General features: G+C 30.9%; 12 protein-coding genes and 1 pseudogene across 33 annotated transcripts in view; 7 read left to right on the top strand and 6 right to left on the bottom strand.

Moving 5' to 3' along the window:
• The first annotated feature begins 5,229 nt into the window (after positions 1 to 5,229).
• On the top strand, positions 5,230 to 8,780 carry LOC114400362 (polynucleotide 5'-hydroxyl-kinase NOL9-like). The gene is made up of 5 exons (XM_028362799.1): positions 5,230 to 5,316; positions 7,313 to 7,495; positions 7,809 to 7,908; positions 8,451 to 8,578; positions 8,733 to 8,780. The coding sequence occupies exons 1-5, from the start codon at positions 5,230 to 5,232 to the stop codon at positions 8,778 to 8,780; spliced, it is 546 nt and encodes a 181-aa protein (XP_028218600.1).
• Positions 8,781 to 15,556: 6,776 nt separating this feature from the next.
• On the top strand, positions 15,557 to 16,661 carry LOC114399674 (cyclin-dependent protein kinase inhibitor SMR6-like). The gene has a single exon (XM_028361884.1). It carries the CDS (start codon positions 15,770 to 15,772, stop codon positions 16,094 to 16,096), a length of 327 nt encoding a protein of 108 aa, XP_028217685.1. The 5' UTR covers positions 15,557 to 15,769; the 3' UTR covers positions 16,097 to 16,661.
• Positions 16,662 to 28,633: 11,972 nt separating this feature from the next.
• Positions 28,634 to 35,423, top strand: LOC114400837. Of its 17 annotated transcripts, XR_003664014.1 has the most exons (12): positions 28,643 to 28,721; positions 29,549 to 29,571; positions 29,840 to 29,912; positions 30,212 to 30,386; positions 30,484 to 30,718; positions 31,302 to 31,412; positions 33,134 to 33,245; positions 33,536 to 33,630; positions 33,728 to 33,957; positions 34,226 to 34,273; positions 34,764 to 34,959; positions 35,056 to 35,423. XR_003664014.1 is itself a non-coding variant. In XM_028363482.1 (8 exons), exons 4-7 carry the CDS (start codon positions 33,511 to 33,513, stop codon positions 34,953 to 34,955), a joined length of 567 nt encoding a protein of 188 aa, XP_028219283.1. In that variant the 5' UTR covers positions 29,585 to 30,386; positions 30,484 to 30,718; positions 31,302 to 31,412; positions 33,134 to 33,510; the 3' UTR covers positions 34,956 to 34,959; positions 35,056 to 35,423. The 17 variants fall into 17 exon arrangements, 2 of the variants coding, with proteins under 2 accessions (XP_028219282.1, XP_028219283.1); XR_003664011.1 differs by lacking the exon at positions 29,840 to 29,912 and having other exon boundaries at positions 28,634 to 28,721; XR_003664007.1 differs by having other exon boundaries at positions 29,797 to 30,386.
• A 1,998-nt stretch (positions 35,424 to 37,421) lies between these two features.
• On the bottom strand, positions 37,422 to 41,992 carry LOC114399355 (cysteine-rich receptor-like protein kinase 42). Its single transcript, XM_028361538.1, has 6 exons — positions 40,870 to 41,992; positions 40,165 to 40,272; positions 39,712 to 40,059; positions 39,006 to 39,240; positions 38,444 to 38,588; positions 37,422 to 37,981 (listed from the first exon to the last, which is right to left on the bottom strand). The coding sequence occupies exons 1-6, from the start codon at positions 41,654 to 41,656 to the stop codon at positions 37,604 to 37,606; spliced, it is 2,001 nt and encodes a 666-aa protein (XP_028217339.1). The 5' UTR covers positions 41,657 to 41,992; the 3' UTR covers positions 37,422 to 37,603.
• Positions 41,993 to 46,047: 4,055 nt separating this feature from the next.
• LOC114400836 (polyribonucleotide nucleotidyltransferase 2, mitochondrial) lies at positions 46,048 to 54,615 on the bottom strand. Its single transcript, XM_028363480.1, has 16 exons — positions 54,270 to 54,615; positions 54,027 to 54,182; positions 53,385 to 53,555; positions 53,096 to 53,221; positions 52,859 to 53,020; positions 52,637 to 52,756; positions 51,814 to 51,951; positions 51,514 to 51,676; positions 50,145 to 50,270; positions 49,652 to 49,782; positions 48,967 to 49,186; positions 48,801 to 48,884; positions 48,485 to 48,564; positions 47,938 to 48,081; positions 47,132 to 47,818; positions 46,048 to 46,762 (listed from the first exon to the last, which is right to left on the bottom strand). The coding sequence occupies exons 1-16, from the start codon at positions 54,534 to 54,536 to the stop codon at positions 46,658 to 46,660; spliced, it is 2,880 nt and encodes a 959-aa protein (XP_028219281.1). The 5' UTR covers positions 54,537 to 54,615; the 3' UTR covers positions 46,048 to 46,657.
• Positions 54,616 to 61,944: 7,329 nt separating this feature from the next.
• LOC114400242 (phosphoenolpyruvate/phosphate translocator 2, chloroplastic-like) lies at positions 61,945 to 71,352 on the top strand. Its single transcript, XM_028362588.1, has 9 exons — positions 61,945 to 62,437; positions 62,930 to 63,052; positions 63,161 to 63,313; positions 64,915 to 65,000; positions 65,121 to 65,205; positions 65,563 to 65,682; positions 65,802 to 65,879; positions 70,749 to 70,878; positions 71,038 to 71,352. Exons 1-9 carry the CDS (start codon positions 62,063 to 62,065, stop codon positions 71,112 to 71,114), a joined length of 1,227 nt encoding a protein of 408 aa, XP_028218389.1. The 5' UTR covers positions 61,945 to 62,062; the 3' UTR covers positions 71,115 to 71,352.
• Positions 66,214 to 67,273, bottom strand: LOC114400243. The gene is made up of 2 exons (XM_028362589.1): positions 66,945 to 67,273; positions 66,214 to 66,832 (listed from the first exon to the last, which is right to left on the bottom strand). The coding sequence occupies exons 1-2, from the start codon at positions 67,047 to 67,049 to the stop codon at positions 66,287 to 66,289; spliced, it is 651 nt and encodes a 216-aa protein (XP_028218390.1). The 5' UTR covers positions 67,050 to 67,273; the 3' UTR covers positions 66,214 to 66,286.
• Positions 71,353 to 82,473: 11,121 nt separating the features above from the next.
• On the bottom strand, positions 82,474 to 87,654 carry LOC114397915 (DEAD-box ATP-dependent RNA helicase 46-like). Of its 4 annotated transcripts, none has more exons than XM_028359973.1 (10): positions 87,445 to 87,654; positions 87,323 to 87,361; positions 86,416 to 86,723; positions 85,826 to 85,981; positions 85,644 to 85,712; positions 84,860 to 85,129; positions 84,321 to 84,671; positions 83,952 to 84,229; positions 83,408 to 83,824; positions 82,474 to 83,286 (listed from the first exon to the last, which is right to left on the bottom strand). In XM_028359973.1, the coding sequence occupies exons 3-10, from the start codon at positions 86,707 to 86,709 to the stop codon at positions 82,815 to 82,817; spliced, it is 2,307 nt and encodes a 768-aa protein (XP_028215774.1). In that variant the 5' UTR covers positions 86,710 to 86,723; positions 87,323 to 87,361; positions 87,445 to 87,654; the 3' UTR covers positions 82,474 to 82,814. The 4 variants fall into 4 exon arrangements, with proteins under 4 accessions (XP_028215774.1, XP_028215772.1, XP_028215771.1 ...); XM_028359971.1 differs by having other exon boundaries at positions 86,416 to 86,761; XM_028359970.1 differs by lacking the exon at positions 87,323 to 87,361 and having other exon boundaries at positions 86,416 to 86,761.
• Positions 87,655 to 91,810: 4,156 nt separating this feature from the next.
• LOC114400443 (DNA (cytosine-5)-methyltransferase DRM2-like) lies at positions 91,811 to 101,351 on the bottom strand. 3 transcript variants are annotated; one of them, XM_028362885.1, is made up of 11 exons: positions 101,250 to 101,351; positions 101,021 to 101,071; positions 100,828 to 100,879; positions 100,632 to 100,733; positions 100,166 to 100,265; positions 100,038 to 100,084; positions 95,607 to 95,723; positions 95,135 to 95,234; positions 93,756 to 93,847; positions 92,838 to 93,584; positions 91,811 to 92,414 (listed from the first exon to the last, which is right to left on the bottom strand). In XM_028362885.1, the coding sequence occupies exons 3-11, from the start codon at positions 100,828 to 100,830 to the stop codon at positions 91,980 to 91,982; spliced, it is 1,743 nt and encodes a 580-aa protein (XP_028218686.1). In that variant the 5' UTR covers positions 100,831 to 100,879; positions 101,021 to 101,071; positions 101,250 to 101,351; the 3' UTR covers positions 91,811 to 91,979. The 3 variants fall into 3 exon arrangements, with proteins under 3 accessions (XP_028218686.1, XP_028218685.1, XP_028218687.1); XM_028362884.1 differs by having other exon boundaries at positions 101,181 to 101,338; XM_028362886.1 differs by lacking the exons at positions 100,828 to 100,879; positions 101,021 to 101,071; positions 101,250 to 101,351 and adding an exon at positions 95,324 to 95,408 and having other exon boundaries at positions 100,632 to 100,663.
• Positions 101,352 to 120,414: 19,063 nt separating this feature from the next.
• LOC114399278 (polygalacturonase At1g48100-like) lies at positions 120,415 to 125,065 on the top strand. Its single transcript, XM_028361432.1, has 6 exons — positions 120,415 to 120,676; positions 121,277 to 121,408; positions 121,866 to 122,081; positions 122,355 to 122,562; positions 123,559 to 123,749; positions 124,409 to 125,065. The coding sequence occupies exons 1-6, from the start codon at positions 120,488 to 120,490 to the stop codon at positions 124,802 to 124,804; spliced, it is 1,332 nt and encodes a 443-aa protein (XP_028217233.1). The 5' UTR covers positions 120,415 to 120,487; the 3' UTR covers positions 124,805 to 125,065.
• Positions 125,066 to 125,454: 389 nt separating this feature from the next.
• LOC114398275 (mitogen-activated protein kinase kinase 3-like) lies at positions 125,455 to 130,291 on the bottom strand. Its single transcript, XM_028360459.1, has 9 exons — positions 129,902 to 130,291; positions 129,505 to 129,759; positions 128,647 to 128,865; positions 128,421 to 128,558; positions 128,115 to 128,282; positions 127,540 to 127,653; positions 127,105 to 127,212; positions 126,583 to 126,674; positions 125,455 to 126,220 (listed from the first exon to the last, which is right to left on the bottom strand). Exons 1-9 carry the CDS (start codon positions 130,001 to 130,003, stop codon positions 125,812 to 125,814), a joined length of 1,605 nt encoding a protein of 534 aa, XP_028216260.1. The 5' UTR covers positions 130,004 to 130,291; the 3' UTR covers positions 125,455 to 125,811.
• Positions 130,292 to 138,541: 8,250 nt separating this feature from the next.
• LOC114400363 lies at positions 138,542 to 142,025 on the top strand (annotated as a pseudogene).
• Positions 142,026 to 143,224: 1,199 nt separating this feature from the next.
• LOC114400441 (ADP-ribosylation factor) overlaps positions 143,225 to 144,179 on the top strand; it is a 4,163-nt gene continuing 3,208 nt past the window's right edge. The window contains exons 1-2 of the mRNA XM_028362882.1: positions 143,225 to 143,356; positions 143,514 to 143,681. Coding sequence (XP_028218683.1) covers positions 143,534 to 143,681 — 148 coding nt within the window. The 5' untranslated portion in view covers positions 143,225 to 143,356; positions 143,514 to 143,533. The remainder of the gene's footprint in view (positions 143,357 to 143,513; positions 143,682 to 144,179) is intronic.

Genomic DNA, 144,179 nt, shown 5'->3' on the forward strand with positions numbered 1-144,179 from the left:
AAATAAAAGTGAAATAAGAAATGTGAAAAGGTGAGGATAGTTATTGCAGAGAATAACTACTATTCCCGTAACAATCAAAGATACTCACCTCTTACAATTTCATTTTAGTCTAACCATTAAGGTTAATCATTCTAGTTATCAATCAAAGTTTTGAGGAGTGTTTAAAAACCAAACAAAATTGTTTATAAACCATCAAACCAACCCAAAAAATTTGAAAACCACAAAAATATAAAAAAAAAACCACCTACTTTTTTGTTGTTTGGTTTAATTCTTAGATTTTGTCATAAAAAAATCCAGCAAATCGTATATTATGATTATATTTATTTTTATTATGATAATTAATAATAATTATTCAATAATTATTACCTATCTTTTTCTTTATAATCAATGTGCATACTTACTTTCATATATTAAAAAAATTACTAATATTATTAAAAAATAGTATAAAATATAAAGTGATGTACAAAGTATTATTATATTAAAAAAAATTGATAGTATTATTTTATATTAATGTTAAATAGGAGTAAAAATAATAATTTTCAACTAAAATATGTTAAACAAAATTTAATAAAAAGTAAAATTTATTTTTAAAATAATATAGCATCATAAGTGTGTATAATAGCAAAAACACAGGTGCGACGACTCATTGTGTTCGCTTTTTGGTTAAAATTGACATATTTTTACAATTTATTCTATTGTAAATTGACACGTATATTTTTGCATTATGCTTTATAAATACATATTTATATATAGGATGATGAATCAAACCTAGTTTCATATGCTGGACTTCTACTATTTTAATTTCTATGTCAAGACACGCTTTAAATCAATAAAACTTAAAATTTATTAATTATTTTTTGGTGAAGATTAAATTAAATAATCATGAATTGACTTTAAACTCCGAATTCCTTATATGTTCACATTGTTTTTCTTTTTTGTATTAAATGTGAAATATCATATCAGTACTTTTTACTATATATTGTGCATGTTAACTTCAAATTATTAATTGTTTTTCTACTCCGTATATACGTGCTTGTCTTTTTGGCTTCTTTTTTTTTTTGCCTTTTGTAGTGTATTATTTTTTGTCAATATGTACAACTTCATGTTTTTTCATAGTCATTATATACAGGAATTTCATTTTTTTTTACACGTGAAGATTTAAAAAATATCTGTGTGCTTATTTTTTTTGGTAAAGAACACGGCAAAGATGAAAAATCCCATTTTTCTTAAAGATCTAAAATTATAACTGAATATGCTAATATAGAAAAAATTTGCGCTTAGACAAAACTTGGATACAAAATTATATTTTTAAGAGATTAATTTTTAAAAATATAAAGAATTAATATGAATATACCTTTATTCTTAAGCAAATAATTATTAAACTGTTATTTTGATGTTTTTTTCCTTGTTCTGAATTTAATAAAACCATTCATGAATGATGTTCAGTATAATTTGCATCAAGAGATTCCAAAACAAACAAAAATGACAAAGAATCACTAATTACATGATTTACATTCCATTTTGTACTATCGCACCAAGGTAACACAAAGGGAATATATATCATGTGATTTTTGAGAGTTGAGTGTTCACAGTTGCCTTCCTTTAATTCCACTTTATCCTTTGGCAATTGGTAGACGTAATACAAACCTCAATAGTCTCATCTGATTAATAACAGGTGTAGACATACTAACAAAAGCTTTAGATTAAATTCTTATTTAGATATATGAAAGGTGATAAAGCCGAATTTCAGATCAAATAGCTAGGACTAAATCTTTCTTTAATTTGCCCCTTTTCTTGTCACCAAACCAACTACTCAATGTGTAAACCCAAATAAAGATATCAGTACAATAGCCCTTAACATGTACATTCTTAAAAAAATAGAAAAAAAATTAACTGAAGAAGAGGGTGTAATGATAAGAACATTATAAAGGGAGGAGAGTTTGTTTGTCATTTCCTTATTCTTCAAATTTGTTGGGATGCCATGTTTTTTTTGCATAGACACTATATAGTTTCTCACTACTCTAAAACTACAAAAACTTTGGCATTTTCCAAATAGGATATCCTTTCCTCTAAACCTACAAAAATCCCAATCAGGGAGATAGAAAATGTTACTTAAATCAATCATATGATTCTAACTATTCAAACACAACTTAAAATTAAATTAAAATTCATGGTTGTTTATTTTTATGTTATTAGAAAACCAAAATGCGTCAAATCCACAATCACATTAAAAACTTTGTTTACTTAGGTTTAAATAAGAATTTTGCTAGTTGTGGTGACCATCGCATTTGAAGCACCAAAAATTGATTCCAATACAAAAGAATCAAAACATAAAATCATACACATGCAGAGAAACACAAATTAAAACTGGCTACACGTGTCCTACTCATTTTAATATGATTGATCCGAATCACACAAAGTCAAAACCAAGTTCTTCACATTAATAGATGCATCAGTCCAAAAACAAATTGGTTCCAATCTACTGTAATAAATAAAACATCGAAACACTAACAAAAAGTGTGTTCTGCAAATAAAAAATATTTCGTTTTAAAAGAAATCAATGAAAAATTGAAATGTATGGCATACTCTAACTGACAAATATTATTGTTGAATTGATACACATACATACATGGTATGAAACAGTTGTGAGGCATCCAATGGAGGTTGCTCCGTTGGGGAATCTGAGGAAGTTTGATCTTCTTTGCATTTTTTTATATTCTTCGTGTTTTTCTTGGCATAATCGGAGCCAGACTCAGCATCGTGTTTTTCTCGACATAATCAAAGCCAGAGTTTGCAGTTACACAAAGAAAAATATGTGTAAGACCATGTTTGAGACTGAACATGCTTGGGTTTATTTTAAAATTTTAAGAATTGAGTTGTCTAAATTTTATTAGTCAGTAAATCAGTGAATTTTCAGTTAATGAAAATACTTAGTGCAAACAAAATAAGAATGCATTTCGAACAATAGAGAATTGGATACCACCTGATACTTCAAGTGCTATTTTAGATGTTTTCCAATCTGAACATGGTTTGAGAGTTAAAAAAAAAAAACTAAAATAAAAGTAGAATGTAATGAATGTCAGAACACCAAAATGATAATAAAATGAAAGAAAGAGCATATACCAATGTGGGGGAAGAGGAGGATCTGAGAGTGAGAAAGATGAAGAGGGAAAGCAACAAAATATTGAATTAGAGTACAACACAAATAGTGAGAGAGTGTAAAGTTACACCCATTTGTTTCCGTTACTGTGGGGGAAAGGTGTGCAGTTACTTTTTATCTGCTTAACATTTTGTTTTCACTTTTTACCATTTTATATTTAAATGAGGCACGGTTGTAATGGCAGTATAATTTAAAGGTAAAGATGTTTAAAAAATGTTTACACCAAAAAAGGGAATTTCCTTTATATATTACAAGTTTTTTATAATAGATTTAATTAGTTATACTTCTAACACATGTAATAGTTGTTTGTGTGAATTAAGTTATTGAATAAAGTTATTAATGTATTGTACTTAATGTTAAATTATTTGGGTTCGATTCTTTTGCGAAAATAATTTTTGTTTATTTTACTAATTTTTCAATCGAATTTTAGATTAAGTAAGACTCATTTTCTTATGAATCAAAGGATTAAAATATAAAAAAAAATATTTGTGTGATAAAAAAATCATAACACAAATGATTTTTTTTCCCTTTTCTGATCCTAATTTGAAATTAATAATAATATGTGTTTTTCTTTTCATTTATCTACTAAAAATCATATAAAACAAATTTGAGACAACCAATTCAACAACTTTCTCTTGCTCTCATGTTTCTAAGGTAAAGGGGAGAGTTGTAGTCTTAATTTTATGATCACTTGCATGAGTTCAAGAATTGGATTGGTCTTTCAAATTTATTAGTTTCAAATTTTATGGATTATTTATTGTTTTTTTTCGTTATATTGTTTGAATTATCTTATGGTGTTGTTTCTGTCACGATTGTTACATTTTGTGTTTGTTATTTTAATAGGTTAAAAATTCTTCTAATAATGTTTTAATGGTTTTAAATAGTTTGTTTATTTTCTTCAAAAGAAAATAGTTTGTATATTAATTTAACCGGTTAAAATTAATTTGAATGGTTTAATTATTGATTTAATTGATTATTTTGATTTAATCTTTTAAGAGATTAGAGAAAGATAAAGAGAGAAATTAAATTAACATGAATTAGTGATTAAAAATTAGTTACTTGCAAATCTGATTTAGTAAGCAAAAATCAAATCATCTATTATATATTAAATTATATTTAAACAAATTTGCATGTGAGAAATTTTAGAATAGACAATTATGTTGCTATGATGATAACACGTGATCCAATATTTAAATGGATAGTTTTTAAACTAACAAAAATCTAAAATGAAGATGAGTTTTAAAATGCACGATCTTGAGACAAAAATTACACATGTTGGCACTACAACATGTGCAGTTTTAAAATTTAAAAACATGGATGAGACAATAAGCAGTTTTAAGATAAATAACCAAATTAGTTTGATAAATAAAAAAAACACTTTTAAAATTAACAAATATCTAAAAAAATTAAAATTAAAAGAATGAGCAGTTTTAATTAACAACTTTCAATCAAAATGGTTATTTTCAAATTAAAAACGAGTTTTAAAATTAAAAACAAGTTTAAAAACTTTTTTTATATAAAAAAGGTCAACTTAAAAACTTAGTCTGCTATCAATTGGTAGATTTTAAAAAATGTAAACGAAGGACAGTTTTGAAAATAAATTACTCAGAGATGAAAGAGATTAATATATTAAAAAGGAATTACTTGTAATTTAGATATGTATTTTTTTTTTGTTTTTAGGAGAACTATTATATGTATTAAAATTGATTTGCATGAAGAATTTTAAGATGGAGAATTATACCATGATGATAAGTGGGCACAAATTCAAATTGAGTAGTTTCAAAAACAACAAATATCAAAATGATGATAGTTAAAAAATAATAAATATTTTTAAAGTTTGGTTTTTTAGAGATGACAATACATTGTCAGAAGGAAAATAATGGAAAAAAACATGAGAAAAAATTATTGAGATAAATAATCTATCAAATTTTCATTAAAGTTAATTATTATTATAGAGGTAGAAGAAAACAAAATAATACAAAAAAGGGTCAAAAAGTATATTAACACAAATTAGAGATAAATAAAAAGATCAATTACTTGCCTCATGGTCCACAAACAACTTTTACGCAATGTACATAGAGTTGCAACTCTTTCACTTGCCCGATCCTCATGCAAATCTTACGCAAAATGTTGATACAGAGTTCCAACTTCACTTTGTTTGACACTTGGCTACTTAAGATCTTCTACTTTTTCGAGAAAAGTAATATGAACATATGAGTAACCAAAATAAAATTAAAAGTGGTTGCACATGATAAGCTTTTTCCAAATATAAAATACAATCTTTTATGTAAATAAGAATTTAAAGTAATTGAAAATAAATAGGAAATGAAGATGGATAGAGAGAGAAGGAGATAGCACAAACCATGCAATCTCTGTTTGCTTTACACCTTTCAAGTGGTTTGCGTGAAGGTGTTGTGGAATGGGAGAGAGAAAAATAAAGGCATAGGTGTATTTGCTTTGAACGAAGCAACTTATATACCAATTAAAATGTGTTGTAGGAGTGAGAGAGAGAAAAAAAAGGCCAGAAGCAATAGGTAGTTTATGGAGCTGGATGAAAAAAAAAAACCTAAAAGGAAAATGGGAACTTGAGAGAGTAAAAGCATTTGTGGATGCAGTTAAGGATTACCAAAAAGAGTAATTTATGAAGAATTTAAAGGATAATTTTGTCTAAGTAAATGTGTAATTATATTTCCTTTATATATTGTTATAGATATAAATTATAATTTTAGTTATAAATTTTAAATTATTATAATAGATTAAAAAAATAAAAAATCATAAAATCGAATCAAACCAAATAAAAAAATTGATTTGAGTTAATTCTAATTTGATGTTATATTTAAACTAAATCCCATCTTAATTTATGTTTGTTATTCGGATGACTTTTTATCTAAAAATTAAACCAAATCATATCACAATACTCATACAATTTATAGTTTATGTGTAAAACTTCAAAGAGAATAATTACGAGAAAAGCTGAGACAAAGAGAAATTGCATATCAAAGAATACCGACTCTAGATTACACTTTCACTGAATTAGATTATATTTATGTTTAATCATGTCAACAGCATTGTACTTGTTTTTTGGACTAGACTTTAGAGTGCATTTTCAAATTAAACTACTTTATACTATAATTATATTAATAGTATATATATATAACGACTGAGAAGAGTAAGTAGTTATATTTACTTTTTTTTTATTAAGTTTCTGTATTTTCATATAGTCTACTTCCTTACCACTTTGATAGATTAATGATGAATTTCATAAGGATTAAGTTCTATTGCATGATGTGTTACTTTTTGTACCACTTTAGTGGGTTAAGTAATTAGTGTGTTACTTCCTTGGTTATTTTTGTCTTGAGAGGAAGTTTGATTAAGATATATATATATATATATATATGTGTGTGTGTGTGTGTTTTTTTATCTTGATTAATTTGAGTGATTACAATATATTTTTTGCCTTTTGCTTTGTTGGAATCAAAAGCCTTAAACCTCTCGTATTGATTATGGGAATCATAATCGAACATTGAGAGTTGCATTCGAAATTCCTTGTATGTATTGCAGCTCCATTCTTAAGTTATCGCACAGCTTCTCTCTTTCGCATTTTCTGCACACGTGTGTGATTGCATGTGAGATTCATTGCCTTTTATTTTTTTTTCTGAATTTCATAGGTAAGGTAATGTAAGGTTGATATGTGTCCTATATGCACGTGTATTTTTTTCTGATTCTTTTTATTCCTGCATTTGTACTTTTATTACTGCACACAAACTTTTTCTTTTTCTAGAATTGTAGAAATATATCATCTATTATGGTAGTTGTTCAATGGTTTCTTTTCTCTTGCATTTCAGGTATCGGTTACGATGTATTAGTGGACATGTTGAAATATATTTTTCTCCAACACATGTTGTTAAGATAAGCATATCCAGTGAAAAGAAGAATCTACCTGCTGGAGAATTCTGGTTAGATTGAGAACACGATGAAACAATTAACCTAATTGAGATAAATTCAGCTCATCAGGACTCATTGAATAGATGGTAAGTTAGAATCTGATCAGAAAGTTATCAATTGCATTTGCAGCTGCTAATTTGGTCCTTTTTCTTTCCATTTGTTATGCTTCAAGTAACGTAGAGGATCACTATTTATTTGTTTCCCCAGGGTGTGCTTGTTCAGAAGGATGCACGTCTCCTACGTGATTTACGAATAATGGCTTATTTCAAACAGTGCTTTTCTAGTGATTCAAATATTTCTACAATCAAGGAACTTGCACATGCCTTGGCCTCTCACTGTCCTTATGAAGTTCCAATTGCAAGCATAAAGATTCGACATCTTCATTGTGAGGTTGGCTTAAATTTACTTTTTACCTTTCTGATTATGAGTTACACTACACCTCAGTGCAAAAGTATGGCTTCTACCTTGTGATTTGTGATGGTTTAGAAGTTTAAGTTGCATACATCTCTAACCCTTCACATGCACCACAATAGTGGAGTCTTGTGACTGAGTTGCCCTTTATAAGTTTGATTTTGAACTTTTGATGCATTTGGTCCATTTTTTATTCTAATCCCACTTGATTTTCAAATCTTTTTGATATAAATATGAATATTCTAATGGTAAGCAGAACAATTTTTTTTATGGTCTACCCATATCTTTGTAGGTCCCAAGCTCTGAAATATTCTTCAGTTTGAATGCTACCATTGTTGGCTTAGCCGTTGATTCTGAAGGACCTGAAAATTTACCTTCGTGTCTTGGTCTTGGTAGGTTATTTGATTACTGAATTCTGAAATGTTTCAGTTTCATTATGTCTTGCTCTGAAACAGAGGATCATTTTACTGAAATACTTCTGCAAAATTAAAATTTCAGATTTCAAAAGCTATTTAGGTGGTATTGTATTGCAAAACTAGCTGAAAATGCCTGATTCTGTGTTTTTCAAGTCTTGAAAACTTCAAAATGCCTGGTAAACAAAATGGGAATTATAATTTTTGTAAAAAGAAAAATTAAATTATTGAACTTGATAATCAGTTATAAACGTTGGTACACAAAAAGAATGGGAACTCATGTGCATTTGTGAGTTAGCTTCATTAGATCTTGTATGCCTGTGTATTGGTTGTAACAAGTTTACCAGTGTCTCTTAGCTTTGTAATATATCATACTTCCATAAATGCAAAAGATAAAAAAAAAAAAAGTGTATCCATGATGGGAACAAATCATACAGATATTGTTCTAGTTGAGTAGTTATGCATTTCAATAATTCTAAGCATATTCATTGTTAAACACATCTTGATTTCTTATGTTTCAGGGATTGTGAGGGGAATTGACATAGTCAAAGCTATGCTTTATGTCATTACTCCCGTGCCACATAATTCTCTCGAAAAAGTCAACGTGTTGCTACAGGGTTATATCCAAATTCCATCTTGTTTATTGCAGGCAAGATATTGTTTTACATTCTTTTGCTTTCTTAGCGTAATCTTGTAGAAATGAAAGATAATACGTTTAATGTTTATCCAAACTACTTTCTTTTGTTGTCTCACGACCTTCTTGCTAGTTGTTAGAATGTGTTCTGTTAAACATTCCTGTCTAGGAGCAAAATGCTGCCTGTGAGAGGCAAACAAAGACTAAGTTAGATTAGTTTTTTTAGTTTTAGCCAATATGATGTGAATATGTTTTGCAAGAGTTGTCCCAGGTTTCTTGTGGTCTCTACCAGCCAAAAAGGGGATCTTGTAGGTTTCTCTTTTGGTCAGTACAACATTGCTTCTCTTTTCTTGTCCATGGTATGTTTGGTTTGGTTGTTTAGGATTTTCTATGGTGATATTTTTCTCTTCTCTTCTCTTCTTGGTGATACCTTCCTGTTAAAATGCATTGCAGCTTCTCTTTTATCTGCCTGTTTGGATGCAGTCTTAAATAGCGGCCATTCATAACACTAGATGTCTTAAAAATTTCGGATGAAGAATGTTGTTCACTTGTTTGTTTGGTTCTGAATATTGATCAAGGGTTTTTGTGATTTGTGTGGAGTTCTAGTTGCCGGTTCATTTGCAAGTTAGACCTGTTAGAAATTTTATAATTGTTAATTAATTAGTGTGAGTTACATATTATATTTATCATTTATATTGAACTATTATCAAAAATTAAGATAGGCTTGATAAGTGGAAACTAATTTGACTGGAATAATGAGAACTCTAATAGGTTAAAACACTTAAAGTAAAGTTATGGTCCTTAAGATATCAAATCAGAAATTGTATTCTATTCTTTTCATCTGATGAGAAATCTAAGGTCCCAATTTGGTTGAGAAAAAACACAAAACCAATAATTTTTTAGACTCATCAATTATTAATTTCCCTGCTTAGTATGGATCTAATTATTTTTCACAATCTCTTTTGATAATCTAACTTAATGTGTTTCGGTTAATTATTGATATTTTATTAAGATTCCTACCATTTTAAATAAGACCAGTGTTTTTTGTCTTGTGTTTGTGGGGTTTCTTACTTTTAAGAAGGAGGCAGAGAATTAGAAAATATTTTAAGATATAATTAGATTATCTTAGAACATCTTTCTTGATCTGTTTATTTGTATTAGTAGATCTATTCTTTATTGCTGATGGGGCTACTTGACCAATTAGTATAAATGAATAAGTTGAGATATTGCAACACATAATACATCTAACAATGATATTTTCTGATTATTATTTCTGTTTCCCAGTGTCATGATTAATTAATGCATGTTTCTTGTCATATTATAATAATGACTTTTTTTTATCAGGTTCAAGGATGCATCTCACTTTACATGTCAGCAAATACTTTGACTTTGACTACAAACTAGTTATTCATGTGTTGCCAAAGAGTAACGTATATTGTAATTTACATATGCCCCAAAGCATTTTTTTTTTCTCTGTTCATGAAAATCCAATTTTGTTTTCGGTTTATTTATATACAGTTACTATTACTTGCGGTATGTTTAATTCCTTTAAAGCTTTGGAATGTGATGGTCAAGTTTGACAAATGTCATTTGAAGAATATGGTCCTTGATTTAAGGTTCTTTGCATAGAACAATGGATGGACTTTTCAAATTTCCAGTGTTGAATGAACTGATACAAATAAGCAAGAAAACAGTTTTTTTTTTGTTAAATAGAAATTACAGTAATGTTATGTTATTTTTATTTATTTTCTATTTTTAACGACATGTACGGAGAATGGAAATAAAAAATTATCTTATATTCAAATATTTAAAAATAGGAAATAAATATTATTTTATTGTTATTTATAAAGTTAAGGAGTTAAAATAAGGTTGTTTTCTAAATTAAAAATGTAAGTTCTTAAAATAGAAAATAACTTAAAATAAGATGGTATTTATACAATCAGCAATTAAAATATATCCATTAAAAATTAGAACAATGATAAGTTAAGCACCTAATTTAAAATAATAAAATAGGTAATAGAGACATTTGTACGAAAATAGGTAAAAATAAAAAAACTATTTATGTAAAAGGTGTGCTATGAAAATTATTTACATGAAACGAATGTTTTCGGTTATAATTATATTTGATGTAAAAAAAATGATTTTTTTACAATATGCCAAGTAACTATATAAGGGAATGTCTTCATTTACCTTGAGACAATCACAACCCTACTCGACACTCAGTCAAGTAATGAACTTGATGATCTAATCTACAAAAATGAAAAAAGTAAATAAATCGGGTATGCCACTAAAAATTGAAATTATGCATGAGAGGGAAAGTAAAGGAGAATGACCATGATGTCCATGACAATAATGAATATTGAAGGTGGGGCTTTTGTAAATACACCAAACTCCCCTCATGTGTATATATATATGTATTGGTCTCTACGCCATGGTAGTGTCATATATATTGGTCTCTAATTAATTCAGAGTACCAAAGCAATTATGTGTTGTGGGGGGCTAACATGGCTATAGCTACTTTATCAAAATATCTGGTTCATTTCCACAATACAGTGCCATGGTTACTTTTTGTTGCTTTTTTCTTCTCACGTTTGACTCTTTTTTGGAGGTGAAGAGGCTTTGTTCACCTTGGATGTTAAGGATATGTTTAGCTTAGAGGAAAAAAGTGAAAAAGAAAAGAGAAAAGAAATTAAAGAAGTAAAAAGTAAGATTGTTTTCTAAGATAGTATGAAGGAAAATAAAATGAAAGAAAGTTAAGAAAAAGTCTTTCTCCTATTTTGGTTATGCAAAAAGCAGAAGAAAATAAAAGAAAAAAGTATATACGATAAGATAAGGAATTTATAAAATTGATTTTGATTAGAACTAATTATTTAAATGGTGCCACTTATGTTTTGTATTTTTATTCTAAGAAAAATATAGTAGTAAAATCCAATATATAATTTTTAGTTAACCCAAAAGTTATACAGACTTACTTCAATTAAAAATTAATTACTAAACGTGAGACTAAACTCTTGTCTTCACCATGTATTTAAAACTCTAAATGAATCCACGTTCAACAAAAGTTACAATGAGTATATATATATATATATATATATCACATGTGTCCTAAAAAAGTAGTGCATGAGTCTTGTATGTATTGGAGATGTGCATCTAAACACACACTAAATCATGTTATATAGTATTTGAATGTATTTTTATCGTACACACTTACACGGCATTTGGTTATACATTTGGTATGCCGTTTCTCACATTTAAAGAAAAGCTAATTAACAGTTACAATACCACGTTTTATTTAATAAATCAATGTAGTTTCACGCGTTTGTAAGTCTAATCATGATGGTTAATCAGCAAGCAAGCAATGCAATTAGGGGTTTCATTTTTCCGAATTCATCTCCTTCATCGTCTTTATTTATTTGGCACACTGTTTAGTTTGTTTGAGAAGTTTTTTTTTTTTTTTTTTATCTACACTAATGGAAGATAAGAGTTTATAACATTTGTGCATCTTATTCAACGAACCCATGCTGAACTCAATCTCTTAAGCAAAATCTCAAATTGAACTTTGTGGATTAAAAAAATTTAATTAAAAGAAAAAAATCTCAAAAAAAATGATCAATTAAGTTTTTTAACCGACACTAATTATATTGATAAAGTCAATTAATACTTATAAATAACATGATATCTAACACCAACAAAAAAAACTTGTTTAACCAATTAAATTAGAGCTCATATTAATATTTAAGAGGTTTTATTAGCCTCTTGTATGTCTTGAGTTTACCCTTTTGACCCTATTGCTTCATCTAAGCATGGGATATATGGGTTCGTTGTAGTATTCTATATGTATTGCACCACTTGCTTTGTCAGCAACTGTTGTGGCTGCCGGAGGTGTTTCAGCTCTTGCCTATCATCCATGGAATATATTTATGGGCCACCAAATTAATTTTATAGAAAAGTGACCATAAAATATAAGGGGCCCTCCATTTGTTTTAAATGGAGTTTGATATTTAAAAAACATGTTAATAGTCAATTTGAGATAGGGTTTTTGTTTCTAAATACATGACAATATATAGGCAGTTAATCCTTGTCAAGCTAGCCTGTACATATGCCAATTGTCAAAGTCTTGGCAATATTATGTGTGAGGATTACTAACTAGAATATATTTGGGTCCCTCATTTTATGTTCCTTTTGAAACTCTACACAATGCATTTGTATTTAATGGTTGTGTAGGGTTATATATCTCATCTATTAAAAACAATCATATTTGAATTAATAAAATTATTATGAACGATCCTCCAATCAAGATAAAATAATTTCACAGTAATTGATTTAGATGTTGAATGATCTTGTGGCTTACGTTTAATAAATTCTTATTTATATAATTCTTTTTTATAATTGAAATTATATACTGTTGTTTATTGTAAAAGATCCTCATACCACATTTGATATTAATAGGAAAAAAGACAAATTTAACACAAATTGATTTGGATTATTTTGGGAAAATGTTAAAAATATGTTATTTTAATTTATTTTAAAATTGATTGAAAATGTTTTAGAATATAATATAAGATGAATATTAAAAGAATTCAAAGGGTTGGTATAAGCTAGACTCAAATGCTTTCACATCAGTGAGAACCATTTGTTTAATGATAAAATAACATATAACATATACTTGATTCCTACAATGGGTAAATTTTTAGAATTAATTCCTGATCTAATAGATGGTTAGGATGACTTGAGATAACAAAAGATGAATACTAAAAAAATATAAAAAGTATAATAATTGAAAATAAAATATATAATCTAAATAATTGATCTATAAATAAAAAAATTATAAGTATTCAAAATTAATTGAAAACTAAAATTATAAAAAAAACCCAAAATATATTTTTATTCTATAAAATGAAATTAAAATTTGTATAAAAAGATCACCTAAATATGTTTCCTTATGTTATTTTATATTTTTTTAATTATTTCGATAAATAATTTTACTAAATACATGTGATTTAATATGCTAATTTAACAACTTTCATTTATCAACTAATTTTTCAACTTCTAGTTATTTCAACAGCCATAACTTATGAGTAAGTCTTATGGGGAGAACTGGGTCAATATCTTCCCAAATTCTTTTTTTTTTTTGCAGCAATCTGAAAAATGAAATTATATCATTCTTAGGAAAACATTGTACATTTTTTTAAGTGGCAAAAATTATTTACATAAGTTAGGTGCTAGATTAAATGATATATACATATATATATATATATATATATATATATATATATATATATATATATATTATAATCTAAATGATATATTTCTTTATAGTTTTTTAATTAATTAGGAAAATAATTGAGAGCATAACTGCATAAGCTAAGCATTCTAAACATGTTTGATGACTAATAAATTATTTAACTAAAATGATTTGATCCATTTTCATTTGGTATTTTTCAGAACCTTGTCATTTATCATATAGCCAACATTATCCGTATAACTGTTTGTTTGATTTGTTTCTTCTATCCTAATCACGATTTCTTTAGATAATATTTTTTTTTAATTTTAAATTCTTATTAATATATACTGCGTTTATCATATTTGTTGCTCTTCATGCCCAAAAAGAAAAGAAAAAAAATACTCGGTGGAAGAACCTATTAGCCTGATTTCTTTCTTCGTTACGAACATTTTGCAATAACAAATATAAACCCAAACAATCCCAATTTAATGTATGATTTCTCCTCCAAACTCTGAAAAAAGTAAAAATTATAAAAAAAAAATCCAAGTTTATCATTATTTTTTTCGACACAAAGCTTTTGCTTTGAATCCAGTGATTGGATTTACTAGTAGGTGAGCACGAGCATGTGTAATTCAGTGATACGGTCTATCTTTTGGTTGATCATATCCTTTGCAAAATTAATTTTTAATTAAAGAGATATCTGATATAATATAAGTGATTTCTTTATGTTTGGGAATCATAGTTTTTAGAATCATAAACGAGAAAAATTATGATTTTTAAGAATAACTAAAATTAATGAAGGAATTGAACATAAATGATTTATATGATAGATTTAAGTTTCAATCATTTGATTATTATTTGAGGTTAACTTTTTATGAAAGTAATTTTTAATAAGATTTTATTTATTTTTTGATTAAATTTCATATTAGTCCAAGATTCTTTTCGCTTGAAATTTATTTAATTGATCATGATTTTTTTTCTAAAAATACTTATATTTTTTTTTTGTAAATACAAGAATAACATTGTATTTTTTTTCATAAAGTTTAACCATTCATCATATCAAATAATCAAATAAGAGTAATCTGATAATTTTAGCAAAATATTCTTTAACTTGGAAAAAATTAGATTCTTATCTCTCATTGAAACAATTTTATGAAGAAAATAGTTGAAAAAAATGTTATTTTTAAAACAAAGTAAATCAAACATGTCTAATTTTAGATTTTCAGAAAACTGAATTTTTTTTTCTGGTACCCAACTGTCTCTTAAATTGATTTCTGTTAAAATTTATTTTACATTAAAACAATTTATGTAAGTACAATTTTTTTAATTTAATGTAAGTATTATTTGAAATTACTTTAACTCAAAAATCATTTTGAAATTCAGAATTAAATCAAGCATGTAACTTTTTTTTTATTATCTAAAATAATATTATAATACCAGGACAGCTGCGGAAACGACGTCGTATGGCTCCCCTTCTTTCTTCTCTGTCACGCCGGTCTTCGTGCCCAGCACTGTCTCTGCACAAACAACACCACTCCCTAGAAAAACTTATTTAATCAATTAACAAATAAATAAAAACCCAAGGTCAAAACGGGAAATTCCACCCCGAAAACTAAACGCGGGAAAAAGAGCCGTTGCTGCCCAAACCAATGAAATTTTGGCGCCAAAACCACAGCTTCACTCCCTTCTCTCTGCCCGTAAAAACTTCGGGCACCCCTCTTAGTCTCTCTCACTCTTTCTTTTTTTTTTTTTTTCTCGGAAAATTCATACTTTCCCACGAAAAAACCTCAAGCTCAAAACAAATACATACACCTCCTTTTATTATTCCTCTCTTCTCTTCATTCCTTCGTTCATTCCCTCATAAAAACCTTTCAAGTTTCACTCTTTCTCTAACCTAAGGAAAAAAAAGCCTTTTTCTCTTATTCCTTCATTCTCAACCAAAAAAAGCTGAAACCTTTCACACGAGGTTCCTTTTTTCCGACATGGGGTTCTCGCATTCGGACTTGGAATCGGAATCCAAGAAGTGGGTAATTGCCGGAATCGGTGTTTGCTCGCTCAAACCCATCAAAACAAAGCGCGTTGCTGGCGGCGGTGACAACGAAGAAGAAGAAGAAGAAGAAACGCGTTCCACGACGCCGACGGCGAAAGAGGCGAGAATACCGGAAAAGTTGCCGTGCCCGCCGGCGCCGAGGAAACGCCGACCACCGTCAAGGTGTGGTAGCAACGGTGGCGGTGGTGGTGTGAGAGAGTTCTTCACACCACCTGATTTGGAAAGTGTCTTCAAGTGCCATGTTGAGAAAGCCAAATGAATGGTTCCACCTCATTCAACTAACAACAACAACAACAAAGCAAGGTTTTAGAAGAGAAGAATTGAGGTGTACTTAGTATTTGGTCTTGGAAATTTGGTTCCTCTAAAGTGAGTAATTTGAGTTTCATAAGGTCCCATATATAGTATAAAAGTAAGTAATCTCAGTCGTTAATGATAAAATTATTAGTTAATATTGCGTGCACGTACATAACAAATTATGTATGTATGTGCTCGTTATATTAGGTGCACATACATACACGATAAATTGTGTATGTGCCCGTGAATTAATGAATGGTTAGAATTACTTACTTTATTCCAGAGGGGTCAAATTTTTTGTTCTGGATGCTTGTTATTGCTCTTTCTTCTTTTCCTAGCAAAAAAGGAACAAGAACTTGTGTATAAAGTATGAAGAAAAAAAAGATGATATTTAGAAGTTAGAAAGGAGTATTGAGTAGTTTTTTGTTTTGTTTTTTTTTTTTTAATTTTGATTAGAGGCTATTATGTAGTTTAATTAGTTCTGTTTTTTTTAATTATCAATGAGAAGCTTTAAATATTATTTTGTGATCGATTTTGCTAATGTTTGTGTGAACTGAAATCATGGGATTCCTATGTGATAGTGTTGACACATAGCTAGTGTGGTGTTTTGGGTTTGCGTGCTTTTTTTTCCTTCTATGTGCAGTGTTGGTTCACACATGTGTTTTGAGTGACGATTGATTCTATATTCTAGTGCAATTTTTAGCCTTTTGAAGAGGGTGTGGTGAAGTTTGGTGCAGCTATTGTTTCCGTTTTTGGGATAGGTTGGTTTGTTTCTCTACTTCTGTTGCTCAATTTATTTTGCTGTTGCTGCTGGATACCTAATTGTTAGGTGAACATGGTATGTATTAAACCAAAAACTGGTACCTAATATCTTGTCCCAGTTTGGTTTACTTAATGTGAAACTGTTAGACACATGGGTGCAGAAGTTGTAGTTTTTGTTTGACAGCAAAAAAGTTTCTAATAAAATTGTGCATCCCCTGAATCTGTACTAATGTAACATGCCGGTCCCTGTTACTCTAAAATCTAAATCTTCAGAAGAAGCTTTTTCTGACTCTATTCTTTCTTTGCCTCATAAATTAAATTATCTTTCTCTCTTTAGTTTCCCTCCTATTCTCACCTCAAATATACTCCTGAGAAAATCCCTCCAGAAACTGGTTATTTGTTCAGTTTTAAGGAATAACTGATTTTAAAAACACAAATAAACTAATCCAAATACTTCAAAACAAACAATACTGAAGGGAAAAAATCTTATTTTTATTTATTTATAGGAATTATCTTAATCTTATTTTTATTTATTTATAGGAATTAAAGATAATATAGAGATATTTACCGTATTCACATGTTCTATTCAATTAAATGAGTTAAATTTTTTATGTTAAAGTTAGTTATATGAATTATATGATGATTTTCAGTTAAATTAAATAGCATATTTTCAGAAATATATTTATTGCAAAATTTCTCTAAACAGTTTCTTTTAATGCCATTTTTGAAGTCTCTATTTACATGGGTTCAAAGATGATGTAATTGCAGCCAATAGTCTAGTTACGGAACTAAAGACCATACAAATAATAGTGGTGCATATCTTTTTATTTTTTATTTTAATTTCTCTACAAGCACAACTTTCAAAACTCAGGAAACACTAATTCTAAGTACAAGTTTCATAAAAAAATGTACAAGGGTTTTACTTTCTCAATCTTAAATTGCTACTTCTTTACTCTTTAGTCTTTACCCTTGAAAAATGATTCTGTTTTTTTTTTTTGTTTTCTTTTTCACAATTCTTAGGATATATATGTTTTAGGAGGAAAGATAGATAGGAAGAAAAATATATGAAAATTGGGTATAAAATTAGTATAGAAAGTAGAACCTTAAGATAAATACAATGAAAAGGAAAGAAGAGAAAAATATAAAATAGATATAGAAATTACAACATTAAACAAGTTTAAGAGTTGTACTCCTTCCACTTATTGGGACTCCTAGGTTTCAACTCACCACTAAGCCCCATACACAAAAGTCATAAACACAAGCGTGTATTGTGTACATGGGGTCTAAAGCTGCCTTACCCATGTAAAAGTAGAAAAATCTTTTCAATGGCTAAGATGTTGCACAAATTTATAGACCGTGACAAATTAAAATCAATCTCTTCCAACCTTATATTTAGTCCCAAGTACCTTTTAAACCCTCTGCCACTCTTGCTTTAATCTTCTTCTATGCCCCACCACACTACTACGGCCAACAAGGTCAAGTTCCTCATAACACTCCTTAGATTATTAAAAGCGGAAATAATCAAGGGAAGTACATTAGATGATTAGAATCCTATGCAATTCTTGTTACTGTTCCAAAAGAATGGTTTAAGCATATAATATACTCTCTTCGGGGTCTTGAATATAAACAACAAGAATATCTTATTTTTTAGTCTTAAATATAAATATATTTTAATTTTTTTTATGTCTCATTTAATGAGTTTTATTTCTAAAATATTTTTTTATTTATTAAGACTAAAGATTTTTTTATGTTTGATATTAATTCTAATGAATGATGATTTAGGGGGAAATATATATTTTAATTAAAAATAACATAATTTAATAGAGTTAATTGATTTTGTTAATAAATGTGATATATATATATATATATATATATATATATATATATATATATATATATATATATATATATATATATTCTTATAGTTGAGACGGGATGGAGTATAAATTATCATTGACGCTCTTGTTGATATTAGGTATTAGATTTGTGATTTTTGTGGATGAGATTTTTTTGGGCATGGTCCTATCATGTACCCGAATCTTTAATTAGTTTAAGGAGTAGAGAGGATACGGTTTGCATGAACAAGGGATTTGTTTAAAAGGTGATGATGATAGAGCTTACCTAATCTGAGGTTCTCTTTGGTGTTGAATAATAAGAAAGGCTTTTCTAGGGATTAGGATCCTTTTAAGAAAGCACACAGTAAAGTTGTATGTAGTAAATGTGGTCATTTTGGATAGCTCTTTGCCACATTGTGGTCATTTTAGAATTGGATTTGCAATGGGGGTTTTTCTACCATGATGACCTAAATGGGTACCACATGACTCTTTCCTATTAGAAAATAAAAAATAAAAATTCTCTTCCATATTACTTTTGACTTTGCCCCTTGCTTCCTTCCAGGAAGCAACTCCTTGTCTAATAAGATTTTTGTTTTTGTTATATTTATTTATGAAATCACATTCTTAGTAACAAGCCAAAATAGTTAGGATTACTAAAATATTAACCCTTATATAGCTTTTACAACATAAATCTGCTGCTGCTTGTCAAAATCAATTTACCTTAATTTAAATTCCAGCCAAGTCTACAAAATAGCTAGTGCCTGCAGCCATGATGTCAGAAGTTACTATATCACTTGTAAAAGAATAGGCAAACCGACATTCTAAGATTCTATTTAAGAAACAAAACTAATAATTCATTCTTAAAATAAAAAGAAACAATAATAAATATTGAGTTTGGCTTCTTCCATTGGGTTGATCAAGTATTTAAGATGGACTCAAAAGCAACATATAACTTATATTCAAATGTAGGGTAAAATGTGTTTAATTAGATCCGTTAAGATTTAGCAAAAAATAATTTTAGTTTATGTCATAATTGGGGTTGTGACAGTTGTCTCTATATATTTAAAATGATAATTTATGTGAAGTTGACATTTTAACTCCAACAACTTATGATTAAAGTCAAGTTAAATACGAATGAAGTCTAATTTAATTAGTTTAGTAAAATGCATGAATTATATATTTATCTTTAATTTCTAGGAAAAAAAGTCAAAAAGTTAGATTCTTAAAAACAAGGTTAAAAAAAAATTAGGTTTATTGACTTATATTGATTGACTTGATGGACTAGGCCGAGCTCTTAATAATAAGATCGGGAGCAAATTAGGTTTGTTTGACGGAACCTAATTAACCTTTATTTTTTTTATAAATTTAAATATATTTGTTTAATTTTTATATTAAATATTTTTTTTTATTTTCAATTAAGAATGAATATGCCCAACATAAGATTAAAGATTGGACTAAGTCATTAAATCCTGAGTTTAAAGGAAATTTGATCAAATTAACTTGGTTCGGTGCCACTCTTATTCCACGAGATTAATATTAAATTATCTAATTTTTAATTTTATCAACTTTTAAGTATTTCTAAAATGTGAGTTTTGTTCTTGATTCATGATTGGGACAAAATCTACTCATTTTTTTTATAAAAAAGTTGAGAATTAAAATTATTATTTTTAAAATGATGGTATTAAAATGAATTCTGACTAAATTGAGAGACATAGGCTAAATGCTCTTATTTTTTCAGCATTAATTAATATATAAATAAAGATAATTCTCAACCTGGCCTTCACAAAACAATTTCAACTTTAGTTTCATGTGTGAGAGTGATTTTGATACATGCAATGACATACATGCATCAGCAGAAAATCAAGCATAAGACACGTGAGTGAATGTTTTCATATACTAGGTGATCGATCTTCGTTGGATAAATTAGAAAGGAACATTTTTGTAGCTTTCGATTTCTCTTTTCCTAATTGGAACTAACCAAGCAGTCATTTTCGTTAAAGATACAATTCCTGAGTTATAGTGTCCATCAATATCATTGATTGGATTTTGTTTTCCTGAGAAACGAGTTAGTGGTTCTCAATATTGTGAAAGCTCTTAACTAGCTAGTTCTTGGACCTACGTGTCCTCAAGCTATATATTCTTTTGTGGGGACTCAAAATATATCCAAAGACAAAAAAATAAAAAATAAATAACACATGTGGACCATTTTGTTGAATAAATTTTTACTCCCATGTGGTGTAACCCCACCATTCGAAACAAATGAGATTAAGCATTGTACATTGGTGTTTATAAGGGCATTTTCAAAGGAAAATTTTTAAGTGGTTTCTTAATTTTTTTTTTTGGTTCTTATAGTATTATATATATATATATATATATATATATATATATATATATATATATATATATATATATATATATATATATATATGTTATTATAAGAAATTCATACACAATTTTATTCCAATGACAAGAAATTCTAGAATTTTTTTTATAAAAAAATATATTTTTATTTTTTCTTAATTATGATATTGTTATTTGTTAGATAAATATTAATTTTTATTATTAAGAAATAATTTCTTATAATTTCACAGAATATCTAAATCTTATTTTTTTTTAAAAATTTCTACCACATAAATTTACTTCAATAGAAAAGAAATTGTATCTTCACTTAAGAAACCTTTCAAAAGAAACTCTCATCAGAATGCTATAAGATTGTTTTCAAACCTCTATTATTATTTTTTATTATAGACATACTTAAATGGACTTGTGCTGATGTTTAATTATGAGAAGGATTGAATATTAAATCTATTATTATTTTATCCTAATCTCAATTGTGTTTTTGCTCTAGGAATTCAGGTTGAGGAAAATGCATATCTCTGCTTCAATATTAACTAATTAAGTACTATCCCAAAAGAGTTGGCTGACAAAAGAAAAAACTATCCCAAAAGAATAATAATTTATAAGAATCGGTTGATTTAAGTTTTAATAGAATTAATTTTAAGAGAATTGAATTTGAAGAATTGAAGTTTAAAAAACTTGTATTTAACAATAATTTTAAAAAATAATTTACATTAAAAAAATACATGTAGTGGATCTTCTTCCTCGAGGCTGTGGTTATTTGCTGTTGCAAGAATATGTCGAACTTGTCTATGTTTATAATGTTTACTTATTTCTCCGATCGAAGTCAGAATTCCTTTATTTTGATGAACCAAATAATTATTTAGACAAAACAATGTTTGTAAACTATGGGACTTAGAATTTCTTATTTGTCAAAAATAAAAAGATAAACTAAAATTACCTTTAAAATATAATTTAATTTATATACATTATTAACATAATTTATTTTTACACAAATATACAATAAAATGTTATTATATCACCATAACTTAGAACTTCTTAGTATTCTATGAATTAGTATTTTAGTGTGTGCACGGTGTCTAAAATAAATGTTTACTTTTATGTAAGGTTTAATTTGTGTTTTAGTCTTTGAATTTGAGGGTGTTTTTTTTTAATCCTTTAAATTTAAAAATATTTTTAATTCTTAATATAATAAATTAACACTTTAGGACGAGTTTTAACATTTTATATGAATTTTTTTTTAATACTTTGTGAAAGTTTTATAATGCAAATTTAGTGATTAAAAAATAAAAAATAATTTATAGCAACTAAAAATTGTCACAATATCAATTTATTAGGCTAGAGACTAAAATAAATAATTTGTCAAAATTTAAGAAAAAAAAAATTTTAAATCTCAGGGACTAAAACAAGTACACATATCAAAATTTAGAAACTAAATCAATAATTAAGTCTTATTTAAGACTAGTTTTGATACCAAAGATTAATTTTTATATTTATTTTAAAAGTTTTTGAAATCATTTCGAAAAAAAATGGATTGATTTTCCAAATTAAATCATAATATTGATTCATTTTAAATTTATATTTTAAAACTATCAAGAAAGAACTAAAAATTATATAAAATATCAATTTATTATGTCAATAATTAAAAAATAATTTGTCAAAATTCAAAAACTAAAAAAAAAAATTTAAATTTCAAGAAAAAAAAGAAGTAGACCTCCTAAGTTTAGGAATTAAAATAATGATTAAGTCTTTATATAATTAAAATTTATTATAAACAAATATTTTAATCATTAAATTATATTACAGTTAAAATTCATAGTAAATAAATATTTTAAATATATGCATTATTTTTAAATTTATAATGAATAATTTAAATTATAATATAAAATTCATATTTTAAAAAATATTAAAATTTATTTAAAAAATTAAGATAAAAGGAAAGAAAAAAAAGAAGATAGACACGCAATTAATAACTCGATCATTTTGAAGAGGTATATCCTTAAAATCAGGTCACTCAAAAGGTCCACTCTGGAAAAGTAAGACTTATTGACTAGAGCCCATTCAATGCGTGAACTGATATTTGGAGTATGTATTGATTAAGAGTTATTTTAAAAAGAAATAAAATTAACGGTTAATATTTTATGTTTGGTAAAGAATCCTTATATCGTTTAATAAATGTTTTTGAAAATTAAAAAATACCTCCTTTTTTGCAAAACTTTCACCCTTCTCTTTTAGTTTTCTTGGTTATTTATTTACCATGTAAATGATAGCAAAAATTACAACGGGCCTTGCATGCTTTAGATTAGGACTAACAACTATTAGGAGGTGAGTAATTCTATTTCCACTTTTTCCCCCTCTTTACCCTGTCTTGTTATGAAAAATAGTTTTCTAAATAGTTTTTTATATTTTAAAAACAAAAAAAAAAGAAACATAATCATGCCAAGAAAAAGACAAAGTAAAAATAGAATCATTCCTAAGAAATTGAAGGCGACATATTAAATAAAAACCCTTATAATATTTTTTTAAAGAAAATATCATTTTTTATAATTATAATGACATCTCTTTTAGTTTTTAGCAGCCCAATTTTTATAATTAATATGGAGCCTAAAAAATATTTGAAACGACATGCTTGAGACCCACAACCCATGGTCACTGAGAGCTTTCAAAATGCCAATTTCGATCGATAAAAAACAACAAATGAACAAAAACATCACATTTCGAAGACCAAGGCCATGTCATGTCGTCGCAGTTTGCAAAATAAACAGTGGGGGAAAAAATTAAATAACTTTGTCCAAAAATATATATTTTATTTTCAACTTTAACTTAAAAAAATTAAGCTAGCCATCAACACTCCAAATTTAAAGTATGAAAGTGTAACCTAACCATTAACACTCCAAACAAAATAGTAATAAAAATATTGTAAGACGTACAATTCAAAATTATTCTTATATAACGTGCTATTTGCACAGAAGTTTAGTAGTTATCCACTATAAGACTAAAAAATTTATTTTGACAATATAAAGCTTCTAATTTTTTGATCCACTTTTTTTCTCGTTAAAATACTATAAGAACATTAAATTAAATTAAAATATCCTTATATATCATTTGCAAATAACCTTTTTCCGTTTGCATGCCCCGACTCCACAGACCCCAGTCCCACACCTCAGTACCAGTTTCACTTATCAGGAAGATAAACTACATTGACTAAATAAATATACGTGACAATTTATTTATATAAATATTAGAGGGGAAATTTTGAAATGAAATAAAAGTAATAGAAAATAAAAATACTACATAAGTAGTTGTATATATAATTTTGGAGTTTAAACAAATACTAGTAATAAAGTAGAAGTGTGTATATGATGTGAACAAGAGAGTTGAAAAGGGTATGAGTGAAATTAATGTACAAGTACAGAGGGTGCAGTAGTTACTGATTATTAGGGTTTAGCAGTATGCCAAGATTCTCAGCCTCAATCTAGTAAGCACATAGCAGCAATGAAGTGACTTGTCACCACGGATTCTAGCCTCTGTAGCCTGCTCTTAACTCTATTACTCTACCCTATAACACTATACAACATACAACAAGTTACAAAACCCCTTAAAATTGTTACATTATGAAAATTTTACATACTATATACTATATGCTTTCATTACTCTTCCAATACTTATAATCAAAGTTACTCTTGCAATTTGGGATGTAAAATCTCACATTACATAAAAAGTTAAATTTCATATAAATAAGATAGACATGAATGTTAAAATTTTAAATTAAAATATAATATTAAATTCACTTATATAATTTACTCGATGTTCAATTGATAATTTTATTTTAATATTTAGCCCCTCCATTGTATAATATTTACGAAGCTAACAAACATTCCACACCCCTATGAATCCTTCATTGAACCTTAGGATACATAACCATATATGAGCCAAAGCATTAAAAAGTAGAAGTCAGTCAGTGTAGGGTACTAATTGTTGTTATCCAAAAACCAAAAAAAAAAAAATCCATTTATTCTGTTGTTTTGGTGTGAATTTTGAACCAAAACAAGTCGGTGGAATCCTAAAAGCACAATGTGAAATATGGTACTATGGTGCATTTAATTGAATTGGTATGGCATACACATAAGAAAAGAAAAGGGAAGGGTGGAGGAAAATGGACATAATTGGGAGGGTGGGAGTTATTAACTGTTTAGTATTAATTGGAGGTGGAAAAATGGAAAGAGATTAACGGGCAAAGTAGGAGGAATCCAATGTATGAAAAAAAAAAAAGTGGGAGAAGTAAGAGACTAGAGACACGTACACATGGGTCTCTGAGGAATCCTAAGCATATAAAAAGATTCTAAATTTGGAACCCCAACAGAGAACATGATGTGGTGTTACGTGTTACTCTCTCTCTCTCTCTCTTTGAATTTTGACTATTTTTTCTTTTTTGTTTTTGTTTTGGAGCTAGTAGTAGTTTGGTTGTGACGCGGTTTCAGTCACATCCTGCCCGAACTGCCCGTTAAATTTTGAAGCGGAGTCGGTTGGCGCCAAAACTGTAAAGAAGGCAGACACAAACATTGTTTGTGGCCCGCGAAATGCGGGCTGTGGCGGCTGTTGTGTCCCACAACAACAAAAATTTTCCATCTCATGCCCATATGAAATTACCCAATTGCCCTCTCTCTCTCCTCTGTCCTTTGTGGGACCCACCTCCTTCCTATCCTCACCGTCATAATGCTATAATCCAATAGCTTCTATAATCTAATAATCTATGCTCATTACATATTTTATTTATTTATTTCTTTGATTTTCTCCCCACTTCCGGATCATCATGATTTTCTTCTTTAAATTTTATTAGACATTAAAAGTATGGATTTATATATAAATAAAGTACTAGTACTAGTATGTAACATCACCAAAAAAAAAATAATATATAAAAGTATGTAACGGATCGTGAGTAAATATTGTACAAGTACATTCTACTATTATTCTATGTTACGTGCTCGAGTAAGTATGTTTTTTTTATGAGATGTTATATAAAAAATTGATTAACTAAATATGATTTTCCCACAATTTTTTTAACATGATCCATACATTTGTAACACTTGCATAAGCTTTTTTTTTTTTTTGGAAAAACAAGATTAAATTTTAGTAAAAATGTTAGTAAGAGTGACCCTGGCATTCATGTGTTTTTTATACAAATTTTCTGTTTCTATGATTGGTATTTGGCAGAAATGCTGCTATTGGTGGAAAAAGGAAGATTCATATTTAATGAGTAAGAAGGAATTAAAGTTAGGATTGCATTAATTAAAATTTATGAGGGTGTGGCAGAGGCACAGAGGGCAATCATAGTATATAATGACTCATAGCAACAGGTCCTTTCTACACTGAAATCATCATTGTGACATGGCTTGTCCCTCACTCACTTCCACGTAATAGAATAGGGTCACATAATTTCTTTATAGATGTGACAAACCGACACCTATGACCATGATTATAAAAATGCCCCTGGCCCAAACTATGCAATTAATTGAGTATTGTTACGTGCATCCAGCTAAATCATTAATACAATTAGATACAATTAGTGATTTTGTGATTTTTTCAAAGTGGTCATTATAAGTTTCATCAAGTTTTTTTTTTATTTTTTTTTCAAAAATATATTTTATAAATTAATTAAAAATTAATAATTCAAGTAGGAATTAAATCTATGATTTTTAAATTATTAGCACGACGCTTTAATCAACTGAGCTAATAGCGTAATTATGTTATAAAATAAATAATGTTGTTATATATAATACTAAAATTTTTAATATATATTTAATGCGCATGTAAATTCAAATAATAAATTTTGTGACAATTAATTTTGATATAATTCATAAGAATTATTTAATCTGTATATTTTTATAAATAAAAAATATTTACTATTAAAATAAATTAATTTATTAAAAAATTTAAGAAAACATTTACGGATTATATAATCCGTATGCATAATTCATATGAGTTATACGGATTCTATAATGCATAAAAACAAAAAATACTTAAGGGTATTTTTGGAATTCTGTTTTAATGCTGGGTGCACAAGCAATATGCCTGGTGTACATAGCAAAGCCCCAATTAATTGGGTCTGATTCATCGTGGTTACACTCCCTTGATGGGCTTTGTTGGTCTCCCAAACGTAACTCTCAAAAATTCATGACGGGCTTATGTAACTGACAAACCTGTCTTTCTTTTCAAATGGAAGGAAGACATAAAATAAAATGAAACAATGCTTATTCAAAACAAAAAAACTTAATTACTATCCTCCTTCCTTTTTTTATCTATCATTTAAGTTTATTTTGTAGAAATCAAAAAATAAATTTTCTTGATTTTGATAAATTAGTTGTAAAAATTTCCATTTCACCATTTTCTCTTTCTATTCTACAATAAATACATGTATAAATTAATTAAAGATAAAAAATAAAACTACTTAAATACATTATAAGATACAAAATGTAAGAAAATTTGAAAGATAAAATTTACAAAATTTGAAAATTGAGTGATAAAATATATAATTTAATTTTGTTAGGATGTCAATTGTAATATCACCGTTTATATGTCATCACATCAACGCATGTCACAATTAAGCAGTAAAATATTAAAATATGCATTTGCTAACGTGAAAGATAAATAGCAAAAGCTAAAATCAAGAAGAAAAAAAAGTATTCTTCCTTCTATGAATAATTTTTTTTTTTAAAAAAACTATTTTTGATATGCTTGTTTTTTCTTTCTTTCACTGTCTTACATTCTATTTCAACCTTTGTTATTCTTTTTATTTTTTCTATAGCATCACAAAATATTATTTGCCTTTTCAAATAATTTCTTAAGTTAAAGTTAGTATTATTTATCAGTTTTTTTGACAAAATTTATCAAAGCTTTAATCCAAAGAAAAAATTAAGATGGAAATCTTACAATGAAGAATATTATTGCCAATAAATTTTTTATTTTAATTTCACAATCATAATTTTAAAAAATAAGATTAACTTCATAATGGAAACTTGAATTATCATGTCATAGTTAATGCTATTACTTTATAGCCCTTTTTGGGTACACACTCCATAATCCTTTACTATTAAAGGTTTTCAATTACATAAATTTACAAATAACAACACCCTCACAAAATTGAAGAGGTATAGTTTTACACTATGATGATTTTTATTTTTTTTTTACTATGAATGAACGAGTTAAATATGATTAGTTTGTTTGAATTTTTTTAAAAGAGAAAAATTAGACCAAGTTCATTTTATAAATAGTTTAATTTTCATAGATTTTCAGTGTAACTTTTTAGTCAATAATTATAAATACTCTTAAATATGATTATTAGATTATTATTATATAAACCAATAATTTGATCATATATTATAATTAGATGACAATATAAATTTTTTTACACTATTAATATACTTTAATTAAATTTTGAAAAATTCTTAAAATTTAAGAAGCTTAGTTTTTATAATAGTTTATTATTTTTTTAAAAATAATATAAGCAATTTTTTTTATAAAAAAACTAGATAATAAAGCTTAGCTTTCAGAATGAAGAAAAACTGGCTATCTATGAACTTTTTGCTTCCTTTAATTCGTGGCCTCTCTCCGTAGAATCACCGCCGCCACTGTCAGGTTCATTCTGTTTTTTTCTCTTCGTTGTATGTTTTGGTATTGAATTAGGATGATGAAATTCTCCGTTGTATGGTCTGTTACTTCGATTTAACAATGAAAAGGAAAGATATAAAACGTTATATCCTGATATTGCACACCAACTGTTTGATTCATGTCTTGTAAGCACTTGTCATCACTCAATCCACCCTCAAAGAGGATATTTCAACCCACTCCTTCCTTATATTGTTCCATTGCCAGGAATATATCTTGAATTTGACTGCCTCCATCAACTGTTCCTTCATTGTAAAGGCTTGAGAATTACACCCTTCATCTCTCCGGAGTTATAATGTTGACTTGGTGGTTAAAGTGAGAAGGGAGAATGATAGGTGGTGGGTTCCTCCTACTAACGAAAACTAACAAACAAACAATTAACATTTGCCCATAAAAAAAAAACACTCTTTATCTCTCCACAGACAAATTAACCATCAACAGCTTCATCTTTCTGCTTCTTGGAAACACGAAGCAGTTCAATTAGAATCTTGTTAAGGCATGATAATGAGGCAGGTCGGGAGAGGGTTTAGCTCTCTCTATCCCCATCCCTGCAAAAGACGGGTCGGGTTTCGGAGACATGAGGATAAAAAAATTTAAACTCAGCCCCATCTCCATTAGGTTTTGTTTGGGGAAAAGCGTGGGATCCTGCCTCACATTTGGCTTCTTATTATGTTAAGTGTTATTGGTTTTCTATTCTTTTTTTTTTTTTTTTGCAGCTAGTTTCATAAATCATGCTGCATTAACAATTTAGCTTAAGCTTTGTGAATACTGAATTGAGGCTTGTTTTGGTTTTGTAGGTTTCTGACTTGTTTTTAGTAAGGTATGGATCAAATATCAATACTGATAAGGTTTCTAGTCAGATGTGCAGTGACTTGTTAATTTGGTTTTTGGTTGAACAAAAAATGACAGATTCTGAATTCCAACTTTGAGTTTATTGTTTTGTTATAGTTCAATGTTTAAGTTATAGAAATAACTTTGATGAACTGCAGTGTTCACGCTTGAATTTGTGCATTTGATTTGTACTATTTGGTTTTCTGGACTCTAGGGTTTGATTGTGCATATGGGTTTTGGTGATTACATGTTTACAGCAGTGGCAGTTTCAGTGGCTGTCATCAACGTGAGCATTGTTTTCGAGTGTTTTGCAGATGCGAGCCATAGTTGGTATCCTACAATTTATTAATAAGTTGGTTTTTTATTTTGATGTAAAGGATGGTGAGTTCTGAGATTGAATGTCAATATATTTTGCAGGTTGTTGTTGTTCTCTTAGTTTATTTATGTGGATGGACAATCAGAACGAAATTTGTCCCTTGTGTATATTATTATTTATTTTGATTTTAATTACTTTTCCACAAATTGAAAACCTAAAAATGGATTATTGTTTTTGAGCTAGATGCGGCTGTGTCCCATTGTCCTTTTTTTTAATAGACCATTGCGGCCATTGGTTTGCTAATCATTTGCAGGATCACGTTTTCTGATATCAGTTGGTGGAAACCAGAAATTGTGGGTAGAGTTGGATAGGAACGGGGCAAAACAGAACTATAGTATCCCGTCTCTCTTGAAAGAAGTGGTGTTGACTTTCTCGTAATCAGTGATGCTGGTGAAGTCTCTATCACCTTATTCTCATGCCTTCTCAAGGTACTTTTTGCTTTAATTCTCAATTAAGTTTTTGGGTACCCTTTTTCTTTCTCTTGTATACTTTATCTCAAATTTTCTCCTTTTTTTCTCCTATTAGCGTTGTTCTTGTTGCAGTTTTTCTGCAAGTTTTGGAACAAACCCAAGTTGGGTTCCCTTAAAGTCCTCAAATAGCCTCTGCTGTTCCTCCAAGCCTAGAAATTTAAGCAGATTTTTATGTCTGAGCACTCAAAATGGTGGTGGCTTCAGAGAAAACTCTGGTGAAGTTGGACGTGGAGATGCAGCGATAATTGTGGATCATGGGTCACGTCGCAAAGAGTCAAATCTCATGCTTAGTAAGCTAAACCCATCCGTTTTGTGTTTTATCACTGTTTTTGTATTAACTCCTTTTATTTTTTTATTTTTTGGAGGGGGGGTGGGGGTGTGTGTGGAGCCTGCTCATATGGTAATTTCTGTAATCTGTTGAGATTTTCATCATGTCAAGTGCCTAAGACCATATGAAGATAAAAAATGAAATCTGAATGATGGTAGATAGATACTTCATACTTGACCTGCTACAGCCTATAGGCTATTTGCCATCTCTTGCCTCCATTTAAGGATAAAGCTTCCTAGGTCTTAAAAAAGAACTTGCGAGCATGTGAGCAAGTCTGGCATTATTTTAGGATTCTTAGCATTTTCCTTGGGTTGTTTGGCATGCACAATAATACATGATTTTCCTTCATGAGGAAATATAGTTGAGCTGCTTACCCTTTATTTCCCGGTCTGACCTGGAATCTAGATTTGGCTGGCAGAAATAACAATTGCAGTAACACAATTTTCTTTGTGCATCTAGCCATGTCTTTGCCTTTTCATTTCATGACAAAATTGTAGCTATGGAGCAAATTCATGATGCTTCATAATTGTATTTTACATTTACAGGAATTAGCAGAACCATCAATAAGAGATGCTTTTCAATCTTGCGTTGAACAAGGTGCTCATCGCATTATTGTCAGTCCCTTTTTTCTCTTTCCTGGGAGGCATTGGAGTCAGGTAGGTCTGCATAAAATTCTCTCCTAGTTTTCTATAAATTGTCAAAATGATTCTTTGACTTATGAAGATAGAAAATTGACAAAAAAATTTAACATTGGAGTAAGGTAGGTCTGCATAGAACTTTCTTTCATGTTTGGTTTGACGTTGACTTCTTTGAGGAACTTCTTTTATGTTTCTTACTCCAAGTTGGTTCAGTATTTAACATTAATGTTTAGGTTTCGTTTACCCATCTTTCTCTATTTTATTTGTGATTTGTGTCAACATAAATAAATTAAATTAGATTAATAATTTACCTTATCTGCTCGACACCGCAAATAAATTAAGGACCTTATTAAGTGTATATATGTTGTTTATAATATATATTCTTTCAATACAATATTTTAATAATAAATATTGCAAATATTGTTTTTATTATAATAATACATGTTTTTTTTTATATAAAAAAATAGATTAACTTTCCCTAAAATAAGCAAATAGAATCTATATTAACCTTAATGTAGAGAACTTGAGGATACATGAGATGCCAATGATTAAGGTTAAACTTTAAGCGAGTCTAGCTAGGATAGGATTCCACAATGTTAAATGAATGCATCTAATTGTAATTAGACTAACCTTATTTTCTACTTGTGGGCTTACCTATATGCTAATTCTGACCGTAGCAAATATGACATACCTGACCTGAATGTGTGAAGGTCGTGAAAAATTTGACTGATTAATTTTAATGTTTTTCTATCATGAAACTTAAATCAGACAGATTATTTGGAAAATCGAGTTCTAATTTCACTCGAATTAGTCAATATATTTGTAATTAAGAAATAAGAATGATGGGTGGGAGATATTAGAAATTGAGTAAATAGTCTCTTTATTGAATGTATAAAGGATTTTACATTCTAACGTATGACTTTTATAACTCTTTTAAAAGTTGTGTCTATTATAATTTATGATTAAGATTGTATGTTTTTTTATTGACATAAAAATTACGAGTGTTGCTATTTCTTATGAAGAGAAATTGCATGAAACTCACATGAATATATGTAGACATGTTTTATTGGCTATTTGACAACTAAAAAGTTAAAGATATTTTTGGGCGTTTGCCCCAAATCATGGTGATGCATTCGTATTCAGTTTTGTCTAACATTTTTGGTACTAAACAGTATTTTCCAACAATTAAACTCTTACAAACTTATTAGTAATTTTTTAATGTATTTTGCTGTTTTTAGCTTTTTTTTGAACGGTGACTGTTTTTAACTATGAATAAGTAGTACCTTGTTAACAATTTAATTTGCATTTAACCATGAAAAGCGTGAATCAACTTACTAATGTGGGTTATTTCAGTGTAATGAGATGTCTCGAGTACTTTGAGGGAGAACCTGTGGGTTAGGCAACAAAAAAGTTAATTTGCATTTAAAAATAAAATTTAATGTTTATGTATTAATAATATAAAATAATTTTATACAATCATTCAATATTATATAAAAGTTTTATTAAGTGCGTAACCCCTTTTTTTTGTTAAAAATATTAATCGTTATGGGGTTGAACGTATAAAAACTCTTTATGTTGTCTGTGTATGCATAATTTACTTTAATTTTTTATTTTATTTTTCTTTTCAATGAAGCAGTGCACTACCTAGTAGCTCCAACTGCAAACTCTAAGATTGCTTATACATAAGTTTTGATAGAGATAATATTGATTGCTGAATATGATTCATGATTTTCTACTAGGAATTTGGAAGTTTCGGAGAGACAACATTGAATACGAATTGTACAATGCAAAACTCGTACTTGGTTCCATTAGCTTGAGCCTGGAGATGAAGTTTTCTTGGCTTATTATTAGGTTTTTAATTTTTATACAAGCTTGGTTTTGTACCATTTCAATTTGGCTATGATAGGGCTGTTTCTTTAGGCTGATTTGTAGGCATGTGATGGTTTTAATCTGACAAGTTTCTTGTATCTGGCAATGTAGCATGGTGCTAGAAATGCTGGGAAATTAAAAGTTTGCTTTATTTGATTTTAAGTGATACCCAAAGGAAATGGGCTAGATTTGAAAGTTGGTGTATCACTTTGTTTATCTGTGAGTATTATCAATTTTTATTTTGTGTATGGGGTTGTTTGTGCATATTCCAGGAAGTTACATATGCAGCGGAAGCATTTTAGGTGTGTCAATTGCATCTGCACCAATTATAGCTCATGCGATGGATGGTGAGCTGCATATCTGATTGGTATTATGTACTTCAGCTTTTCTGTTTATTTTCTTAGTAACTGTCCTCAGTGCTGTCTTTTTCTTTTCATTGACAAGAGTGTTTTGTTTGCAACTAGTAGCTGGGGATGCATTGGTGGATGATCATGAATCACAGGACCTTTCAGAGGAGGAAATAAATGTGCATCACTTGTTGAGATTGGCTAGGAAACTTTGGCTGCCTGCTTTTTTCTTTCTTACCGTTTGTCAAACTTGGACGACTCAATTACAAATATTATTCATTAAACTTACTCTATTCCTCCTCAGTACAAAGCCCAACCCTTTCTCTGTCTATGTATTTGTTGATAAGGTCAGATACTGCATTAATAATTTGACACTGTAAACTAAAGAATGTACCTGAATTATCTCTGTTGCCTCCCCCCACCCCCAAAAAAAAAAAAATTCCAACCACCTTAACATTTTTTCTACTAGGTTTTTTCAAGTTTTCAACATATTTTGTTGGTTAACTCTTGAGTTTTCGTTATGTGACAATGATTTTTTTTGGAATTTTTGTGACCTTGTTCTTAACCATATATGTTTTTGAACATTGATAGTGTTTTTGTGATCTTATATTGCAGTTGTGCCAACGATATATGCACCAAGAAACTCGATTCTTTAAAGTAAAGGTGCATGACTATCTCATATATTTGGTTATGTATGGAAATCTAATAAACTATTTCAGTTTCCCCCCTTATATTCTAATATTATTTCATGATAAACTGGTTGAATAATTGAATTTCCTTTGCAGTTCCTGTAGCATTTAATCACATATTGTCTAGAAACCAGCATTTTTTCTTATCTGCAGCCTTCTGAAAGCAAAATGGCGAAGCCTAAAGTTAGCATGTTCAATCAAACTAACTTGCATGTTCAATGATACTATAATCAGATATTCGGATGTAATAATGTTGCATTGATATAGTTGATCTTCTATGTTGGGAAAACAAGTATCATACTCAGAATTTATACTTTATAGTGATCATTATCATCATCATCAAAATCAAAATACAGGACATTTCAGATCATACTCATGCTCTGAATTTCAGTGATCCCGACAACTAGGAACATTTTTGCTGGGTGACTATTGCCTCTGACATCTGGTGATCCTTTTATCTGCAGTCACTTTATGCCAGCAAAATCGAAGTGCAGGACTATAAGCTTCTTTGCTTGGCTGATGTTGAAGTGAGAGATCAAAAGTTCACTTTGGTTGGAATTCTTGGTAGTTGGTGGCCTATACTGCATTTGCCATTTTGGGAAGCATTCTCTTTTTTCAGAAATAGAATTGGAAGCATCTTGGTGAAAACAACATAACAAGGTAGCCTGCTAATTTAAAATTAGCACTCCTTCTAAGTTCTATGATGCCCCTTTCCCAAGTCTTCTATTGTGATCAAGTTAATCGTTCTCATTTTAGGGAGTTGGGCCTCTGTTGGTTTTGTCCCTTTTGGAGCTTCAACTAAATCATGTTATTCATTGAAGATACCATCCCAAAAGTGTTATGCATAGAAGAAGAAAATAAGGGGCAGGAAATGAGACAGGACTGATTATTACTTGCAAATAAAGTAGCATTTCAAATACTAACTGCCTAGGCTATAAGGTTATCCCTCTCTTGTTTGATGAGTCAAATATGCAAACATTTATATCTTTGTAAAAATGTGACATCTCAACATTCTGTCACAGCCCCTATTCTTCCTCTGCCACTTTTTGATATTTTAAATTAATCGTTAGTATTGAAGTTTAGTTTGTTTGAAAATAGACTTAAATATGTTTTTGTTCATGTAAGTTTGTATTTTTTTAATTTTGGTCCTGGTAAACTTTTTTTGTTTATTTTTAATCCTTGTAGGTTTGTGTCTTTTCAATTTTGGTCCTTGTAAGATATTTTTTTTTTCATTTTTAGTCCCTATAAGTTTACGTTTTTTTTTTCAATTTTGGTCCTTGTAAGCACGAATTTGTGGGTATTATAAATGAAAAAAATTAAAATTTTAAATTGATTAAAAATTGAAAAAACATAATCCTACGAAAAATGAATAAAGAAAACTTATAGGAATCAAAATTATTGGGACAAAATTAAAAAAATAAACTTACAAAAGACCAAAAATAAAAAAAATACTAAATTATAGGAATTAAAAATAAATTTAAGTCTTGAAAATATGTAATTTTACAAAAGTAAGGATGTGTTATTTTTTTTTTAAATTATTATTGTCTTCCGATGTATACTTAGTAGAGTTAAGAAAGTATTAATTAAATAAGGGAATGATATAATTGAATGTATTTACTTTTTTCAATAAAATTATTTAATGACTTTCTATCCTTGTGCATAAAGTTTTTTTTTTATCAACAAAAATGAGTTAATAATTGTTGGTTTTTTTAGTAGGATATTAAACTCATAATCTTTTTCTTCTTTTTTTTCTTTCATGATCCTTTTCTTCCTTTTTTCTCTTTTACCCTCAAGTCCATTTTATAAGTGTGGAAAGGTGCCTTAAGGCAAGTATTACCGAGTAGTTTTGGACCATTTGGCAGGTATTTGAAGATAAAAAGTTAAATTAAAAAGGTTGAGTTTATGGCGTACTAAATGTTTTACGTTTAATTTTTTTAGCAAATACTTTTAAGATGTTAGTAGAATTATATTTCGAAATACTAAATTTATTAGTCAAAGTGTCGGCAAGACTAGCAATTCAGAAAATGAAAACGTACCTAAAGTTGACTACTACCAAAATGGTCCAAAGACGAAACAATATTTTGTTGGGTCTGTTCGTTTGTTTGGAGGGATACAAAATATATAGCCTTGGATCTATAAGTAAATAAGAGACAATTTGGTTTTTTTCCTCCCCATTCTGTCCCCTTTGTCTGATGAAATATAGGTCCAATGATTAAGATATTTTGGGTTTTGTTTGATTTGAATTTTGAATTTTTTAAGCAACACAGACTTAATCAATTTTGATTTGATTCGAGTTGGAGTAATATTTATATTTTAAATATATAATTTTTGACGTCATATATTAAATATATTTAATCCAAAAGTATTATAAAATAAAAACTCAGAGCTTAATTTACATGCCGGTTATGAGTCCTATTTTGATGAGGTTGAGACATTTACCCTTTTTTGAAGTTCTTTGCAGGAACGTTTACATTCAAGTTTTAAAGTTTTTTTGAAACATTCAAACAATCTTTCAATCTACAATTCTACATGACTATATTATTCATTTAATTTTTTAATCTTTCTATTTGATTTTTGATTTTCGAAAAGTATAATAAAATAAAAAATTAGAAAATAAATGTGGAAAAAATGTGGAGTATTGTCCTATTTTGAGGTTTTTTTAGTCAATAATGGTACACGACCCACTTCACTTGTATTATTAAAAGAGCAAGTGGGGCTTGGAGGTTGGAAGAATGAGCATGTTAAATGCATCACATTCTTCAATTACACTAATATTAATAACCACAACATCTTTTCTTTTGGTTTATTTATTCATACAACTATGACATCTTTGATATAGTAAGCAAATTTGAAAAGTAAACTCATCTTTAATAATTATAAATACTAGTAATGACACTTTAGCAGTTTAGCAACGTGATGGATATAATTTATAAATAATTAAGGATATATGATCAGTGGCAGTCAAGCATTAATTTTAAGTTTTGAATCTAGATTTACCAAAATCTGAATTTTTACAAATGTCCAAATATGCAAACAAAAAAAAAAATCTTCTTTAAACTATGTACTCAATGTCTAGTCATTAGAATTTTACTTGTTTACTCGGTCCGAAAGTCCCATCTCACTTGTCTCAATTACTATTAAAAAGTCTCATATTGCTTACCTCAATTAGTGGGATGAGGTTTAAATACGTGATGAACAACTTCACTTAATGCCAATTAGTTTGAAGTTAAAATGTAACATGCTCTATCCTTCTTTTTGGTTGGTTGCTTGGGGGGAGCTCCCAAAAACATGGAATTATTGGGAATCAAGCTTCCATAATTGTTTCTTCACTTCTTGATGGCCTAATTAAGCTGCATGTGCTAGAGAACTCAGAGGGGCTGTAGGACACACCAATCTTCTTAAATGTGTTTGATGAGGAGCTGTCTATGCTAAAACCTAATGGAGATGTTTGATCTAGAAATCTAGAGTTCAAAAATGGGGGTTGTTTTGGTATAGGGAGATCCAAATTTGAATTACTTAACATGCTAGCAACTTGAGCCATGAATGGCCTCAGGGAAGCAGAAGCTTGTGTGCATAGTAATCCAATTTGAAACACCCTTGATGCTTCTCTTGCAGGAAAGTCTTCTCCCAAGCCAGGATCAACAGCTTCACCCAATCTGTTTGATTGGTAAAGTTTCCAAACCTGGTGCCAAAAAAACAATTTTCTACATTGGTAATCACAAACACGAAGTATTCAGGATGCAATTGGAAGAGCTTATTTATAGCCTGTTTAGACTTAGAACTTAAGATAAGCATTTGAGTAAGTGTTTGAGAAATATAAAATAACTTATGACATGTCTATAAGTTGTTTTTAGCTTATTTTAACTAGTTCTTTAGAGTAACTTATGAAAACATCTTACATCTTATATGGGTGGTTAAGAAAGAAGAGAAGAAGGGAAATATCGCAGATTCGATCCCTCTTGCTAACAAAAAACTAACATTTAACATTTGTCAATAAACAAAATCTTATATCAAAACAATTTGACCATATTTATTTTAATTATAGAAACAACTTATGCATAAGCACTAATATGATAAGTACTTATTGATTAAGGGTTTAATTAAGCTGATTCCAAGTTTTATGCTAATCAGGCACTAGTCTTACTGTTTGCAAAAGGGAACCAGAATCCTCACGGAAGACATTATTCTTCCTGCCACTTGCAATCTCGAGAACAAGTACTCCAAAACTATAGACATCAGCTTTATCTGTAAGTTGTCCTTGAATCAGATACTCGGGAGCCATGTAACCTCTGCTCCAAGAAATGAAAAAAAAAACAGTATCACTTAAAACTATTAAACTTGTTAACAAAATAAATAAAAACTACATAGTTTTAATTACCAGCTCAAGGTTTTGTCTTGGGTGGTTTCTTTATATGAAATTAGTGCCTTTTCACAATAGGGGTGTGTTAGAAATTTGAATCGAAAAATCTATTCTTGACCCTTCATTTAAAAGCATTAAACTTAATGCAATGGACTAGTGTAAGAGAGCATGTTATTGATACACAAATGAATCCAAGCTTACTTCGGTTTTATACCTAAAAAATAGTCTAACTTTTTAGCTTGTTAAAAAACCAATAGATTATATAACAGGAAGTGGCATGCTCATTTGGAAATGTATGTATGGTTACTTGCATGCATAATATCATGTGCTAAAATCAAAGACTTACAGTGTTCCAGCAATGCCAGTGCTTAGATGCGTTTTATCAGTACCAAAACACCGGGCAAGACCAAAATCTGCAATCTTAGGGCTGAGATTCTCATCCAGAAGAACATTGCTACTTTTTATGTCTCTATGGATGATTCTTATTTCAGAGCCTCCATGAAGATATGCAAGCCCTTCTGCAGTTCCAAGAATTATTTCAAACCGCTGCTTCCATTTTAGAATCCTTGTTATGTCCTTTTCTGCACAGTAGATTAGTATGTCACAAGTTGCATGTTGGGCCGGTTGATTTTATGAAATTAATAAGAGTTAAATATGTTTTTAATCCTTGCAAATAGGAAAAAGTTCTCCTTTTGGTCCTCAATTATGAAAATGTGTCCTATATGATCTTATTTACATAAATGAGGAAATGAAAGCAGATGATACTTTTATGAAGGACAAAGATTACATTTGACACATTTTCATAAATGAGTGACTAAAAAGAAGCACTTTATTTTTTAGTGATTAAATTAATTGGAAACATTACAAGATTACTTTTGGTCATGGGTTCAAGAATCCGGAAATAGTTTCTTTGCATATGCAAGGGTAATACTGCTTACAATATCCCTCCCCCATACCTTGGCATAGTGAGGAGCCTCCGGGCAATGGAATACACTAGTTTTTATAGTACAATATTTTTCATTTAGAGTTACTATGGGACAAAAGGAACTTACCAAAAATGAATTGATCTAAGCTCTTGTTAGGTAGGTACTCATACACAATGAGGCTCTCAGGGCCTTCAATGCTGCAACCCAATAGTTTGACAAGGTTCTTGTGTTGCATTCCACTAATCAAATTCACTTCATTGAAGAAATCATCCACCCATTGCCTATTATTGAAGACCAATCTCTTAACAGCAACATCATTCCCATTTGGCAGAGTCCCTTTGTATACAGAACCAGATCCTCCTTGACCTATCTTTCTTGAAGAGCTGAAATAATCCGTCGCCTTCTCAAGAGTTTCATATTTGTAATTCAAGCTAGAATTCTTCAAGGAAGGAGGAACCTCAATAAAATTGTTTTCTGAGTGATTCAGGAGAAAATGAAATACAGCATCAGCAAAATTAACAAACAATCATTCCAAATATATATTATTGGTATGAACAAGAGTGTTCTCCAGAACATTACTTCTTCTCTTTTTGGTGAAGGCCACATAAGAGACTGCAAGAGTGAGAACTACAACGGCTGCAGCCAAGACTGACCCTGCTGCTATAATGACTCGTTTTCTGGAAGAATCTGAAAAATTAAAACATGGACAATTGCATCAACATGTATACAAAATAAATGACTAGCATGTATCTATGCCATCTATGAACTGAAACCTAGGATTCTATTCAGGACAAACTTTAGACACCAAAACTAACCTAAGAGTTATAGCAAAGTTAAAGTTGAAAAGCAGCATTTCATTCACAATGATACAGTAACATTCATCTTTACTTCTTTCCTTCTCCATTTGTCATTTAACCTATAAGCAACACAAGGAATTTGAAACTGCATGGTAACAATATGCAATTGAAATTCCCAGTTGAGCTTCAGTTTCCAAATTCCAACCGATAAGCTTCTCAATAAATACTTAAAGGAGAAGAACATAAAAAGCAAAAATGAATCAAACTTCTTCTGTAAGTTAAAATTAACTTATACATCTCAGCTTTTGGAAAAGTTAAACGAGAGAGTTTTTATAAAACTTATCGAAGTGCACAAATTGATTTTAACTTACAAGAGATGTTTAATTCATTTTTTTCTCCTATAACTAGTGGTTGAGAAGTTTATCCAAAAGGAACCAAGAAACTAATGAAGAATATAAAAACTTCAAACTAGAGCAACAGCTCTTACCATCTCCTTGACCATCTTGACCTCCTTGATTGTAGAACTTAACAGTTGAGTATCTCAAATAGCACCCAGTATTCAAGGCCCTCCCTTCCCTCTTAGGCAAACATCCTTTGACCTCATTTTCAGCTTTCCTCAAGCAATCACTACACCCTTTTACCCCAACAGTTTTCCAGCACTGTGCCAATGCATAAACTCCCCCACCTTCTCCAACTGCAAAAAAGCCTCTTCCCTCATTATTATTCACAGCCACCCTCACCACACTCTCAACCACTTTGCCAACACTCTCAGCAAACACCAACCTCTCACCCTCAGAACCATACTCTGAGGTGCAATTCACTGTGTCCCTCAAAGGGTCATAGTTTTCAGTGTAGAAACTGTAATTGTCATAGCGAAGGAAGCAACCATCAAGGTAAATTCGAGCCGAAACCGAAGGGAGGCAGCGAGGGAGCTTCGTCCGGCTGGCTGCAAAGCATTGAAGGCAATCAATGCTGGAAAGGTCTTGGAAGCATTGTGCCAAGCCATAGATAGGAGTGGTTGTTGTTGATGACATGCCCTCAGAGTGAGTCCCCCAGTTTTGTTTTGTCACAAGTTCTAGAAGTTTTTCCATTTCTTTGGTGAATATGGGTAAGTAGTCACCACTTGTTTGTGATTTCTGTGTGCTGCAGTAGTGTCCCACTTCTGAGATTCTTGGATCAGATAGTGCTGACTGGGAGAAGAAACACAACACTATGAAGATAACAACAACATATGATGGATTGTTGTACTTGTTATAATGATATTTGGAAGCCATGCTTTGTTAGTTATCAAGGCTTTAAGCTGTTAAGGTTAAGGTTAAGTTCCTCCTCGTGATCCTTGATATTGCAGAAAATTACTATAGACAACTATGGCTGATATGATCACAATTGTGGTCGTGATGTCATTATTGAGACTTCAGAAATCTTTACGTTGTGATCGAAATTGCAGTCATGGATTCTTTTGCTTGTTATTTTAGCTCTTGTGTTACTTCTAAGCTTTTGTCTCTTTCTGTTGTGCATGAAAGAGAGTTATAAGTCTTTTGTGTTTTGTGAGTTGGAGAGAGAGAGAGAGAGAGAGTTGAACTTTTCATTCTTGCTGTTGCCATCACTAATGGAAATGGAATGTTCAAACCAAGTACATGCAATGGAAGATCCATTATTAAGAATATTTTCTAATTTCTAATAATATCCAAGGAAGGAGGAGTGTTAATAAATAATAACACATTCTACTAGTTCTTGTTAATAAAACACTCTCACATGCACTTTCTTTAGAATATAATTTTTATTATTAAATAAAACTTATTAAAAAATTATAAAATCATTAATGACACTTGTTATGTAAAATGTAATTCCATTACAGGTCATGTAGTGAAATACTTATATATATATTTTTATACTTAACTAAGTCTCTTTACAAAAAAAATAAAAATACTTATTAACTAAGTCTATATTTATTCAATTAGTTGTACCATCTATTGCCAAAATTCCATTACAGGTCATGCCGACATGGTAAAAATGAGATTTTGTTAGCTCTTTACTCTGATACTCCTCTAGTTTGTATGTGATTGAAATAAAATAAGAACATTTGTACATTCACACATAAATAATTATTAAAAAAATCAGCACAGGGCTTATATCTTTATTTTTATGAAACTAAAACTATATATACCAAAATAATTTTTGTGGTGAAATGTAGAGATTTTATATAATATGAATCATGAATTACAATTAAGTTATTTCTTATTTTTTTAAATCATATTCCTCATTTATTATTAGCTGAAAATGTGTTACAATTTTTTGTCATATTATATATAAGTCGAGAATGAAAAGCTTACGTAACTCATTTAAACAGTAATTTTTCGTGAATGAAAAGTGTCTGTTTTGGAGTTTTGTGGTTGTAAACGGGACTAAATGTGCAAATTTTTTTTTACAGGTAATTTTTTTAGTTCTAGAAATATTTTTTCTCATGAAGGAATAATGAAAGAATAGTGGAGAAGTTAGTAAAAGAATGTATATATATGAAAATTTACTTATCAAGAAGTATTTCTTTTTTCATGAAAATAATTTTTTCTCGTGTTCACTGTCGGAATTAAATATTAATAGAATGTGAAATTATTTATTTTTAGAAATAAAATATATTCCGATTATTTTTTTTATTATCTCATAGTAAATGAAAAATAATTTTTTAGTCTTATATTCTAAAAAATAACTAAATACTCTGTGAAATAAACTATCCATATATTTAACTTTCTAATGCACTTACTTTTTTTTTTAAAGTAAAAATGAAGTTTTGTTTGATATTTGCCCCGTGACCCACGTTGAGAACTATCTAAATACAAACTTAATTATACTGATGATCTTCATTACAATGACATCAACCCTTTTGTCAGCGATTAGTTCAATTTTTTTTCCCTTCGATGTGTTTATTGGGAAAATATTGAAACATTAGAATTTAACAACTTCTGAGAATTATATTCTTATGGACCACGGCACACGCTTTCTAGAAGGTATTAATGAATAGACACAGGTTATGGTCAAGGTTCAAAAGAATCAAAATCCTTTTGTTTTATGGCCAACTTTGAGTTTAAATTACACAATATATCTCACACGTTATTCAATTTTGTTCGTCTAAAAATTGACCCTTCTTAAATAAGAAAATGTTTCGATGTAGAATATAAGTAGACTTACGTAGAATGTACATAGACTTCTTAAGAAGAATTGAAGCATAATCGAAGTCATACATGGCATGCTTGACTTATAATATTAAAATAAAAAAACTAAAATTAGGAACTTCACAAAAAATGAAAGTAGTTTGGGTTAAATATATTTTTATCACTGCAATTTAATGGTTTTTTTCTTTTTCATTCCTGTAAAAAAATAATTTTAATCTTTGTAAAATGTATTTGTTTTATTTTTTGTCCTTTTAAAATATTTTAGGTAATATTTTTTTCACTATTCAAAATATTTTTTTACTGTTCAAAATGTTATCCATTGCACTTTAAGGATAAAAACAAAACAAATACACATTATAAGGACTAAAACTAAAAAAAAGAATATAAAAACAAAAATGAAAAAATATTAAATTAGAGAGATAAAAAATATATTTAAGCCAAATAATTTTTTGTTTTTGCATGTTTGATTCTCGTTCATCAAGGAAAAAAATGTATCCTTATTATTACTACAGTAAACCAGTTAATAATAAAAGTTATATAAATATTAGTAATAAATAACTTTTTTTCTTCTAGAAGCCTAAAACAAAAGCTTGAACTACCTTATACTTGCATCATCTTGTCTACATATAAAACAAGCTTGGTTAAATAATATACTTTTTTTTGTGGCTTAAAACTATATACTTGAAGCAGAAGCTTGTGTGCATAGTAATCCAATTTGAAACACCCTTGGCGCTTTTGAGGCAGGAAAATCATCTTTCAAGCAAGGATCAACAGCTGCAGTCAATCATGTTTGGTTGGTGAAGTTTCCAAACTATGTGCCAAAAGGACAAATTTCCACATTGCAAATCAAACATGAATGATTACAAAGCTCAAGCTTTTGGGTTGACTAGTTTATTCATTTTTTGTATAAGGTATCAATGTCTTTTCACACTAGAGATGTGTTTGCAATTTAAGTTGTTACTAATAAATAATTGAATCAAGACTTATTTTGCGCTTTTATCTAATATTTTCATATTTTAAGATCGGTTAGATTGTCAAAAGAACCATTAATTAGACTACAGAACAATTAGATTGTTTCGTGAAAACAATATATATATATATATATAAATAATGAAGAGACACTTCAAATACTATCTAACAAAGTGCTAATAACATGCTAGAGCTTCCAGTAAAGGTTTTTTTATTCATGAAAAATAAAGATAATTTATAATAACTCACATGCGTTGTTAAACTAATTCAATCAACAAATGTGCACTCAGAAGATTATTACCCTGGCCTAAACTAGAAACAGTTTATCAGATCATAGCTATTCAGTTGACTACCGAATAAAATTTTAGTGACATTAAGAATAATTAAACCCATATTTATGAAGCAGATGGGAGTTAACTTCGAGTTTTAAACCGCGTTAATTGACCAAATTATCTCACCCATCAATTACTCGGACCAAGCCGAAAAAAACCACAACTAGTCTATATTTTTACTGTTCCTAACTCACATAATAAATTATACGGACCAACCCACTAGTTTTGGCCATATACCCCAGCTATAAATGCGTAAAAGCATTTTGACTTTGAGTGAAAGATTTAAATAAGTTACTGTTTCTGACTTTTGTGGTTTTTGACTCAAGAGTACAGAGTTGACTAGCTTATAGAAGTATAATGATATGTTATAACTGTAAAATAATGAGGGCATACTCATTTTGCTGGAGTTCAGAATTTGGTTATGCTGTTTAGTTAGGGTCAAAATTTGAAGTGATTAATTCAAGAGTTGTCATTCGTAGCTCCCAAGATGTAATAATTAACTGAAAAATAGATAACTAGTGTCATTTAGACTTTTATGTTAAAATCCTAGTAATAAAAATATTTGTCTTTTAGTAAATATTTTTTCTTAGCATGAATCAGAAATCGAACCATGATTACGTTTTTAAGGAGCAAAATTATCTACCAATCACATAGACTTTGCAAATAATTAGGTCATTAGGGTGAGGATCTTTTAACTAAGAAAAACATTAAAAAACGTCAATGGAAGATTGTTTTAACGTCTGTGTAATTACTTTTCAAAATTATCCATGTAACTTTTAAATTAACTAAAAAAGTTAGTCATGCATGTCTACACGAATAAGAGACAAAAAATAAACAATAAATCAAAGTCATCATTTTTGAATCATGAATTGGAAAGGCAAATTGGCAATGGATAGGGTACTAGATTCCCATACATGTAATTTAAAAATAAAAAGACTATTATACCCGACCCATACCCACAAAGGTAGTATTTAATACTTGTATCCTTTCCCATTAAGTACCTAACTGTACGTTCTCATACTCATTACCACACTTTAATTAATTAAGAAAGATTGATAAATAAATGGAAGTGGTTCGAACCACTTCTATCAATATTTTTTTAACTGTAACAATCCTTTTTTTCCACTGTGATACAAGATGCCCCCTCTCAATGTATATAAACCACAATACCATGAATAAGAAAAACAATAAAACTCGGGGGAACTGAGAATAATAACATACTAATGTCCAAAATTTAAAGGCTTAGATGAGTCATACATTTAAATGTTGAGGATACCAATTAAAAACGAAATGAGATGACAGCCAAAAAAATCATTCAAATAAATGGGGGTTTGGAATTCCTTCAGTGTAAGCAATGGTATTGACAGCTAGGTCGTGAATATGGTAAACTCTAGTCCCCACAACAGTTGCCACACCATTTAATTTAATCAACATATGTTAAATCAACTTGGGCGTCAAAACCCAGAGAAGATCAATGAAGAATAGCCCTTACACATTTATATCAAATACTATGGACGTTCACCACTCAATGTCTAAGTGTGAAATGGAAGTCATGATGGCAAACTTGCATCAAGCATCTCAAAGACCCCATTTTCCAACAGCTTTCCCAAGCTTCATACCGTTAATTGATGTTAATAAGCGTCCATAGTAAAACCATTGGTCAAATTGATGTTAATAAGCGTCACCCAATACCAGATTTTCAGTAAAATCATTGGTGTTACTTACACTGCTTGAAGAACTTTTTTCCAAACCATGGGAATATAAATCCATGGGCTCTCTAATGAAAGGAATTACCATTAGGAAGTTATTGATCATTCACAAAAGACAATACTGGAATTCCCTTGCTAGAAAAGCTTGAGCACACAACTCGCATCTCATCGCCTATTTTAAAGTCCCTTTTGTTATTTTCCTGCATGACAAAACAAGAATAGGTTAGCAAGTGAATTGGATGGTTCATGATGCAGATGAAAAAGTTGGTTAGGCGATGATACATGAAGAGGAAGAGAATAAATACAATTAAATAATAGTGGTGTGGGTTTTAGAAGTTAAAGGAATTCGAGTTTGTCTGTGAAGTAATGCTACAAAGAAAAATAGATCAATATTATGGAAAACAAGAAGAAAAAAGACATCAATTTTTAAGTCTGTGAACTTGTGTGTATGACTGATCAGCAAAGCAATTCCATTGAGAAACAGATAATGTATGATAAATGCCAAATGACTAGAGAATATCTGCTCAACATGAAATCATGAGAAAAGAGGATACAAACATGACTCCTACCTCAAACCGGTACATTCCTCGAAGTCCTCCACCCAAGTCCAACACTAACCCATGTGCACGAATTTGAGAGACTTTGGCAGTTACTTGAGTTCCGAGTTTCAGATCTTCTGCAGTTACCTTATCTTTAGGTTCCTGCGCATCCCCTTTTGGCTTTTGAATATCAGATTTTGACTCTTTCTGCATTGAAGGTTTCGACTTCTTATAAGGCAAGGGACCTGAATGAGAAGATGGAGCATCAACATCTTGAGATCTACGAGATTTTGCATTTTGAGATCGAGATTTTGACTTGCGATCCAATTGTACCCCATTATCTACATGAGGACTTTTTGAAGACAGATTCAAGCTGGATGATTTCTCCTCTTCATCGCACTCTGCAGCACTGCGTATTAAAATTACCGGAACTTGGGAGGTTTGGGATTTTGCATTACCCAACTCAAGATTGCCTAAAGACAACTCATGAGCAGAATTTTGTTCTTGTGTACTAGACACATTCCCAACTGGTGCCCAAATGTTGGCTGTTTCTTTTGCAGATGCAACAGATTCTTCAACTGCATCATTAGTCTCCAATCCTCCAGGACGAGGCGAAGTTGCTTTAAGGGATAATTTAATGTTACCATGAACATCTTGGCCTATGCACATCAAAGACAGCTTCTGGCCAACAGAGACAACCTCTGAAACTTGGGAAACCTAAGGATGCACATTTATTAAAGACAAATTAATACATAGAAATTGCTATGCCTGTTAATAGCAGACCTGACACATGACTCTTAATGATAAGCAATTAAAATAATTAAAACCATACATACCGGTTCATGTGACAACTCAGAAATGTGGAGTAGGCCCTGCTGGCCACCATTAAACTCCACAAAAGCTCCATACTCTTTTATAGTGGTGACAATACCTGTGTAGATGCCTCCAACTTCAATTTGACGGCCCACAATAAAATCAATCTGACAAACAAGAAGGTTGAACTTCAGTATGACAGCCACAAGGAAAAATGAGGGTAAATATTTCCCCATTTATCATTAATATATGCAGGAATTAGCATTTATATGAACAAAAAGTGAACTTAACAGACGACTCAATGCCTGAGAGTTGCACCAAGTGGGAGTGATATGCCAGTCTCGACAAGCAGAGAGTATGTTTCCAGTATATATGAACAAATATATAGATTAAAATGATTTACAAGAGAAATCTTAATTCTTAAGAAAAGCATTGCTTCATGACATTATCAGCAGATCAATTCCTGATATAGGACAGACAATTATCTCCGTACAACTATGAGAATAAAACTCCAAACATAAAGCACAATTGGATAAAAAAAATAATGGTTCAACAGAATGGAAGAAATACCTTTTCTAGTATTTTGTCCATTACAGATTGATTCTTAGCAACTATTGTAAGTGTTCCATCACCTACAGACATCCGTGCACCTGATTGTAGCACATAATAACATGTTCAGTAAATGTGTGATGTTACTCAAAGTATACATAATATATACCACAGCATGCAAAAACTCTTTCGAAAGCATGTTCATATTTAGGAGCCAAAAACTGTTTTAGTAAAATAAAAGTGATCCTCAAACTTAAACACTGCATTTATATGTAAACCATGGACACAATAGAAAATTGTTAAAGCACTTTCAAAGAAACTTGAAAGTTTAATTGACCTGTTTCCTCTTCCATTTTTCTCTTTAGAGCACCCATTGGTCCAATTAGGCGACGAAGAGCATCATTGTTGTACTTTAAGGTGGCTGCATCATCAACAATAAATTTCAAACTTCAGGGTATCATACTTTATCAAGGAACCTAACTTGAAAAGTTAAGAATCTCAACCTAGTCGTGGAGAAGTACTGTCATTCTTGTTACGAGGTACATTGATTTCTTGTTCCATGTGATCAAGAATTTGAAGACGAGCTTTGTGTGCAGGTTCTAAACATTCGCATACGATATCCAGAGGAATCCCTGCTGGTTTTATATCCAATTGAATAGCCGTAACTCCTTTTCGAGTTCCAGCAATCTTGAAGTCTATGTCACCCAGATGGTCTTCCAAGCCCTTAGAAAAATTAAAATTAATACTTTTTTCATGAAATCAATAATCTTTTTTTCTGTTCAACATCTTCCTCTTTACTAAGTAATATAGAATCACTGAAACACACAAACCATGAAAAGTGGAGGCAAATATGCAATATTATTAAAATACATATTTCAAAGTCAAAAGTAGCATACTAGAGTATCAGAATGTAACTATATTAAATTATATATTCTTAACAGATATGCAAACAATATTCATTATTTTTTTAACATCATTATTTAAGTTGAAAATATATTGTCATTATAAACATAGAAATCATTAAAAAATATTGACACAAGTTATTATTCAAAAAGATAATAAAATACCCTGAGTAACAACTTGAGAGTAGGTAGTTGATAAATTAGTAGTAAAATATAAATTTTAACCAGATATTACTCAAACACACATCATACGAAATGATATAACTCAACAAGTTTTGGAATATACCAGAATATCAGTCAAGATACGATAATCTGCTATTTCGCCAGTGGATGGATCAAGCTCACTGACAAGACCCACAGAAACCCCAGCAACATGTTCACGTACAGGAATGCCAGCATCCATCAAAGCCATACTACCTACAAAACAGAAAGAATCACAGTGAATTTCCTCTCAATTTTGCCCATGGACATTGGCCTGTTATTTGCAGCTGATCAAATTACATTAAATTTCATGTCTCTCTATTCTTCTGTAGTTCTGTTTGCACACCTGGTTACAAGTTACAACTTACATCATACTTTTATTTTGACATTCTATTTTTCTAATAATAATTCTTCTTTTATAAAAAAAAGTGGATACTTATATGTCACCATCTAAATCAATTAAACTTCATCAGCAAGAAAGATATAAAAAAAATATTCAATTTTCTGAAGCTTAAATGTGAATTAATTAAGATCATAAAATGGCATCACATATGTATTATTGTGGGTTGAAAGTGTACCTCCACATACAGTTGCCATTGATGTCGAACCATCTGAAGCCATGACTTCAGAGTTGACACGAACAGTATATGGAAAATCATCTTCAGGGGGCAAAACAGCAAGAAGAGCTTTCTCAGCAAGAGTTCCTACAAAAGTAAAACAACATTAAAAGCTAAGCTCTTTAATTAATGAACTTTAGATTGGTGAAGCCAAAAAAACAATTACTTAGGATTATTAAGAACACTGTTTCTTTCTGGTTTCCAAAACAAATATCCTTATTTCGTTAGGATTATTATCTTTATCTTTTATATAGCTGGGGCTTATGTTAAAACAAGCCCAAACCAAGAGAAGTCAATTGTTGTGAAGTAACTTTGTTCTTTCATATAAATCTTTTTATTTTTTTCCTTTCAATTGATAATTTCTGAGCCCCTATCAACATAGGATGGTAGATCAAGGTTGTGTTGTTCATCACTTTTCAAGCCTTTTTTACATTCCTATTGAATCTATACCCAATACTTTCATATAGTGAGACATCAAATTTCACTACATGGCCTTTTTGGATTGAATTTGAATGCAATATTGCATATAATCTTGTTTCACATTAATTTACTCTCTCCCCCCACCAATTACGTCTCAACTTTTTATTTTGATCCAAAAAGAAGCATCCATCACCACAAACAACATATAGACATGGATCAGCAGCAAAAGTCAATCTCTGAGATGATAGGAGATCCAGTCTTTTATAGATTTCTCTTGTTCCCCCTCAGATAGCAATAGCCCAAGCCTCCACACCAAGATCCCCAGATTGGCTAATTAATTAAATGTCCAAATAGATAAAAATCTTCCAGTTCTGTTCTGGGGCCACAATGCTCATTTTTAATGTAATGAGGAAGCATTCCGATAATAATGTCTTAAACTAAGGATGCATTAGCATATACATTTTTTTCCAGTTTATTTGTCCTTTTAGAAGTTAAAGACAACATTAATCACCTTCTTTTCAATTAAACCTTTATCTCTATCTAGTTCTTAAATATTTTGCACACTAATCATAAAAGAGAGTGATATAATAGCGGGAATCATTCCTCAATTTGTATACTATCTTTCAAAGTGGCAGATGAAAATAAACAGAGGGAATATAACTTGAGAAAGGACACTTAAAAATATTTTTTGAAGTTTTCATTTTTTTCAATAAACATTAATTATTATCAATTTTCAAACTTGTCTTTGATTAAAACATTTTTTCTTTCAAACAAATAAAAACAGGCACTAATCTGTTATGAATTGACATTTTGAAGGGAAATGTTATGAAAAGAAATTATAATTTGGGGGGGAGCCATTTTTCCAAATACGGGAGATCTTCATAAATTATGGATAGTCTTAGTCATTTACCATGACCAACTTCACGCCTGTTCAGACCACCACGTTTACCAACTTCATTTATGCAGAAGGGAGGAAAACTATAGTGAAGCATAAATCGCTTTGTTGGAGGACCGACTACAGATTCCAAGCGTTGAGCATCTGTAGGTGCTCCAAGTGTTACTGTACATAAGACCTGTCCATGGCATCAACATCAACACATATCACCACAGATGGAACTGAAACCCCTCAGAAAATAAAATGGTTATTTCACATCATCACAATTATCTAACTTTCAACAAATAACAGCAAAAAAAACAAAATATATTTTACCTGTGTCTCTCCACGGGAAAATAGTGCAGATCCATGTAACATGGAAACATATCCAGCTTCACAATACAAAGGCCTTACTTCATCGAGCTGTCTTCCATCAAGTCTGTATCCTTCTGCAATAATTCTTTTACGAACCACCTATAATGTATGAAAATATAAACACCAATCTTCAACAAGCACATTTGAAACTAACATGACAAGGACACACACAGAATAGTTGTTAAGAATTAAATATTTAGAGATAACACAACCAGTAATAACTCTTAATAACATATAGCCAATCATCAATTTTCTTTACATGCCAAGTGAATAATTATACAAAAATACAAGTTTTTAAGGTATCTTCATAATGGTAAATCAGAATAATATAGCTACAAGCTACACCAGATTAGAGAGAAGAGGGGAATATATTTTACCTAGTGCAAATAAAATCTTCTTTCTACATTCATATTCAAGTTTAGCACTAAATATTTTATGACAAAAGTAGTTTTTGTTTCTTTGGAAGCTTTAGAAGATGATGAATTAGATCAATGTCTCACAGGAAGAAATATTGAATTAGACCAATTTTTTTTATTACTTTCTATTTTACCCCAACAATAGCCCAAGTGATCCTTTGATATGTGTTACCTACTCATAATCTTACAGTGAAATACTTATTACCCCCTTTACCTATGGCCAGATACAGAATTTATAACATCTCTCATTTTGTATAAAATGGTAAAATTTAAGAGTGATTAATTAAGGATAGCATATTCTTCCTCACTGAAAAAATTAAGCATCTTAGTCTCTAAATCTCTAATAAACTTATCACAATGCTCCATACCTTCTTCCTCACAGTATCTACTGCCTTTGACAAGACTTTTAAGCTTTCTTCATCACCTTCTTCCTCGAGCACTCTCTTTACATCTTGTGCAATATTTTCTAATGCTTCTCCACGTTCAAACTGATAAAAAATATAAAAATCCAAAAGTATAATGAGCGAGCAGAGCATCTAACTTTTGCAAAATATAAAAAACAACAAAAGAAGAGAGTAAGAATGGAACACCTTTCCATAGCTAGGATTGGTAAAAACTGCTTCGATTGGTGCCTCTGCTATATTACGAACTTTCTCCATTGTATTGTCAGACAGCATTGACAATTTGTATTCCTTCTTAGATTTGCCAGCTTTAGCAGCAAGTCTGATTTGAGGTTCAATATACTTAACAGCCTGAACAAATAGCAATGCATCTCAATAAAATTCAATTACCAAAAAAATAAAACAAGTAACAACTTCGAAAGTCACCTCTGGGTGAGCCAGTCTTAACCCAGCTTCTAGGTCTTTATCAGATATCTCACGAGCTTGCACATCAATCATCAAAGTTTTGTCCTTTGTACAAGCATACACCAAGTTAAGATCACTTAACTTAAGCTGCAACGCCACAATTAGAACCAATAAGAGGACTGACAAGAATGCAATTCAACCAATCAAGCCTGCTCATTAACAAAGCACATTCTAATTAAGTTACACAAACCGATTTCCAACAGAAAAAATCACATAATCTCTTTAAACGATGCAGTTCATTCAAAATTACCTCATCCATGGTAGGATTTACTATAAACTGTCCACATATCCTACCAATTCGAACCATTCCAATGGGACCACCCCAAGGAATATCTGATAACATAAGAGCAGCTGAAGTTGCATTAGCTGCTAACACATCCGTATCTTGTTTTCCATCGGAAGAAAGAACACTCGCCATTACCTAAGAGTGAGACATTCCTTCTTTTCTATTAGGAATAAGAACATCACAAATAAAAATAGAACAAAAAGTAAGGAATTTAATTAGAACACACTTTCGGTGTAAGTTTTATCCACTATCATCCAATTACACATTGCCATATAGTAAGTTTATAATAACTACTAATGATTTCTAATTAGTTCACCAAAAATTTCTACAATGACAGTGCATAAAAATTCAACTAAGAGTAAATAGCCTAATAAGCTTTTACAATGTCATCCCAAGAAATTCACATGTATGATAAGTTGATTGACTTTTACAATAACTACCTTAAAAGTAATACCTAACATAGTTGATAGTATAAAACCAAGCTTAAAAGTTTTACTTATGATGAATTCTAATTAGTTGGCATTATAAAAACTCTATACATTTTGGGTGCAAAACAATTAAAAACTCGTGAAGTGTTAGATAAATAATAATAGCAACATTACACACCTGAACCTCGTGGTAAAATCCCGGTGGAAACAGCGGCCGAATTGGCCGGTCGATGATTCGACCACACAAGAGCTCACGCTCTCTCGGAGCACCTTCCCTCCGCATGAACGAAGTCGGAATCACGCCTTGCGCGAATTGCTTCTCTTGATAATCCACCTGTCATTATAATCGACGTTTTCATCACCGCCGCGCCTTTTGGAAACGAACGAACGGAATAGTACAACAAAAGGCAGAGGCACTTACGGTGAGAGGTAAGAAATCGCGAACGGCGTCGTTGGCTTTAGAGGCGGTGACGGTGGAGAGGACGTTGGTGTTTTCCATTGCCAAAACGACGGCGGCGTTGGCGAAGCGAGCGATCTTGCCGGTCTCGAGCGTGATCACGCTCGAGCCGATTTCGAATTGCTCCGTGAAGGTCTCGAGGTGCTTGGTGGTGGCGAAGGTGCGGAAGCGGAAGGCGCGCCATGTGAGGAAGTGCGGCAAGGTGCGGAGGAGTGTGTTCGTTCTCCTCATTGGCAACCGTGAAAGGGAGTGAAGAGTGTGCCACGCAGCTCGTAGGGTATAACACTTGCTGAGCAGAGTCCAGTGGTAGGGTTTAGGGTTTAACAATTTAAGTTAATAATAAAGAAAAACATGTATTCCAATTTTTATTACACATTAAATTAAGAATTAGTACTTAACTTCAGGGTTGTTTGTGGCTCGGGTTGGTTCGATTTTTTCATCACAAAATCACCTACACCAAACTTAAAAAAAAAATATGGTTTGATTTCATTTAATTTTTATTTAAAATAAAATTCAAATCAAATTAAATAAATATTTTGTGATTTGATTCGGTTTGATTTTTACAATTTTTATTAAAATATTATTTCAATATAATTTATATACTCTCTTTTTAACTTTTTAATTAAATTACATCAAAAAAATTGTTAATAAGAATTCACCAAACTTATTAACATCCTACATCTTCATTAATTTAAAACCAAACATATTTTAAAGGAGTTATATAAAAAAATGACATATATTGTATAAATTCATATTCGTTACATGATGAAAATACTGTAAAATTCAAGTAATATATACATAAAACACACATATCACGGAAGTAATATAAGTGTCAAGATTATAATTAATTTAGTTTAGTTTGATTTGATTTCAAAAACACAAACCACAAAAATCTGTTTGCAAAAAGATGTTCAAACAAATCCAAAAAAAAAAATAGTTTGATTTTATTTTTTTTAACGACTTTCATTTTTTATTTATTTAGATTTGAACATCCTTACTTAACTTGGCATAATTCTCTTTCATGAAAGATGCCCATGTGACAAGAAGAATACTATAAAGTAAAAATATATTATTTTTTTTATACAATAATTATATTGGGGTTTAAACCTGAATCTCATTTATATTATTCCAAACCCTCTCTAACCACATCGACTCTAGTCGCTTAGAAATATATTTTTCAACAAAAGTGTTGCTTAAAGAAAACACTTTATCGTGAGTCTCATGTTTAATTAATTTTAAACAATAATAAAGTGTATATTAAAAATAATATATTAGTTAATGTGTTGTTAGTATTTCTAAGCTGTACTAAAAAAAGCAGTAAAAAAAAGTACTCTTTCTATGCAGCTATGTGTATGTTTTGTTAAACTTTTTAAACTCTAGTTAAAATTATTAATAATTTAATTTTGTATAAGTTATGCTATCAACTATACTGATCATCACTATACCTTTAAGCTACTGCACTAAAAAAAAAGCAGTGAAAAAAGTATTGTTTCTATGCAGCTATGTGTATGTTCTGTTAAACTTTTTTTTTAAGTACTCTTGTTAAAATTATTAATAATTTCATTTTGTATAAATTATGCTATCAACTATACAAGTTTAAGATTTAGTTAGCTGTTTAATTTTGGTCAATGAACTCATTTTGAATTATCTGCAAGAGGGCATGAAGTGATGTTCTTGTATAAAGTGATTTACTCTCTTTTTTCCCCTTATGTCCCCCCTTCTTCATTCTCCTTTTTTCTCTGAATCTGTTATTGATATGATTGTTAATATTTACTAGAGCTAAGCTGGATAATAATGAAAATTAAGGGATTTTACTCAAAAGTTGGAGGTTGCATGTGTTGAGACAGTGGAGTCAGGAAAGATGACTAAAGATCTAGCAATTCTGATTCATGGACCTAAGTAAATGGATCTTTCTTCCATCTGCTTACTCATTTGAATAATTTAATATTTCAATTATCTTCAAAAAATTTGTAGCTAACTTCCCTATTCTTGTCTTCTACTTTGAAGCATTTCCTCTTAAGAATTTATTATTTAATGAAATATTTGGATCTTTGGAAAAATCTAATGAAATTCGAATAAGCCATGTTTGTTTGTTTGTTTAAACCTGTTTATTTATTATTTGATTCCAATATATTTCTTAAAATTAACACATGAACTTGATTTGCGTGTTTATATTTATAGTGTCTACGTACAACTTAAACTGGTTTGTGGCATCATGTTGTTTGACACTTGAGCTTGCATTATGTTGTTTGGCACATAATCTTGAGAAAAAGCTCCGAGAGCCTGCAGTGGTCTAGGCATTATTTTTGCAGGGGGAAGGAGCAACATAAGTTGTAAAAGCTTGAAGGGAATTGTTATTTTTAACTTATGTGAAATCATATTTGTGTTATATATTTGTTTTAACTTATGTAATATAATAAAAATATGATTTCGCATCATAATTTCTAGTTAGATTTTACATGTGAAATCATGATTCTATCATCTATTTATTTTGACTTAGAAAACACATTGAAGAGAAAGGCTCTAATGGGTTTGAATCAAGTGATAAAATGATTTTTTTTCATGAATTTTAAAAGTTAGTAAGGGCTAATGATAACTCTGAAAGCTGAACAATAGGTTTGAAGGGTGCTTAATTCTTTGGCTTGTGATATTGATGTGGGTTGGAATCGTGGGGGTATTTAACTAATTAGAATTTAGGAGTATTTGAGTAATTGTCAAGAAAATCCTAATGGGTTGGGGTCATAACAGTTTGATAATTGATTCATAGTCTTTTTTGGCCACTGGCTGTCCCATTCTTACACACCACCATCATAGTTATTTAAAACGGTAAAAATCCGTGAGTATGGACCAGCTGAATTAGGAAAGTACAAAATTTTGATGTGAATAATGCAGATGACGGATCATGTTTTTATTGTGAATTTGATGGCTTTTTTAGGAACTCTTTATGTGGGTTTTTTTTTTTTATAGTAAAAAGGCATTTGGGTTGAAATGCCACAATATTTTGGGAGGTTTTCGAATATCCATCGTTTTCACATTGTTGCACCTCACGGTTTGAACTTTGAAGTGTCGCCCTGATGTTGGGAAGAAAAAAGTAATTAAGTTCAGCATAAATACTCACTCATTCCCTGATACAATGACAAGAAAGAAGCATCAGGTTGGATAAAATATAAATGAAGAACAGAACAAAAGCTTGAGGCCAATGAGTGGTTGGAATGGTAGGTACATACTCGATTTCCCTTAAAGGCTTAGGCAGTATTTGTTTTGGATTTCAGTTCTGAATTAGGAAGGAGAGAAACTCCACCAACAAACCTAACCTTGTCGTATTGTGTATTGGGAAGAAAGTAGGATGGATACTCGGGAGGTTATTTTAGTATTTTCACTATTTAAATTATTTTAAATAATGTTTAAAATATGTTAATTCATATAAGTATAGATGGATAATAAAAATATGAATTATTTATTTTTTGTGAGATTTAAAAGACTTTGATAATATGTCATATGCAATGTTTGTTGGTCAATTATGTTCATATCTTGTGATTTAAAATTGTTTTATTATTTTTAATGAAAATATTTGTTTTTTTTTTTAAATAAATTTTTTATACTTCTTAATATGAAACAAGTCTTTAATGGACTAACGAATTCGATAAGTTTTTACAAAAGTCAAACTCAAGCCTAAAAATACACTCGTACAACAAGTCCAGTTATAAAATATAAAACATTATAAAACATATCACATTAGACTTTGGGTAAATAATCACTTTTGTCCATAAATGTGTAAATCCCTGACAAATGCGTCCCTACAAAATGAAAATACAAATTTTAATCCCCGAAAGTGTAAAAAGTACGATAAATATATTCGGCTATTAACTTTCGTCGGTCACCGTTAATAAAATAACCTACATGACACAAAGGAACAAATTTGTCACTGAAATGATTGACAACGTGACCATCTCTAATTACCAACATAGGAACATATTTGTCATATAATATTTTTTTTGACTTTTCGTCTTCTCACTCCACTGACAAATGCGTTCCTAAAAGATAAAAATGCAAAATTTAGTCTCCGAAAGTGTAAAAAGTGTGACAAATATATTCGGACGTTAATAATAAATTGTGACTAATTATTATAATTTTAAAAAATTTATAATGATTGTGACAAAATTTTGAGAGAGTTACATCACATCGGTAAGTATCTGTTTTCATTGTAATGATTGTGACAAAATATTTATTGTTTATAAAAATGGGTATTCTTTTTTCTTTTAGACTTAATTTAATTTACGAGTTTGTTAATTTTTTTTTTGTCACAATCATTATAATTTTTTTAAAATTATAATAATTAGTCACAATCTACTATTAATGTTTGGATATATTTGTCACACTTTTTATACTTTCGGAACCTAAATTTTGTATTTTCATCTTTCAGGGACACATTTCTCATTGTGGTGACGAAAAGTAAAAAAATATTATATGACAAATATGTCCTTATGCTGAAAATGAGATGCCAAGTTAACAATTATTTTACTGAAAAATTTGTCTCTCTGTATCACGTAGGCTATTTTATTAAAGGTAACGGACGAAAGTTAACTATCAGATATATTTATCGCACTTTTTATACTTTCGAGAACTAAATTTTATATTTTTATCTTCCAGCGACACATTTATTAGCAAATTATATGTTCAGGGATAAAATTCACTATTTACCCTTAAACTTACTTAAAAAGTTCATTTTCACCCTTAATTTTGGATATATCCCAAACCTAAAATAAAACATTAAGCAAGAAGGCAGGTTGAGACACCGACAATTCAAGATTGTCATTGGTATGCACTGGACCATTCACATTAGCAGCTGATTGGTATGTTGGGAGGAGAGGAGGAACAACACGGCAGACTCAATGGGTTGAAGAAAGAAAAGATAAAAAGAGCAACTTAGGATTTTTCACGCAATAAACTATTTTTTGAATATTAATAAATAATTTTTGGTATAAAAAAAGTAAACTTAATCAAATCACTTTAACCCATGGGTTAAGTGGGTCAACTCTATATAATCCTGTCAATCTTATTTTCATGTGGCAATTAATCAAATTGTGTAGCTATAAATTAAGGTTTACCATACTATTCGAATTAGATAGATATTATTTACGTGAAATTTTGACAAGATCAACCCTAACAATTTTACCCATTCATAAAAGCTTACTTAAATCTATTCATAGATACCATGAATTAAAAGGAACTGCTATTCAGTAAGAAAGACTATTTGCACCAATTATACAAAAGTATATGTGCAATTTTTTTCTTAAAACAAGGCACAAATAATTATTTATATTTAACAGAGATCAAAGGGTGATCTAATATAAACTGGCCAATTAAAGGCGTTCATCCATTTTTGTACACGTCTAACTCTCATTAAACATTAGCATTTCCCTAAATTTTAAAAGAATTAATTATTTTAGCCGCCGCTATTTTAAGTTAATTAATTTATTTATATTTAGTGTCCCATCAAAATTTAAAATTATGACAGACGACTAACGTTTCTAACGTAAAACAAAAAGAAATGATCGAGAGATGAAAATATAAAAATATAAAAAATTAAAATAATTTTTTTTTAAATTTAATGTATTAAAATAAAATTTTTAAAACTTAATATATCATAAAAAAAAACTAAAAGACAATGGAGAAAAAATGACATTTAACCTAATTTTTATCAAAACTATTTTTAGCATAAATATTATTAAAGTTAAAAAAACTTATTACATATGATTATATAACTATATGAACTCTTTATGCTGTCGATGTATATACTACTTACTTTTTAAAAAATATATCAGTACTGTAGCATCTCTTAAGAAGCTTGAAAATTGAAACCTGGTGTAGAAATTTCAATACCAATTATCTTGAACTTCAAATAAAGTTCATTCTCACTCTCACTTTCGTTTCACCATTACCTTGTTGTAGGCATGGCCTACCAAGTGAATAGAAAGCAAACACTCGTGTTCATTTTAGTGGTTGAAACCTCACAACTTTCTTTGTACACTTAGTTCATATACGTACAAATACTTGTAACTCAAAATTGTTGGTTCTCTAATGCATACAAGCATTGTTGCTTTCTCAAACTCATTTTCAACCAGTCACCTCTTTATAACATTATTAATTAATTAATTGGGTATTCTCAACATATATCTACTACACCACATAGATAATTAGCTACAATGCAAATAATTGTTGTAAGTGAAACAATTACTCTAACAAATCCAAATTTGCAAAGTGTGGTCCTTGTTGGGTTTGTTCTGCGACCATATCAGCCTCAAATCTTCTCACGCATTCTTTTAACTTTAACAGAGTGGTGCGGAAAGCGAGTGAAACGTGGTCGATTTTGTTTATTAATTTTTTAGGTTCTGGAAGAACATTCTTGTTGGTTGGAATAAAATTGGGTGCACATCTTTTAATTATGATTTTGAGTTCTTATAAATAAAATAATGTGATTCAAAGATTTTTTTTTATTAAAGACAGTTAATCAAGTTATTCGGTGAATATTAATTACTGGTAAAATTAAAAAAATGTTTTACACCTATAACATAATAATTTAAAAAACAAATATTGAAGTCGTGGGCATTTGCATTATTTTTTTAAGTTGTTTACTTATTTATCAAACTAAATGACGTTAAAAACTTTAAATATATTTCCTAATTAACTTGCACCATCTTTCAGACGTGTTTTTTTTCCTTTACATTTTCTAGAAGACATGTTATCTAATACTTGTGCGTATTTAGGTTAATTTTGGTAAAACAATTTACTACGATAAATAAACATGTATAATTGATGAGTATTTAGATTATTTTATTTTGTTTGAAAAAAATAAATTATTTTATTTTGATAAAAATGTGTTTTTTCAAAGAGCTTCTTTCACAAGCATAAAGTAATTATTTCTTTAATGATAATTGAACTAAAATGAATATATCTATCTATCTATTTATATATATATATATATATATATATATATATATATATATATATATATATATATATTTGAGATAATGCAAATAAATTCTTGAAAGATTTTTCTCTCTCTCATGATGTGATTTTCAATGGAATGTGAGATGTGCAATCTTATTCATCATCTTGATTTTTATGTAAATAAATTTTATTTTAAAATATTTACATTTAATCTTCATATTTCTTCATGTCAATCTTCATACATGCTATTGACTCTATTTTTTTTTTATATTGATTAACTCTATTTTTAAAGCAAATATGTGATTTGACCAGATTATATAACTCCCAAACCATTCAATAATTCCTTAAAAAAAATTCAATAATGAGGATGACCCCCAAATAACAATTCTGTTAAGAGACACCATGATTAATAATGTATACTTTTAAGTTTTAACAAAAAAATCGTTGAAATATTAGAATTGATCTCTTTAAATAAAGTTTCTTATTTAAATTTTGTGTGAATGAAAATGCTTAAAATAAAAAAAATTTCACTAAAAATCAGTTAGATTTTTTAATAGAAATTTGTCCATACCAATAACATAATTAAAAAAATTCTCAAAGTTTAAGTTTACTTAATTTATTTATGTATTTAGTTACGTTTCACCAATTAACGGTGCATTACCGTCATATATAGCTATTAGCTACATTATCAACCTTTCATTTGGTGTGGTTTCTCCTCAGAATCTGAAAGAACATTCCTATTTCCTACACAACACTACACTGTCTGGTGGAAGAATCTCTTCACTCTCCATGCAACAACGTTGGCTATGTCTCCTTATTCTCTCTCTTTGTTAGCCTCTGTCTCCCCCAAAATGCACACCCTTCTTTCTTTCTCCTCATCACACTCTCCACATCTTCCAAACCACAACATAACCAAATCCAATAATAAACTCTCTCATTCCATCAATGGACTTTCATCCTGCCCTTCTTCTCCTTTGCTCCCCAGTGCCACAAAATCTTCTCCCTTTCTCATTTCCACTTCAAAAATTGCATCTTTCAGGGTCCTTGCTGCTTCCTCTATACCTGATGCTAGAAGTGATGAACCAGCCAAAACTAGTGATTTCTTAAAAACTCTTCAGCTTGGGGCCATGTTTGCAACTTGGTACCTTTTGAACATCTACTACAACATCTACAACAAACAGGTACGTTCTACTTATTCATTTTCATCCACACCCACCATTTGGAGACAAAAACAAGACTCAATTTTTGCAATTATTAGTATCTGGGGTGAGAGTGTGGGGAGGCAGAAATTGTTGGGTGCTTAGGACCATCATACTTTTCATCAATCTATATGACACGAAATCAAGTGTTTTTAGTTTTTTTTCCTCATAAATTAAAAAATTTGAACACATGTCATGTAAATATTAACAGAGATGATGGACATGTGATGATTTAGAACTATCTAATAATTTCTCTAAGGAAAAGAGACATTAATTTTAGGGAAAAAATAGATGTAATTGTTTAAGTGTTTTTAGTGGGTAAAATTTGAAGTCTTCTAATTTTGGAGGGTAAAATTTGAAGTTTCAAACATAGGTTTTGCTTTAAGAATTACTTTTTCTTTTTCTCCTTTTCTCCTTTCCTTTAAACTCTCTTTTGGTTGTTCTCAATTGCATGCACTGATGATTGTCTATTAGGTTCTAAAAGTCTATCCATTTCCAGCAACAATTACAGCATTTCAATTTGGCTTTGCATCGTTGGTTATTAATCTAGTCTGGACTTTGAATCTCCATCCCAGACCAAGCATCAGTGGTTCACAGGTATTTTGAATTGTGTGGTGAAAAAGGGGTGGTTCATTAATTTGGTGGGGTAATCACTCTAATTTCAAATTATTAATTTATAAATTATAATTATATTTGTGTTCACAGTTTGCAGCAATCCTTCCACTGGCTGTGGCTCACACAATGGGAAACCTCTTGACCAACATTAGTCTTGGCAAGGTTGCTGTATCTTTCACTCACACAATCAAAGCTATGGAGCCTTTCTTCACTGTAGTTCTTTCTGCCCTTTTACTGGGTGAGGTAATGTTCAAGTCTTGACTTTATTTTTTCCTTGTAATTTGTACATAACATAATTAAGTATTATTAATTTTTTTCTCATAAATTAAAAACCTTGAATACATAAGAATGAGTCGAGACCACATTCATGTAACGGTTTAAACTATACCTAATAATTTTTTCTAAAAAATGATAGTTTTTTCTGTTAAGATTAGATATTCTTGCACTTTTTCAATATGAGTGTTATTTATATTAATTTATTCAGAAAATTGTATTATAACTTTTTTTATTCATATGAATGGAATTCACACGCTTTCACACACTGTCCAATCAAGAGCTAGATCCCTTAATAGTTTTTCTTTGGTATTATCCACTTGGTAATTTGTATCATAGTTTAAAACCAATTCCATCAAAATCAAATTTATTAAATTTTAATTAAAACAACTCTGGTTAGTTTACCATTTGTGACTGCCAACGGAGGTTGAATGGCAGCCTTGTTGCTGTCATCGAAAGTGATTGAGATTTTGGGCAACTTTCAATCCTAACCATTTGATCTTGTCTTGGAGTGTGATTCACTTTCAATGAAATTTAAAGCAAACACACGTGTCCTCTTTTCTTTCAGTTTCTCATGTTTGTCTTCTTATTCAATTAGGCCAAATCATCCTTACCAATTTTTGTTAATTTCTATTAAGGTTTCATGATAATCTATTTACTCAATTTATATTATGATATATTCCAAAAATTATATATTTTTTTTATCTTTATTTAACCTTGTGTTGTTTTATTTTAAAATTGAATATTAACATGCCCATGTCTTAGATTTTTTAAAACTATGGTATTTTGTACCCGTATATGTTCCAGGTACTGGTACTTTACCCCTACACGTCTTGCTATATACCATGTAATTTTATCCTAGTCCTGCATTTCTCTGTCTGGATGCCTGAGAGAAATGAAATTAGAGGGCTTATGGACCTTACATTCTTGAATCATAAATTTCATTTGTAAGACCTTTAAATTGATCCATGATCTTGTAAGATATAATTGATAAATTTTTTGACATAAGAATATGGAGGCTCCATCTTTATAAGCAATTATAGGCAGATAAGTATGGTTATGGTGAGAGCATAGTTGTTAGAATTGGATAGTGTCATCACTCAAAAAAATTCAAGACAACATCAGAAGTAGGACTTGGAGGTAACTTTAAACCTACTTTGCCTAGAATGGTTGGCGGACATGCCCCTTGTGTTAACTTATCTTTAGTCTGAATATATACTTTTCTTAGTGTTCTTAGTGTTATTTTGACTGTGTGAATTATATAGAATGTAGATGTCATGAATGAAATATAAATTATATAAGAGTTCAATTTCTATGTCTTAAGAGTAAAAAATTTACATGTCAACCAATAAGAAATTATGATAAAAGTGACTTCTAAAATAGTCATGATAAAGTTAATAAATTTATCGCACATAATAATTTGGATTAAATGAGTATAAAAGTGCTCTTTTGCATATTGTGATGGTCAATGCAAATGCTTATACATCCTATGCTACTCATTCATGTCAAAATTCAGAATAATCTAATTGTTTTGGTGTTCTGACCTTCAGTTTTGATAATTAAATGAACAGATGCCTACTTTCTGGGTGGTTTCTTCCCTTGTACCAGTAGTAGGTGGAGTGGCACTGGCATCAATGACTGAAGTCTCTTTCAATTGGTAATTATCAAACTAAAACTGTTGCAGGCACAGAGTTCCTTTAGGAACAATTTTGAATATTTGTTGGAGTAGTAGTATTGATTCTAGAGTTTTGACATGTTCTGTTCTGTCTCAAAAAAGGATTGGATTCACTACTGCTATGGCATCTAACGTTACTAATCAATCGCGGAACGTTTTGAGCAAAAAACTGATGACTAATGAAGAGGTAAAGAACTTCCCCAGATCTGCATAGTGCAAGTAACTTATTGACAGTTACAAAATGAAGTTGTTGCTTGCATGTATGTATGTGCATGTGCACACGCCTATTTATATTCTTTCTAGACTCAAATATAAGTAAAAAAATAACTAATTCATGTAGTTGATATCACGAGAATCAAAGAAATCACTGAAAATTTAAAATATTAATTAAATAAAAAATATTTTGGAAATAATTTTCATCAAATAAGGTAAAATCAGATATTTTGGACAACCATATGTGAAACTAATTAGTACTTTACTTATGGGAACTCTTTTTACAATATTCTGTAAATAAGGCTCATCATTTGAAGCATGTTCCTGACAGGAAACTTTGGACAATATCAATCTCTACTCAGTTATAACTATCATTTCCTTTCTGTTGTTGGTCCCATGTGCTATTCTTGTGGAGGGTGTCAAGTTTTCTCCTTCATACTTGCAATCTGCTGTATGTATACAGTTCTATTTTTATTTTTAAAGTTATACGCTCTTTGCCACAATTTTTCCTTAGGTAATTTAGGAAGAGAAAAATCTGCTTAACATGTATTATGCTTTTCATTCCTACAGGCAAGTCAAGGGCTGAATGTCAGAGAGCTATGTGTCAGATCAGTTCTTGCGGCTTTTTGCTTCCATGCATACCAGCAGGTAAGGCCTTCAAATATATATTTTTTATGATGTGAATAATATGATTTTCTACTTAGACTCTGTAATAAATTTTTACTCAACCACCTATAAGTTAAAATTAATTTATATATAAGTCAATGTTGTTAATGGCGGATGGCGGTTCATGGCGGAAAGTCAAAAATCCGCCATAAAAATATGGCGGATGACGTAGCGGAAAATGGCGGATGTCATGACGGACACAAAAAAAAAAAAACATATATATAAACTCATTGAAATTGAAAAAAACAAAGGATTGCATTCAAATAAACTAAAAAAGTTTCATGAGTTCATACAATAATCAAGTACCAACACCAAATAAACTCATTAAAGAGTTCAAAATAAGAAAATGATAAAAACATAATGCAAAGTGCAAAGTGAAGGTTGAGGCTCTAATCATCTTCTCCAATCTCAACATAATCATCTTCGTTGTTATCATATGGTAATGGAGCATCTCCCTCTCCCTCTTCCCCATCAGACGCCTCAAAATTGACCATGATTTCTTCTTCTTCAGATTCAACATCAATATTCTCCTCAACATCTAGATCCTCATCATTTTCTTGGACTGCTTTTTGCTTCCTTGATGAAGATCCAACAACCATTGCCTGTTTTTTAGAAGTTTGGGCAGCAGCAACACTTGTTTTTTGCTTTTTCCGCCTAGTATACATCCTACACTCTCCAACCCCCGAAGCCTGATACACAGTTGCCCAATTTAGAGCATCATCATCTTCAAATACCAAATCATTTCCAGCATCATTATCATCATCTTGATCCATCTCTCCCACGAGCCATTCATTGCATACATCAATATCATTAAGAGAAATTGGATCAATTTCATCTCTTGCATTATATCTTTGCTTCAATTGTTGGTTGTATTTGACAAACACCAAATCATGCAACCTCTTGTGCTCAAGCCTATTTCTTTTTTTGGAATGAATCTACAACATAACAAATAAATGTTGATTTCAATCTCAAATATACTCCAAATATAACTTGATCATCAAAATTAAATAAAATTAAAAAGTATAGTTAGAGTTTTGTCACAATTACTTGCTCAAACACACTCCAATTTCTTTCACATCCTGAAGCACTGCAAGTCAAACTCAAAATCTTAATAGCCAGCTTCTGCAAATTTGGAGTTTGTGACCCAAACATTCGCCACCAATATGCTGCAATACCAATTACCAACCAAGAGCATAACTTAGAATTCTGAATTCTAACACTAATACATAAAAAAAATAGTATGATAAAAGTTTCTTACTAGGAGAATGGGTTTTCCTTTGAGCCATTGCAAAGTCGGAACCAAAGTGGTCAGCACCAATCTTGTAAAGATGCAACTCGGTTAGAATTTTCTGTTGCACATCAAATTGTGGAATCAACTTCTTAATGCACTCAAACAAACCATTGGTGACCTCAAAATCAAACTCTAAGTCAGTGTTGTCATAAAAGAACTCTGGATTTAAGAAGTGGGCAGCTGCATGCAATGGCCTATGAAGCTGACAATTCCATCTTTTATCAATGATTTCAAACACATCTTTGTACTTGCTTTCATTGTTGTTGAAAGACTTCATAATTGTTTCTTTTGCCTTGTCCATTGCTTCATAAATATAGCCCATGGCTGGTTTCCTTTCACCATCCACAAGACGAAGCACTTTCACAAGTGGAGCCATGACTTTAAGAGTGTAAACCACACTATTCCAAAAAGAAGGCATGAGCACTACCTTTGCAGCTTCTTTTCCCTTAGGCTCCTTAGATAGCTTGTTCAAGGTCCATTCATCAGAAGCAAACATTTTTCTAATATTGGCTTTCTCTTTGTGAAGCCTTTCCAAGGTTAGATAAGAAGTGGCAAATCTAGTAATAGCATGTCTCACCAATTCCCTCTTGTTTGTAAAATTTCTCAACAAACTTAAGGTACTAGAATGGGCATAGATAAACCCAACTAGATTAATTGCCCTTCTAATGGTCTTCCTTATCAAGGGAAGCTTCCCAATATCTTCAAGCATCAAATCAATACAATGAGCTGCACAAGGAGTCCAATAAATATGTTTCCTTTTCTCCTCCAACAACTTACCCGCTAAAACATAGTTGCTCCCATTATCGGTTACAACTTGAACAACATTCTCTTCTCCAACTTCCTCCACAATGGCATCAAGCAACTCAAAAAGCTTTTCACCTGTCTTCACAAAATCAGAGCCATCAACAGACTTCAAAAACATGGTACCAGCTTGAGAGTTAATCAAAAAATTAATGATGCATCTTTGTTTCCGATCAGTCCATGCATCGGACATAATAGTACAACCATACTTGACCCATTGCTCCCTATGACCTTTCATCAAATTTTCAGTATATTCAACTTCCTTCTTCAAGAGTGGAACTCTGATGTCATGATAGCTAGGAATGGGCAAATGTGGCCCATATTGACCAATGGCTGCAACCATGTTCTCAAAGCTTTTCAATTTAATGAGGTTGAATGACAAACCTGCTTGGTACCAAAAGCGAGCAATATGTTGATGCACCTTCAATACTTCATTCTTATCCATTGACTCTCTTATGTTCATTTGCCTCAGCATCTCCATTTTTCTCCGATTGATTGCATTTTCTGAATTCTTACAGAATTTGTCCATTGGTCCTTTTTTAGTCCCACACTTTGTCTTTGCACTTGCAGCAGCATTACAAGAGTCCGCAAACTCATCTTCTTCACTTCCATCACATCCAATCGGTTCACCAAATTCAAAATCTCTTATATTTGCCATATTACCACTGCCAGAAGTACTGTAAGTGGTCCCACTTTTTTTTGTAGCCATATATTCCTTCAACTCTTCGATTACATTTGGGGGAGTTTTCTTGCAAGCTGCAACGTTGCCCGACTTCCCAATCAGGTGTTGTTTGGCTCGGGTTATTCCTCCCTTAGTGATTTTTTCACAAAAATTACAAACAATGGTGTTTGTATCTCCTTCCACTAGTGAATGACAATATTTCCAGCCTGGGTCTGCCTTATTTTTCCTCGTTGCACTTGCAGTAGCAGCATCGGATGATGGTTCAGCCATTTAAAAGAGGTCTGAACAGAAAAAAAAAAATTGTGGTGTCAAATACGAAAAAAAAAAACAGACTGTTGACAATAAAAAGGGGTGTCAAATAGCAAAAGGAAAAAAAAGCTGTAGACAGAAAAATGGGGTGTCAAACAGCAAAAAGCCCAAAAAAAAATTAAAAAAAAAGAAGCAGACCGCGTCTTCTTCTTCTTCGTTCGTCTTCTTCCTGTCTTCTTCTTCTTCGTGCGTTGCCGGGGTCTTCTTCTTCGCTCGTCGCCGCCGTTCGTGCGTGCTGCAGGGGGTGGTGTCGCGGCGGCGGCTGGGTGGTGTCGCGGCTGCAGGTAGGCTGTTGGGTGGTGTCATCGCGGCTGCAGGTAGGCTCGTCACGGCGGTTCTCGTGTGTGCGGCTGGGTAAGCTATAGAAGTCGCGTGCGGTTCGTTCGTGGGTAGGCTGAAGGCAGGTAAGGATGAAGTTTTTTATTTAATGAATAGTTGGGTAGGGTTGGGTCGGGTCGGCCCAACTCCTACCGCGGACAAAAACCCACGAAATCCGCCATTTCCGCCACCCCGCCACGACCGTCATGGCGCCGCCATCCCAAACCCGCAACGCCACCGCTATTCGGTGGGGTTTTTTCAAAATTCCGCCACGGAAAACCGCCATGGCCGCCATTTAACAACACTGATATAAGTTAAAATCAACTTTTGGAAAAGATAATATGAGAAAAATTTTACATGTTAGCTTGGAAAAAAGTTTATTTAGTTTCTTTTTTTTTCTTCTCACAAGTGCTTATTTATCTGCAAGGCAATGATTATTTTTGTTCTAATACTTGAAATTTTCTATTTTTAAGATTGTCATCATGCATGGGACTTTTTGTACCCTACCTGTACAATTTTCTCATCGTGAGCTGTATTTTGCTTGATTGTGACCCTTTGATTTTCCAAACTTAATTTCTAGCTTTTGTATTTCATTAGAAATTTTGAATTAACCAACTTCTAGCTCCTCTTCTCTTGAGTCCTTTGTGCTTTTTCCTTTGCAAAATTTTCTCCTCTGGTTCATTTCTGAGCTTCCAAATTATTTTGAATGCTGCCATAACATGTGCCCTTATAAAAAGTTGTCGGTAGATTGTCATTTTCCCCAGAGATTTTAGTCCATGATTGAACTATTATAAAATCAAAATTCATTATTCTCGACTCTTGTAACATGTTCTATGTAACATTTTTGAATTTTGACAGGTAAGTGGTAACCACGTACACTCATTTCAATGGATTAAAATTTATTAAAAAATATAAAATTTTGTGGGCCTAATATATTCTTTAATAAATATTTTTTTATATAATTTTATAATTTTTAATAATCAATATTAAATAGTATGTCGTTAACCTTCTTGTGTATATGTTTATACTTGATCATGTTATTAATTTGTGGTTTATAAGATACGCTTAAAATTTAAACTAAATCACTTCTTTAATGTTAATGATATAATAACCTCACTAGGTGCCCAAACTAGTCACATTAAGTAAGTGACATTACATATTAGTTAATTTTATTTTAGTATTTGATATTTTAAAATTTTTCATTTTATTTTAGTATTTGATATTTTTAAATTTTTCATTTTTATATTTGGTGTTAGTTTAAGTCTGTTAAAAAATAACATGATATTCTGTTAATTTGTCACATTATTATTTAATGGATTGAAATTAATAATAGATATCAAAAATAAAAATTTTAAAATATCATATAATAAAATAAATAAAAAATTTAGATAGTAAATTTATTGAATTTTTATCAAATTTCTTGGAGCTAAATAAATGCATTTGGTGGCAGGTATCATATATGATATTACAGATGGTGTCACCTGTGACCCACTCTGTTGGAAACTGTGTGAAGCGTGTGGTTGTCATTGTTTCTTCAGTTATATTCTTCCAAATTCCTGTCTCACCCGTTAACACACTTGGTAAGTCTCTCATGGCCTATTATATATAATATATGCCCCACAAACCTTTTGCTGCATGTCTTGTTCACTTTGCAGTTTGCAGTCTCAAGCACATATGTGAACTAAAATTGCCACAACTTAACTTCTCTCTCTTTTCTTGTGGTGTGCATTGTACTACAGGAACTGGGCTTGCACTTGTTGGAGTTTTCTTGTACTCAAGGGCAAAGAGGATCAAGTCAGTCCAAAAGACAAATTGAGGCTGCATAACCCTTCCAAAGAAAGGAAACAGGCAGAGGGAAAAGTAAATATTGTAGACACATAACAGCCATTGATTTTTTTTTCTTTCTTTTTACATTTTGTGAGGGTATCACTACTCCTTGTTAATTGGCCATCCTATGCCACTAAATCTTAGTAAATAATATAGGAGTTTAATAGACATGTACTGTAAGTTTAATTTTTTTTACAAATATTCAGAAATCTTTATTGACATGACTATAGTTATTATAAAATTTAATTAACTTAATATATATATATATATATATATATATATATATATATATATATATATATATATATATATATATATATGATAAAATGCCTAAAAAGACCTTTTATATTGTCTATACATGCATTATTTATTTATAATGCAAAGAGAACAGTTATGCATATATGACAGGATACTAGAGAATCTCCTTTTATTTATTTTCCTTTGATTTCCCAATTTTCAAAATACAAAAATGAGCTCACAAACTTGGTCTTGTATCCCCAGTTATATCATCTATTTCTATGTACTCTATATGAAGTTTTTTGGGTCCTCTTGGAACACTTTCTCTTTCATTTACTGCATGACCATGGAAAAGCAATATGTATGCAAATGCAACGAGACATTCACTTAGTTGGCTTGCATCGAATAACACTTTGAGATTGTTATGTCAATAACCAGCGACCTTGAATCATTTAACCACACCCTATTTCAAAGAATGTTACGAAAGAAATTATAAAATCGTGTCTTTCCAATTTGATGCTGGGATTCTTGACACATTCATTTGGGAGGGTAGTCCTTATGGGTCTTTTTTTATTGGCTCATTAGTCTGGGAGCTACAACATTGCTAACAATTGAATTATGTTACATAATTAAAAGATGAAATGTACATGTGATGATATGAATAAAACATACATTGAAATATAAGCTTGAAAATAATGATGTTCTTAGCATACAATATCTTTTAACTTACAAAAAGTATTTCTAAAAAAAATTATCCAAACAAAACCCTCTTTTTCTAATACAATAATTAGTTGAAGTGATGACTTAAATGCAACCATGTTCCTTTTTTTCCATATCCAATACTTTTACTTGCAACTGTGTGAATGTTATGTCAATGACCAATGGGCCATGAATAATTTAGCTACACCTAGATATTCTAGACATTGTTTGTTTTTTTTTGGCAAATGTTAATTTCTGTTAAAATGTTAGTTTTATTAGTAGAAGAGATCAAATCCACGATGTTTCTCGACAGAATGTTATATGGAGGAAATCAGAACTATGTCTTTCTAATTTGCTGTTGGGATTCCTGACACACATTTAGGAAGGTACTCTTGATGGGGTCTATATGATCACCATACATACATTTATTTATTGGGTCATTGTTACGGCCCAATTCTTATTGAGAGGTACAAAAGAATTGTTATCATGTCTGTTATTAAATATAGGAAATAATAATAAGAAAAATGTCTAGAATGAGTTTGTTAGGATTGCTAGTAATCTGTTTTAGCTTGTGTTAGTGTGCATAGCAGCTAGGTGTATGCTGCTATATATATACAACCATTGTACTGCCAAAAAGATCAGAAAAGAATGAATTCAGAATTTAGTTTATATTTCCCTTCCTCCTTCTAATTTCTATGGAGTATTCCCTTACTCGAAAAGGGCCATGTATCAGTCATTCCTTTGAGAGTTGCAACAGCATTAGCTACTTCCTGGCTAGGATTAATTTGGTTGTTGGATCTTCTTTCTGTTGAGAAGAGCAAGGTCCCTTATGTGGCTTTTGTGCCATGATAATGTCTCGTCTCTTTATGGAACTGTGCTTGCTAACTTTTTACGCTCAGGGACTTGAACCATGCATGGCAAAGTTAGAATTAATGGTGTATTGGTGACTAAGTGTTTTACAAATGTCATTTTGAATGTTACGTTGATGGAATTTGCATGGGGAACTCAAGACAGGTAGGATGATGAGTATATGACAATCTCATTCGAAATGATCACGAACCTTATATTGAAAGATTTTGTGGTTCATTTTAGTAGCTCTACAAACTTGCAAGCAAAATTGTTAGATACTATATTCCATGGTCTAGAACTTGCTTGGACTAAGGGTTGTAGGCTAGTAACTTTCTGGCTATTTGCTTAATATATTGAAGGTGCCTTTTGCACAACCATGCTAGTTTGCTTTACGCCATTAAGGAAAAAAGTCTCAATTGGTCTGTCTCAATCCAACACATTCTTAAATAATTAAGGTAACTAGCTAGTAAGCAAATTATTTGGCTAAATTAGTGAGTGTTCTAGAGCAACCTCTCCATATCCTTTAATCCAACCCTATCTCTCCATTGTTGATTGCAGATGCAGGTGGAGTTTCTTATTCAAATTCACCTAACTCCATAAGAATCATCTCTCTCGCCTGAATATACATTGTGAGAGATAAAGACAAAATATTAAATTAACATATTCTTGTATGAAATGCTATCCTAGAAGAAATTGACTGAAATGTCTCTTTCAAAAGATTTTGTAAGAAATGAATTGAAATGTTATAAAAAGTGTTATATAATCATATTACCATGTGTAAATACACGTGTAAAACAAATATTTTGTTATGATTTTTTAAAAAATAGCTTGTCATTAAATTATATATATATATATATATATATATATATATATATATATATATATATATACACACACACAAATTTAATAGTATTTATTTTTTTAATTTATATTTTCATCACACCAATTACTACAAAGTAATTGTGTGTTTATATTCAATCCATTACATTAATTATATGCTTTATATTGTGTGTATGTATGTATGAGAAATAAGAATAAAAAGGAAACTAACCCTCATATTTGGCTTGAGATGATTGTGCCATCTGTCACGACACTGCTTCCCACAGTCCTGCTGGACAGTAACAATGCAATTTGGGACCATTTCTTTAGCCCGAATTGGTTCACCAATTCAAAAGAGCACTGAAAAAACCACAAACTCAAATTAATTAAACATTTACAATTATTTTTCACCATTAAAAAAATTAAAATGAAATGAATTAAAGCAAAACTTCTCAATAAATTGAGATAAACCCAAATAGCATAAAATTTGAAGATATAACATAATTGATTTTTTATATATAAATTTACAACAAGAAAAACTAAATTAGTAACAAGATAATTTATATATAATTAATAAAAAATTATTATGAAAACTTTTATGATCCAAGAAATAGTAAGTGAAATTTAATTTTTTTTGTCATTAAATTTGATCATTGGTTCATTGATTTTTCGTAATGAAAAAGAAACAAAAAACAAAGAGAATAGAAATTTTCTTGCAGTGCCCCACACACATACACATATATCTATATATACCTGTCTCCTTCTAGAGTCCATTGTCCTTTGGTTATGTTTATATCCATTAGCACCTAAAGAAAAATTATTTGCCAGCATATATATGATCAAATTAAGGCGCATTAACATAAATAACCATGCATGCATATATGTCTCCTTTAATAAGTATTTAGCACCATTTCCCTATTCATTGCATCAAGGTAAATGTTTCCACTATTAGCATTAATAATTATTATTAACTTGCATTGGCGCATAGCTGTTGCTACTTCCATTGAACACATAGAGTGAGCAGTGATCATAGCAAGCTCATCACACCTGCATCTTAACTCCTTCTTATTCTTCGATTTTGCACTCTTTTGTAGCTTCTTCGGCAACATTAACCTTTTTTATGTAGGCATGGAGCAGTGACCCCTTGGTGGCGTTCCAATGATTCTTAATGGTTTTCTCAGGCCTACCAGCAACCTTTTCGCAATTTCCCACCATTTGTTTCCAACTTTTTGGTGGGCTTTTATTAGAACTTCCTCCAAGGTCCATGAGTCCTTCTACAGAATTAATAGACAAAAAAAATGTGGGTGAATATATACATGAAATTACAGAGGACAAATGAATCAAAATTGGGCACCACTATGTTTTGTTGCTTGCTATAAACTAATGAATATATTCACATAAGTTATGAGAGATGTGATTGATTTGGGTTTGCTTGAATCTAGGATCCAGTACTAGGAGTTGAAATGTATAATGGATCTGTATTACATATGAATAAAACTTGTATATATTGAAATATAAACGTGAAAACATTTATGTTGTTAGTATTTTATTTATTTATTTATTATGACAAAGAGTATTTTTTTTAAGTATTTGTTTATTAAAAAGTAACAATGTTAATAATACATTTTTAATATATTTTTTTGTTATTGAGGTAAATCTTCTTAAGATTTTACTAATAAAGAATATATCGGCCCATGATATTTATTAGGCTCGAGCTATCTCTCTTTTATAAAAATCACTAAAGTAAATGGCAATGAATTGTTTTATTAATGCCTATATATAATTCATAACAAAAATTTGGAACAACAAATTTGACGTAAGACTGCTAATTTTGTTTAGTTATATATAGACGACAAGGAATGAAATATTCATAGATGTGAACACATATATTAGAAAAAAATATAAAGAATTTAGTTCATCCAAATATTAGCTTAGATATCAAATAGTAACATATAAATAATAAATAAAAATACATTAAATGAAAAATTAATATGGATCAAGAAATAGAAAATATTAGTTCCTATGTTTCAGAAACCAATAAGAACTGATTGAACAAACATCTAAGTTCTCACTCTTAATTCAATTCAAAGGTCAAATTAAAAAAGAAATATAATATTTTAGGTAAGTTATAGAAATTGACAAAAGCTTACTGAAATTATAAATTTATGTGTTTCGGTTAACAAGACATGTAAAAAAAATAATAAATTTTTTAAATATATAAAAATATTGTAAAGAAGTTATAAAAACTATTTTTTTAAAAAAATTACACTAATCAATAAAAATTTCAATATTTTAATTGAAGTATAGAAGTACATATATCAAGTTAGAAACATCATCATAACACTAAATAAATTAAAAATTAAAAAAATAAAAATATTGTTTATATAAAAAAATACAAATGTTACATATAAATGACAAAAAAATATTTAAATTTATGTATTTCAAGCAATGCGTAATAATAAGAATCAAAATATTGATAAAAATGTTACGTCATTTTATCTCACAAAGACACGCAATTGTCAAAATGAAATAAATGTCTATATTAATCTTCTAAAAATTTTATTACAATTTTTTTTTGTTTGAATAAATTTATTTAATTGCATGTATATGCATCTTAATTTTCAAAAAAAAAAATATTTAATTTGAAATAAATTACAACTATATACAATAAAAAGTAGATTAATATAATTTTTCACATCAAACAAAATAGTTTCAAGGATTTTCTTTAGTATTGAAATTAAATAATTTTTTATTGATAACATATGATCATTTGAAGAAAAAATACATTCAAAATTTAACTAACTACATACCATTTATCTCTCGCATGAATATACATTGCAAGAGATAAAGTCAAATTTTAAACGAACGTATTCTTGTTTGGAAGTATTTGTTAGAAATAAAATAAAATGTCTGTTTCAAAGATCAGAAATGAATTCAAAATGTTATAAAAGTGTTATAAGAGATTATATTATCATATATATATATATATATATATATATGCATAAGCACACATGTAAGAAAATGTTTTGTCATGAATTTTCTTAAAACAATAGTCTAAGTTATAAAATTATACACATACAAATTTAATTGCATGTATTTTTTTTTATAATTTTTAATGCTTGTTTTTATATTACCACCAATTACTATTAAGTAATTGAGTGTTTATGTTTAATTTAGCATATAACTTATGTGCTGTTTTTATATAAGTTTAAAGTTTAATACCATGATTTGGTGTGTATGTATGTCTAAGAAATAACAATAGAAAGGGAAGGAACCTTAATGTTTGGCTGGAAATGGTTTTGCAATTTGGGATCATTTCTTTAGCCCGAATTGGTTCACCAATTCCAAAAGAGTACTAAAAAAACCACATACTCGAATTCATTAAATTAATTACAATTATTTTTCCCCATTAAAAAAATCTTGAAATGAAATGAATCAAAGCAAAATTTCACAATAATTAAAATATACTCGAATTGCATAGAATTTAAAGACATAAAAAAATGTAGCAAGAAAAACTAAAATTACTGACAAAATAATTTATATATAATTATTAGAAATTGCCATGAAATTTTTTATGATCCAAGAATAAGTAAGTGAAACGTAATTTTTGTCATTAAATAATTTATATATAATTACTTAAAAATTATCATTAAGTTTTTTGTGTTCCAAAAATTAGTAAGAGAAAAGTAATTTTCATCATTAAATTTGGTCATTCACGATTCATTGATTTTTTCATATTAAAAAAAGAAAAACCAAATAAAAAGACGGAGAAAGAAAGAGAATAGGAAATTCTACGAACAAATAATTGCAACATATATATACATGTCCTGTTCTGGAGTCCACTGTGCTTTGATTATGTTATCATTTGTAATGTTGATATCCATATTAACCTTTAGTACCTTCATCTTTTGTTGCACACTCTTCTGATTAGTGTCCCTATGATATTCACTCATAACCAATCCATACTCGTTAGAGAGAGAAAAAGGTGATGGTGACTTGGAGGAAGAAGCTTTGAATGAATGAACCATCATTTGTTGTGAAAAATCCCAAATGACTTTTCCTTTATGGTGGTGGTCATGCAAAGCATCCATTTTGTTGTGGTAGTTGTTTGCTGCTATCGTCTTAGGGTGGTGATGGTGGACGTTAACAAAGCCTCCAAGGAAAGACCCTCCATACAAGAGGGTATATTGATGTGGGAGGAAGAAGGACCCTCCATCACAAACATGATGGGTTGTGGTGATGGTGGAATTAGAATGGAACTTTGTGAAGGAAACATGGTTTGAGTGTGTGGGAAAAGGCTTGAAAGGTATTGTGGTCTTTGGAAGCTTGAATCAAACTCCATGCAAAAAAACTCTCAACAATTGAGTGAGTTATGAAAAGAAAGAGTGAGAAATTTTTTGTATGTGTGATGTGGGGAATAGGGGTTCTTATGTTGAGATGGAACCTAAAAGTGGAAGAGACAAAGTGAGGACAAAGGTGAAAATACCCCATGATGCACATAAGCATTGTATTGCTTTGATTTAATGTTAGTGTGCCTATTGAGGTTCTACTCTTTGCTAGCTTGAGAAAGAAAATGGGATTTTATTCTCATTTATTTTGTTTTTGGTGAGAGTAACAAATGATTCATAAATACTTTATTTAAAATCTTCATTAACATTTATTATTATTTTATTTCTCTCTCTTTATTAAAAATTTATTGTCTAGATCACTATGACTTGTAATCATGTGATTTCTCGTAATCTTTTTATCTCTTTTTCTTATAGGTGTTAAATAGACTAATTGTGTTTGCAAATCATTTTTTTATAATTATTTTCCCTTCTTTTCTGCAGTAAAGTTTCTTTTTTCCTTCTTTTCCGCAGTAAAGTTTTTTTTAGAGAAAAAGAGAGAAGTTATGATGTAATCATTAAAAAGTATTGTATTTTTAAGAAAGTTTCTGGACAGGTGAAAGACATAGGAAAGTTTGTGTACAGGTAGAAGACATGATGTAAAATGACTAAAAGACTCATTATAATGCACTACTGATTAAGAAAAGTTTTATCAAAATCACAATTGGTATGCCAATAAAACATTAAAACTTTTAGGGAAAAGAAAAAAAAAATAGCCTGGTTTTGGCTCTAGAGAATTGAAACTGAGGTTTAACGTGTAAAAAATATATTTATATATAAATTAAATTTAGGTGAATATTTCTAAAGAATTTAATAATATATTATCTCAAATTATGTTGGTTAATAAGAAATTAATTGGAATAGTGTGTAGTTTATATTAGTCTTAAAAAAATCAACTTACAGCCATGTCTAACCTATTGTTTTTTTTTCATCAAATGTTTATAATTTTTTTTTAAAAAAAGGCACGAGAATCAACATATATAGTTGGCTAACATCTTTTCCCACTCATCATTTCACCTGATTATGATATTTTTAGTCGTCAAGGTTGACGATGAGGAAGTAAAATATATCTGCTTTTGATCCTTACAATTGAGAAAAATCATCATTTTCTAAGGAAAGTTAGGAGACTTTTCAAGAAAGCACTAAATCAAATATGGTAAGAGAGATACAAATGAAGTTTCATGATGCTTTTTGTAACAGTGTAACTAACCAGGTATTTGCTAACAAAAGGAGCTTGAATGACATTATAATCGATTTCGATTTTGAGTTTTCAAAAAGAGGGGCAAGTTAGTCGATTTTGATTGAAGTTTTTGTCTCGTTTAGCATCATGTTTAAAATTTGAAACTAAGGGTTGGGTTAAAGATCAACATGTAATCGACCTCTTCAAAATTTTGGTCATTCTTTAACTTATTTAATGCCTTCCTTTTACATTTAATAAAATATTAATTGTGAAGTCTTAATAATATTAAAATTAAGTAATGAAATAAATGTTGATGTTTTAAAAATGAAGAAGAAGCATTTATTATATTTATTATAATATAATATAATATACACTCATAAATTGTTAACCACCACACTTTTTATGCAAGTTATCAAGTTCTACATTTTATTATTTGAGAACTTGAATTCATTGAGGAAAGAAAAATAACGGTGTGTTATTTTAAGAGGAAAAAAAAAAACTTTAGTACTATTTTACCTTACTTTAGAGTAATATCACTACTTAACCATAAACTTTATCCAGTTTAAAGGGTAAGATCTTTATTTCCTTGTCATTATCATTCTAAGGGAGAGGAAACTTCTCAAATAGGATGTAACTTTCTCTTATTCAATCACACTTGCAATCACTTTGCGGGCTTAAGTATTAAAGTTTTTAACATGTATATCCCTAATACAACTGTCAATGAACAACATCATCAAGAATATAAAATATAAATAGGGGTGGGAATAGGTCAGGTCAGACCAGACTTTAAAAGGTCTAAGTCTAATCTACGATTAATTTTTGAGGTCTGAACCTGACTTATAGCCTAATCATTAGAAAAGTGCGACTCAATGGTCATTTTTAAAAAATTGAATATAAGGATTGTCCATAATTTGTGTTCAATGTCGTTGTTATGGTCAATTTAGTAAGAAACTACATTCATCAACCAATGTTTGCCAACGCTTGTCAAGCCAAAAACAGTGGAATCAAATTTGCACGGAGATTGGCTAATTGCATGAAGGAAAAAGTGTAACACTTTTAATGCAAATGTTATGGAGAGAAAAAAAAGGTAAGAATGGTTTTATTTTTAATAATTTTGTCTCTATCTTTGTGTCGGATATAGGGAATCATACAATGATCCGTAAAGCCAATCAAGGGCGAGCAATATCGTTAAATTCAAATTTGTCTACAAATTTGGCCCCGCCATATGATTGTCAATAGGCAAAGGACTTGGACCAGCCAAAAAAAAATTTCCATGATGCTTCTAGTAATCCTTCCAAGTTACATGGGAGTCCACTCAAGAGTGTCTTTATCAAGTACGAAGCAAAATCAATACTTAATTCACAAGCTCTGGTTGCAAACCAAGTCAATCACAAGGAAACAACTATAATGCTAGGACCCAATACCACCCTTGCACAACTAATTTTGTAGTTGGTGATGCATCATCCTCACAATGACACTTCCTTGAATATAGAGAAAATTAACCATGTGTGTTTTTGATTTTTTGATGATCTTACTTCGCTAGACCTCAATTTAATGGCGCAAACCCATGACAAATTAAGAATGTGTAGCAATGGAAATTGTGGTTGATGAAGTAATACATGACATTGTCGGTGGCAATGGTCCTCAATTTACGATGAGTACTTACTTAAGACGTTCCCCACATTATTAATTATGATGATGGATTTTAATGATTTTACCATCCTTTCATCCTTTCGTGGAAAGAAATTAAGAATAAAAAATAGTATGTATAAATAAGTGTCACACACACACATATATATATTCTCTTTAGGATTCTATGATCCTTCTATTATGTTACCATTAGCAATGTTGTTATCCTTTTTCACATTTACCTTCTGGTCAATGTCTCGTTAATAGTCACTCATCACCCATCCATAATCACTAGAGAAAGAAAGAGATGATGGTGATTTGGAGGAAGAAGCTTCAAATGGATGAACCATGATTTGTTGTGAAAATCCCATATGACTTTGTCTTTGTGGCAATCATGCAAAGCATTATTGTTTGGTGCTAACATCACATGGTAACAATGATGGCTAACATCACAGGGTAACAATGATGAACGTTAATAAAGTCTCCAAGGGAAGAACCATCACCTAAAGAAGGGTTGGTATCCCATAGAAAGGGGTGGTGATGGGGTTGAAAAAACCCTCTATCACAAAGATAGGGTTGTAGGTAGGCACATTCATGGTGCAATCTTGAAAATGGTGGAAAGTGTTGTTGGGGCAAAACATGGGTGGTGGTGATGGTGGAATGAGAATGGAGCTTTGTGAGGGAAACATGATTTGAGTCTGTGGACTCGAGCAAGAATTTCCAGGGAAAAGACTTGAAAGGTATTGTGGTCGCTGAAAGCTTGGATCAAACTTCATGTAGAAAAATTCACAATTGAGATAGTTATGAAAAAGAGAAAGAAAGAGAAGATGTTGTATGTGATAAGGGAAAGAAAGGGTATTTATAGCTATAAGTTGTAGTGGGAACTTGAAAATGGAAGAGTGAGACAAATGTGGAAAATAGTCTTTGATGCGTAAGTTTTTATATGGTTTTGATTCAGAGTTAGTGTGACCGTTGAAGTTCTACACTTTTGTTCCTGTCGGTAAGAAAATGGGATTTTATTTCTATTTATTTTTTATGAATCTAGTGGATATGTACCTGAATCAATTAGAAATTATTTTAGATATACTTTTAAGTTAGTTATTTTTATTTTTCTTTTAATATTTTCTCATACTATCCCTCTTAAACAGTTTCTCATCTCTTTTTCCTTCCATCTCAGCCAGCCACATCTTTGGATTCATCTTACCCAACCAAAAAAAAATCCAACTCTCAAAAGTTCCCACTTTTAATGATAAAAATCTAAGTTGACAAGTTAAGGCAATTGCTATTTTCATTTCCCATGTTTACTAATACACTCCCTTTTTCTTTTTATTTTCCTAAAATATCCTAAATGCACAGTTCCCCCTCGTCATTTTCTCCCTCACGTTCTTCTGAAAAAACATACTCCTTTTATCCCCAACGTTTTGCCTTGTATACCCAAAATCCTATCATGCATTCTCTGAGTCATGTTAAAGAAAATCTCAATTAAAACAGAAGGCTGTAGCAGCAGACGGCAACATATGATGACCAAGAGAGCTTTCCCTTCAATAATAACATGCTGCCACTCAGAAAAGTGGAGGAATACAACATTTTAATTATAGTAGCTGAATAATTTCTTTTTTGATTGTATGGGAACAAAGAACCCGTCTCCATATAAAGTCGAGTTTTACCAAAAATAACAAACAAAACCCACAATATTCTTTACTTACTAGGTTCATCTATGCCATTTCCAGGCTTCTACAAAGCCCCTCAAAATATACATTTGCCATGAATTCCACTACCATATCCTCCTAACTTGCTCGTGTTCAAATAACAATGCCCTTCCACATTATGTAAGAAGACCAAAACAACCTTGGCATATTTATATGTAAATGGTCTCAGGATAGCCAAAATCCTAATTGACATTTACGGGATCATCTTGACCAATCATTCCTTCTTCCTCGGGAATCATCCCTTCCTCCACTTCTCCATTGTAAGATGAATGAGATCCACCATATCTTCCATCACCCTGGGAGGGGGGTGAGTTTCGGTGAGGACTGCGTGCACGCTGCCGTTGAGATGAAGGGGATGACTGACCTCGTCCCATCATTGATTGATGAAAACTGTAAACTGGGGAACGATCTCGAACCGCTGGGCACTTCTCCTGTCTATGAGGGCTAGGACTGCGGCTTCGGTCCCGGTTAAAGCTCTTATTGCGATCACCACCACCACCACCACCACGTTCCATCATTGCCTTGTGAAAGCTGCCACCTTGGGAATGTTGAGGTAGTGCAGCCCTGTCAGGACTACGACTGCGATCCCGGTTGACGCTTTTGAAGCGATCACTCCAACTAGATCCCTTGTCTGGGCTCCGACCCCTATCATTCCTATACCACAAAATAACACTTGTAAAAATTACATTAAAAACATTTAGATCAGCATTAAGAATCCTACAAAAACCCAAATCCTCTGGTAAAATAATATAAAGAGGGGATAAACAAAACTAACCTCTGGGAGTCATGGTCAAACCCACGGCCTCCACCTCTGCCAGAAGCAGCAGTCCCCCTCCCTCCATAATTAGAATCACTGCCTCTTCCACCATATCCTGCATCATTACCTCTTCCACCATATCCAGAGTCATTATTCCTTCCACCATATCCAGAATCACCATGTCCACCTCGTCCCCCAGAACCCCATCGTCTGGATCTACCCATCCCACCACCACTCCGTGATGACATATCACGAAGTTCTGGAGGTACCTTCTGGTTTGCACCTTCCAAGACTTTGATGAGATCTGAAGCATATTTAGCATCCTGGTCACCAAAGAAAGTGTAAGCTAGCCCAGTGGCTCCAGCTCTTCCAGTCCTTCCAATCCTATGAACATAATCTTCCACTCCTGTAGGGAAGTCATAATTGACAACCACCCTGCAAAATATTTATGGTCATTGTAAAATACAATGGTTACTTTTCCAAGACTAATTTCACTAGTGGGTAAAGTACCCAACACGGGTCTCAGAATAAAAAAAACATGATAAAACAAACAATTAACAACCTAATGTCCTTGATATCCAGTCCCCGAGCAGCAACATCTGTGGCCACTAGCACAGGAGACCTCCCAGTTCGAAACTGACTCAACACATGATCCCTCTCAGCCTGGGATTTATCCCCATGAATAGCAGCAGCTCCGAAATGACGTGTCAGATTACGAGCAAGTTGATCACACATTTTCTTGGTAGAACAAAAAATAATTATCTTTGATCCTTGATCCTGTGACCGCAAAATATGTTCCAGCCGTCTTTGTTTCTCCATTGGTGGCAATACTTCAACATGCTGATATAGTAACAAGAAAAATGGCATGAGAATGAAACAAGCGGGGAAAATAAAACAGTGCACCCAAGTATAGCAGTAGCAGACATCAAACCTGAGTAATAGACTTGTTAGCAACAAGCTCATCTACATTCCCAATGTTCACCTGGACAGGCTTGACTAGCAGATCAGCTGCAATTTTCCTAACCTCCTTTGGCCATGTTGCAGTAAACATTAGAGTTTGCCTGCGATTGGGCACCTCATTCACAATTTTCCTAATTTGAGGTTCAAAACCCATATCCAGCATCCTGTCTGCCTCATCTAGCACCAGGTAAGAAACCTGATTAAGACTAATTCTTCTCATCTCAAGAATATCATTCAAGCGACCAGGAGTGGCTACCACAATATCTGCTCCACGATCAATGTCTCTCAGTTGAGGACCCTTTGGTGCTCCTCCATACAAACACTATAAAAAAATGAATAAATAAAGAGTAGCAAAACCAGCCAAGCAATCCAATGAAGAATGATACTACAAGCAATATTTGTTTAACAAACTCAAATTTGTGAGTTCATCAATAATTTCAAATGAATCCATACTGATGCATGAAAGCACAACAAAAAAATAATTTGATAAAAATAAGAACAATTACTTACTGCACATGAAATTCTAGATGATTTCCCAAACTTCATGGCTTCATCTTGTATCTGTGTTGCCAACTCCCTTGTTGGTGAAAGTACCAATGCAGTGGGGCCCATTTTGGAGTTATTACCAGAGCGCTTGAGGTGAATAAATGCTGGAATTAAATATCCCAAGGTTTTCCCTGAGCCTGTTTTAGCAATGGCAACTATATCTCTACCTTGAAGAGCAATGGGCCATGACTGTGCCTGAATTGGAGTTGGGGCTGAGAACCCAGCATTTTGTACCTAAAAAAGGAAAATCCAGGAGATTGGTTTTCTTTGGGACTTATAGAGGAGTTAATGTCGGAAGAAGCATCATCCCTCATATGCAAGCCACCAATGCTTGCTGATGCAAGGTAGCGCATGAGGAGAGGCCTCTTCTTCCGTACAGACCAAGTGGCAGACTGAATCATGACCAACAGCAGTCCCAGCCACGAACTTGGATGGTTAGGAAAGCCCTTCCAAAAACTTGGTCCACCATAAAGGGCGCTCCAAAGTCCAAACTAAATGCTAGCCCCAAAAAAGAGGGCACCACAGCGTACGACATTAGCTCCTCCCCAGGAGCAAATATCGCACCTACGACAAAAAAGTAAAGATGGCAGAAAAATTATGAGCCTGAAACTTATAAATTGGAGCTTCAGGAATCAGAGACTTGCATAAGGAAAAATTGGGTCAGATACCTATGGGAACTTTGGTATCCTCCTAACTGCCACTACTGAAGACAGACAAGAAAAGAAGAAAAGAGAATAGAAGCTGATACCTCTCTCAGAAGCTCAGATGGAAAGCCAGTTGACCCAAATGATGCAAGCGGTGGAGGCACATTGTCTCCCTAACAAAAATATGAAAAACCTCAATTAAATTTTAATTGGAGCAAAACCCAAAAATAAAGACAGAGTAATGTGATATAATTATTTGCTATGGAATTATAATATATATACTCACAGTCACAGATATTTCATGCCGATGTCGATAAGACTCAGCAGATAGTCCAGCTCCAGCATCTGAAGCCCCATGACCTCTGACAGAAGAATTACCATTGCCAGCAACATTTGTTCCATTTGAAACATCATGAGAAGTATAACTTCCCCCTTTGGAACTCTAATACAAGATGAAATGCATGAAAGATAAGTCCCCCAAACAAACTATGATGGACAGAAATATACAATTGATTTTGAAATACTGCATTTCTTTTCCCTCTACCAATAGGATGCTTTCATTTCCTACACAACTTTAAAGCATCCATTAAAGGAAAAACACAATTAAATTCAATACACACTTTGTCTACTTAATATTTTAGTTCAATACAGCTAGCTTCATCCCATCCCCTAACTGTAGGGATCCTAATAATATCATAACAACTGATTTGAAATTAATTTCAAAGTTGGTTAAAAATCATCGTCAATAAACCACAACCAATTGGTATAATATTACATACAACTAACTACATATCAAAAAATTCTGTAGCATAGGTCATGTCAGCTACCAAATACAAACACATTAAATACAATACAAACAAAGTCAAGCATAAATACCTGATTGTTCCGGGATCCGGCGTCATTTGACCCACCAGTGCCATTTCGATCATACCTATCACTGAAATCAGGACTACGACCACGTTGCGACCCTTGAGATGATTGTTGAACCTGGACAGAAGAGCTGGGCACTGAAGAAAACTTTGACTGGGAAGCTGAGCTTGAGGATGGCCTCTCATACTGGGTGACATTAGTCTCAGGATTCCAAAAGTAAAGATACCCAGTCTTGCCATCCACAAGACCCCGCCATGGTTTAGGGAGTGTTGGGTCTGGTGGTGCATACCTCGGACCCATCAAAGACACAGTTGCTGTGGCAGCCATTAGCAAGGAAACCAGCAATACAATTCTAACATTAGATAATAATAAAATTAAACAAGTTAGTAATAACCTACTCAAAAATAAAAGGTAAAACTCGCTAGGAATAATTCTCAGTTAAAACATTCGATTTGACAAGTTGTCAATAATATCAAAATCGTATTAAAATTAAAATAACATATATTGAAGTAAAAAAAACACATTCAAATTAAAACATTTGATTTGACAAGTTGTCAATAATATCAAAATCGTATTAAAATTAAAATAACTTACATTATCAACCAAATCAAACATTCATCCGTAAACCTAAATTTCATAATCCTAGTATACACACAACACAACACGTTAACAAACCCTAATCTAATCCAACAGCACTTACAGCTACGGATTTTCACCAGGAACCAAAAACAAATCCGAAGGAAAACTCCGAAGCTGAAAATTATCAATTGAACGCATAAAGCAAACGGTAAAATCGATTTCAGAGAATGCAAATCTAGCGAAAACAATCGCATGCAACAGCACAAATTCAATTTCCTAAAACGAAGCCCTAGATTCAATCAAAAACGCAAGCAGTGCTCGTGCGTGAGCATACCCTTAGATTTCACACTCAGATCTGGTCGATTACGGAATGCTGCACGTAAAGCACGACATTAACCTAAAAAATAGGAAGAAGAAAATAAATAACGAAACGAAACGAATCGAATCTTATTATACCGATTGAAGAGTGCGAAGTGGTTGTCGATTCTGCGAGCTAGGTCAGTGTTTCTCTCTCTCCCTCTCTCTCTCTCTCTCTCTCTCTGAGATTGAAACCGAATTCGGGTTCAGATTTCGGGTCGAAGAGCCTCACGGCGCGCTTGGGAAAAAATGAGGAACGAAAGTAGGAGGAAGAAGAAGAATAGAGAAAATGCAACGAAAGAAAGTGGGTTATTTATAGGATTCAGAAGGTGTGTATTTATTTTGAAGGGAAAAGTGAAAGGGTTGGGTTAGGTTTGGCGTGTAACCATGGTTAGGGGTTTGAGCTTGAATTGTTTGACCATGGTTAGGTGTATGTCCTGAATGAGGGGGGAGCAAGTGGCAAGTTGTTGTTGTTGTGTTGGATCTTGTATTCAACCTGGTCAGCATTAACGCTGTGAACTATGGATATTGCTAGGTGCACCAACATCCAACATTATTGTTTGTGTATCCAGCAATTTTAATTAATTTCATAATTCGTAAGAAATATCCATATAACTCATATAGATTATATGATCCGTATGAAGTCAAAAACAAACCAACACCAGAAGCCATTAATGAAGAGCACGAAGTTTATCTCAACGATGGAAGCAGCACAGATTGATGGAGACGTCCTTAATGCCGACAGCAGGAGCACTCAACGGCAATGGTGCGAAGGAAACCAATGAAGAAAGCAAGAAGAAGAAGGCACAATGTGAGGGGAAGAGGAGACGGTGCAGCATACGAACGAACGGAACAACAGTAACACAAGGAAAGTGAGGGTTTTTAAAATTTAAGTGAAGGGCATTTTTGCCACTTGACTTAAATTGCTGAGTGCACCTAGCAACACTCGTGAACTATGGTTGCATTGGCCCGATCCAAGCTTTCCATTGCATTGGTCTCCTCCATCTTTTTTATTTAAGGAAAAATGCGTGTTTTGAGCCAAAAAAATAAATAAAGATTTTTAAAAATACGGTATATTTGATAAAATAATCATATTGGTGGGAAAAGAATACAAACGTCAAGGCTGTGGAACTTGCCAAGGGTGGGAAACGTCAAAAAAGTCTCACCTAGAATTAAAAATTAATTAATTAGAAAAATGGCATGCCACTTTCAATGTGACATTGATAACTATTGGATAAAAAATGACAATAGTTTGCTCAACGATTTATACCAGACCCATCCTTCATAACAGGGACATGCTTTAGAAGTATTTGGAAGATCTTAAAACAATAATAACTCGTCCATGGATGCTAGTGAAGGACTTTAATAAAATCATTCTTCCTTCTAAGCAACAAATGGGTGTGCAAGAAAATCTTTTTAAATACTACTTGAATTGTTGTGTACTTATTAATGTGGAGTATTTAGGCAATAAGTTCACATGGCAAATACAAAGTGTTGGGGACAGGTTGGTTTCTAAAAAGGCTATATAGAAGAATTGGTGGTCATGCTTGGCGGTTAGCGTCGAGTACATACACAACTGAAAGTGCATATGATTGGCTTCAAGGGGATAAAAGGGAATTGTAAACTATATGGTCTTGGACTTGGATTTGGAAGCTAAAACTTTCGGCAAACATGCAATTACTCATATGGCAAGTCTATCATCTTACTATATTTGTTTGTAATATCCTTCTAAGTAGGGGCATTATGACTTTATCAACCTTCCCACAGGAGCATGTGGCTTGGAAACTATTGACCATTACATAGAAACTATTTGTCATTACCTATTTTGGTACCCACATTCATTTTTTTTGTTTAGTCAACGTGTGGTATCTAGTTATCATCATCTCTTATTTCAAGAACAACTCGTGTGGCACACAGTGCAATGGAAAATTAAGGTTAATAATTTTTATTAAAGTTTTTTTAATAATTAATAATTTTTAATTAACTGAATAACTCTACTAATCACAATAATTAGTTAATAATCAATCAAAGAGATCAAAATCGCAAATTTGTAAAACTAGAAGGACCAAATGTTATAACTAAAAATTAGGAGAATCAAATTTGTGAATTTAGGAGAGTAAGGGGGCCAAAATTTCTATTTAGTGTAAATAATTATATAGGATGAAAAAACATTAGTCCCCCACCTTGATGAGTTTCTAAGTCTATCCTAGTCAACCGCTGAAGTGTCTAATAATCTTTATCTTGTTTCAATCATATATGTAATACCCTAGATGAATCATACCAGAATGAGAGAGATCTAGAGGTTGTACAAGTATGAGATTGTGCAATTGAGTATGACTTAAATGAGTTAATTGATACTACTTATACCAACAAGATGCATCTACATTTTGGTAACACATTACTTAAGAACTCAACAATTAAGTGTGCTTGTCTAGAAGTAGTTATGAGATGATGACCTTTTAAGAAATTTATCATAAAACGTGAGTGAGGATAAAACATGTTGAAAAGTCTCGTGTAGGTTTGTGGATGTGGTTCGAGGACGAACCAGACTAAAATTGGTGGACATGTAATACCATCGATGAATCACACCATAATAAGAGGGATTCAGAGATTGTGCATATATGAATGCATATATGAAATTGGACAATTGATGATGACTTAAAAAAATAAAATTGGAATTACTTATTCAAACAAAATGCATTTACTTTTTGATAGCATGCCACATAAGTTATACACTAAAAGCAAATTTATCAACAACTTAAAGTAGACATAGGGTATTTTGAAATGTTTTAGACATAAAAATCATAGATATTGAATTTTATTTTAACTATACAATGTTACTTAGATTTCATAATTTTAAAAATATTGTGATAAAAAACTCAAAATGAATTTGTTAAATTTTTAATTTATTTTGAGATAAAAAAATAATATTACAAAATTTTATTGAAATAGGATTTTATTTTTTTATTTTAAAATTAAAATACAAATAAATATATTATAAAAATATGAAATAAAATGTAAAACCACCTTTTAAGTTCTTAATTGAATTCACCTTGAAGCAAAAAGTTATTAAAGTTTTAAAATGTGATGATATAATATAAATTCATTAATTTGAGACATCAACAACGATAATCACAATCGATGTAGGAAGTCACTTTTCTACCTTGATTCATCAATGTAAAAAAATATAGAAAAAGTAATTTTTTAAATCGTTTTATTACTAACATATTACACAAAAATTAAAAATTTAGATGATAAATTTTGTGAAATATTGAAGGTTGAATGATAAAATTCATGAAAAAAAAACATGAGTGGTAAAATTTGCGGAAATAAAACTTGAATAATAAAATTTACAAAATAATAAAAATTTAGTAGTAAAATTTGAAATTAAGTCATTAGATTATTTGTGATAGTGGAAATAATTCAATTAATCTGAATATTCCGATGGATTTTAGACAAGAAGAAGAATGTATTAATCATCAATTGATTTCTAAAATTTCCATATTAAAATTTTCATTATCCCAAGCATACACTAGTTACCCAACTTAACCGGATGTCTCGGGGTGAATAATATTTATGGTCTTAAACTAATACACTAGTTAAGATAGATTAATCATTAAATGTTATAATTTTGACATCGTTTATAACCAGTGAAATTTGACAGAGACAAAACTCATTATACTTAGTGACAACTTTTTCATACATCGAAAATCTGACGTCCCGAGTAATTTATCTTCAAACAGACTAGGGACATATTTGTGTAAGTGTTTGTGTTTGCAAGTAAAAGTTGCCAAAAACATTTAGACCCTTCCTTTTGCGTTCATTTTATGGTGGACCGTTGAATTTATCTTGAAATTCGTGCAACAAGTTAGACAGACAACCAAACATGCACTAGAATTTGTGTAGTATTACATTACAACATTGATAATTGTAAATAGAAATCCATGATTTAAACCCTCCAATACAATAATTTTTTTTTCTGTAAACAAACTGCGAATACGCCAAATGCTTCCCTGATCTGCAAACGAGGGAATACAAGAAAAGGCACTAATCTCTACTAAAACTCTATGTCCGAAGGCTGTTTCAATAAATTTCATCAATTTTGCCCTTGAAGATTCCATATAAACTTGTACTTTAGAAACTAAAGATACCCCGAGTGGGTAAAAACCAAAGAAAACAACACTAAAGAATGCAAGAGACAACACGATTAATCTTGCTCTTGCCAAACAACAGTCATCTCAGAGCATCTATTTGAAAGGAAAAAAATTGAGCCTTTTGAGGTCAAATACCACCACGAGACCAATTAAATGACTGGTCAAACACAGTTGCTGCTATTCACAGTGTTGATTAAATCATAAAGATAAATTTGGAAGAAAAAAAAAACAGCATCGCAAGGATCATTTAGTAGATTCCTCCACCATGTTTGAATGTACTGACCCACATAGGTATTAATAAAATAGTAACCTGAAATCAGAAATTTTAAGATAATTTTTTTATTTGAAAACGTTGCCCTTCTTTGGCAATAAAAATGGAATGAGAAGTATCTGTCTCTAATGTTTCAGGTTTATATACGAAGATCCTAATTATTTGGACGAAAGACAAAACCGCAGAAAGGGGTTTCTTTGGACAAAAATTTATCGATATTTAGCTGACATATTTTTTACTAAGTCTAGAATCCTAAAGTAATCAAAGAAGAGAGAAGATTCTTTTCCCTCCAGTCCATCCCGGCTGACCCTGTTGCTACCAGCCAGATTATTACATGGACTGCCACCAACAATTAGATCAAAACCACCAAATGTGCTCATCAGCTGCTCCAAGCGATCACCGTCTAGCTCCCTTACATCGTCAATGTCATATAGATTACCTTTCTGATTTGTTTGCTCCCACCAACTTCTAACAATATTCCTATTCACTTCTGATTTTTCAACAGACACAACATTCTTGAGAGGGATGCCGAGCCGATGAAGAGCTACCTCTGCCCCACCAATTCCAGAAAAGAGAGAAAGAAGATTGATACCATTAGGATACATCTCCTTCAGAACTGACAAGTGGTATGCCACAGTGTCAACCTGAAATAAACTGAATCAAGTAAGGAAAGAGAAATTTACACGGAAACATCAATGCATTAACCACTAGTTTCATAGAAAAGAAAACATGCTGAAACTGCATATGATTTCACTTTGACAACATTATTCTTAATACAACAAACAAAGCCATTGCTGAGGTCTCAACATAAATGTCGCCATAGTGTTCTGCCAAAAATCAATATATTCTTTATCGAGGTAAGAGGTTATTTACATATAAATCATTTTAAAATGGTTCTTTCTATTTTTCTTGGTCTTCCTCTACCTGATTAATCTGAATATGCCTAAATATTAAAACATTACTGAATAGTTCCAAGAGATATTACATTTATTTATGACAGTAAACACATCCAGAAGGATCTTTATGGAGGCTACATTATTATATAGGAAGAGGTAGAATTATCATACCTGGAATGAATTACCAAGTGACTTGTATCTGTCAGTCCTACTTATTCCACCTCCTCTGGTGTGGTTCCTTGGGAAGCCCAGCAGCGTTTCTACTTCATCAGGCTCTAATGGAGCAACCTTATTCCTTCCCACCCAAACCAAATTCCATTTCCTACACTGATGAAGAACAAACTTCTGTACACTTTCAGGTGGATCTTCATCATAGATTTCTACAGCTTTCCTAATTCTTTCTGTTAGTTTTGCACTGCCAATACATGTTTGCAAACAATTAAGCTTGGTCCTAGTATCCCATGAAGGCCACCACTTCTTTGTTAGGGGAAAAGCCTCGTGTATTGTGCGCGGTGGAAGTGGTAGAAGTGGGAACCTATTTTGGATGGGGAGATTGTGAATATATCCCCTTTTCCTGGCTGCAGCACAGAAAAACTTTGAATCTACAAACTCGGGTTGAACATCATACAAGAATCTTGAAATTGTTTGCCAAACACCTTTCGGTGCTAAGGCTACATTCTCATAATAGAAGTAAGGAGGCCCAATGGCATCTTCTGGAATCCTTCTGTGTGTTATGAAGCTCGACTCTGTAGGTACACCAAACCCAATCATTGGGTTTGGAAGATGAAGAGCTTCATCTTCCTCATCATCATCTTCATTGAGGATTTTCTTCTCACATCCCCTAGGCTTTTTCCTTCCCAGCACTTCATAATCATAAAATCTTCGTTTATTGGACTTAGCATAGTCATTGTATTGTAACTGTAAAAAAAACATTAAAATAACATAAACATGTGACAGATAAATGAACGGGGGGAGGAGGAGCAACAGATGGATGATGCTAGATAATTCGAAGGAAAAAATTATCGAAAATTAAATGCATTAAATTTCTATTTTATTCATCCCAAGATACCAATATGGCTACATTGCTACCTTTTCTTCAGGAGGCAGAAGAGCATCCTCAGCCTTTGCCATTTGAGCAACACCTATAAAATCTACCAATTCTTCAAGTGAGGCATTTGGGCCTGCAGTATTTCATTAGAACAATGAGCCAAGAAAATAGAGTAAAAAGTTCATAAACAGAAACCATGTAAACTTGTGAACACAAACAAACAAGAGGCCGTGTGAGGTTATTATTGTAGTTGACCACGTTAATTTGATTAAAATGATATTTGGAAAAACACCAAAATTTAGGACCTGTTAATTTATTATACAAGCTTGACAAATGTGTTAAACAGTGTCATTCTTTAGAGATAATAATAAAAGACATGATCTGATTCTCGTATAATGATCTATAGCCATTACATCTGCATGTAAAAACTGATTATAGAGTTAGCAATTAAATCATTCTTGGCTAGAAGTAATTGCAGTATATTCATAAGGTGATTGTATATAAGAAGATTTTCATCATCTATTATCCACAATAATGGTGGTCCAAACTGATGAATTTGTCTCTGCCCTAGACATTGAAACAGGTAATCTTCACTTCAGGCAAGGGAAAAAACTACTAGGCACATATGTTCTGTTCACTATCTTGAGGATACAATCGTATAAAATGCAGATTTGATATGCATTCAGCAGGTAGGAATCAACTGAGACATTCAAAAAGTTAGTACTGTGGCAGAGAATGAGGAGACGCTATCCTGAATAACCATGTGAAATGAGAGTGATGAAAATGATGGATAGCATTGATTCATTAAAAAGATTCCAAGAATAACTTCAAAACCATGGTCATGCGGGACTAGTTGATCCTGATCTCCATGGAACTAAAAGTATTGGACCTTTCAAAAAGGCTATGGTTGAATCTTCATAAAGCTGGACACCTAGCTAAAGCTTATTATATAATACAAGGTGTTTAGATGACCATGCTTGTTCTTCATTCTTCAAGCACTCATAATCACATTTGGAACTACGAGTATTCAAATTCCAATCAAAAGCGTTTAGTATGACTAAATCAAACATTGGGAATTACAGCATGAAGTGTTCATCCAGAAAAAGCTTTCAGGGACGCACTTTAGAAATGTGACAACAACTTGTGCTAAGAGTGCATATAAAATATCCAACAACTTATTTTAAATAGAATGTCAATCCTTAAACCTAGGAAACAAAAATAATCGAGCCGCAATATTTTTTTGGTCTAATGGCTCAATTGTCCAAGGGACACAAATTAAGGTGCTCAATATCAATTGAAGATAATGAATCATAGTATCATACAACAAGCAACAATATTAAAATAAATTTCTATCATTTTTTGCAAAAATAACAAGCTAACAACTCAAGCCATACATATGAATGCATCATACAAAACACACCTAATCTTTCTATGGCAACTAAAGCTTCCTCTTGTTTGTAGCCCATTTTCACCAAAGACCGTAAGGTATCATCATTCTCAGACATAGTTTTTGCAATTTCCTACAAAAAAATATCAAATAAAATAAGCAAGCTGTTTCTCTTAATACATAACCTGCACCTATATTGTTTCCTAGTAAGGAATTCCAGACCTCCCATAAATGTTTGTAAAAGCAAGTGGAAGCATGATGACATTTCATTGTTCTTTGAAGTAGGAAAATGAAATTGTACAAGTCCCTACAATGCCCAACAAAGAAACATAAACCATCCCAATCTGTTTCATGTTTGAAAATGATTACATGCCACATTTCATGTCCTATAGCACTAGCAGAAACCATCGCAGTAGATGACACTAAAGGCCGAAAATAACAAGATAATAAGATGAATCAGATCATACAGTCTAAAAAAAATCAAAGTGCAAAAAGAAGAGATTACTTCATCATCAGAAAAAATATCAGTATCAGAGAAATCATCCCAAGAGCTCCCTGCATTCTCTGAAGAACAAGGATCTGGCTCAATTCGCTGCTGTGGTTGGGGAGAACTTTCCAGAGCCTGCAAATATGAAAACAAAAATACCAAAACCAAGACATGTGTAAGTGTAACACAATAGTCAAAATCTTATAATATGCAAATGGTATATTAAAGATGTCAGAAATAAGTCTAAAGATGTCAGTAGAACAAAAGAAACAAAATGACATAGGTAAATGGTTAAAAAAGGAGCAATTATATGCACAAAAGAACCACACAGATCACTTGTTGAGTTTGGTAAAATATTATTGCAAATGTATTAAGGCACTATTATAGTTGTAGAAAGAATTTACCATCCCAGTACCCAAATTTCCATATTACCATTTTTAGGGTGATCAAGCTGCTCAATTAACCCCACCTATACATCTTACACAACTAAAGAGTTGAGACAAAATTAGTAGAAGCAAAATTGCAATCATTGAAAGATTAAAATAAGAAACTGTTATTTTCTTCATAAGAGGAAAGAATCATAACATGTAAATGAAATCAGTTTAAAAATTTAAATGCATAATTTTTTTAGAAAGCATTTTCCTCTAAGTTTGAAGAATAAATATACAGCCATCAGTCTTTTGCCTTATATTTCATACAATATAAATTAAAACTGCTATTTTTTTTACACAAAGATACACAATTTTATTTCATTTCATGAACTAATATCATTGCAAATTGACTGCAATGACAAGTCTGCTAAAAATATGAAAAATTAGGAAGCGTAGATGCATAGTTATCAATCTCAAATAGCAATATATGTAGTGGCCAATTCCTAAATTGCTACTGCAGGATAGCAGTAAGTGCAATGACTGCTAGTATAATACAAACCAAAAAGAATATAGTATATGCTACACATATAAATACTAGAATGTTCTTCAAGAACAGATTTCAGGAGGAAGATTGGGTGAGGCCCAAACTAGATGGGGTCAGATTTAGAGCCATTGGACAGCAACACAATGTCAGATTGTCGGAGCCATTTAATGAAAAAGAAATAAAGGCTGTTGTGTGAGAATGCAGGAGCGACAAGAGCCCCGGACCAGATGGCCTTAGTTTCAAATTTATTAAGGAGTTTTGGGAAGTTATCAAGGCTGATGTGCTTTGGTTCATGGATGAATTCTTTGTTCATGGAACGTTCCCGAAGGGGTGCAATACCTCATTCCTTGCTCTCATTCCTAAGGTGAATGATCCGTTGAACCTAAATGAATATAGGCCTATTTCTTTAATAGGTAGCATATATAAAATTGTGGCCAAGGTGCTAGCGAGGAGGATGAAGGGGGTGCTGCCATTAATAATAGATGAGAGACAAACTGCATTCGTCGAGGGCAGACATTTGTTACACAGCACCCTTATAGCAAATGAAGTAATTCATGAAGCAAAGAGAAGCAACAAGTTGTGCTTGGTGTTTAAAGTAGATTATGAAAAGGCCTATGATTCAGTCTCCTGGAATTTCTTGTAGTACATGTTAAGGAGGATGGGAATCTGCGATAGATGGCTATCATGGATTGAGGGCTGCCTAAAATCCGCCTCTATCTCCATATTGGTAAATGGTAGCCCTTCATCTGAGTTCATTCCCCAAAGAGGTATAAGACAAGGGGACCCACTAGCTCCCCTTTTATTTAATGTTGTTGTGGATGGACTCAATGGACTGCTGAGAGAAGCAACAGAGAAAAACATGTTTCAAGGTTTCCTAATGGGAAGAAATGAAGTGGAAATTAGTATCTTACAGTATGCAGATGATACGATTTTCTCTGGGAAAGCATCCATGAAAAATGTCAATGCGATCAAGGTGATTTTGAGAAGTTTTGAACTTGTCTCAAGCCTCAAAATTAATTTCTCAAAGAGTAGTTTTGGGGCAATTGGGATGTCGGAGAGATGGAAGGTGGATGCTGCTAGGTATTTAAATTGCAGTCTATTGGCCATACCTTTCCTTTACCTGGGTATCCCGATTGGGGCAAACCCAAGGCATAGTGATGTTTGGGATCCTATTGTCAAGAAATGTGAGAGAAAGTTGGTGAAATACTTTCATTTGGTGGAAGGGTCACTCTCATAATGTCAGTTCTAAATTTTGTTCCTATCTACTTCTCTTTTTTCAGGGTTCCCAATAAAGTTTTGGACTAGCTGGTGTGGATACACAGGCGGTTTCTGTGGGGTGGAGGAATGGAGCAAAAGAAGATAGCATGAGTAAAGTGGGAGTCAGTGTGTCTACCAAAGGAGAAAGGGGGAATGGGAATCAGGGATTTAAGGAAGTTTAATTATGCACTCCTCGGAAAGTGGAGATGGAAGCTTTTCCATAACCAAGGGGACTCAAGGATACTGATTTCAAAATATGGTGGATGGCGGATTTTGGATGGGGAAAGAAGGGGCAGCAGTGAATCAGCATGGTGGAAGGACATCAATCTCATAACTCATTCCGGTGAAGATGGCAGCTGGCTAGATAAAGGGATAAAATGAAAAGTGGGGTGTAGAGCAAAGGTCAAATTTTGGGAGGATGGAGTATCACTTAAGTTGAAGTACCCTAGACTTTACTCTATTTCCTACCAGCAACAACATGTCATACAGTAGATGGGAAGTTTCACAGCTACAGGCTGGGAGTGGGATTTTCAATGGAGACGGCAACTTTTTGATGATGAGATAGATATGGCTGCAAAGTTCTTGGAAGAATTAGAAGGTATCAACATTCACTCGGATCGAGAAGACAAGTGAATTTGGAAGGAAGATGCATCTGGTGTATACACAGTGGGGAACGCGTACAAGATGCTTATGACAGACCATAATGATGAAAATCAGGATGGTGCTTTTACTGTGCTGTGGAAGGTAAAGGTCCCTAGTAAAGCTTTTTTCTTCACGTGGAGACTAATCAGGGGCAGACTGTCAACTAAAATGAATCTACGCAGGAGAAATGTGGAAATAAATGATCCCACATGCCCATTCTGCAAAAATAAAGAAGAGGATGCAGCACACCTTTTCTTTAGTTGCAGAAAAATTCTACCACTTTGGTGGGGATCAATATCGTGGACAAACATTTCAAGAGCATTTCCGCAAAGTCCGAGACAGCACTTCCTCCAGCATGTGTTTGGGAGGGATACTAGCATCAGTTTTCAGAAACGGCAGTGCTGGTGGATCTCCTTGACATGGAGCATCTAGCAGCATCGAAATAGGATTGTTTTTGCAGATGAAAGCTTTAATGCTAGTAAGCTGCTGGAGGATGCTATTTTCCTATGCTGGACTTGGTTAAAAAATTTGGATAAAGGTTTCAACATACCTTTTCATCACTGGTCCAGTAATATGAGGGAGGCATTTTGTGATTAGGGTGGGATAACTCTAATTGTGGATAGTTTTGGGCCAACTATATTGTTAGAATTATGGTTTCTTAATTCATGTTATATACCTTGTATTAGGGCACCATATTACTGCTCAAATTGGCCTCCATGTGTAAATTTCACAGTACAACTTGTACTGCTTTATATATAATACAATATTACCTTCGCTGATTAAAAAAAATATATAAATACTAGAAAGAATAACCAAAATTAAAGAAATTCAAGATGAATAAAAAGTCACACTGTACACAATCACACACCATCAATCTAAGAGCATTAAAACATTGTGATGAAATATATAAAAAATGATGATGGCGAAATTAATAGAAAAAGAATATAATAAATTAGATAAAAATTAGCAAAATGAGATCTGGGCAATCTAAAAGAAGAACAGAACACATGAAAAAACAGCCCTATAAAGTGTGAAGGATCAAAAGTCGAAACAGAGGTAACTTTTTGTGGAATATTTTACCCGAAAATACCCCAAAAAACAGAGTTCCAGGGGTAAAAATAGGTTATTGAAGGATATATCATGGTAGCGCCGCTATAGAGCCATAGCACATGAAAACCCACTATTTTGGCCACTAATAAAAACCATTCTGCAATTTGAATCCCATTGCAGTCCATGGCCACTCAGTTCCACCAATCAGCTATAGTGCATTATTGACTGCTATGGGTAGATGTATGCAACCTTATGCTTGCATGCAGAGAGACTGTTTTCAAAATTTGAACTTGTGGCCTCCAAGTCACAAGATAGCAACCCTAACCATGCTACAAGGCTCACCCTCTCCAGATTAGACAGGATGGCCCAAAAAAATTAACTACCCATGAAAACCAACAATGATTCACAATTCATTATGTAGATTGTAAGATGCTAATGACTCCACGATATGGAAATGGAACTGTTTATTAATTTAGAAAAAATGAGGCAAGACAACTACAGAAGAGAAAATTGGTTATAATTCAATAATAGCTCAAAGAGACAAGGTCACAACAATGCTCAAGACTTATGAAAACATCAACTCACCTTGTATGAGAGAAGTTCTTCAAGTAGTTTATCTTCATTTTCTTCACCTGGATATTCATCAGAGCAATATTTATTTGTGAACTTTATGAATCAAATCTATATTTAAATAGAGTAAAGAAATGCTTTACCATATTCCTGAATTACTTTAGAAACCATTTCTCTAGAAAATCCCATGTTGACGAAGTGGTCAAGTACCTTGGAATTAGCCAAAACTGCAGACGAGCTTGCCTGAAGGGGGAGAGAATAGGACATTAGTAGCTAAAAATTAATGCATGTATGAATTACAAAAAATCTAAACAGTAAAATAGACATTATAAATGAAAAATAGTTTTGTATGGTTTCAATTCGAAAGGTTTATTTTCTTTTTTTGCATTGACCTGCAAGGTTAGTTTATCATTTTGGTTTATCATGGTTAGTTGGTTATCAAGTACGCCAGCAACAATAGGAATTAGAGAAGGCCAAAAGCCCAAAAGAAAAACTTATAGTTGCCAAAGACAATGTATTTGCATTATCTTAAACTTTCTTGTTATATATCCTCAGAATTCTTAATATTCAACAACATAAAGAAAAAGAATAAAGTGTCTAAAAGCTTACCTCTCCAGCATCCCCATTAGGAAGGGTTAAACATGAAGATGAAGAGTTATAGTTCTCAATTTCAAGCTCATCATCAGTATTCCAATCAAAATCATCTCCTCCCTGCCAATCAAAATAAAAAGGTTATTTTGAACCACATATTCTCCCAAAGAAAACTAACAATGAGGACACGTAAAGAAACAAAATATGCTCATACCATCTTCAACCTCTCTCAGCTTCTTCTTCGCAGAATACAAGATATATTTAGGCTGCCCAAGCACATAAGTAAGAGAATTAGCATCACACAAAAACTGAGCTAATCAAACACAAACCTAAAATCATGCCAAACCCTAAACAAACGAGTTCATCACCGATTACAAATTCAAACAACACAGAAGAAATTCACAAACCACAATTGGAATCCTAACGGTCTGAGAATGCAGGAGCGTGAATTCCTACCTCTGCACAAAACACACAAAAAAATGCACGTCAACTCAAATTCAACCTCGTAAAATTACACAAAATTAAACAAAAATAAATAAAGAAGTAAAAGAGAGAGAGAGATCAAACCCTTCTTCGCATACGAATTTCGCGAAGAAGAAGAAGAAGAAGAACTCGCTAGTGGTGCGAGTAACTCACGAGAGAGAGAGGGTTTTGAAATTTGTAGAAACAGACTCAGACAGAATCAAGTCCCTGAATCAGGTACAATGCAGCATGGAAAAAACTTTCCATACTCGCGCACTTTTTTCCGTGGGAATTTCTCTGTTCCACTCTCGCTGGGGACACGTTAATCAGGGAAATCCGACGGTTGGGGGACACAGAGTTTCTCACCAATCAGCACGTGTTTTGATCTGAACCGTTTGATTGCAACACCAAAGGAAATGGAATGGAAAGAAAATAAGAGGAAACGGTGTGATGCGCGAGTATGATTAAGAAATCATACTCGATAGAGTGAGTCAGGTGAAAAAAGTTGCCTTAGTGATAAGGATTTTTGACATTGATGTTACTCCACAATAACCATTTATTCTATTCTTTTAAAATATAATAAATAAATCATTAATTTTATTCTTTAAATATTTTTTAATGGCTTTAAAATAAAAAAGTAAATAAATAATTCTTTAGCATTAGAAGTTTGTTTAAATTGGTCTTTTAAATTTTAATATTAGTCAAATGTATTTTTTTTTTATGTTTTTGAAAATTTTATTTTAATTTTTATTTTATTTTACATTAGTAACATTTAACTTCACCAGTACTTTAAATTTTAAAAAAATTAATCAAACATAGTGAAATCTAAGTGTCATCACTGTCTTTATTTTGTTTTAAAAGGTTAAGCAACAAAAAAACATCATCTCTTTATTTTGTTTTAATTATGCTTACATTTTAAAGGACAATGGTGTGTGGCTAGCGACACGGAGGGCGGCGTGTAATGATGTTCAAGGGGAAAGAACAAAATAAAGATAGTGAAGATTTTTAACCTTTATTATGTTAAACAAACAGAATTAAACATTATTAATGAAAAATAAAAAAATATTAAAATAAATTTTTTAAAATTTAATGTATTAAAATAAAATAATACTATAACATAATAGACTAAAAATGATATTTAGTCATGAAAATTCAACACTTTAAGTATTATTTGTATAATTTTATTATTTTAAATACTATTTAAAAATAAGAAAATAATATATTAGGACAAAATAAATTATTTGTTGTATTATAAATTAGAATACATAATTTAATTTTTAATTAAATATTTTAAAATGTACTTTTTATATGGTCTTTTTTATAATAAGTTAAACTTTTTATGACATAATTACATAAATATTACAAACTATTTTTTTTATATTCTTATATGAGTATTTTTTTTATTTGCTTATCTAATCCAATATTTTTATTTTAGTTTTATTTTATATTAAGTTTTAATCATTTTTTTAAATGTTGATAGTTTGAAATAGTTTTATATTGCAATTTGAATCATTTATATATGTATTCAAAATATAATTTACATAATTAAAAATAGTTAATAACATGTTTATATCTTATAGGTATGAAAGTGATTGTTTTCTTTCGACAGGACAACAACCATCATTGAGAAAGTCGTTCAAATTACTTGAAATAATGTGAAGCTTGCATTTTTAGCGAACCTCAAGCATCTTTTTGTGATAAACTACTAGGCAATAAGTAATATCTTCTGATATTGAGAAATTCAATTTGCTTGCTCAAAATCTTGTTTGTATAGAGCCATGACAATAGAATTTTACTAGAATAATGTTGTACTAGAGGACTTTTTAGGAGGGAGAATATTTTTAATAGGAGATTCTAAATTGAAATCTTAGATCACTTTGTGATAGATTCGTGTTATATATTTTTACCTGTTTGTATATCTCATTTTAAGATTTTAGATAATTTTTTTAGTAGATCTCATATGAATCCATTTTTAAATATTATTTTTAAATATTTATTAAATTAAATACAATTAATTAAATAAAAATGTAATTATATACAATTAAATTTAATTAATAAAACACTTAAGAAAAAAAATTAGAAATATTAAAAAATACGAAAATTAGCATAAATTTAATTCTCATCCACCCACCCCTCATTTTTCCCGCTTTGCTTCTTCTCTCCTAACCCACCCCCTCATCTTCCCCACTTCTTTTTCTCTTCTTCTTCTTCCCCCTTCCCCTCCTCTGCCCACCCTTTCTTCTTCCTCCCTTCCCCTCCACCGGCATTACAACCAGCAAGCAAAACCAAATGCAACAACACTACATAGGCTCAAATATGCATAAGCACTTTTATGCTAAGCTACAGAGGAATTTATTAACTATATGAATTTTGGCTTGCCAACTGCAATACTGAGGCCTCTATCTAGTCAAATTGGCAACATAGAGTGGATAGGTGTTGTCCAATTAAAAATGCAACCAAACTTAAATTAAAGACATGTAGGTAGTTTCAATTCAAGACATTTTAATGATCTATGTAAGGAATAAATATAGACCAATCCAATTAATTAACATAATGAAGTAATTCTGAGAGAGGAAGAACCCCCCAATCCATTTTGGTCCAAATATTCTTATTTACAACCCACTATGGTCCTACACTCCTTTCAAAGCAAATGTTAATTTATAACCAAGTCCCCATACTTTTTTTTATGTGCCCAACTAGACCGTCATGTGAAATGCTAAAGTTGAGCTGAAACTGAAGACATTTGAAACAAAACTGCAGCCATGTATTATAAAAGGCTATAGTCATGGCTAATGACTTTGATTTCAAATTAGGGAAAGCTGTGTTCAGAAACCACAGAACATCATAAAGGAACTCCCTCTGTTAATTAGCTTAAATTTAATGACAAGGTTTAATACATAGGGTTTAAAAAACTTAAAACAAAACCACAACCAACCCCTATTTTGATCAACAAAAGAAAAATAAAAACTTACAGACCCCCCACAGTCCAAAATCAATTTCCCTTTACAAAGAGAATCAAAAGAAGAAGAAAAAAAGCTTAAAGGAAACAAAGAACACTAAGTAACCTTTGGAAGTAGGAAGCTCCTTGCCATCCTTTTTATAATACTCCCGAATAAAGACCAATGTTTTCCCTCTGAAAGCTGAAATCATCAAAAAAAAGTTTGCTGAAAAATTTGCATTCCAAGAACAACAATTATACTAGGTTGATTTATGTTTTCCAAAATCGGGATACACGAAGTGGACCAATTGGTACATGCCTTCATGGTCAAAAATATATGAAATGCTTTTTTCTAGTTTGAAAGTTCATTATATATTTTGGATTGTTTTGTGACTCTTCCAATCTTGTTGTTTTGGTTCTGAATTTATCTCAGATTTAATTTCTTGGGAGATTCAAATATTTGCAATGTTTCCTACTTGATTATGAGAGACAAACTAAAAAATTTATGGCATTTGACTAAAGGATTTGAACTTATGGATGCCAACAATGACTTCTTTATGGTGAATTTTGACATAGAAGAAGATAAGATGAAGGTAACTTTAGGTGGATCTTGAATGATTTTTGCCACTATTCAGTCGTAATCAAATCATGTTTTAATCTTATCTTATTTAAATGATAGAAATTTTTAATAAAACATAGAATATTTGTTAATTGGAGGTATTGATTCGGGGTATCTTCGTGCTATGTTGATCAAGTTGGACTTTCATATTCAATTTGTTAATTGGATGTGATGTGTGTGTGACATCAGTCAAATTCTTTGTGAATGTTAATGATGATGTAGTTGGCCCAATAACACCTGGTAGGGGCTTGAGACAAGGTGACCCCCTTTCTCCTTATTTGTGTTGAAGGTTTATCTGCACTTATCAAGGATACAAAGGGAGGTGTGAGTTGCATGGGGTGAAAATTTGCAGGGGGCTCCTATTAAATCTCACTTACTCTTTGCATATGATAGATACCTATTTTTCAAAGCTAATGATAGTGAGGCAATGGTGGTCAAGAGGATTCTTCAAGAATATGTTGTTGCATCAGGTCAGTTGGTGAACTTACACATAAATATAAGATTACCTATAACAAGAATGTGGAGGTATGTGTGAAGTCTGTTGTTACACATATTGTTGGGGAGAGTGAAGGGGGTGGAGGTGGAAAGTATTTGGGTTTCCCATTTGTGGTTGGAAGAAATAAAAAAACATTTTTAAATTCATTAAGATAGAGTGTGGAAAAAAATAAATTCTTGGAGTGGGAAAGTGATGTCTATGGGGATGAACTTTTTGTATGAGTATTTTTCAAATAGCTCAATCTCTAGGGGATGAACTTCAATATATGGTGAACTCTTACTGGTAGGGATCAAGTAGGGGAGGAAGAAGAGGAATTCATTGGTTGACTTGGGATAAATTATGTGTGAAGAAGGAGCAAGGATGGATGTGGTTTCAAAATCTATTTGCCTTTAATTTGGCCATGGTAGGAAAACAAACACGAAGAATTATGTCTATGCCAAATGTTTTTCCTTCTAGACTTTTCAAAGCTAAATAATTCCCAAGAGGGGACTTTATGGGAGCTACATTAGGACATAACCCATATTTTACATGGCGAAGCATTTTCTCTTCTAAAATGGTCATAAAGGAAGCCTATAGATGAAAGCTAGGTAATGGCACAAGCATTGACCTATGGAATCAACCTTGGTTGAGAAAGGAAGAAAATCTAAATGTTGAGACTCCTATCATTGATGGATTAGAACATTTGAAAGTGAATGATTTAATTGATATTCCAAATGCAAAATGGAATCTCAGATTACTTAATCAAATTCTTGACATGAGAGATGTGCAAGCTGTCTTACTAGTCCCTATGATGGATATCACAAGTCATGATGCTATGGTCTGAAGACATTCTTCTAATGGTCATTATATTGTAAGGAGAGATATAGTTATATCATGGGAAGCTTGGTAATTTGGAACTTGGATATTCCTCCTAGGGTGAGACTATTCCTTTGGAGACTATGCTATATATGGTTGTCTTCCTACTAATGCTTCTTGTTGTGTCCACTTTGTGAGAATGGGATTGAAAATGCATTCCATGCATTTGTTACTTGCCAACATAACAAGCACTGCTGGGGAAGAATCAGCCTTATCAATCTCGTCCATGACCTTAAGTTTCAGGTGGAGGACTTTGTGAGCTTGTTCTTTAAACTCTTCCAAATGTTGTCAAAACAACAAAGAAATTAAAGAGGGTAGCAAAGATGTTGTGGATTATGTGGCACCGGAGGAATGAAAAAGTCTGTAACAAGTGTCAAGATAGTTCAGTGATTATTCTAACTCTAGGATGCTACCCTAACCATTAGGACATTCATTGTTCAATAGCTGATACCATACCATTTTGACCTCAATAGCGGTCCCTATCTTCATTCTGCAACGTAGCATATATACTATAACTTTTCTTCACACAATAAATCATACTTTATTATATGATTGTTACCTCAACTCATCAGACAATACAACTATTTATTTCTAGTACATCTCTCAAGCTTTTGACAGAGAGAATCTTTGATTTCAGATATACATACTGTCATCACAACATTTATCTCAATTTATTTTACACGAATTTTTTATTTATTTTTAATGTCAAATTATCTCAAACAAAAGGATAATTTGCTCAGTAATAAAAAGTCTTAATTTTTTTTGTAAAAAAAAATTGCAAGAAGAATTTCTTATAAAAAAAAAGTATTTCAAATACATTATATAATTTATGAGCATAAACTTATATGCTTTTAGGCCTTGAGGCTTATCATAAATAAACTTAATTATTTAATTAAGTAATATTTTATAAACTAACATCTGATGATGAAATTATTTTTTTATTTGATACCATTTTTCTAGCGTTGGCCGAATAATACTCTTGGCTACACCAAAATAAATAAATTATTATTATTTCCAAATATCAAATTACTTGTTTTTAAAAATACTTTTAATTAGTTTTAAATATTTAAATAAATAGCTTTGTAAGTGAAGATATTTTTTCTTGATATTTTAGAATTAGTTGGCGGAATAATACACATATACATACATATATAATGAAATGATAAAATCATTTTTTGTACTGTAAAAATCTCATTTATTATTACTATCATTTTTAAAATATGCTAAAAATATAAACATAGGAGATACCAAATAAGGAAAAATTTTCACCGTGTTCTCCTTTTTCTTTAGATAGCCGCAAATATACTACCCAAAAATCAACATGTTTTATTTCTATATTTGACAATAACCACCAATAATCATCAATAATCATGAACCACACACAATAATCAGTAAGCATTATGAAAAAAAAATAGCATCACCCACAATATCTCAAGAAAAAAATATTACGAGAATCATCATTCCCAACAAATATTACATGTGAGAAAAATTATGCCAAAAATAACACATTATATGAACTTTTGAAAAATTATTTTTGTTAAGATTATAGATTTTGTAAATAAATAGAAATTAAGTTTTTGTTAAGGAAAAAAAATATTATACTATCATGTATTTTTTATGAAGTAGGCAATTTTTCTAACATTTTGTTTTCATATTTATTTACTTAATCTCATTTTAAGGATTGTTTTATTAGTGAACCCAATTTGCTGATTTAAAAACATCTATCTATTTAAATTATGATGTGGCCAAGTTTGGGCCTTGACCGCTTCTATAGTCCTTAACGTCGACTTTTCTTTGTTAGCATTGATCATAACAACATGGATGAAGACTTCACTTAGGCTGGTGTTTCCCACAAAGTACAAATTACCAATGGGAGGCACCACTTAAGTTGATGTCTCCCACATCCACAAGTAAAAAATCACCAATTCTTGGTAAATAATTTTCAAATCACCTATTTCTGGTAATAACTTTTTGAATAAGGCTCATTTACGTAAAACAAAAAAGTCGATTTTTGGAGAGAACACGGACGAAAAAAGTTTTCACTAAGTGTTCCAATGGAGACCTTGAAGTAGTATTTTACTTACTTGATGATGGAAGGTGGTTTATTTAAGTAAGTAGAATGGAGTAAAAAAAGATGAAGAGAAAGTGGGAGCAAAAGTCACAAGAATGGAAACTATAACATCATGACGAATCACACTAGAAAGAGAGATATTCAAAGGCTATGCAAGCAAGTATGAGATTGTATAATTGTTGATGACTTAAAGAAATTAATTGGTATTATCTAATACCAATAAGATGCATATACTTTTCGATAACTCGTCACTTAAGAACTTCACGGTTAAGTATGCTTGATTTGGAACAATTATGGAATGAATGACTTTTTCAGAAGTTTCCCAAAAAGAAAGTATGTGAGTGAGAACAAAACACGCTAAAAAGTCTTGTATTGATTTGTGAGAACAATTATTGATCTTGGAAGCCATTGAAGCAGATTATCAAAGTCTCGGAAAAAGCTACAAGGAAGTTGTGTGAAGTGTTCTAACCAACAATGAAGTATTATCGCGTGAAGTATCATAGTGTAAAACCGTCAAAAAATCGACAATCAGGAATATATATTACAAGAAACAATAGAGGGTAATTTTTTTTTTTCTTTTCAATTGATTGAGGTGTACAAATACAAAGTAAAAACTTCATCTTTGAGGACGATCGAGAGCATGACCAATAACTCAAGACACCATAACAACATAAACTAACTAATAAGTGGATAACTTGTTTGAGGTTGACAAAGCCTACAAATTCAACGCCCGTAATCACAAGTCAAAACTATGATTCTAGAGCATTTTTGTATGTGAGTGTGATGGGATAAGCACCACCGCTCCTACACACATGAGAACAATCCTACATGCACATCTCTTTAAAAAGGTGAAACCAATTATGAGATTTTTAGAGAACGACACATAATATAAATAGGTGTGATACTTATATTATCATGTCAGGTCATACTTAATAGAATTAACTGAGATTTTTTTAAGTCTTTCTTTATTTTTAACCCTCTTTAAAGTGTGTTCTATATATATAGCACAAACTCTTCTTATTTTCTTATTTGAGATTTAGTTTTAATAGAGAAATATAATTAAATGGTTTTATTGTTTATTTTTTTATGAACATTTGACTTTTAATATATTCCCTTTTCTTTTGACCTCAATTTTCTTTTTAGTTTCCCTATTTCATTTTTGTTTTATGATCAATGTAATGCAACGACCTTTTGTTTTTTTAGTATTCATAAATTATTTGGTTAATTTTGTTTTTTCTATTGCATCTCTTAATCACTTTTATACGAGTTATTTCGTTTTATTTGGTTTTATTTTTCTATATTTTTTATGAACACTTTAATTTGTGAGCTTGATCTCTAAATTCACACACACACATATATATATATATATATATATAGAAGTAATAGAGTCTGTTGCTCTTAAATCGATCCTCATTATTATAGATTCTATTCTTAATATATATTTGACCCTCTATTTTATTCATTTTATTGAATCCATTAAAATATTAATGCATCTCACATGTCACTAATCACTATACCAAGCAAATAAACGGAATGCACGGATACTTTTTAAACAAGTATCACGTGAAAACAGATGCATGCTTTGGCTTCATGGTTTGCCTTACGTATGTATTTCACATGTCGTGTAAGTTAAAGGAGCATTTGAACTTTAGAGTACTTTTATTCTTTTTTAATAACGTAGCCCTCTCCATGCTTCTCTCTAGGCTCGTGTAGACCTTAGAAAATCTCTCTTATTTTTTTATACTTAGAGTGAGAGAAACATGTGCCGTGGAAGTCTACATTAATATGTGACATTCTGTACATTAAAAAAATAGGGTACGTTTGGTAATTGGTGCAGGTGCAGTTAACAGGAAATTAATAAAAGAAAAAAATATACATGTCATGTGCACGGGATACATCTAGAGTTTAAGGACTGAGAAAGTAATGATAAGGAGAACTGCATATACTGTGTTGACAGTTATAAGTTTTTTTGCCAAAAGAAATAAAACTTTGATTTCACACCTTTAAAAATATATAAACCTTTGGCTTGTTGGAGGTGGATTAAAATTTATAGATGTAATGTACAATTTTCATTTTTCTTTTCATGATTGTAGTCACATGGTTAATTAGAACTTAGAATGTTGTGTATATTATTCAAACTTCTATTAGTAGTATTAATTAAATGGCATAAAAATTAATAGTGGCAGGCTCGTCTAAGTAAATTAGTTTTTTGTTTGGCTCGCATAAGTAAAGTACTAGGGAAGCATTAGATGAAGAAATATATTATTAATTTTGATAACTTATAGTTAAATATTTTAGATAAAATTTAATTACAAGTAATAATCAATAGTTAATTGTTAAATTGACTGAATTTATGTTTTTAATAAAAAAAATAAAATCACTAACTATAAAAAACTTATAGAATATAATTAATGATTAATTGCACCTTTAGTGATACTGTTTTTTAAAATAAAATTAATGAAATGTTGTTTGCATTCAATTACATCTCAAAAAAGGTTACAATTTAACTATTTCATCAAGGGAAAAAAATATTATATTAAGTTCCTTATATTTTTGTCATCGAATTCTCTAATCAAATGATTACACATGAATTTTTGTTTGAAATTTTATTGCACGTATTTAATGGAAATTGTTATTATTTTGAAAAGAATGCCTATATGTGCCATTAATTGAATGAAAATCTTGATGATAAGGACACGAAAACTTGATTTAATTTTTTCCTTTTATCAAATGAAAAAAAAAAGTTTCTAGACTTTTTTTTTTTTTTACCAAACATAGTTTCTAGACTTAACTATACAAATTCAGTAACTAATTTTACATCAGAAAATGTAAGAAAAATAAAATTTAAATAATATCATTAAATATATATTTTCCATGGCCTTAAAGTCTGAAATATCCCTTCAGCCGACCCTAAAAATTGTGGTGTAAAAATTAAGATTAAGATTTTTTATTTTGACATCGGTTGTTTTGGCTTTACTTTTTTATTTTTCAAATATTCTAATTGAGCAATTTGACTTGAAGCAGACAAACTTCCTGATTTTGTTCATATCTGAAGTCTATAGAGATTGCATTAAAAGTTAAATGGCCCATTAAACAACAAATTAATGCAAATTTGTAGCCTATATTAATAATATATTCTTGATTCCTGATATAAAACAAGACTAAAATAATACATCCGGAGTCTTCTTGCATATGATCGAAATCATTATCCATATACTTTTAAGTCTTGGATATTAATTATGATCATCAATAATTTAAACCTTGTTAGTTTACAAGAAGACATAAGCTAAAAAACAATCGCGCCACCATTTGAAACATGTCAATTTTATATGTATCTAAAACTAGGATATTGCACAATAAATACGTATTATGCACCTGTATAAAATAACTTCGAAGTCAAGTAACAATTAGGAGCCTCATAATAACTAAGTGACGAATTGCGAACCCACATGTTTGAACATTGTTAACTTTTGGAAGCAATAACTCTCTATCATGCTATACTTTTTTTTAAGACAAAATTAGGGTATTTTTTTTTTTGCATTATTCATATCATAACATAATTAATTATAAGTTATTACAATTTAAATTTAAGTTATAGATAATTTTAAGTTTATTATTCATTTGCACTCTATATATATCTTTTGTATACTTACAATTAGATTCAAATAAAATCATAATTATTTTATTCTTTCAATATAGTATTATAGAGCTAGGAGCTTAACAACCAAATTGATTTTCTTTTCTCTTCTTTATTTTTTTGTTTCCTTGTGATCACCTACCATTGCTTCCAAATCTGCCCATTAAATTTATCATTTATCAATTACTAAATGACTCATCTCCTTGAAGTCAAAACTTCTTGGTAATTATATGACGAGGATCACATCATGTCCTCCATACGAAATCATTCATGATGGTTAAACCTTTTTGTTTATGTCTTTTTAGGTGGTTAAGTCATTTTATTTCTATCTTTTAGATGATTAAGTCATTTTTTTTCTTATGCCTTATAGGTGCTTAAGCCATTTTTTGCTTTTGTCTTTTTAGGTGGTTAAACCATTTTCCTTTGGTCTTTCTAGGTGATTAAGTCATTTTGCTTTTATCTTTTTAGGTGGTTAAATTTTTTTCTAGCTTGCTTTTATCTTTTTAGGTGGTTAAGCATTTTTGTTTTTGTCTTATGGTGATTAAGTGTATTTGCTTCTCCTAAGAGGTTAAGTCTTGTGTCATGACTTCTGTTTAATGGTTAAGTTTGCATTTGTTGGCTTTGATCCATATGCAGATCTTTTTCCCAAAGATCTTATATTTCCGTGCTACAAATTTACGATGAACAAAATTAACTTTGTCTTTGTTATTACTATCTTGCAGGAGTGTGTTAGACTATGATATATATATATATATATATATCTTATAAACTCACTATTAAATATGAATAAAATCCTAATTATATCATTATTTCAATATCTTTCAGCTTAGAGTCAAAAACTAATATTTTGAGATATTAAAATTTATTTAAAGAGTTAATATTTCTTAACATATGTTATTTATATCATCTTTAATCCATGTTTAAATTCATAGGATTAACACATGTGTAAGATCTCATTGAGTTCATATGTAAATACTTGTGCGATATTTATCTAATAAAAAAAATCTGTGTTTTATTTTCTTAATATGTAAAATTTTTTTTGGATAACTAACAGTTATGTATCACGAGTTAAATTAGTTTTTGATCTAATAAATTAAAAAACACTATGATCTTTTCTGCTACATGAAAAAAAAATCACATACTTAAAGGACCTGTGCTGTACCCAAAAAAAAATACTACAATTTTCTGTTAATCATATTATATTTATTCTATCAAACTATATTTGACAAAAGAGGAAATTAAAAATAAAAATGCTTTGGTTTTGGTAAAGTGTATGATCCACTTAAATGTCAATTTAATGTATCTCTAATCACTAGAAGACGATAGATAAAAGCCTAAATATATGGGCATTGATGTCAAGTATTGGCCGTTGAAGAAGAGCTAATAACATGGTAATTACATGGATGACGGCGTGATCACTGTCTCTTTGAAATGAAATGGATTGCAAATATATATATATATACCTTTTGTTTTCAAACATTGCGTCTCCACATTTCCTTTTTCTGGACGCTTCATTCCAATCTTTTGCAACATTACTTGACATGACTTTTAAATTCCTATTTAAATATTCATCTATGGTGAATTCAGTAACAAAAAATACGAAATTCTAAATATAAATTTTTAACTGGACGTAACTCATGAAAAAGAAATATTTTTTCTTGCAGAATTAATTATTCTAATTTTTTAGAAAGAAAATTATGTTCAAATAAGTAAATATATCATGGTTGTTGAAGTTTATACATCACATATAGGCTTAAGGATTAAAATAAGTATAACATTTTAAAAAAATATCTCAAAATAAATGTTATAGTAGTATTAATTAACTATTTTTATTAATACTCCTAATAAATTTAACTTCAGTTCAGCTAAATTATTTAGAACATATAACTAGAATGGAGAAAGTTTAGACGCGCCGTTCTTTTTTAATATTCTTTCATATTTTCAAAGAGAGTTAAAATGGTCTTTTTGAAACAATAAATCTTTTAGGTTTTGGGACACTAATGTCTTTTTCTTATACTAATTTTAGACGTAAAACTTATTTAATTAAATTCAGTTAAATAAAAATTATGAAATAACATGCATTTGAAACAAAAGGCACCTAAACATGCTGAATATAAAGTGAAAAATGATTTTTACAACAAAAAAAAATATAATTTGATACTCATATTAATTAGATTTTTCAATTTTCTTGTTGCTTGTCAAGTTCACTTTTTATGCGATTTTTATTATGTTTATGGTCATTTTTTATTTAAACATTAATTAAGTTCTATAATTTTTGTATTCATGAATTTAGTGGAACAAGATTCACTTCTCGAATAATTCAAAAAGGCTTCAAAATCATATCCCAAAATAAATTAAAAAATTATTGTTTGAGAATAATCATTTTGACTTCGTTTAAAAAATATAAAAAATTAAATCAATTTTTTTTTACAGATAAAGGTTCATACCAAATATAATAAAAATATAAAAGATTAAAAGTGTATTTTAGCTTTTTTTATTGTTAAAAAATTGTGTTTTTTATTTTAATTATATAAACAATTAAATCCATATATATATTTTATTAATATATATATATATATATATATATATATTAAGTATTAAAAACATTTTTTTGTAATAGATACTCAATGGAAGCTATTTAATGTTAAAATTCACATCTTATCCTTGTTTAGAAATAGACCATGTAGGAAAAAAAACTCATGATAAAAAGAAGTAAGGTTTAAAGTCTTTGAAAATGTCTTTTTGAACTTAGAGTATAAACAAATTTTTAAGTAGTTCTAGAAGTAATATCGTACAAAATATATATATATTTTTTTTTAAATTAGTCTTTGAACTTGACTGAAATATTTTAACCTGGAAACTAAATTTAAAGTGATAGATATTTTTATAAGCTTGGAAAAACCACGAATGGTAAATAGAGAAATAGGATACAATGTTGCAGTAAAAAAGAAATAAGATACAACCGAAAAAGAAAAAAAAAAAGAAAGACCAAGAAGAATACACGATATATGTTGAATCATCAGTCTATTTGTGAAATAAATATCAACTTTTATTATTTTGTTAATTTTATCATCTAAGATTTTTTTAAATTTTACTATCTATATTTTTAATTTTTGTACATTTTATTACTATGGTAAAAAATAGGTTAAAAAAATAAAATAATATCGTCTTATTATCAATATGATAGTAAAATGTATAAAAATGAAAAATTTAAGTAGTAAAATTTGTGAAATATTAAAAGTTGGATGATAAAATTTTTTTTAAAAAAAATTGTGGTAAAATCTGCAAAAAAATTGAAAGTTTAGTGATAAATATCATAAAAAAAAGTTATGTGATAACATTTGTGAAATAATAAAAGTTATGCGATAAAATTTGTAATTAAGACAAATACATATATAGATTAAATTCAAAATACGGATTTGAGACAATTGTATAAAGGTATGTAAAGTAAAAACTCTTTAAATTAATATTTGGTAAATTATTAAACTCTCTAAAATAATAAATTTGTCCGATTTCGACTTGGGCCAATGGAAAAAATTGAAAAACTCGATAAAATAATAAGATAATAATTTTTCGTGAGATCTCTTTATAATTTTCGGTTCCAAGAAAATCATAAATTAATAATTCATAGAAACTGAAAAAAATATATTACACTTTATTGAAATATGATTCAATAGTTGCTTAAGACATGAATGATTTTACAATAGTAATTTATATATGTCAAACTTGCTTAAGAATACATTGAACACATTGGTTCCTTTTGTTTACAAATGTACTTTAAAAATTATTATTGATTTTCAATGCATATGAATACAATTTAAGTTGAGTCTCAAGTTCGCTACAACGTAATTCTTAGAGACATAGACTAATTTGTCTTTTTGTTTTATACGTAAAGTATAATTACTTAACTCTTTAAATTAATAATTATTAATTTATCGATAAATTAATAACTCTCTAAATTATTTTGAGTCCTAACATTATTAATCTATACAGTTTTAGCTGTAATTCCAACCAGCTCTCATAATCAGAAACTTCTCCAATTATATACAGTTTGGACATTATCAATATGTTTCTAAAAGCTGTATTATTAAACATTAATCACAATCTTTTCACGAGTTCATCAGATGACAGAATTTACAAATCCTCAAGCGTCTTGACTTTCTGTCTCTGTTTAATTGGCATAGAACATTAAGAATATTAAGATTTTATGACTAACCAGGATTCCAAATGTGATCATATATTCAAATATGGCATATCAAAAGTAGTTATGATATCATTTAGTATCTACACATGGTGTTGCACAAAATTCAACTTTAGGTTTTGATTAATGCTGGCTTAAAGATTCACATATGCGTTTTTGTAATGTTTGTTTAACTGTACATTTGAAAAGAATGTTAGACTAAAATGTAACGTATTCTTAAGAAAGAGATAACTTTAATAATAGCTTAAGGGCAAAAATGATTCCGAGTTAACACAACTTTTTTTTTGCGTTTTCTTAATTACAAGCTAACTCGATTAGTATTATTGTTTTAGGTAAAAATAAATATTATTTGAGCCACTTATATAAGGCTATTTCATTAGTGTAATAAGCAGAAACAATTTCAATTTTTTTGTTAGTAGAATAATAAAAAAAATTGATATACAACAAAAGTAAAAAGAACAGTGGAAGAAAATGTAATTTTTTTAATATACTCAAATACTTATTTAAATTGGATGAGTTATTATAAATCTCAATTAATATAATTTTTTAATGTAATTAAATATTTATTTGAAAGTGTGGATTATTATGAATCTTTCATTAATTACTTGTCATTGCAACTGTTTCTTTTAATAACAACATTTTTTAATTAAAATTCTCGGCCATTTCTATGGTGATCACACGGGTTAAAATTTTAATTTTGGTTTAATAAAACAAAAACTTTAACTGCTACTATTTGCATTTAAATATGATTTTCTGTCACATTAATCATAACTGAAAATTAATTCACATGCGGTGTCACTTTCATAGAGTTGTTCTCTTTGCCGTTTTGGTTGCCGGGTATGACGGCTTTCTAACTTCTAAGTGCGAATTAAATGCGTAGTTTCTTGCTAATTTTATGTGTTAAATTTTCTTTAATTTTTTAATATATAGAAGATTTTAAAAAATCAAATATGAATAAATTACTTTTATATACACTGACGTTGTGTCCAAGTAAAATTGAATTTAAATATTTTAAAAAAGATTTTAAGTTAGAGTTTTATGAATGAAAAAAATATAATTAAAAAAAGAAACTTTATCAAAGATGATTAGTAAAAATTATTACATCAACACAGCCGGTTAACATTTCATACTATGCTTAAAAAATATATTTAAATATATATCATACTATTATCTTTTATAATTTATTTTAAGAATTATAAAAATTGTACTTTTCTTTCGTGGAAAATAAAATATATTATATTTTAATTCGTTTTAATATAAATAAATTTATCAATCGTTACGAACGATTATAAATGAGCTCTTAATTTAATAAAACTTTCTCTTCATATAGAACTTTAAGAGTACGGCATATTTTGTTTTAAAGTTTGTAGGTCGTTATTGAATAATTTGAAAGTTATCAGCTTCTCATATTCATTACACACAAAAAATACATTCATGTGAAGATAGTTACTGCATCAAAAAAAAAATGAAGATAGTTCATCTCTAGAAAAAAAAGTTGGTAGTATCATGTTTGACTTTACTTTTATTCATGGCGACTGGCGAGAGATTAAGGGGTGTATAAATGTGTAAACATTATAGTTAAAAGTTATATATATTCTTTAAATATAATATATGTATTAAGTTTTTAGTTAATGCAACATTATTAATTATAGAAATTGAATAGAGATTATAGTATACCAAATTCAAATTATATATAAGATTAATTAAAATTTCGTAGTTGTGTTCAAGTTTATTTTGACTTATAGGGGTATTAGATTATGATTTTAAAAGAGATTTTTAATTTATAAAAAAGTGTTGTGTTATTTAATTAAGGTTTTTAAATAGTATGAATAAATTTTGTGACATTTAATTAAGATATTTTTGAGAAAGGCAACAAAATTTCGTTATATTTAATTATGTTTTTTTATAACTTATAAAAAGTGTTGGTATTTAAAAACATACATTGTTGAATTATTTTTTAAGAAAAATTTCAATGAATTTTATTAGACTTTTTAATATAAACATCTATTAAACAATCTTATTTAAACTCTTGAGATTTTGTTAATTTTTTTTTTCTATTAGTTACGAGACTTTATTTTCTCTAATTATACATACCTTCTTTTTTCTTTAATATTCTTCAAGATGTGTATACCACATATATTTCTCCTATTCTTTTGGAATAAAAAATGTCAAATATACTCATTCCCTTCATTTTTTCTTTTTTTTTTTTTAAATTAAATTAATGTTTATCTGTGCTAAAACTAATCATGTTTTTTTTATATTAACTGTGTCCATCACCTGTTTAACACAATATTTTTATGATTATCACCCTTTATTTTGTCATCCATATAATTCAGTAACCTTCTTACCAATTTTTCACTTTTCACTACTCCTTATAGTACATACTTATTATTATACTGTATTTAACACATGTCATTAGATTTCGCAAGAAATGTTAGTATAAAATGACATAGAACTAGAATCAATATAGCTATTAAAAGATTAAAAAAATTATATTGATTTTACTTTTTTTATCCGAACGTCATTAGTTTTTTTTTTTTTTTACTAACTCTTGTAATTTTAAATGTATTTTTAAAAATTCATATAATCCTTTCAAATCATATAAATCTATAAAGTTCATTCAAATCCTTTAAATTCTTATGATATAAATAAAATCCAAACTATCACAAAAGTTTTATAAAAAAATTTGATAATTCATAATATTCTTATACAATTTTTAAAATTCACAAGATTTTTTTTATGCTAAAATAGTCTTTTAAAATCCTAATCCAATATATCTCATAGTATATATAGAATATATTATAGATAGATAACTTTCAACTTTTTAGAAAGAAGAAAAGAGTTATAGAAATCAAAATAAGTGAAAATCATTTTAAATTATTTTCCATCGTTAAGAAGTTTATTTATGTTAAAATAAATCACATGTAACATATTTTAAATTTTAAAAGAAAATAGTGTGATTTTTAAATTAAAATAAAAATAATATAATTTAATCGTTTCAACTAAAAAGGCTATGCAATTCGCCCATGAAAATAAGAGGAGATATCCATGATATGGAGCACCCATAAATACTTTACCTAAAATACCATGATTAATTAATTTTGCTTTCTTCTCCATTTTTTTTTTATCATAAATGTGTTTCAATTTGCACTATGAATGAATTAGAATTATAATAGGATTTCACATCAAGATAGAATGGAATTGAATACAAATTAAATCGGTCTGTTTTTTTTATACCAAAAATCAGTCTTTGTTTATTCTATTTGGTTGTGCACATAAAAATATCACTTTTTTTAAAAAATATATCCGATTCTAGCTATTTTATTTTAGAATATGATTTTGTGTCCATGGCCATGCAGAACATCTTATATAGGCGATATTGTCGCATGAAATGTTGTTTGATGATTAGAATATTTGTTGAGCTAGCCCTTAATGGCCTAATCATGAAAGAGGAAATCATTGACCTAGACCATATCCTCATGGCAAGGTTCCTTCCTATTTAACGAAACAAGAAAAGGATAATCACAGCATAGAAGATTTAAACAAGCAATTAATGAATTAATAACCACTATGCAATGACAAGTTTTATATAATTGTCAACTAAACTAACAGGAATTAATAAAACAAAGCAAGCGCCACATAGACTTAACAATAACAACCAACAAGTCGTTGGTGCATGCTTGAAGTAGAGTTTTGGCAGGTCAAGCAAGTAATAACAACTGATTATTATCATCATTGTTATATATTATTATTATTTTTAATTCTATTACTGTGTGTTTTACTTTTTGGGTGTAAAACTAATTTCTTTAGAAAAAAAATTGTTTCGTACCCAAAAGGATATAAATAATTGGAAAGAAACAAATTAGAGAGATGAGATGAAAAGAAATGAAAATGATTATTGTAATCACAAAAGAAGATAAAAATGTTAGATGAGTCCGTGAGTGCAACAATTGCAATATAAAAAATCATCATTAAATTTCTTAAGTTTTGTCATATCATATGTCATGAGGAATATTGAATTCAGATGTTCTGGTGTATTGCATTTTTCTTTTCTTTTCTAAGTTATTATTATTATTTTAATTTGCAAGAATAAGAGAGGAGAAAGAAAAAAAACCCTAGCCATTAATTTGAGTCCATGGTATGGGCCTACCACAACGTGCTACCAATAAGATTCAACTCTAACGTTACGGTTAAAATTCATCCATATCGATGCTTGTGAATGGGTGGGTCAATCTAAATCCGAAAAAAAAAGGAAAAAAGGAAATATATAATCAAATAATCAATACATGTATAATAAAATCCTTGACTTTTAAAATATACATATGATAATATATTATGTACTTAAATTATATTATAAAATATAATGAACAGTTTTCAATTAAATAACAAAACTAAATTCTAGCATTGTCCATTTACCTGTGAACTGGTCACGATTTTGCTACTGTTTGGCTCGTGTGCATTGCAAGTGTCACAATTTTTCTTCTTCTATAAATAGAGCTTCAATTTCCCGCTCTGTTAGCAGCATAACACTTTTCTCTTCAAATAATTTCATTCTTCAGCTTCTTATTACTTTGTATCTCTGTGTATATTTGAAAATGAAGAATATGAATATGAAACTAAACACCATTGCATTGATAATTGCCATTGCATTTTCTGTGTGGTCTTCAAGCTGCACAGCAGCACGTGTCAGCCACTGGAGGAAACTGAAAGCTGCTGCATCTGCTACTTCTTTTAATGTGTTAGACTATGGTGCTAAAGGTGATGGACATGCAGATGATACAAAGGTACGTGATTTCATCAAATTAATTAATTGATATAATATTCCTTATTTAATTTGCCTCATCATGGATTCAATTTCAGTTTTGCTTTCTGCCATTTCACTTCTCAGATGATGACAAAAGTCAATGGCTGTTTCCTAAGCCTTGTTAACTTAAGAAAATAAAATAGCCGTAATTACACTTTTGCTCTCCCTATTATCATCATTTTATGAATTTGGTTCTCCCATTTTTATTTTTCATGAATTTCATATCCCATTCTTTTAATTATACAATTTTGGTTCATTCGTTTATTAAAAATCTAACATTCATTTAATAGAAATGTAGACATAACTTTATACCATGTTCATTTCACATGAATGAATGTGTTGATATGAAAAGTGAATAATATCACGTTAATAAATAAATCAAAATTACATAATTAAAATAATGGAGGATTAAATTTGTGAAAAAAATAGAGATCAAATTTATAAAACAACTAGTATAATTAGGCTAAAAAATAAAAAAAGAAAAAAAAATAAACCCTCCAGTTTGTTGCACTTATGGTAGCTTCTCGTTAATTATATTTATTGCTGTAAGTATTAACTCAGTTCCATATTAAAAAAACAGGCCTTTGAAGATGCATGGGCAGCTGCTTGTAAGGTGGAGGGTTCAACAATGGTTGTTCCATCTGGTTCTGTATTTTTGGTGAAACCAATCTCTTTCTCAGGCCCTAATTGTGAGCCAAACATTGTTTTTCAGGTGAAGGAATTAGTCCATCTCTTCCCACATTTTCCTCTCCTATATGTCACCCTACAAACACTAGAGCATATATAGGCCAATGGCCCCTTTTTGACTTAATGTTTTGTTTTTATTTCATATTTTTATGGTGAAGACATTTTTATGGAGATAAAAAAAAGTTTAAATAATTTTTTTTTACTCAAATTGAAGAAAGGTTGTTTATTAGGGTTAAAAGTCACATCACTTTAATTCTTAAAGTACACTGTACATGTTTGGTGAACAATTTCAGTCTATTAATTTCAAGATAAATTTTAATATGATATTAGAGTTTATAGTACATTTTCCTGTGAGAAATATGGGAAAGTTTTACATATTAATTCCTGGTGCCAATGTGCCATTTTATATACTTTCTGTAATGTGAATTGATTTTAAGATGGATCATAAGACTCTCATATTATGTTCATAAAAATACATGCAGTTGGATGGCAAAATCATTGCACCTACAAGCTCTGAAGCTTGGGGCTCTGGTACCTTGCAATGGCTTGAATTCTCAAAACTTAATACAATCACAATCAGAGGCAAAGGTGTCATTGATGGTCAAGGCTCGGTTTGGTGGAACAATGACTCTCCCACTTACAATCCCACAGAAGTGATGCTGGAAAGCAATGGAAGACTTCCAAGCACAAAACCAACAGTAAGAGTCCTTTTGCATCATTGAACTTTTTTTTATATATGTAAATGTTAATTAGGTTTATTAGTTTTGTTAGAAATATCACTTAAAGGAATTTGAACCCGTGACCTCTCTTTTCTCCCTTCTCCTTTCATCTTTTTCCGACCAATCACTGGATCAGTCTTATATCTCCCATTGAAATTCTCCTTTACATTGAAACTAATATAAAATTGTCATGTTTTTTTTATCAGCAAAAATTCTCACTTGTTCTCTTATTAATTACTTCTTTATAATTAGGCACTCAGGTTCTATGGAAGTGATGGTGTAACAGTGACAGGCATAACAATTCAGAATAGTCAACAAACCCATCTCAAGTTTGACTCTTGCACAAATGTTCAAGTCTCTGGCATCAGTGTTTCATCACCTGGTGATAGCCCCAACACTGATGGAATTCACTTGCAAAACTCCCAAAACGTGGTCATCTATAGTAGCACACTTGCTTGCGGTAAGCATAATAATTAGTATATAATTTAAAAAAAAATCAAAATCTTAAACGCATATTTCATCATCTAGAATGAGATATCAAACACACAATTTACACAAACACTATCTCATCTCGTGAATGAAATTATATTAATCCTTTGTATGGGTCCGCAGTCTCAACTTGTATATTAGTCTCTATCTAATAGTATATAACTTCTAACTACCATGCATGCTATGAGACCAACAAAATAAAATAAAGAGAAATACTAATAATGCAAATTTGCAAACACTAATCTCATCGATCTCATGAATGACAAAATTAAGGTCCGAGTTGCAATCCCTTTAGACGGTCCACCATCTCAACTTGTATTTAGTCAAAAATCACAATCTTGTTGAAAATAATTCAAGTTCCACATCGGTTAAAAGTAATCTCACATTAAGTGAGGGGCAATCTTTACTCATTGAGCTAACTTTTGGGTTTGAGTTAGGTTTCTCACATTATTCATTCTAAGATGGTATCAGAGTCAATTCTGATCCTGAGACCAAGCTTTCGCTAGTCCCATATCGACTAAACATAATCTCATATTAGAATATATAAGTGAGGAGTAACCCTCATCCCTTGAACTAGCTTTTAAGATTGATTTAAACTTCTCACATTATTCCTTCTAAAAATATAAAATGGGGATGCACAAAATATATAGCTAGTGAAATCCATGTCATCGATCCAATGATTTTCATGTGAATTTTAACATAAAAAAGTGTTAGATGAAAATGAAATAACTTTTTTCATGGTGACATTTTATTAATTCAGGAACAAATATAGAAATAACAAGAAGTGCGCTGGTAGAATTCTTTAAATAAATAATAGAACCATAAATAAATTATCTCAAAATAATTCAATAATTTAATTACCTCCCAAATGGGTATTATGAAATAATTTAAGCAGAGTAGTTTGAACACTGAAACTTGGTCAATAATTTGTTCATGTGAGTAAAATTTACTCTACTAAATTGTGCAGGCGATGATTGCGTCTCTATACAAACTGGTTGCTCGGACATATATGTACACAATGTGAATTGTGGACCTGGTCATGGAATCAGCATTGGAAGTCTTGGCAGAGAGAACACTAAAGCCTGTGTTAGAAATGTCACCGTCCGAGATGTTACTATCCAAAATACCCTCACTGGTGTCAGAATTAAAACATGGCAGGTATAGTCACGTGTCACAACCCTTTTTGTTTTACACCTTATAGTAGGTTACATTATTTTTCCAACTTTTACACTATGGTTAAGACCAATGATATATGGAGATGTTTATATTTCTAACACCTACTTTATGTTTTTAACACTTGTTCAACACTAGTCTCTCGAGGTGGAATATTTTTTTTAAAATTGTACATATTCTCATAATCTAATACTTACTCTCACACTCAAGTCAAGTCAGTGTATATAAGTTACAAATAAAGGATAAAAATTCAAGAGAGATTATCTGAAATTATACCATTCTTACTCTTAGTTCGGTTATCTTGGTGTTTCTTGCATGAGATGGCGTAGAAAATGCCTCGTTAGACAAATCTTATCATAAACCTTCATCTAATAGATTTTTGGTCATGCTTTAGTGTTTTGCATCGGTACCAAGGTTCATTCCCCACTAAAAAGTTCTCGATATATAACTTTTGAGGCCTAGTTATTGAGTTTTTAGTCATTTGCTTAATTTGTCAGGTCTGGAATCAATAAAGAGAGGTTCAAAGAAACACCTTTTAATTTTTCTTTATATTTCTCTTCTTAAGAGGTCTATTAGCAATGAAGTGTCGACCAATCTTTTTTCCATAGATTAATTTTGAAAGTTGTTGATTTTGTACTCCATAGGGTGGCTCTGGTTCGGTCCAAAATATCATGTTCTCGAACGTTCAAGTTTCTGGGGTTCAAACTCCAATTTCCATTGACCAATACTATTGTGACGGTGGAAGGTGCAGGAATGAATCATCAGCTGTGGCAGTTTCAGGCATACATTATGTGAATGTAAAGGGAACATACACTAAGGAGCCTATCTATTTTGCATGTAGTGACAACTTACCTTGCAGTGGCATAACCCTTGATACCATACAACTGGAATCAGCCCAAGAAACTAAAAATTCCAATGTTCCATTTTGTTGGGAAGCATATGGGGAGTTGAAGACCACAACGGTCCCTCCTGTTGAATGTCTTCAGAGAGGAAACCCATCAAAAGAAGGAGGAATCAATTCTAACATTGATTCTTGCTGAATTTATCAACACAATGTCCGGGATATATAGATTATTATGATATATACATCATGGAAAGTTGTTACTAGTTAGTTATTATGATATCTTAAAATTAGTTCACATTCATGTAATATAATGTTGGATTTAGTGGATTGTAATACCGTGTGCCAAAAAGATGTTGGGGGAGAAGATTTACAAGCCTATACTACTTAGATTGAAAAATGTATGAAGTGGAAAGAGTGTATTAGCCATATGTGATATATCAATTTTTTTTTTCAATTATGTCTGGCAACCTTTTACATATTGGTGTTTTAATACGGGTCTAGGTTGTGGTGGTTCTATGAGTGACTTGATCCTCACGAGACAACTAATTGAATTTAGAAACTTTGCGTGATATGAGTCATGATGAGCTAAGCAGAAGATAAGCAGTTCTGATTTGATTTATTTTGTTGTTTAACATGTTTCTTACTCAACAAATAATAGTGAAATTTGGTTTTTGTAATGTCCGAATTGAATTAAGCTGAGGACCAGGTCAAATTCCGGGGTCTCATGGCCGAAATGAGCTTGTTTGTTGAGGCTGAAATTTTGTAGAAAATGAATAAGTAGCTACCAAATGCACTCTGGTAATCTTTCAGTTATAGAAGAAAACAAAGAAGGTTTTGAGTAAAATGTGAATGAGAAAACTGATTCATTGAAAATCTGAATGAATGAGTCAGTAATGGTACAAACCAACTTGTTTTATATACAAAGAGCTAACTAATAACAGATACAAAGAGCCTAGGCAACAAGCTTTGCTAAAGATATCTGCTAGTTGCTCAGCAGAAGGAAGAGGAAGTACTAAAGTAGCTGTAACGAAATCACATGCTAAATTTAAATGAATTCATATCACACTATTAACAATTTTTCAAAACATAGATATATGAGAAATTTGTAAGTGTTTTTACAAGTGGGAGAACAGGATTCTGTGGAAATCAAGATTCTTGGTGTTAAGTGTGTTGAATTGAGTGACACCATAATGTAATATAACATTACTGGTTAATGTATAGCTCTTGTTTGACAATGGTGTAGCATCCAATAAGGCTAGTTGGTTCGCATCCAATAAGGCTAGTTGGTTCGCATCCAATAAGGCTTGTTGGTTCCACAATGAACTGTTCATGAAATGTACCCATTCTTTTGCTAGGAATGTCAATTCCAAGATCCTTGAAGTTTGGCAAGCCCTCTACTTGAATGCCATCTCCACATATGAGGAACTGATTTCCAATTATGAAGGATCCTGATACCCTAATTGCAACTCCATCTTCACCGTGAGCGCGGCATTGGAGCCTCTCAACAACATGCACCAACTTTTCAGGAGGCCAGTCACCAACCAATGTAGTTCTAATACTTGATAGAGATGTAAAGATATTACTTGGACCACGATGTTGTTTCCCAGAGAAACTACAAAATGTAGAAGGATAATGTTATTGTTAGTGAGATCTAGAGAAGACTTTGGAAGGAGTTTCATAATTCATTCTTGATATAATGTAAACTGATTAACCACAAACTACTCAGTTTGACCAGGCCCTTGATATAATGGAAATTCCAGAAATCATATTTACTCAATATATTCCATTTCTTATGTCATAACAGAGCTAAATTAAGAACAAAAACTGTTGCTCCTTGAAGAAGCAAGCTACTTTCAAGTGAATTGTTTCTCTTGTATTATTTTTTTCTAATCATAGTAAGAACTAAAAAGAGATAAACTGTTACAAATGGCAATTTTTCTTGATGCAGAAATAAATATATAAAACAGTACACACCTGAAAATTGAGCTTTCGCTATATAAATTCCTTGTATGTTGCCACAAATCATCAGGTCCATCAAATAGCAAGTAATAATGTATTGTCAACATCTGGAGAGAAAAAATGCAAGTCAAAACAAAATTCTGACTTTATGTACCGATCACAACCTCTCTAAATATCTAAAATCTTGACATAGACAATGAATGATCCACATAACAAAAACTAGAGTATCCATGCGAAAGAAACTAATGGAATTCTAATTTTCTTCGTTGTGAACTCAAATGAATGTTTTGGAGAAAAAAGAGCTTGTAATTTCATTTAGATATGGTTTGCAAGAGGGCCTAAAATAAATGATGCAGACTTAAGGCCTAAAATGAGCATTATAAACTTCATCTCATCAGCGAAGCAACCTATGGAAAGCAAAACTTCACATTGTAACTAATAGCCACTCATTGTTTTATGTTTTTTACTTGCACAACAGAATAAAATATGCGTATGTAAGCTCAAATAATATAGAGATAAAAATTGGCAGCTACTTACATCTGCTAAATCCTTCATTCTTTGTGTAGGATCAAAAACGCTTCGAACAAATCCTGCCAAATCGACCTTGGTATCCTCATACTTTGTGATAAAGGGGTGCGAAAGCAGCTGCAATAGGGAAACACTGAATTATCAACTTCAAGTTATCGTGCATATGTCCAATGAAGTGGCTAAAGACAAGATTGACTTTGTAAGCTGTATCTAGTGGTTGGAACCAACAAAATCTAGGGAACACAATCTATTTTCCACCAGGAAAAATTGCAAATGTAAAAAAAAGAAGGTAAATCAAACAATATAAATGCACAATCACCAAAGTATTTGTGTTTTAGGTAGAGGGATAGACAAAGCAATCAACTTCAACAGCCACGAAATTGCATACCGTATATGCCAGACACCATGCTCTTATCACATTAAGGATTATCTCATTTTCCTCACCTGCTCTGCTGTTGGCCTGGTATCTGGATCCTTTTGTAAGCAAGCATCAACAAAGGAGCAGAATTCAGGTGAAAACTTGTTTTTCAATGGTGATGGTGATGGATCATCCAGGATCTGTCACAAGACAAAGTATAATTATTTTCAGACAGAAGAAGTACATGCATGAAATCAGATTACTAGAATGGAATAGCCATTCATGTGTAGCAGGGTTTGGACATATTTCTATAACATTGAGCTCAATAAATACCAATTAATTTACCATGTAGTGCCAAAGAACTCAAAATTCAGATGTGAAAACTTGGGAGAATTTATTTTGAGTACATTGTATGCCATATTGAACATAATATGAATTATCTCATTTATCTGAAATTTATGGCATATTGCAATGACAAATTTAGATATACTTTGTTTCCTTTTGTGTGATTACTGCTATTACTTTAGATAAAAAGTTTTTCTACAAGTGATAGGAAAAAGACATGTAAAAAATGGTCAACAAGGATGTTCTTCTCAGAAAACATGCACGTTTAATCATACAAAAGAAAACAAATAGCATCAATAAGCATTGGCACACACACCTGCAACATAAGATTGACAGGACCTTCATTTGCAGTATACGGGAATTCTCCTGTCCCACACTCAAAAAGAGCAAGACCAAGGCTCCAAATATCAGCTGGATAAGAATAGTTTTCATTTCGAATCCTCTCAGGCGACATGTATGTAACAGTTCCAACAAATGTAGCACACTACAAAGTAGCAACTTTTTATGAACATGGACTTCATAGAATGGTTGTAATAATGATTAAACAATAAAATTGACATTTGAAAACAATTTTATGGAAGCAACAAGTGACAATAAACTAAAACTGACGGGATATACTAACCATTGCCACTGAATTCTCTAAGCCAGCACTAATACCAAAATCAGTAATCTTTGGCTCCCCCTTAAGATTTACTAGTAGATTGGCAGGCTTTATGTCTCTGTGAACTAGATGTCTGACTCCATGGAGATAGCTTAGACCCTTCCAAAAGATAAAAGGCCAAGTAGCATATCTTAGTGCATTTTGAAATTAAAAACTGAAAACAAAAATATAAGATTATTTTCATTACATGCAGGAGCTTCTGAAACATGGAAGATAGAATAGGTTCAGGTATTCTTCTATGCATTCGCAAAATATCTGCAAGCGATCCTCCATCCATGTACTCCAAAGCTATGCTTATCTGTCCAGAGTCTGGGGTGTAAAATGCCCCGTGAAATTCTACAAGACCCTCATAACATGGTGCTTCGCATAATGTCCTTATCTCAGTAAGGAGCTGCTGCCTTTTCTCCTAATTGGCACAAAGAAATACAACCATTAGGCAAACAGGTGATTTTTACAATTTGACCTTTTAACTTTTTGTGAATGTTTTTTTACGAGGGCCGGGGGTAAGGTCTCATTCATTATTGCCACGTTGCTCTTTTATCCATTTAGAAGTAGACATTACCAATAAGCCCCATAACAAAGTGTCTAGTATTTTCAAATCTTCAAAAACAAAACATATCAAGAGTGCATTACCCAGCATCAACAAAATATCACATTTAGATAGTCAAATAACTTGTCTCTTGTGTACTACTATACATGCTTAGTAATCATAAAAAACTACAATGTATAATTTTTAAGACTATGTATAATTAAGGAATAATTTCTATATCAGTCTAAAAATTTTACACATAATAATTACAAAAAGGCATCAATCTTATCATACAAGAAAACGCATAATTAAATTACAGAGTAAAAAAACTTTTACACTATTAGTCTAAAAAACCTTTAGTCCTTTACACAGTGCATGCATTCTAATTAAATTCTTATAAAGAACTACAAGTAACATAAAAAGACAGTCCTACACCACATGAGATTCAAATTAAAATTTTCAACCAAGTGAATTTATAGTGAAAAGCAACAAGAATAAAAAGGTAAGAAACAATACCTTCTCGAAGATGTTGATCTTCTTTAATGCCAGAATCCTATGTGTTGGTATATGTATAGCTCTCTGCACAACACTACTGGCACCACTCCCTATTGCTCCAAATATTCTCATCTCATGGGAACAACACTTATACGTTTTCTCACTGTGATCAGTTTCATCCACGGACCTAGATGTGCACTTCTGCAACCCAAGCTCGTTGATATTGTAAACCCCATATGATCTACTCAACAAGTTAACAGTCCCACCATCCGAGAACTTCTCAATTGAATCAATCAACCAAAACCCATAAACAAAATAACAAAAAAAAAATATTAGACAAAACCATCCATACCCTTTTTAATACTACGTATTATTAAGACCATGTTTGGATAAAGAGTAATGAGTGAGAGAAGGTTACTGTGTAAGAATCACAAGGGTCCAATGTTGAACTTGATGAGAAACCCTTCTCGGCATCAAATAAAGGTGCAAGCTTTTTTCTCAATTCCTCCAACCCAGACATCGTTGTGAGGATTCACATAAAAAAATTGAATGTGGTCTCAAAAAGAAACAAACCCCAGATGCTGTGACCCTTTTGAAGTTCTAATCTAAGGCTAAAAAAAAAACAAAAACAAAAGGGGTTTCAGTTTTAATATGCAATTTAAGGTTTTTGCGTGGGTTATTGGGGTGGAAAGGAACAAAGGAAGGAACAGAATGTGTTTGTGGGATTCAAGGTAAGTGGTGGGTGAAAAGGTTGCGGTGTTAGCAACGTTACGTTACTCAAACTCGTGGGTTTATTTATGTATAATACACTATTCTAAGCTGGGGAGGTTGATATAAAAAAAAAGCTGGGGAGGATAGGGAATTTTAATCTATACTAATAGATAAATGGATAACCCATTTAAAAACTGTTTTTATCTTTGTTCCTTAATTATTCTAAAATTCCTTATCATATCTAACTTTCAATTGATCTGTTCTCTCATAATCTTTTCTTTCAACAAAATAATTAAAATTATAAATAAAAACAATGGTAGAAATTTAAAAATTTCAATTATTTTTTCTCCACTTTTTTTGAAAAACTTTTTTCCTCACTTCTATTCTCTCTTCAAAGAATTTATCCAATATTTTTTTGAACTTTTCCATGTTTCACGATTTATTTAACCACTTACTTAACTACCTGCGTTTCTTTTTTATTCTGAATTGCCCACAATTCTATTACGAAACATAAACAGCTCACAAAAGCATAAAAAGAAAAAATAAACCAACATGCTGTTGTAATACTGCAAGTCATTCTCTCTTCTCCATTCATCTTTTACTTTTGTTATTTGGATTTCTCTTTTTCTACTTTTTACTTATAATTATCTTTTTTGGTTGTAATTTGATTTACAGTTTGAAAATTCATTTTGTTTAGACTCAAAATAATGCGTGAATTATAACTATGCATTCAAGATCAATTTTTTTACTATTATTTTTGTGTTTTGCAGGTGTTTGCATTGGGGAATGCCAGAAAACAATACAACCCAACTTCCATGATCCATCCATGATCACTTTTGATTGCATACTCTGTGCTTCAAGCAAAAAGGAAGTAGCAAAGGAAATGATTTTTTCTATATATTTTAAAATTGAAGCTTTTTTTTATATATAGAAAAAACTTGTGTTTTACTTTAGAAATACTTGTTTTCAATTTACTGAAAAATTTTCAATATTTTTTACTAATTATTTTCCTCCCTTAAGTCCCTTAAAAAAGTAATAAAAATAATTAATTTTAAATTGACTTCTTTTTACTTATTGTTTTTAGAGTCACTTAAGCCATCAACAAATAAATCAAAGGAAACAATAAATAAAAAAGCAAATCAAACTAAAACAAATAATAAAATTAACATATACACCAATACATAATAATATATTGATTTCAACACATGAAAATATGATAATAAAATAGAAATGTGAACACACATGCGCGACAACACCTATGTTTCCGCTAGTAATAATAAATAAAAATAATTATTATTAATCTTAGAGTATAATTTTTATACATTTTCTGCTTAATAAATTTTATATGATTAACCAATCAAAATTTAAAATTATGATGAATTTTAAAATAATTATTATAAAAGTTAACACATTCCACGTATATAAAATTGTGATTGAATGATAATATATTATATTTATTATCCATGTAAAATGTTTTATATATTGTTAACCAATTAGAAATTAGTCTATATATAACTTTTGAAATTATTATAAAATTAAATAATTTTCAATTAAATGACAATATATGATCATATGTGAAGGCAAAAAAATCTTTATATCATTAATGTATTTCAATTAAATTCTTATAATATTATTATAATAATATTGTTATATAATTTTTTACTTGATATTTTATAATATTTTTAAAAGATTCTTCATCATTATTTGTTAAGTATATAATAGTCAAGGTAGAATAACATTTAGTCTATTTATTTTCGGTCAAGACTTTGTTGTCACTATGAAAATTTGGCTTAGAATCCAGAGTGAAAAATTATTATTCATTTATTTTGAGTTGATTTTTTTATTTGGAGTATGATATTCCTTGCAGAGTGTCTTTTCTTTATCCGTAAAAACTAACACAAACCAGGATCGCAACCTGGTCAAAGAATTCATCTCATTTTAAGTTTCGGTGAAGAAATTTCTGAACAACAACAACAACAACAACAACGCCTTATCCCGCTAGGTGGGGTCGGCTACATGGATCAACTTCCGCCATAATGTTCTATCAAGTACCATACTTCTATCCAAATCATTAAGTTTGAGATCCTTCTTGATAACCTCTCTTATAGTATTTTTGGGTCTTCCTCTGCCTCGAATTGTTTGTCTTCTCTCCATCTGGTCTACTCTCCTCACTACAGAGTCTACCGGTCTTCTCTCTACATGCCCAAATCACCTAAGTCTATTTTCCACCATCTTCTCTACAATAGGCGCTACTCCAACCCTCTCTCTAATAGCTCTGTTTCTAATTTTATCCTGTCGAGTCTTACCACACATCCACCGCAACATTCTCATCTCCGCTACACCTACTTTAGTCTCATGTTGGCTCTTGACCGCCCAACATTCTATTCCGTACAAAATCGCCGGTCTTACCGCAGTCCGATAAAACTTTCCCTTTAGCTTGATCGGTACCTTTGCATCACATAACACCCATGATACTTTTCTCCATTTCATCCATCCTGCTTGAATGCGATGATTCACATCCCCTTCAATTTCTCCATCATCCTGTATTACGGACCCAAGATATTTAAACCGTGTGACTTGAGGGATAATATGGTCTCCTATTTTCACCTCTGAGTTAGATACCCTCCTACTTTTGTTGAACTTACATTCCATATACTCCGATTTGCTTCTGCTTAGGCGAAAGTCATGTGTTTCTAGAGCTCGTCTCCAAGTTTCCAACCTCTCATTCAACTCCTCCCTCGACTCTCCAAAGAGGACTATGTCATCTGCAAAAAGCATGCATCTCGGTGCTATCTCTTGGATTTGTTCCGTGAGGACATCTAGAATTAAGGTAAAAAGGTAGGGGCTAAGGGTTGACCCTTGATGCAAACCAATTGTGATGGGAAAATCGTCTGACTCTCCACCCTGTGTCCTAACACTAGTCGATACCCTATCATACATATCTTGGATAGCTCGAATATATGCAACCCTAACCCCTTTCTTCTCTAGAGCTTTCCACAAAATTTCTCTAGGCACTCTATCATACGCTTTCTCCAAGTCAATAAAAATCAAGTGCAAGTCTTGTTGGTCCATGCGATATTGCTCCATCACCCGCCGTAATAAATAAATCGCTTCCACGGTCGACCTTCCCGGCATGAAACCAAATTGATTCTCAGTAACTTGAGTCTCCTTTCTTAATCTCCGTTCGATCACTCTTTCCCATAATTTCATGGTATGACTCATGAGCTTGATTCCCCTATAATTTGCACAATTTTGTATATCCCCCTTGTTCTTATAGATTGGCACTAACGTGCTTCTCCTCCATTCCTCCGGCATGCGTTTTGACCTCATAATTTCATTAAAGAGTTTGGTGAGCCACTCAAGACCTCTATCTCCAAGAGTTTTCCACACTTCAATAGGTATGTTGTCTGGCCCCACCGCCTTACCGTTACTCATTCTTTTCAACGCTTCCTTTACTTCCTGTTTCTGAATCCGACGATAATACTTATAGTTCCGGTCCTCTTCTCTTGTGTCTAGACTGCTAGAGTCATATCCATATCCATCATTAAATAAGTTGTGGAAATACACCTTCCACCTTTCCTTGATATCTTTTTCATGCACTAAGACTTTGCCTTCTTCATCCTTAACACACTTTACGTGATCCAAATCTCTAGTCTTCCTCTCTCTACCCTTAGCAAGCCTATATATAGATCTTTCTCCGTCCCTGGTTCCTAGAGCTTGGTATAGTCCGTCAAAAGCTTGGGCTCTTGCCTCACTCACCGCCTTTTTGGTTTCATTTCTAGCTATCTTATACTTATCCCAAGTTTCAGAATTTCCACACCTAGACCACTCCTTGAAACACTCCTTTTTTACTCTAACTTTGCTCTGAACACTTTCATTCCACCACCACGATTCTTTACCCCTAGGTCCAAAACCTCTAGATTCACCCAACGTCTCTTTAGCCACTTTAATAATCTCTTGGGACGTCTTGTTCCACATATCATTTGCACTTCCTTGTGATTGTCCACACCATCCCTCCCATATCTTTTGTTGGAAGATTCCTTGTTTCTCACCCTTCAAGTGCCACCATTTGATCCTTGGTGCTACCATAGGACTTCTTCTCTTTGCCCTATCTCTAATTCTTACATCCATAACCAAAACTCTATGTTGGGTAGTCAAGCTCTCTCCCGGGATAACTTTACAGTTCAAGCAATACTTCCTATCAGACTTCCTGATAAGGAAGAAATCTATCTGAGAACATGTCCCTCCACTTTTGTAAGTGATAAGATGTTCCTCTCTTTTCTTAAACCATGTATTGGCTATAGAAAGATCCAAAGCCTCCGAAAACTCCAAGATGGATTTACCCTCCCCATTCATCTCCCCTAGGCCAAAACCCCCATGCACCTCCTCAAAACCTCTATCCACGCTACCTACATGTCCATTGAGATCCCCTCCTAGGAAAACTTTCTCTCCTTGGGGTATATCCTGAAGTACCCCTTCTAGATCCTTCCAAAATTTTACCTTAAAGTGTTCTGCTAACCCAACCTGAGGTGCGTACCCACTAATAACATTAAAGGTGTCCTGTCCCACTACCAATTTTAAGGCTATGATATGATCTCCTACTCTTCTTACATCTACGACATCCTTCTTCCACTCCTTGTCCACAATAATCCCTACCCCATTTCTTGATCTGATTTTTCCCGTATACCACAGCTTAAATCCCGATTTGTCTAATTCTTTCGCTTTTTCACCTGTCCACTTAGTTTCTTGTAGGCACATAAAATTGATCTTCCTCCTCACCATAACATCCACTATTTCCATAGATTTTCCAGTAAGTGTGCCTATATTCCATGTACCAAAGCGAATCCTCCTGTCATGAACTAGCTTCTTTACCCACACCCGTTCACGAAAATGTGGAAACCCTTGCTTACTTTTCACTACATCCGGGCGGCGATGCAGCGGCCCTTGCTCTTTTGATACTGTACTCGAGCCATACAACGCGTTGCTTCCGGGCAACGACCTAGCATTCACATTATTACGTAATTGATCCATGTCATAGAGATTCGACAAAGTTTTACGTTGGCTGTCGAAAGCCTAAAACAATATATTACGACTTTGATCGAGTAGGAGGAAGCACCATATAGTCATATTTCAAAGGAGGTGAATTCAGGAATAAAGTTTACTAATTGTGAATAACTATAACCAAATGCTCAGTGATGATCATGGGCATATGGGTTCAGAGCACTTTTGGCAAGCAAGTCACCAACACTACAAGGGTGAGTTAGCCTATGCCTTTTTGTGTCTGAATCAGTGATACAGAAAGCTATGTAATTATATAATGAATATGATAAGAAGTATTATCCCCTGGTAGGAAAAGAACAAAAAATGAATCTTACAATAGATTAGCTAATACCCTTTAATTAAATATTTTTGGTTGTGTAACATTGTAGGAGATGGAACCATGGTCTAGGTAGTAAAAGGACATAAAAATGTATCTTGCAATAGATTAGCTAATAATCTTTAATCAAATATTTTCTATTCTTTGCAGCTGAAATTCAAAAGCAAAGTCTTGTTGAAAAATATAATCATCTCAGAACATCTTTCCGTGTGACTTTGTGTACCTCTTCCCCATCCCTATTATGTCATTTATTGAACCTTTTTTACTTCGATAATTGTTATGCATATTTAGTTTGTGCACTTAAATTATATAGTAATTACCTAATTTTTTTAATGTTTTTTTTTACCTAAAAATTTAGGTCTTTTTAAGTTTTTAGTTTAAGAATGTTACAGTGAGTAAATTTATACTGTTTGGTTTTATTTTATAGAGTTTTAGTACATCAGCAAAAAAATGCATGAAGAATTGGAGTAGTGCACTCAGCATGAGAGGCCAAGCTAGAAGTCAGTTGTACTGTGTATGTGTACTAAGCGCGCATTTGGAGGCTTAGCGCGTGATCACTTAAGCTGTTATATTATGTATGTACACTCAATGCGCACATGCAAGCTTAGCACACAATGATTTTTCAAAAAGCAGGATAGTATAGCATTTTGAAGTGTCATATAAGCGATGCATTGTTCCATTGGGAGAGGAGTTCGTCGAGGGCACGTTCTAAAGAAAAATATCCACTTTGGGAGCTCTTCCTCTTCCATTTCTTCCCCTTTCCTTGTTCCATCTTCATGTTTTGAGCCTCTCATGATAATGAGAGTCAAACTTATCCATTGTTGGGGGCTTGGATATCAAAACTCTTTTATGTAATAATTTTTACTATCCATTTAATGTTCTTTTAGCATTATTGCTTCTTTTCTATGTCTATTGCTTTGTTTATGGTTTAATCACCCATTTACATGTATGTTATGGGGTTTTCACCATTGGCACATTTTTTTACTCTAAGAACTTGAAAAAACTTCTAAGTAACCTATGTCTAGGGATGAAATATGTTAATTAGCTTTATTTATGCATCTTTATTCTTAAACACAAGTTAGTTGGTTCAACTTTCTAAGGAATTAGGAGTGAAATCAAGTGATTTAGACTCCTCCACATGAGAGATCATGGATAGTTTAGTTGATGAAGGTAATAATTAGAATAACTTTAAATAAAGAAAAATTTTTAACATTGCATCAATAGTACTTTTGGTCAGCCAAAGATCCAAAACTTTTACGAAAATCTACACAAGTGTCATTTTCCACACCCAAAGTGTTTGTTTTTCTTTTATCTCTTGGATCTTTTTATTTGTATGCCTTTGTTATGGTTGAATTTTATATTTCTGCATTATTACTCTAAAATATACTCACTTTAATCATTTTGTTGCTTAAAATTTGGTATATACAAACTCCAAGTCCAATCAAAGTTTCTGTGAACTTGACATTCGGTCTGACCATTTATTATTACTTTAACAAATTGATACACTTGTTAAGAAATTAACATCATTCTATCTACTAATGATTTTTAGTGTTTGGGCAACTTGAAACATTTGTTGAGAAAAGTAGATTGCAGCAGCAAGACACTAACCAAGAGGCTCAAGGGTCTGACAAATCTAATCATATCTAGATTCTAAGGTGATCCTATTGATCATCGCTCCACCACTGATTTTTTGTATTTTTCTTGGAGATTCTCTTATTTCTTGGCGAAGTAAGAAAAAAACTTCAACAGCTTGTTCCAGCACCGAAGCTAAATACTGTGCACTTGCTGATACTACTTTTGAAATATTATGGTTTGGTTGACTTCTTGCTCATTTAGAAGTAACTCAATCTTCCTCCACTGATCTTTATTGTGACAACCAAAGTGCCATTTGGAGGCTCATTATTTAAATTAAGATAATAAAAAATTATTTAATCTTTTTTTGTCCGAACTTCAGGGGTTCTTTAAAAAAGAGAAAAAAAAAATAATTCCTTGAATTATATTGATAAGAATAAGTTGGATAGGAAATTTCATTTTTAGTTAGATGCCAAATTGCCCACAATGATATTTTTCATGAACACACCAAGTATATTAAGATTGATTGCCACTTCATTTGTCAACATCTTGTTCGCGGTGAACTTTCATGTTGTCTCCATTGACACTCTTGACCAGCCAGCTGATTTATTCATTAAACCTCATTCTCCCAATCTACTTGACTTTGAGGGATGTTATGATATTGTGCTGATTTGTTACAATATTATGCAGATTTATACATACTGTAATTAGATATTATGTAGATTTATTTGATATTGTAATTAAATTTAGGATTAGTCATGATTTTATCCTTAATTTATATTTTTATTCAGTTGTCTCCTTATAAAAGATAAATAAGAGCACATCATTGTATTCAAACACAGAAATATACAAAATCTTTTTCACATCTTCGAGTATCTTTTACTTTTCCTCGGTGTTTCTACAATATAGTCAGTGGTTCTAGTGATGGATGTTCTCGTGTCTTGTATTGTGTTTTTTATAGTCAGATGTTATCGTGTCTTGTATTGTTTGATGATAGAATAAGATAGGAGGAAAATAAAACAAATATACAGGAAGTATATGTATAATTAATCAACATCAAGAATTTAATTTTAATGTGTTTACTTTTAAAATAACTATTATGAAAATAAACAATTTTTATTTTTACGATAATTAATAGTTAGATCCTCAAAAAAAGAATCAATAATTAGATGACAAAGATAAAAAGTAATTCTAATCAAATTCTGACATCAAATGCATTGTCCATTGCCTGTGAACTATACTGTGTGGCTCGTCTGCATGGCAATTAGCAATTGTTAACAAAAGTTTTTTCTATAAATAGAGCTTCAATTGCGCTATGTTAGCCACAGAAAATCTCTTCTGTTAAAATATTTCATTCTTCACCTTCTTATTACTTTGTATCTCTGTGTCTCTTTGAAAATGAAGAATTATTTGAATATGAATCTAAACACCATTGCATGTCATTGCCATTGCATTTTTAGTCTTGCCTTCAAGCTGCATTGCTGCACGTGTCAACCACTGGAGGAAACCCAAAGCTGCCTCTGCTACTTCTTTTAATGTGTTGGACTATGGTGCTAAAGGTGATGAACATGGAGATGACACAAAGGTGATTTCAAATTAATTGATTCCTTATTTAGTTTGCCTCATGGATTCAATTTCAGTTTTTTGCTTTCTGCCATTTCCCTTTTCATACAGATTGAACCTCAGAAAAATTAAAATATGATAAGAATTCCATGTTTGGAATAATTTACATTTTAAGTTTTGTTACTTAGATGATGACAAAAGTCAATGGCTGCTTCCTCAGCCTTATTAACCTAAGAAAATATTAAAAAGAAAAAAGATAACGACAACACTTAAATATAGTTTTATATGTATTTTTAGTGTGGTTCATTAATCGGAATCAGATTTTTTTTTCTATCATGACATTGGTTTGGATTATTTATCCGCTTATGATTACTATCCGTTAAAATCTGAATACTTATTTTTAGTAGAATTCTCTCTTTTAATTATGTTTTTTTCAATTACATTTAAATCCAAAATTTTACCTGAGGAGATTTTATTATTACTCAAAATAACGACTTATTTGTATTGGAATTAAAGTTTTTTTTTTTATCTAGATAATCTATATTGAACTTTAATGCAAAGTATTATTATGTGAATTATCAAAGTAAAACTCCAATTATAATTAAAGAACAACAACAAAAATGCCTAAAGAATGCATCTAAGTTTTGTTCAAGTGATAAACAACTAGTTTGTGAGTGTGTATTTTTTTGCACCAAGGTAGCTTCTCATTAACTTGGTACCATACTAAAAAAACAGGCCTTTGAAGATGCATGGGCAGCTGCTTGTTCCATCTGGTTCTGTATTTTTGCTGAAACCAATCTCTTTCTCAGGCCCTAATTGTGAGCAAAACATTGTTTTTCGGGTGAAGTAATTACTCTCTCTCTTCCCATGTTTTTCTCTCCAATATGTCACTATACAAGCACTAGAAATCATAAGGCCAAATGAGGTCTTTGTCTTAGGCCCCCAAGAGTTTTATTTTATTTTTTTTACATTTTTAATATATTTTTGTCAATCTAAATTATTAAGTGGTAAATTTTGTTAAAATATGATTTATTATTTGTAATCATTTTTTCATTAATAAGACTACATAATCTTAAGTTATGAATGTAATAATCAACATAAATCATTTATCTAAAATTTTAATTTTATTTCAAAATGTTAAAGAAAATTATTTTATATCTATTTTATATTTAACCTCTCCTTTACCTAAAAAAAATCTATTAAAATTAATACAAAATTTAAATTTAGTGTCTATGGTTGATATATAAAAAAAGATATTTTAGCGAAAAAAATTTATTATAAGATCACATATTTGGTTAAAATTTTATTTCATGTTGATATTTTGTATACATAAATTAATTTAAATCTTTAATTGAGTCAATTTAAAATTTGAATAATATTTAAAATATCAACTCACAATTTAAAAAAAAAAATTAACAAATTGTATTAAATTAAAATTTGAAGTAAATTTTATTTTAGGTCTTATAATCTCTATATACGACTCTGACTAGAAAATATATAGGCCAATGACCTTTTTATTTTGAGAAAATATTATTTTTTATTTCATATTTTTACTAATATTTATAAAGAATAATGAGAATCCCTTGATTAGAGCCTCCAATCAAACAAAATCAACTAAGCCATTAGAGAACATAAAGAAAAGGAGCGGATGTTATTTTCTAAAAGTAATTTTATTTTCACACCTCTAAAATAAAAGAATTTATTAATTTATTACCAGAAATAAGTTAACAAGTTATAACTATAAATTTCCTTTATTAATTCTAAAAGACAATCAAGTGGAAGTTAAAAAATCTCAAAACAAAGAGATATTGAACGTGTATATATATATATATATATATATATATATATATATATATTAAGAATAACGGTCATAATACATATATGGAAACAATATTAACATAATTTATGATAATTGGTTTGATTCCATAGAATCAAGACAATGCATTCATTGGATGCCGTAATTAAGGAATTCTCATTATTCATTATAATAATAATTTGAATTTAATTTCTGTGTATTATTGTTGTACAAATATTTACATCATCAATTAATTAAAAATTATGATTTATGTAATATTTAAGATAATTATTATAAAAAATCAATAAATTTACCTACATAAAAATTTGTCATTACATAAACCATCTACTTTAATCATAAAAGACAAAATGATGAAGACATTTTTACAATTACAAGTGAGGACAAAAAATATTTTCTAAAACTAAAAAAAAAACTTTTTTTTAGAATAAAACTCAACAATCCATGAAATGTTAAAAGGATGCTTATCATATAGTATTTGAGACATTCAACGAACGATTTTGAATTGTCTCAAATCAACGTCATAACCATCGTGAAAAGTCCGGGTTCTAATACCTTGCAATGGCTTGAATTCTCAAAGCTTAATACAATTACAATCAGAGGCAAAGGTGTCATTGATGGTCAAGGCTCTGTTTGGTGGAACAATGACTCTCCCACTTACAATCCCACAGAAGTGATGCTGGAAAGCAATGGAAGACTTTGAAGCACAAAATCAACAGTAAGAGTTATGTTATTGTTTCTTTGAGTTAAATATGACTTTTGTTTTAATTCTACACAAAACTTATTCCTCTTCAGTCCTTACATTTAAAAAAACACCCTTTTTAGTTTTTAATTAGATACTAAAAATACATCACTTTTAATAAATATAAGAATTAAAAGTGAATTAAATTTTTATAAGAACTAAATAAAAATTTGTGATATTTTAAGGGAGCAAAATCACACTTTAACCCTTCTTTATTGTTATGTATATAGGCACTCAGGTTCTATGGAAGTGATGGTGTAACAGTCACAGGCATAACAATTCAGAACAGTCAAAAAACCCATCTCAAGTTTGACTCTTGCACAAATGTTCAGGTCTTTGATATAAATGTTTCATCACCTGGTGATAGCCCAAACACTGATGGAATTCACTTAAAAACTCCCAAAACGTGGTCATCTACAGCACCACACTTGTGGTAAGCATAATAATTATATTTAATACAAAAAAATCAAAATCTTAAACTATCATTTCATCATCTAGAATGAGATATCAAACACAATTAATTTACAATACACTGATTAGAGAGTAAAAATTTGTTTTTACTAAATTGTGCAGGCGATGACTGTATCTCTACACAAACTGGTTGCTCGGACATATATGTACACAATGCTAACTGTGGACCTGGCCATGGAATCAGCATTGGAAGTCTTGGCAGAGAGAATACCAAAACATCTGTTAGAAACCTCACTATCCAAACTATCCAAAATACCCTCACTGGTGTCAGAATTAAAACATGGCAGGTATAGTCACATACTCAAGTGCCACCACTCTTTTTCCACCTTCGTAAGTTATATTAATTTTTTCACCATAGTATGTTGCATTTTTTTTTTCGAACACTATAGGTTAACAACAGTAATATATAGACATCTTTATATCACCAACACCTGTTTTGACACCTATTGAGCATTAGTCCTTTGAGGTGAAATATTCTAAGGAATCTCTAATCTCACGAGCTGAGACAACTCAATCTATGTAAGATACAAATGAGAGATAAAAATTCGAGAGAGACTAATTCAGACTTTATTGTGACTATTTTTATCATTTTTTTAATTCAGTGTTTCTTATGTTAGGTGGCATGAAAAAATGACTAATTGGATAACATCCCTACCTATAATGAATTTTTAGTCATGATTGTGTTTCACGTGTGAATTAAGGTTCCTTCACCAATGGAAGGTTCCTAATATATGACCTTTGAGACCTAGTTATTAGGCCAATGCAGGATTAATTTGTCAAACTAGGTCTGGAATCTATAAAGAGACATCCAAAATAATCCCTTTTGTTTTTCTCTTTCTTATCATATCATATCTATACAACCATTGTATAAAACGGGATCAAGATGTGAAAGAAGATGCCAAGATTCTAGTATGAAAATCTAACATTCAATGATAAGCGCGAACCACCCAATATAGAGTCCAAAATAAAGAAAGATTATGATTAAATATAAATTTGAGATTTTTTTTAATTCTTCAATCTTTGGTATTCTCTTTAAATCAACGAGTTGTTAAAACTCTCGTCATCTATGCCGCATCAAAAAATTACGTAAAATTAATAATTTTAATTTTAATCGAGGATTCATATTTTTATATTAATATAATATTAGTTTTACATATTTTAATTTGTATCCGTGCTTCTTCAAGTTATAATTAAAAATAATTGGTCATGAATATTGTAAAATAATTCGCAGTTAAAAAACATTGTAAAACAATTTACGATTTACATTGTTAAACATATAAACAGATAATAAATATAATACAATATAGTAATAAGAAAAAAACACTAGTTTCAGATTTTCAAATATTATTATTACGGAAATAAAAATATATTTAGTCTTCTTTTTATTTTTTTTACTGTAGAGAGGACTAATTATTGAAGAAATGACTAAACGAAAACGACGACGTTTTAGAGAACGCACAATGCGACGCCGTATCGAAGACATTTTTGTCATTAAATAACGGTGCGAAGTGTAACTGCGATCTCTCTCTCACTCTTTCTCCGAGAACAAAAAAAAAAAAAAAAATCCGCGATTCGCTCTTCTCTTGGAAAAGTGAAAACCAGAAGTACGAACGAAAGAGAAGAGGTAAGCAAATTCAATCCCTCTCCGATTGAATAATCCCTTTCGAATTCGATCTCTCTCTGTTCCAGTTTTTATTTTCTTTCATTTGAATTTTTTAATTATAATGATTAATTTTGGTGTGTGATTGGAATGAAATTGTGATGGATCTGCGATGGATCAGCGATTTAGAAGTGAGAGAAGATGGGGTTGTCGTTCACGAAGCTGTTCAGCAGGTTGTTTGCGAAGAAGGAAATGAGGATTCTGATGGTAGGTCTCGATGCTGCTGGTAAGACAACCATCTTGTACAAGCTCAAGCTTGGAGAAATCGTCACCACTATCCCCACCATCGGTAATTTTCACTCTCCTCACTATTATTACTCCTTAGTTTTCCTTTTTAATATATGTTCTCACACCTTTATTGTTGCCTTTCAAAAATAAATAAAAAAAACCTTTATTGCACTTTTTGTTTTCTAATTCTCTTACTTTGAATTATAATTATAATTATGTGGTAATATAATAATAGTTGTAGTTATTATAATTATAATTCAAACGTGCGAACTAAGACTCGAATGAATATCAGCCAGGAGAGCTGCACACATTTAGTGTGTGACGGTGTCTGGAACAGGATTGCCTCGAAAGGAAGATACATGCGGCAAAAAAAAATATAATTATGTACATCACACACCTGTAAATTTTTATTCAGACTAGCGTATTGTTAATGATTTTGTTAATATATATGAAAATTTGAACTTGTTACATAAATTGATGGATCCCCCTACCAAGGGGGTCTAGCTCCGGTGGTTGAGCAAGGTGTGTGAGTATTGTAAATTTCATGTTACTACTGAAT

Source organism: Glycine soja, chromosome 19 (assembly GCF_004193775.1).
Source record: "Glycine soja cultivar W05 chromosome 19, ASM419377v2, whole genome shotgun sequence".
Classification (NCBI taxonomy): Eukaryota; Viridiplantae; Streptophyta; class Magnoliopsida; order Fabales; family Fabaceae; genus Glycine; species Glycine soja.

What these genes read in the sequence shown, in the direction of transcription:
- LOC114400362 (XM_028362799.1), top strand. Translation starts at nt 5,230, where the DNA reads ATGTACATAGAGTTGCAACTCTTTCACTTGCCCGATCCTCATGCAAAT. An exon ending in TTCGACATCTTCATTGTGAG is followed by an intron (nt 7,496 to 7,808) that starts GTTGGCTTAAAT and finishes ATATCTTTGTAG; the next exon opens with GTCCCAAGCTCTGAAATATT. An exon ending in TTCCATCTTGTTTATTGCAG is followed by an intron (nt 8,579 to 8,732) that starts GCAAGATATTGT and finishes ATTCCTGTCTAG; the next exon opens with GAGCAAAATGCTGCCTGTGA.
- LOC114400242 (XM_028362588.1), top strand. Translation starts at nt 62,063, where the DNA reads ATGTCTCCTTATTCTCTCTCTTTGTTAGCCTCTGTCTCCCCCAAAATG. An exon ending in ACAACATCTACAACAAACAG is followed by an intron (nt 62,438 to 62,929) that starts GTACGTTCTACT and finishes ATTGTCTATTAG; the next exon opens with GTTCTAAAAGTCTATCCATT. An exon ending in ACTGAAGTCTCTTTCAATTG is followed by an intron (nt 65,001 to 65,120) that starts GTAATTATCAAA and finishes GTCTCAAAAAAG; the next exon opens with GATTGGATTCACTACTGCTA.
- LOC114398275 (XM_028360459.1), bottom strand. Translation starts at nt 130,003, where the DNA reads ATGTCTGGGTTGGAGGAATTGAGAAAAAAGCTTGCACCTTTATTTGAT. An exon ending in TGTTTCAGAAGCTCCTGCAT is followed by an intron (nt 128,559 to 128,646) that starts GTAATGAAAATA and finishes ATCTTTTGGAAG; the next exon opens with GGTCTAAGCTATCTCCATGG. An exon ending in GAATGAAGGATTTAGCAGAT is followed by an intron (nt 126,675 to 127,104) that starts GTAAGTAGCTGC and finishes TTTTCTCTCCAG; the next exon opens with ATGTTGACAATACATTATTA.
- LOC114400837 (XM_028363481.1), top strand. Translation starts at nt 33,511, where the DNA reads ATGGGGTTGTTTGTGCATATTCCAGGAAGTTACATATGCAGCGGAAGC. An exon ending in TATAGCTCATGCGATGGATG is followed by an intron (nt 33,611 to 33,727) that starts GTGAGCTGCATA and finishes GTTTGCAACTAG; the next exon opens with TAGCTGGGGATGCATTGGTG. An exon ending in CTCGATTCTTTAAAGTAAAG is followed by an intron (nt 34,274 to 34,763) that starts GTGCATGACTAT and finishes TTTTATCTGCAG; the next exon opens with TCACTTTATGCCAGCAAAAT.
- LOC114399278 (XM_028361432.1), top strand. Translation starts at nt 120,488, where the DNA reads ATGAAGAATATGAATATGAAACTAAACACCATTGCATTGATAATTGCC. An exon ending in GACATGCAGATGATACAAAG is followed by an intron (nt 120,677 to 121,276) that starts GTACGTGATTTC and finishes TTAAAAAAACAG; the next exon opens with GCCTTTGAAGATGCATGGGC. An exon ending in TTCCAAGCACAAAACCAACA is followed by an intron (nt 122,082 to 122,354) that starts GTAAGAGTCCTT and finishes CTTTATAATTAG; the next exon opens with GCACTCAGGTTCTATGGAAG.
- LOC114397915 (XM_028359970.1), bottom strand. Translation starts at nt 86,736, where the DNA reads ATGGCTGCCACAGCAACTGTGTCTTTGATGGGTCCGAGGTATGCACCA. An exon ending in CCGGATCCCGGAACAATCAG is followed by an intron (nt 85,982 to 86,415) that starts GTATTTATGCTT and finishes ATCTTGTATTAG; the next exon opens with AGTTCCAAAGGGGGAAGTTA. An exon ending in GGCATGAAATATCTGTGACT is followed by an intron (nt 85,713 to 85,825) that starts GTGAGTATATAT and finishes TATTTTTGTTAG; the next exon opens with GGAGACAATGTGCCTCCACC.
- LOC114399674 (XM_028361884.1), top strand. Translation starts at nt 15,770, where the DNA reads ATGGGGTTCTCGCATTCGGACTTGGAATCGGAATCCAAGAAGTGGGTA.
- LOC114400443 (XM_028362885.1), bottom strand. An exon ending in AAGAACTTCTCTCATACAAG is followed by an intron (nt 95,724 to 100,037) that starts GTGAGTTGATGT and finishes TCATATTTGCAG; the next exon opens with GCTCTGGAAAGTTCTCCCCA. An exon ending in TTCTGCCTCCTGAAGAAAAG is followed by an intron (nt 93,585 to 93,755) that starts GTAGCAATGTAG and finishes TTTTTTTTACAG; the next exon opens with TTACAATACAATGACTATGC.
- LOC114400836 (XM_028363480.1), bottom strand. Translation starts at nt 54,536, where the DNA reads ATGAGGAGAACGAACACACTCCTCCGCACCTTGCCGCACTTCCTCACA. An exon ending in TAAATCCTACCATGGATGAG is followed by an intron (nt 53,222 to 53,384) that starts GTAATTTTGAAT and finishes GTGGCGTTGCAG; the next exon opens with CTTAAGTTAAGTGATCTTAA. An exon ending in GTATCTTGACTGATATTCTG is followed by an intron (nt 49,187 to 49,651) that starts GTATATTCCAAA and finishes AATTTTTCTAAG; the next exon opens with GGCTTGGAAGACCATCTGGG.
- LOC114399355 (XM_028361538.1), bottom strand. Translation starts at nt 41,656, where the DNA reads ATGGCTTCCAAATATCATTATAACAAGTACAACAATCCATCATATGTT. An exon ending in CTTCACCAAAAAGAGAAGAA is followed by an intron (nt 40,060 to 40,164) that starts GTAATGTTCTGG and finishes TGAATCACTCAG; the next exon opens with AAAACAATTTTATTGAGGTT. An exon ending in ACTGGCATTGCTGGAACACT is followed by an intron (nt 38,589 to 39,005) that starts GTAAGTCTTTGA and finishes TTCTTGGAGCAG; the next exon opens with AGGTTACATGGCTCCCGAGT.
- LOC114400243 (XM_028362589.1), bottom strand. Translation starts at nt 67,049, where the DNA reads ATGTTTGGGTCACAAACTCCAAATTTGCAGAAGCTGGCTATTAAGATT. An exon ending in ATTGGAGTGTGTTTGAGCAA is followed by an intron (nt 66,833 to 66,944) that starts GTAATTGTGACA and finishes GTTATGTTGTAG; the next exon opens with ATTCATTCCAAAAAAAGAAA.